Source organism: Sapajus apella, unplaced genomic scaffold (assembly GCF_009761245.1).
Source record: "Sapajus apella isolate SASKATOON/1434 unplaced genomic scaffold, GSC_monkey_1.0 scaffold33, whole genome shotgun sequence".
Lineage (NCBI taxonomy): Eukaryota > Metazoa > Chordata > Mammalia > Primates > Cebidae > Sapajus > Sapajus apella.
In genome coordinates this window covers 22,613,037-22,751,856 of record NW_022436973.1, presented here as the reverse complement: position 1 = coordinate 22,751,856, position 138,820 = coordinate 22,613,037, and the positions used below count along the sequence as shown (strand labels likewise).

The 138,820-nt window shown below is 49.3% G+C and overlaps 8 protein-coding genes and 1 pseudogene across 26 annotated transcripts in view; 4 read left to right on the top strand and 5 right to left on the bottom strand.

Annotated features, from left to right (window-relative positions):
- PTPRA (protein tyrosine phosphatase receptor type A) overlaps positions 1–1,546 on the top strand; it is a 170,865-nt gene extending 169,319 nt beyond the window's left edge. For all 9 annotated transcript variants that reach the window (XM_032295594.1, XM_032295588.1, XM_032295592.1 and 6 more), the window contains 2 exons: positions 14–149; positions 940–1,546. In XM_032295594.1, coding sequence (XP_032151485.1) covers positions 14–149; positions 940–1,014 — 211 coding nt within the window. In that variant the 3' untranslated portion in view covers positions 1,015–1,546. The remainder of the gene's footprint in view (positions 1–13; positions 150–939) is intronic.
- Positions 1,547–5,635: 4,089 nt separating this feature from the next.
- LOC116562990 (progonadoliberin-2) lies at positions 5,636–9,156 on the top strand. Of its 2 annotated transcripts, none has more exons than XM_032295583.1 (4): positions 5,636–7,140; positions 7,807–7,969; positions 8,106–8,242; positions 9,096–9,156. In XM_032295583.1, exons 1-4 carry the CDS (start codon positions 6,805–6,807, stop codon positions 9,144–9,146), a joined length of 687 nt encoding a protein of 228 aa, XP_032151474.1. In that variant the 5' UTR covers positions 5,636–6,804; the 3' UTR covers positions 9,147–9,156. The 2 variants fall into 2 exon arrangements, with proteins under 2 accessions (XP_032151474.1, XP_032151475.1); XM_032295584.1 differs by having other exon boundaries at positions 7,802–7,969.
- Positions 9,157–9,477: 321 nt separating this feature from the next.
- Positions 9,478–11,649, top strand: MRPS26 (mitochondrial ribosomal protein S26). Its single transcript, XM_032295585.1, has 4 exons — positions 9,478–9,689; positions 9,782–9,928; positions 10,018–10,141; positions 11,127–11,649. Exons 1-4 carry the CDS (start codon positions 9,478–9,480, stop codon positions 11,259–11,261), a joined length of 618 nt encoding a protein of 205 aa, XP_032151476.1. The 3' UTR covers positions 11,262–11,649.
- A 17,026-nt stretch (positions 11,650–28,675) lies between these two features.
- On the top strand, positions 28,676–29,564 carry OXT (oxytocin/neurophysin I prepropeptide). Its single transcript, XM_032294909.1, has 3 exons — positions 28,676–28,845; positions 29,125–29,326; positions 29,410–29,564. The coding sequence occupies exons 1-3, from the start codon at positions 28,726–28,728 to the stop codon at positions 29,463–29,465; spliced, it is 378 nt and encodes a 125-aa protein (XP_032150800.1). The 5' UTR covers positions 28,676–28,725; the 3' UTR covers positions 29,466–29,564.
- Positions 29,565–43,751: 14,187 nt separating this feature from the next.
- Positions 43,752–46,969, bottom strand: AVP (arginine vasopressin). The gene is made up of 3 exons (XM_032294908.1): positions 45,691–46,969; positions 44,113–44,314; positions 43,752–43,967 (listed from the first exon to the last, which is right to left on the bottom strand). The coding sequence occupies exons 1-3, from the start codon at positions 45,808–45,810 to the stop codon at positions 43,795–43,797; spliced, it is 495 nt and encodes a 164-aa protein (XP_032150799.1). The 5' UTR covers positions 45,811–46,969; the 3' UTR covers positions 43,752–43,794.
- Positions 46,970–68,153: 21,184 nt separating this feature from the next.
- Positions 68,154–119,618, bottom strand: UBOX5 (U-box domain containing 5). 4 transcript variants are annotated; one of them, XM_032295578.1, is made up of 8 exons: positions 88,417–88,866; positions 85,926–86,020; positions 83,643–84,843; positions 77,296–77,457; positions 72,832–72,949; positions 72,043–72,226; positions 69,327–69,426; positions 68,154–68,388 (listed from the first exon to the last, which is right to left on the bottom strand). In XM_032295578.1, the coding sequence occupies exons 2-8, from the start codon at positions 85,977–85,979 to the stop codon at positions 68,321–68,323; spliced, it is 1,887 nt and encodes a 628-aa protein (XP_032151469.1). In that variant the 5' UTR covers positions 85,980–86,020; positions 88,417–88,866; the 3' UTR covers positions 68,154–68,320. The 4 variants fall into 4 exon arrangements, with proteins under 4 accessions (XP_032151469.1, XP_032151470.1, XP_032151472.1 ...); XM_032295579.1 differs by lacking the exons at positions 68,154–68,388; positions 69,327–69,426; positions 72,043–72,226; positions 88,417–88,866 and adding an exon at positions 119,502–119,618 and having other exon boundaries at positions 72,247–72,954; XM_032295581.1 differs by lacking the exons at positions 68,154–68,388; positions 69,327–69,426; positions 72,043–72,226; positions 88,417–88,866 and adding an exon at positions 119,502–119,618 and having other exon boundaries at positions 72,247–72,949.
- On the bottom strand, positions 92,380–92,471 carry LOC116563062 (annotated as a pseudogene).
- On the bottom strand, positions 104,815–119,622 carry FASTKD5 (FAST kinase domains 5). Of its 2 annotated transcripts, XM_032295577.1 has the most exons (3): positions 119,502–119,584; positions 112,433–112,575; positions 104,815–107,560 (listed from the first exon to the last, which is right to left on the bottom strand). In XM_032295577.1, exon 3 carries the CDS (start codon positions 107,368–107,370, stop codon positions 105,076–105,078), a length of 2,295 nt encoding a protein of 764 aa, XP_032151468.1. In that variant the 5' UTR covers positions 107,371–107,560; positions 112,433–112,575; positions 119,502–119,584; the 3' UTR covers positions 104,815–105,075. The 2 variants fall into 2 exon arrangements, with proteins under 2 accessions (XP_032151468.1, XP_032151467.1); XM_032295576.1 differs by lacking the exon at positions 112,433–112,575 and having other exon boundaries at positions 119,502–119,622.
- Positions 119,623–123,044: 3,422 nt separating this feature from the next.
- LZTS3 (leucine zipper tumor suppressor family member 3) lies at positions 123,045–133,782 on the bottom strand. Of its 6 annotated transcripts, none has more exons than XM_032295573.1 (5): positions 133,636–133,782; positions 128,132–128,356; positions 127,112–127,588; positions 125,904–126,767; positions 123,045–125,570 (listed from the first exon to the last, which is right to left on the bottom strand). In XM_032295573.1, exons 3-5 carry the CDS (start codon positions 127,568–127,570, stop codon positions 124,872–124,874), a joined length of 2,022 nt encoding a protein of 673 aa, XP_032151464.1. In that variant the 5' UTR covers positions 127,571–127,588; positions 128,132–128,356; positions 133,636–133,782; the 3' UTR covers positions 123,045–124,871. The 6 variants fall into 6 exon arrangements, with proteins under 6 accessions (XP_032151464.1, XP_032151465.1, XP_032151463.1 ...); XM_032295574.1 differs by having other exon boundaries at positions 128,169–128,356; XM_032295572.1 differs by having other exon boundaries at positions 128,172–128,356.
- Between the last annotated feature and the right edge of the window lie 5,038 nt (positions 133,783–138,820).

Sequence of the window (138,820 nt, the reverse complement as noted above, 5' to 3'; positions counted from 1 at the left end):
TGGTCCGTTGCAGCGCTGGGGCAGGAAGGACGGGGACCTTCTGTGCGCTGAGCACCGTCCTGGAGCGTGTAAAAGCAGAGGGGATTTTGGATGTCTTCCAGACTGTCAAGAGCCTGAGGCTACAGAGGCCACACATGGTCCAGACACTGGTATGCTCCTCACATGTTTGTCCCTGCCACCACACCATCTGCAGCCCTTCTCTGTCAGGGCCAGCTCTGGGAGGAGAGTCTTCAGAGAATCCTACCCAGTAGTCAGAAGACTGTCTAAACACAGACCTGCCCTTCCCCTCCAGAGGTGCCCCAAATACACAGGAAGCACATTGGGAGGCAGGGTGGCAGCAGTGGGTGCATAGTCCCTGTTGCCAGAGGATGGGACAGGTTAGAAGAGGGTGTCTGGGTGCCCCACAGGGCTCACCTGCACTTCTCTGTGGGTCTTGGGTAAGGAAGACCCAGGAGGAGTACCTGCCTTTGGGCTTGGGCTCCTTGTTAAGAGGTCTGACTTTTAACAAGCTGCACATCCACGGAGGTATTCCTGAATCCCATGGAGCTAGAAATGTTTGAGGGGGAAAGAAAAGTGAATGTTAGGAAGTTTGGGAGACAAGGTTCTGAGAGCCAGGGTGCATGCTAGCCTGGCAACCACGGTAAGTGTGGTCATGCTCAGCTACACTGTCACCCAGCCCAGCACACACATGTCTGACCTCTGTAGGCCCTGGATCAGCTCTGGTCAGCTCTGCTTGTAGAAGGTCTGCTGCACTCAGCCCAGAAGGGAAATGCTGTCAGAACTCTGGCAGGCAGATCAGAGCTCAGGTGGAAGTTCAGAAACATTCAGTTCCTCTCAATTTTCCATCTGCAAAAAAAAAAAAAAATGAGTCTGTTAGGAATTACAGGTACTGTGTGTTCTTCAGTAACCCTGGCTTTTTCCCTGCCTTTCATTCTCCAGGAACAGTATGAGTTCTGCTACAAGGTGGTGCAGGAATATATTGATGCGTTCTCAGATTATGCCAACTTCAAGTAAGCGACAAGGGCCCGTGGACCAGAAGGATTGCCTTTAATATTTTGTAATATTCTGTTTTGTTAATATACCCCAAATTGTGTATATATCTTATAACTGTTTTAGAAATTGGTACATAGGCTTCTATTACCTATTAGGTGGAGATTTTATATGTAAATGTGTTAGCACTGATAGTCCGTTTTCCAATGTTTTATTGGGGAATTAAATAGTGTGATGTTTGGATTGATATCGTGAAATCCTCAGCTGGGAAATTGGGCTGGATTGTTCTTTGGTTAATACATCTTTCCCTAAAGAAGATAAACAAAATCCTTTCCAGGTAGCTCAGCACCAACTAAGAAAAAAAAGCACAAAGTTCTCAGAGCTCTCGAGAAAAGTGGTTGTCCCCATGCCACCATGCACTGTAAATATCCCTCCCCTCTCTCCCTGGCCCCCTCCCCTGTCCCCACCACCTACATCGTGGGGAGTAATGGGACCAGAGCGGTATCTCTGGCACCACACTAGGGACTATCAGGTAATAAAAGCTTTGACTCCCTGAGGAAATGTCTCTTCCTCTCTCTGGGGTGGGGCAGCCGTATTGGCTGGGGCTCTCCTTGGCTGTTCTGGCCCTGCTGTTGCTGTTTTCTCTGAGCTGTCTAAGAGAAGCCACAGTCCCCCAGCTCCTCCTATCCACGAAGCACAGCCCCTCCAGCTCTTAGGTGATCTCCAGGACCCTCCTTTCATTCCCAGCACATCTTTGGTGTAGTGGTCCTGGCCAGCCTCCCTGCCTATGGAGGGTGGCCAGGTCCTCAGTGAGTCTCCTTAAAGACAGGAGCACAGGGGAGAGCGGAACTGGCTCAGCTTTGGGCTGAGGCCAGTCTGACCTATCCAGTCTGTGGTGCTTTGCTACAGAGCTCTCTGGATTGTTACCCTATCCAAGATAAGTCTTTATATCCACATGTATTGTGTTGAATTGATTCCATTTTATTTCATACGTGTCCTCATTTCCTGACAGTGTGAATGTATCTCAGATCTAGAAGTCAGAATGGTGGGAATCTCAGATCCCAACTTGGTTTTGAGTGACCTGTTAGACAAAAGTGTTGAACTTTTGTTTCTTAAAGAAGTTGGATGGCCGGGCGCGGTGGCTCAAGCCTGTAATCCCAGCACTTTGGGAGGCCGAGGCGGGTGGATCACGAGGTCAAGAGATCGAGACCATCCTGGTCAACATGGTGAAACCCCGTCTCTACTAAAAATACAAAAAATTAGCTGGGCATGGTGGTGCGTGCCTGTAATCCCAGCTACTCAGGAGGCTGAGGCAGGAGAATTGCCTGAACCCAGGAGGCGGAGGTTGCGGTGAGCCGAGATCGCGCCATTGCACTCTAGCCTGGGTAACATGAGTGAAACTCCGTCTCAAAAAAAAAAAAAAAAAAAAAAAGAAGTTGGATGTTCATTTATGTCTCACATAACAGTCTGTCCTGTCCAGAGACCGAGTATCCCTAACAATATTGTTATCATCATCATGATTCAAGCTGGGTCACTGCCATGTCTATACTCCACCTTGAAGAAGGAGCATGGAGAGCCAGCAGCTTCATTTCTAAGGACAGGAAACCAAATCTGCACCTTTCATTTCCACTCATACCCCATATTCCACTCATCAGCTCCACAAGTAGGTTTTTACCTGGTCATAGCTATGCTACAGGGGTTGCTGGGGAAGTGTGGTCTTTTGTTGAGGGCACACTGAGAGAGTGGGTGTGTCCACTGCCTCCCAGCGTCATGAGCAGCTCACCGAGAGCAGGAGAGTGAACTGGTGGCTGTGGCTGTCAGGCAGGGCCTTTCTTAAAGAGCCAGTGCAGGCCTGGGCTCATCAGAGGCTTCTGGAGTGAAAGGTGGCACCCCAGCCTGGTCCAGGGAGGCATTTTCAGGGGTCAGCACTGCTGTACCTCTTGGAGGAGGTGGGACTTGAACTGGACCCACAGGATGCTGGGAATTTCAATGAGCAAAAAGGAAGAAAGGCCAGTGAAGCCACATTACAGAGGGCCTCAGAGTCCAGATAAAGCATTTAACACGGAATGGCTCCAAGAGGAAAGCCTGTCTGTGCACCATGTATCCAGGATGTTTGTGGGAAGGAAGGTGATGTGCAGAAAGGACCCAGGAGGCCTGCAGGAGGCAAGGGCTGCAACAGAACCCCTCTGGAAGTTTACAGGAGATGAGTGTGAGTCATTAGAGACATTCAGTTCTGTAGGAACTAAGGAACTCCCAAGAGGCAGTAAACTCAAAACTCACTAGTCTCGAGAGAAGCATGGATAAATTAGGCAAACACAGAATCTGAGGAATTTCTGATGAGAGGTGTCAAGTCTAGGGAGCAGCTCCTGGCTCCTTGCAAGCTACCCTTCAGTGCTCTGTGTGACCAAGTTCAAGTCAACGCAGGAGGACAGGCACAGGTCAGCAAGCCACTCAGTGAATGTGCAGGTGAGGCTATTCACAGGCACCTGTGCACCTCCCAGCAGGCTGCCTCCTATTGCCAGGGCTGGCCTTGAGTAGGGTGTGCCAGCATGGCCTGGGTGGTTTTCTGCTGGAGTCCATGCTGATTTGGCCAATGGATGGGCCATTGTTTTAAACATCACCTGGGTGCAAAACCAGTATCTCCAAGTAGGAATGAGAGCTGTTTGCTCCCCATCTCCCTCAGGCTGTAGATGTGTCTCTCATCCCTTTATGCCTCCTTCTTCACACCTCTCTTTCTACTCAGGGCTTGCATGTTTACAAGAGAGGTGAACCCAACAGAAACTAGTATAAGCCAAAAGGAAAATGTGCTGAGGCTCACACAGCACAGTTGTGTAGGAAGGGCAGGAGTGATCACTTCAATACCCTCCCAACAGCTAGTCAGTTGTGACCCAAAGGGTTTAGGGTAGGGGTGACTGTTTCTCACAGGGGAAGAGTGAGAAACACCCACCACACACCCAAAGCCCTAAGTCCTGCCACACTCAGACCTCACTTCATCTGGGCAGGTCCTTAAAGGGTGAGGGTTCATCTGGGTTGCAGTTTCCTTCATAAGCTCCCCTGTCCCAAATACCCAAGTCTCTTTCATTAAAAATACAGGCCAGGCATGGTGGCTCACACCTGTAATCCCAGCACTTTGAGAGGCCAAGGCGGGTGGATCATGAGGTCAGGAGATCGAGACCATCCTGGCTAACACAGTGTCTACTAAACCTGTCTCTACTAAAAATACAAAAAGTTAGCCAGGCATGGTGGCATGCACCTGTAGTCCCAGCTACTCAGGAGGCTGAGGCAGAAGAATCGCTTGAATCAGGGAGGCAGAGGTTTCAGTGAGCCAAGATTATGCCACTGCACTTCAGCCTGGGTGACAGAATGAAACTCCATCTCAAAAAAAGAAAAAAAATTAAGAGCAGGCCAGGTGCAGTGGCTCACACCTGTAATCTCACACTTTGGGAGGCCAAGAGGGATCACTTGAGCCTAGGAGTTCAAGACCAACCTGGGCAACATGGCAAGACCCTGTCTCTACAAAAAATACAAAAATCAGCCAGCCATGGTGGCACACACCTGTAGTCCCAGCTACTTGGGAGGCTGAGGCGGAAGGATCACCTGAGGCCATGAGGCAGAGGCTACAGTGAGCCGTGATCATTAGTCTGCACTCCAGCCTGTGTAAAAGAGTGAGACCCTATCTCAGAAAACTAAATAAGCCAAGCGTGGTGGCTCATGCCGGTAATCCTAGCACTTTGGGAGGCCAGGGCCGATCAACTGAGGTCAAGAGTTCAAGACCAGTCTGGCCAACCTGGTGAAACTGTCTCTACTAAAAATAGAAAAATTAGCCAGGTGTAGTGGTGAGTGCCTGTAATCCCAGCTACCAGTGAGGCTGAGGCAGGAGAATCACTGGAACCTGGGAGGCGGAGGCTGCAGTGAGCCGAGATTGCGCCACTGCACTCCAGCCTGGGTGACAGAGCGAGACTCCATCTCAAAAAAACAAACAAAGAGCATGTCTCCCACCCCAGGCCTAAGTTCTTCCCTCTTTATGAGAGACTGCTTGAAAAAGCCTGTACTCTCACTCTTCCCTCTTCCTCATTTCATTCCCACACATTTCTTTTTCATCCCTGCTCACCAAGGTCACCCTGGTACTAAACCCCAGGGATCCAAGGTCTCTTCCCCTTTGTGTCACAGGCTGTCCTCTGCCTCTTATTCTCACCCTTTAGCTGCTCTTCCACTAACTCCTCTCTCAGAGGTTGTGATTCTGGATCCGTCTCTGTGGACCTTCCACTCTCCTCCAATCCCAAGTCCCTTGCATCCTGGTCGCATGTCAGGATTGTCCAGAGATGTCTGCCTCCCACTGCCCACACCTAGGGACCCACCCTCCTTTCCTCTGACCCTCCAGCATTCTCTAGGCCCATGGATCTACGGCGGTTCCTGCTGGCCCTTCATTTTGTTCCTTATGCTGCACCCCTCGTCCTTCACCCAGGCCACCTGCTCAGGGTTTATGCCCCTCTGTGCTCCTGCAGCACCTGAGTGTTTCTTCACCACTGAACCTCTGCTTTCCCACCTGAGTACGCGCAGCCCATGGCTCCAGCTCCTGAGGACTAGAGTTCCATGGTGAACAGATGGCTTTCTATGTTCTAATGAAAGAGATACAAGAGTTCCAGAGTTGATAGTCTGGAAAGGACATCAAACATTTCTATAAAGCTAAGTATGTTGCCAGAAAAATAAGGGAGCAGAGCTTTCTTTCCCCAGGAAGCTTAGCTCTGGTTTAGATTTTTCAGGAAAAACTGGAATCAAATTACAGAATAAAGGCACCCATTCCTCTTTTAAATGAATACCAGCTTTGGTGTGGCTTTGAATAAAGCATTCTGTAAACCCAAACCAGAACTAAACTAGTACATTAAACTTAGATACATTTTCACTAAACCACAAAGCAAAAGTTTTCCTAAAAATCACCCGGTTAACAAAGTCTGTGTATTTAAGCCAAAACAATTTAACTGAACATACGGTCCACACATTTGTTTCAGGTCCCTGCTAAGTCAATCTGGAAATTCACAGGTGTGCCCATCCTGCTTCAGCAGCAGAAGTCCAGGTGTCCAGAGCTGACTGATGCCCAGTATACCTCCCCTCCCCCATCTTCGTCACAGGATTTGACGCACCTGCTCTCCTAATGACTGGCCACCAACATGCCAAGCCTGACCCTGGCCCTCCCATTTGCTGTTCAGCCCAAGTGCGGAGATTGGCTATTAACCCTGTAAACAGGCCTCTGACCTCCAGAGGCTGAGGACTGGCGGGGGAAAGCTGAGCTGCTGACGCAGATTGGGAGGCAGGAGCCCATTTTCAGTGGCCCAGGCTAGCTGTATCCAAATCCACAAGTGGGGAGGGGTTAAAGCCTTGAGGGACAAAATTATTCTACCCACAGCTGGTGGCCCTAGGGAGGCTGCACTGTCCTAATAGCTGGGCCCCATCTCTTTAGCCCGCTTCTTGGTGGGGAGAGAAGCCACTCCTGGGTAGGTACTGCCCCACCCAAACCCAGCCATCTGGAATGACCCAGCCAGCGCTGGTTCCCAGGTGTGTGGATGTGGATTGTCCCACTCACCCAACACGTTCTACAATGAGCAAACAAGCTCTCCAGGAGAGTGGTTGACGCCTCCCCTGTACCTCTGAACAGCCTGCCAGGCTCCCTACTCTTAGGCCTTCCCTGTCCACCAGGGACAGCCCTGAGCTGGGAGTCTGGGAACTCCCAGGCATTTCCCCCACCCAGGACACAGCTCTTTTGGGGTCAGGGAGGGCTGTGAGGGCTTTCTAGGCCTCAAGATCAGGAGCTTGAAGATGCAGCCTAGGAAGTGGGAAGATGAGACCAGGACATGGGCCAGCCTGGAGCAGGAGTCCCAGGCCTGGAGGCTCATGGGAAGGTGGTGGGGAGGAACCATCTGTCGGTGGCCTGAGGCCAGCAGCTGCCTGGTGAATGTTTGTGGAGTGGTCTGGGAAGGGGGTTGGGTGGTGAGCTGTTCCCCCTCCCCTCTCAAGACGTCACTGGAGTCTGGGGGTGGAGCTGCCTGGCCTATAAATCTTGGGGCCATCTGGCTAGGATCCTGCAGTCGCCTGAAGGAGCCATCTCATCCACAGCTCTTCCTCGCCTGGATCGAGCTCCATCCTGGGTGCATGGTATGCTGCTCCTCTTCCCCCTCCCAAACCCCTCCACCCCTGAACCATGCCCAGAAAAGTCCCCTTTCCCCCTCCTCTCCCCAACAACTCTACCATCTATTCTTGTGCTTGCTGCCCCTGGCATGGGAGGGATAAGAGGTAGAAGCACTTGCCCCCATCAACACCACACATCCATTCCATATCCCCAGCTACTATGGAAGAGATACAGCAGGCCACAGAGAAAAGGGCAGAAGGCCTGCCACTCTGGTTCCCTAGCACCGGTGCTCCAAACACCCCCACATTGAGAACTCCCCTGACCATCCATCTATCCTCGCATCCTTTGGCCTGAAATCTGTTCCCCTCCAACTTTCTTCCACTCCTTGAAGGAAGAGGGATGGTCTTGGATGAGTGGGAGGGTCCTCAGAGCTGGCAAGGTGGGTAGCCTCTGTACCCCGGGTTCAGTGAGAAGGCTTGTCCCCTGGTGCATCCTCCCCTGCTGGGCCAGGATTCCCCAGAGTCTGGACCCCTGTATGCTTGGCATGAGAAGCAGCAGCAGAGAGAGAAGGGCATAAGGAGATACCAAAGCTATGCCTGAGATGCTAGTTTTCCGAGGTGGACCTGGAAGGAGGAGGGAATGTGGGGGTGGTGTAAGGTTCCTTGAATGCTGTACCCTGTCCATTAGAGCAGCCTGCCATGGCCAGCTCCAGGCGAGGCCTCCTCCTGCTCCTGGTGCTGCTGACTGCGCATCCTGGACCCTCAGAGGCTCAGCACTGGTCCCATGGCTGGTACCCTGGAGGAAAGCGAGCCCTCAGCTCAGCCCAGGATCCCCAGAATGCCCTTAGGCCCCCAGGTGGGTGATGGGTCTCCCAGCCTGATTGGGAGGAAGAAAGTGATGGCTAGAGCCTCCCCCACCTACCGGGAGCCTGAGGTCGGGGTAGGGAGAACAGCCTCAGTTCCCTTCTAAGGAAGGGCCCTGGGCATTGCAGCAGGCAGCCCAGCCCAGTCTGCCCATGGCCTCTCAAGTGATGCCCTGGCTCCCCTGGAAGACAGCATACCCTGGGAGGGCAGGACCACAGCCTGGTGGTCCCTTTGCCAGAAGCAACACCTGGCACAGACACTACTGGTGAGTGAGGTGAAAGGTCCCCAGCATCAAGACCAGTGACCATTGTGGCTTAGGGTTGGGGGCTGGGAGAGTGGGGTAGAATGAAACAGCACTGAGATGCCCCCTGCCACAGCACCCCCAGCCATTTCTCAGTGCCCCTACTGCACACAGCAGGGTGCTATCTGCTATCCTTCCTATTTCCCAGGAGGACTCTAGGCAACTTATAAAAACACTTAGGTTAAAGACCAAAGTCACTAGTAGAGTAGAAGCACATAATTGCTCTAAAAAACTCCATAAATAAGACAGTGGTGGCCATGGAGTCCCACAGGCATCTTGACAATCAAGCCAATTACTGTTTTGAGGCAGGCAGCCCCCCCAGCCAGTGGAAAGAGATGAGAGATGCAACTTCACGCAAATAGCCAACAGGGCCAAGAGGACAAGGTGGTCACTGACATGTGCAGTAGGAACGTCTCAGGGACGGCAGAGCTCCCCAAGACCATAGCAGAAGACAGGTGTGGGGAAATGGTTTGTTACTATTTTGCAAATCAAACATATTTAAAGTGCATCAGGAGAGCACGATAACTAAAGAAAAAAGTGTTAAGTTCCTATGAGGCAGTCTTACCGCCTGATTTGTGTGTATAGGCGCGGGTTTCCATGCGTGAGGCTTGTTCAGGGTGGACAAGGCCGCATGCCCAAGGGAGCTGGAGATCCCAACCCTGGATCCTCAGGCGTGTAGGGGAGGCAAGGGGCGCGTCTGCTCTGGGAAGCCAGATAGGGATTGGGGGAATGGAGAGGGAAGGGGACCAGGAAGGCGGTAGCTCGGCGGTCACGAGACCAGTGTCCCGAGGCATGACCGCCACCTCTTCCTCTGCAGACAGCAGCCCGAGAGCCCCGCCCTGCCCCGCCGTCCTCCAATAAAGTGTGAAGTCTCCGAAGCTGTTCCCTAGAGTTCTGTCCTTCATCCCCTCTCTCTGCTCCCCGCTAAGACCGTTCCCCGCGTGAACGTTGGAGAGACGCGGGCCCAGCCCCGCGGGTGGGAGGAACGACTGGATGGCCTAGGGCCCTGTCGGGAGGGCCGGGCCAGAGCCCGGGGGCGGGGTGCGGACGTCCGCAGGGTCGCCGCGCGGGCTCCAGAGGCCACACGGCCGGGCGGGGCATGAGGGGCAGCCGGAGGACTACAGGTCCCAAGGTGCCCCGCGCCACTTCCGGGGCACGGCGGCGTCCTGGCAGCGCGGTCGCGCTGAGGGGACTCGGTCATGCTAAGCGCTCTGAGCCGCCTGGGCACGCGGGCCCCGTGCGGGCCCAGGGCCCCGCTGGTGCTACCCGCGCGCGGCCGCAAGACCCGCCACGACCCGCCGGCCAAATCCAAGATTGGGCGCGTGAACATGCCGCCCGCGGTGGATCCTGCGGAATTCTTCGTGCTGATGGAGCGTTACCAACACTACCGCCAGACAGTGCACGCCCTCAGGTGTGCGGCCGGGGGGAGGTGGCCGTCTGCGCGCGCTGGGGACGGTGGGGGCGGGCGGAGAGGGTGCCGACTCCCGGCGCGTCTGTACCCAGGATGGAGTTCGGGTCCGAGGTGCGGAGGAAGGCGCACGAGGCCAGAGCCGGGGTCCTGGCGGAGCGCAAGGCCATGGAGAAAGCCGCCGAGCACCGCGAGCTGATGGCCTGGAACCAGGCGGAGAACCGGCGGCTGCACGAGCTACGGTGCGTGGGGCGGGAAACTGGGCGGGGCAGCCTGACCGGCCTGGGAGAGGTCCAGGCCCCGCTTAGCCTCGGCTCCTTGCCCCTCGCAGGATAGCGAGGCTGCAGCAGGAGGCGCGGGAACAGGAGCAGCGGCAGGCTGAGGAGCAGGCCCGCAAGGCCGAAGAGGCGCGGACCTGGGCGCAGCTCAAGGAGCGGGAAGTGCTGCAGCTGCAGGTGAGCAACGCCTCCGGGGAGTGGGGCTCGAGCTGGGGACGCGGCTTGCAGGGCACTGGGAATTCTGGGCACCGCGACACGGGCGCTGGCTATGTGCAGAGACTTAGAGTTGGCATGTCAGGATTTGGGAGAGGAGAATGTCAGTCAGCCGCGAGGTGAGCAGAGAAATTGGACAGTGTTCAGGTGCCTAGCAGGTCTGTGGGAGGGACCCAGCGTTCCACAAAGAGGTTGTGTTTTGCCTAACAGGTGATGAAGCCATGAAGGGTTAAATATTTCAGGCCAGGATTAGCAAGTGTACGCCATAAACGCAGGGAGACCACCTACCAGTGATGCGGTGAGAATGGATGAGGCTTGATTTAAAGTAATAGAGGGGTAGCTGGGCGCGGTGGCTCACGCCTGCAATCCTAGTACCAAGTACTATGGGAGGCCTAGGCAGGCGGATCACTTGAGGTCAGGAGTTCGAGACCAGCCTGGCCAACATGGTGAAACCCCGTCTCTACTAAAAATACAATAAGTAACCAGGCGTGGTGGTGCATGCCCGTAATCCCAGCTATTCGGGAGTCTGAGGGACCAGAATCGCTTGAACCCAGGAGGCGGAGGTTGCAGTGAGCCAAGATTGCGCCACTGCACTCCAGCCTGGGCAACAGTGAGACTCCGGCTCAAGATAAAAAATAAATAAAGTAATAGAGGGGGAAAGACGAGTTAAAGTGATTTAGAGGGGACCACTGAGGGACGTGAGATTTCATAGCTGGTGCTCCGGGTTCTGGCTGAAGTGTCTGCGAAAAGAGGAACGTGGCAAAAGCACCTGATGTCACTCCACTGGAAGGCCAGTGGGGCTCTCAAAGAGGACCTGGGATCCAGGCATGTTTCCCCAAGGAGAGCAGGAACCGCTTTCTCAGTGGTTCCCTGAGAGGCCAGCAGGCTGGGTGGGCTGGCTGGCACGTGCCTGGGGCTCCTGTTCAGCTGGGCTTTTCTCTCCTGATAGGAGGAGGCGAAAAACTTCATCACCCGAGAGAACCTGGAGGCACGTGTGGAAGCAGCATTGGACTCCCCAAAGAGCTACAACTGGGCCATCACCAGAGAGGGGCTGGTGGTCAGGCCACAACGCAGGGGTTCCTAGGGACCCAGTAAGGACAGTGCCCACCCAGGGACCATGTGTAGGGCGGGGGGGCGGGGGGAGAGTTGGGCCTGACCTGGAATAAAGCAGTCCGTGCTGCTTATGAGGAAGGTTCAGCCTTTTCCAGCACAGCCTTCACATTCTGCCCTCTGCTGTCACCACTTGGTCAGAAACTTCCAAACACAGTGCCCTCCCTGTTCAGGGTCAGCACAGCAGGAGACTCTGGAGTGGTTTCCATCTCACAGAAGATCAGACAGGGCCACAACCCGCTCAGGCAGCCAAGCCGTCTGAATATCATTAAGGGTAGTGATGGGCAAATTACATCTGAGGGCCAAACGTGCCTGCTTCCTGTTTTTGTAAATAAAGTTTTGTTGGAATACAGCCACACCCATTCATTGACTTCTCTTCACTACGGTGGCAAAGATGACTAGTTGCACAGAGACCATCTGGATTGCAAAGCCTAAAATATTTAACTTTTTACAGGAAAAGTGTAGTGATCTCTCATCTGGAGCTTTAGGGCTCTAGCCTGGAGCAGAGGTCACCCAGGACCTGGGCCACAAGCTAACCACTGGCCAGGGGCCTGCCTCTGTTCTATCCTGGGCTTTGGAGGCCAGAGTCTGGTATATCCAAGACCCAGAAGGCAAAGAGAAGACCCTGTTTCTTCTGAGTTCCACAAAGAGGTTGTATTTTGCCTTACAGGTGATGAAGTCATGAAGGGTTAAATATTCAAAGCTAGGATTGGCAGGTTGTGCAACTTAAAAGCAGGGAGATCACTTAAGAGTGGCTGTCTCCACTGGCATCACCAGCATCCTTCGGCCACCCAGCAGATTGCTGCTGGCAGGGGAGACCTGGTGGACCAAGACTTTATGAGGTTAGTGTGGCTTGGCAAGCACTTGGACCAAACTCTGTGGGTACCAGGAATACCTGTGATGATGAAGTGAGTATATAGATCTGCAGTCCTTGTTCAGATACAGGTCCTCAAGCAGTGTCTGGGATGAGCTGGAGGAAATGTTTCTTAATGAGAGCAGCTTCCCTTTGCTGCCATGCATGTGGCCTCCAGCTTCTCTCCATGACTCCCACCTTGCAGGGAAAGCCTGAGGACACCTAAGAAATGAAAACCTTTTAGGGTGTATGGGCAACTCTTGTTGCAGGTGAGGAAGCAGTTATTAAGGTGCAAGCAGAGGTGGTTCCTGGCACCCAACCCTCCTCAGAGCACTGCACGCCTCAGAGCCTTGGCCTCCCTCCTCAGGCTGGGAATAGCTCATCTCCCTGGCCCCGACTCTGGCCAGAGCACAGTAGCATCCCTGCTTTCAGGTGCATGGCATCTGGAGTGAGACCTGATGGGCACATGTGGGCAGTGGTTTGATGAGTGGGCCGTCTGGCCCCCCGCAATGAAAGCCTTTGATGATGTGGCATAGAGGCCTGTTAGGAAGTTCAGTTTTATGTAACATACTCCTCCATGGACCTCTGTCTCCATCTTCCAGTTTTATTCTTTCCAAGGCCTCTATACCAGGATCCAGACATAAGCCATCTGTCTGTTGAGACAGAGGACATGTTAACACCTTGAAGCTCTGTCTTTGGGCTGATTCCACTGCTGTCCTGCATGGGGCTGGAACTCAGCATTCACTGTCTGCTGATGCCGTTATGTCATGCAGAGCCACCTGGAAAGCAAGTGTCAGCGTTTTTATTCTCTACCCACAGCCGTCTTGTTGGTGTAGGCACCAGTAGGCAGCTTACTGGTACCTTCAGGGTTAACTGAAACCCAGTGCCATCTGTACCTGCTTCTAGTGGAACACAGGGTGCAGCCAGGTGCACAGGTAGCCTCTCAGATCCCATCCAGTCCAGGTTGCAGAGTCATGTGATGTCCTATGGTAGAATGCCTGATCTCGGCAGAACCCTGGATAGTTAACTTGATGGACATGGCCTTGCTCAAAACATCAGGGTCTCTAGATCCTTGGCTCAAGTTCCAAGTAGTACTTGGATCTGCTGCAGACAGTGAGCTCTGCAAGGTTGCAAGGGGCAGAGTTGCCAGAATCATGCTGCAGCGTGGACCATCCAGAGAATGTCTTGCTCAAGGCTCCACTTATGGGTGGAGTGCCACTACACTCCAGCCTGGGCAACAGTGAGACTCCGGCTCAAGATGAAAAATAAATAAAGTAATAGAGGGGGAAGGACGAGTTAAAGTGATTTAGAGGGGACCACTGAGGGGCGTGAGATTATGTATTTTTAGTAGAGATGGGGTTTCACCTTGTTAGCCAGGCAGGTCTCGAACTCCTGACCTCAGGTGATCCACTCGCCTCAGCCTCCCAAAGTGCTGGGATGACAGGCATGAGCCACCGAATCCAGCCATCCTAAGGACTTTTTAAAACAAGAAGATGAAATGAAATTTGAGGCAGTAATATATTTTGACAATTAGGGGTTTATACTGTTTGTTTTGAGACGGAGTCTTGCTCTGTCACCCAGGCTGGAGTGCAATGACACAATCGTGGCTCACTGCAACCTCCGCCTCCCAGATTCAAGCAATTCTTCTGCCTCAGCCTCCTGAGTAGCTGGAATTACAGGCTCCTGCCACCACACTTGGCTAATTTTTTGTATTTTTAATAAAGATGGGGTTTCACGGCTGGGCGCTATAGCTCACGCCTGTAAGCCCAGCACTTTGGGAGGCCAGGGCAGGTGGATCCCAAGGCCAGGAGTTCAAGGACAGCCTGGCCAACACAGTGAAACCCCGTCTCTACTAAAAATAGAAAAATTAGCTGGGCATAGTGGCAGGTGCCTGTAATCCCAGCTACTACTCGGGAGGCTGATGCAGGAGAATCACTTGAACCCAGGAGGCAGAGGTTTCAGTGAGCTGAGATCACACCACTGTACTCCAGACTGGGCTACAGAGCTAGACTCCATCTCAAAAAAAAAAAAAAAAAAAAAAAAAAAAGGAGAGAGAGAGAGAAAGATGGAAAGATGGGCTGGTCACAAACTCCTGACCTCAAGTGATCTGCCCGCCTCGGCCTCCCAAAGTGCAGGAATTACAGGCATGAGCCACCATACTCAGCCTCAATTTTTTTTTAAATCCCAGCACTTTGGGAGGCCGAGGCAGGCAGATCAGGAGTCAGAAGATTGAGAACATCCTGGTCAACATGATGAAACCCCGTCTATACTAAAAAATAATAATAGCCAGGCGCGGTGGCTCACGCCTGTAATCCCAGTACTTTGGGAGGCCAAGGCGGGTGGATCACAAGGACAAGATATCAAGACCATCCTGGCCAACATGGTGAAACCCCGTCTCTACTAAAAATACAAAAATTAGCTGGACATGGTGGCGCGCGCCTGTAGTCCCAGCTACTCGGGAGGCTGAGGCAGGAGAATTGCTTGAAGCTGGGAGGCAGAGGTTGCAGTGAGCCGAGATCTCGCCACTGCACTTCAGCCTGGTGGCTGGCAACAGAGCAAGACTCTGTCTCAAAAAATAAAATAAAAATAAAAATAATAAATTAGCTGGGTGTGGTGGCATGCACCTATAATCCCAGCCAATCAGGAGGCTGAGACAGGTGAATCACTTGAACCTGGGAGACAGAGGTTGCAGTGAGCCAAGATTGCACCATTGCACTCCAGCCTAGCGACAGAGTGAGACTGTCTGAAAAAAAAAAATTGCTGGGAGGCCAAGGCAGGTGGATCACGAGGTCAGGAGTTTGAGACCAGCCTGGCCAACATAGTGAAACTTTGTCTCTACTAAAAATACAAAAAATTAGCCAGGTGTCGTGGTGGGCACCTGTAATTCCAGCTACTAGGGAGGCAGAGGCAGGAGAATCACTTGAACTCAGGATGTGGAGGTTGCAGTGAGCTGAGATCACACCATTGCACTCCAGCTTGGGCCACAGTGCAAGACTTAGTTTCAAAAAATAATAAAATAAAATAAAAATACAAAAATTATTTGGGTGTGGGGGCCCACACCTGTAATCCCAGCTACTCGGGAGGCTGAGGCAGGAGAATTGCTTGAACCCGGGAGACGGAGGTTACAGTGAGCCGAGATTGCGCTACTGCACTCCAGCCTGGGTGACAGAGCGAGACTCTGTCTCAAAAATAATAATAGTAAATAAAAAATGAAGTGGGGAGAGATAGCATTAGGAGAAATATCTAATGTAGATGACAAGGTGATGGATGCAGACAACCAACCACGGCACGTGTATACATATGTAACAAACCTGCGTGTTCTGCACATTTACTCCAGAACTTAAAGGACAATAAAAAATTTTTTAAAAATAAAAATTAAGAAAGCAAGAGCATCAGGAACCTAGTTAACTCTTATTCTCTCAGTCTGTCTCCTCTGAAGCCACACTGTCTCTTAAATCTGTTCCTCTCTGCATCTGCAGACTCTGTCTCTAATTCGAAAGTACATTGCAGACATCGAGACACTTCGTCTCTAAACACTTAAGCATATATTTCTTCAGAACAAGGTCATTTTCAACATAGGCATAGTGCTATTAACTACCCACGAAATCAAACAAAAACTCTCCATTTTCCCCTCCCCCAGCCTTGACAGCTACCACTCTACTTTCTATTTTCTAATTTATTTTTATTTTTAATTTTTTTTAGAAATGGGGGTGGGGTCAGGCTGGTCTCAAACTCCTGGGCTCAAATGATCCTCCCACTGTGGCCTCCCAAAGCGTTGAGATTACAGGTGTGAGCTGCCACGCCCAGCCTCTTTTTTTTTTCTTTATCACTTTTAAAAGAAGACATGTTGCATGGTGCACCTCTGAATTTTGGAGTCAACATTGGCCACATTCGAATGTTCTGCTCTGACCCAGTTATCAGGACCAGAACGGCTGCCAGCTTTGAGGGGCATTTAGGGCAAGAGAGGACAGCTCAGGAGATCCCGCTGCAAAGCAGGCAGCTCCGTAATAGAGGCCTTATGATCCAGTAGATCTGGTAAAACTGGTACTCAGAATGCTGTGTGGACCTGTGGTAAGCCTCAGTGTATACTCACATCAGAAGTTCCTGGGTTTTTGGTTTGGTTTTGTTCCTTTTTTTGCTGAAATGGACCCTCATTCTGTTACCCAGGCTGGAGTCCAGTGGGGTGACCTTGGCTCACTGCAGTTTCTGCCTCCCAGGCTCAAGCAATTCCGCCTCAGCCTCCCGAGTAGCTGGAACTACAGGTGTTCACCACTATATCCAGCTAATTTTTGTATATTTAGTAGAGATGGGGTTTCACCATGTTGGCCAGGCTGGTCTTGAACTTCTGACCTCAGATGATCTACCCACCTTGACCTCCCAAAGTGCTGGGATTACAGGAGTGAGGGAATATACACTTTTTTTTGGAGACAGAGTTTCACTCTTGTCGCACAGGCTGGAGTGCAGTGACATGATCTTGACTAACTGCAACCTCCATCTCCTAGGTTCAAACAATTCTCCTGCCTCAGCCTCCCGAATAGATGGGATTACAGGTGCCTGCCACCTGCCAGCTAATTTTTGTATTTTTCGTGAAGATGGGGTTTCACCATGTTGGCCAGGCTAGTCTCGAACTCCTGACCTCAAGTGATCCTCCCACCTTGGCCTCCCAAAGTGCTCAGATTATAGGCGTGAGCCACCACACCCAACTGAATATACACTATTTTTATTTGTCAATTATACCTCAATAAAGCTGGGGAAAAATAAACTGAAAAAATACTGTTCATGAATTATTTCTCTTTGTTGGGGCTACCATTCTCTCCCACTCCACTGGCTGTATGAGATAGCCCACTCATTGGTGGCAGGTGCTGAGGATATCTGAGAACAGGCTCGCCCTGCCCACCCCCACTGCCACTGGTGCCAAAACATGCCTTCCAGGGGCCCTGGGGTCCATCCATCCTGCCTGCCACTGCCAGTGCCCATGCACACCATCTGTGGGGCTGAAGACAGGCCTGCCCTGCCCTTCTTCACCACCATTGCCTCCAGCACATCATCCAGGGGCCTAAGATTCAATCTCCCCAGCCCACCATCACCACCCACATGCACCACCCAGGGGCCTATCAGACCTACCCTTCCTACTGATGTCAATGCTGGTACCCATGCACGTCATCCAGGGGCCTGGGGGTTGACCTGCCCTGTCAGCATCTATGTACTCCTTTCAGGGACCTGAGGACAGGCTCACCCCTGTGAGCCTCATCCACTGCTGCCGTCCTTGTGCTCTGTTCCAAGACCTAGGGATTGATCCATTAAGCCACACATGCACACTGTCCATGAGCCCAAGGTCAGGTTCACCCTGTCTACCACTGGCTCCTGTGTGCATCTCCCAGGGGCCCAGGCAGTAGCCCACCCAGCCTGCTGCTACCAGTACCAGCATGCCACCCAGGAGCCTGGGGATCGGCCCAAACAGCTTGCCGTCACCACCACCCTGTCTAAAAAAAAAAAAAAGACCCAACTGTATGCTGCCTATCAGAAATTCACTTCACCTATAAAGAAAGTGAATGGATGGAAAAAAATATTCCATGCAATTCCATAAAATTGGGGAAAAAGTGAATGTTATAAGTGACTGATATTTCTGCATGCTTTTATTGATTTATTTTTTGAGATGGAGTTTCCTTCTCATTGCCCAGGCTGGAGTGCAATGGTGTGGTCTCGGCTCACTGCAACCTCTCTGCCTCCCAAGATTACAGGCGCCCACCACTATGCCTGGCTAATTTTTGTATTTTTAGTAGAGACGGGGTTTCACCATGTTGGCCAGGCTGGTCTTGAACTCCTGACCTCAGGTGATTCCCCCGCCTTGGCCTCCCAATGTGCTGGGCATACAGGCATGAGCCACTGCACCTGGCCTTGCATGCTTTTAGTTTCCCATCATTTGGAAGCCAAAATGATTAGAACAGTCACTTACAGCCTACTATACAACAACAAATGCCTACATCAAAAAAAAAACTAGAAAGACTTCAAGTAAACAACCTTGTGTTGCTCTTCAAGGAGCTGGAAGAACAAGAATAAACCAAACCCAAAGGAAAGAAATGTAAAGATCAGAGCAGAACTAAATAGAATAGACTAAAAACGGTACACAAAAGATCAATGAAATAAAAAGTTGTTTTTTTAAAAAGAGAAACAAAATTCATAAACCTGTGGTTGGTGTGTGAGAAAAAAAAATTAATAAGCCACTACACGGACTAACCAATCACAAAAGAGAGAAGACCCAAATAAAATTAGAAATGAGAAAGGAGACATACAACTGACATCACAGAAATCCAAGGATCATTAGCGACTACTGTGAACACCTGTACACTAACGAATTGGAAACTCTAGAGGATGTCTGTAAATTCCTGGACACAAATGATCTACCAAGATTGAACCAGGAAAAAATAGAAAACCTGAAGAGATCAATAATGAGTAACCACATTGACTCAATAATAAAAAGTCTCTCAACAGAGAAAAGCCCAGGACCAGATGGCTTTACTGTGGAATTTTACCACATTTATAAAGAATTAACACTAATTCTTCTCAAACTATTCCCAAAAGTTGAAGATAATTTTTTTCCAACTCATTCTATGAGGCCGGCATTACCCAGATACCAAAATCAGACTGGGACACACACACACACAAAGAAAACTACAGGCCAATATCCCTGATAAACAGAGATGCAAAAATTCTCGACAAAATACAGTCGATCCTTGAAGAATGTGGAGGCTATGGATGCCACGATCCTCCACACTAGAAAATCCACATGTAACTTTTGATTGCCCCAAAACTTAATTACTAATAGTCAAGTGAAAGACCTTTACAATGAAAACTATAAAACACTGATAAAAGAAATTGAGGAGGATACAAACAAATGGAAAGGCATCCCATGCTCACAGATTGGAAGAATTAATATTGTTAAAGTGACCGTACTACCCAAAGCAATCTACAGATTTAGTGCAATCCCTATCAAAATACCAATAACATTATTCACAGAAATAGAAAAAAAAAACACCCTAAAATTTGTACGGAAACACAAAAGATACTTAATAGCCAAAGCAATAATGGGCAAAAAGAACAAAGCTGGAGGCATCACACGCCCTGACTTCAAAATTTATTACAAAGGTAGTAATAAACAGTAACCAAAACAGCAATAAATAACCAAAACAGTAATAAATAGTAACCAAAACAGCAGGTTATTGGTATAAAAATAGACACAGACCAGCTGGGCGAAGTGGCTCACACCTGTACTCCCAGCACTTTGGGAGGCCAAGGAGGGAGGATCACTTGAGTCCAGGAGTTTGAGGCCAGCCTGGGTAACAGGGAGACACTGTCACTACAAAAAATACAAAAATTAGCCAGGTGTGGTGACGGATGCCTGTAATCCCAGCTACTCAGGATGCTGAGGCAGAAGAATTGCTTGAACCTGGGAGGCGGAGATTGTGGTGAGCTGAGATTGTGCCATTGCACTCCTGCCTGGGCAACAAGAGTGAAACTCTGCCTAAAAAAAAAAAAAGACACAGACCAATAGAATAGACTAGAGAATCCAGAAATAAATCCATGTGTTTGTATAGTCAACTGATTTTTGACAAAGGCGTCAAGAACAAACACTGAGAGAAGAACATCCTTCAATAAGTGGTGCTGGGAATACTGGATGTCCACATGCAGAAGAATAAAACTAGACCCCTGTCTCTCACAATGTACAAAACTCAACTCAAAATGGCTTAAAGACAAACATAGGACCTGAAACTATAAATCTCCTAGAAGAAAACACAGGGAAAACCCCTTAGGACATTGGTCCAAGTAAAGATTTTATGGCTAAGACTTCAAAAGCACAGTCAACAAAAACAAAACTAGATAATTGGACTATGCTAAACTAAAAAGCTTCTGCACAGCAAAGGAAACAATCATCAGAGACAACCTGTACAATGGGAGAAAATCTTTGCAAACCATTCATCTGACAAGGGGCTAATATCCAGAATATACGAGGAACTCAAACAACTCAACAGGAAAAACATAATCTCAGTAAAAAGTGGGCAAAAGGATCTGAATAGATACCTCAAAAGAAGACACGCATGCTTGAGCGTAGGAGTTGGAGGTTGTAGTGAGCTGTGATCACGCCACTGTACTCTAGCCTGGGCAACAAAGCGAGACTTCTCTCAAAAAATAAAATAAGAAAAAAAAAGACATACAAATGGCCAACAGGTATATGAAAAAAAAATGCTCAACATTACTAATCATCAGAAAAAATGCAAATAAAAATGACAACGAGGCCGGGAGTGGTGGCTCACACTTGTAATCCCAGCACTTTGGGAGGCCACGAAGAGTTGATTGCTTCAGCTCAGGAGCTCCAGACCAGCCTGGGCAACATGGCGAAACCCCATCTCTACAAAAAAATACAAAAATTAGCTGGGCGTGGTGGCTCACACCTGTGGTCACAGCTACTATGGGGGCTGAGGCATGAGAATCACTTGAACCCGGGAGGCAGAGGTTGCAGTGAGCTGATATCGTGTCACTGCACTCCAACCTGGGTGACAAAGTGAAACTTGCCACAAAGAAAATACAAAAATTAAGGCCAGGTACGATGGTTCACGCCTGTAATCCCAGCACTTTGGGAAGCCAAGGCGGGTGGATCACCTGAGGTCAGGAGTTCAAGACCAGCCTGATCAACATGGAGAAACTCCATCTCCACTAAAAATACAAAATTAGCCAGGCAGGCTGGCACATGCCTGTAATCCCAGCTACTCGGAAGGCTGAGGCAGGAGAATCACTTGAACCTGGGAGGTGGAGGTTGCAGTGAGCCGAGATCGTGCCATTGCACTCCAGCCTGGGCAACAAGAGTGAAACGCTGTCTAGAAAATAATAACAATAATACAAAAATTAGCCAGGCATGGTGGTGCGTACATGTAGTCCCAGCTACTCTGGAGGCTGAAGGGGGATGATCACTTGAGCCTGGGTGGTTGAGGCTGCAGTGAGCTGAGACTGCACCACAGCACTCCAGCCTGGGTGACAGGGTGAAAAGAAAAAAAAAAAAAACTATAAACAGGAATGAACTACTGTAACCGCCCAGCAGGTTCACCTTACCCACTGCCTAGACAGCCAATTTATCGTGACAGGGGAATTGCAATAAAGAGTAATTTACACAGAGCCAGCTGGGCAGGACACAGAAGTTTAGTTAGTACTCAAATCAGTCTCCCTGAGCATTCAGGAATCAGAGCTTTTTTTTTTTTTTTTTTTTTTTTTTTTTTAAGACAGAGTCTCACTGCCACCCAGGCTAGAGTGCAGTGGCACGCTTTTGGCTCACTGAAACCTCTGCTTCCCAGGTTTAAGCGATTCTCCTGCCTCAATCTCCTGAGTAGCTGGGACTACAGGTGTGCACCACCATGCCTGGCTAATTTTTGTATTTTTAGTAGAGGCAGGGTTTCACCATACTGACCAGGCTGGTCTCAAACTCCTGATCTCCTGATCAGCCTGCCTCAGCCACCCAAAGTGCTGGGATTACAGGCATGAGCCACCACGCCCAGCCGGGAATCAGAGTTTTTCAGAATAATTTGCTGGGGGATGGATGGTGGTAGGCAGCCAGTGACTCAGGAGTGTTGATTGGCTGTGTTGGAGGAGAAGCTATCCTCTTACATTGAGTCAGTTCCTGGGAGGGGGCCGCGATATCAGATGAGCCAGCTTATTGATCTGGGTGGTACCAGCTGATCCACTGAGTGCAGGGTCTGCAAAATGTCTCTAGCACGGATCTTAGGTTTTACAATAGTGATGCTATCCCCAGGAGCAGTTTAGGGAGGGTCAGAATCTTGTAGCCTCTAGCTGCATGACCCCTAAACCATAATTTCTAATCTTGTGGATAATTTGTTAGCTCTACCAAGGCAATCTAGTCCCCAAGCAAGAAGAAGGTTTGGTTTGGGAAAGGACAGTTATTGCCTTTGTTTTTTGTTTTTTTTTCTTTTTTGAGACGGAGTTTCACTCATGTTACCCAGGCTGGAGTGCAATGGCGCGATCTCGGCTCACCGCAACCTCCGCCTCCTGGGTTCAGGCAATTCTCCTGCCTCAGCCTCCTAAGTAGCTGGGATTACAGGCATGCGCCACCATGCCCAGCTAATTTTTGTATTTTTAGTAGAGACGGGGTTTCACCATGTTGACCAGGATAGTCTCGATCTCTTGACCTCGTGATCCACCCGCCTCGGCCTCCCAAAGTGCTGGGATTACAGGCTTGAGCCACCGTGCCTGGCCACGCCTTTGTTTTAAACTATAAACTATATACTAAGTTCCTCCCAAAGTAAGTTCAGCCTACGCACCGGAATGAGCAAGGACAGCTTGGAGGTTAGAGGCAAGATGGAGTGGGTTAGGTCAGATCTCTTTCACTGTCTCCGTTATAATTTTGCAATGGTGGTTTCACTACTGATTCACAAAATAACTTGGATGAACCTCAAAATGCCAGACAGAAATGATCAAGTACTGTATTGTTCCATTTAGGTGACATTTCTAGAAAGGGCAAATCTCTATCAGTGGTTTCCTGGGGCTGGGGTGGGAGCCAGCAGTAAGGCAGATGGGCATGGGGGAACTTTATGTGGGGATAGAGTATTCTCAAACTGGATTGTGGGAATCGCTGGACAACTGTTTAAATTTAACAAAAAATCACTAAACAGTACGCTTACAGTGGGTGAAAATTATCATCTGTAAATTACACTTCACTGGAGTTTTATAAATAAAGAAGTTCAAGTTTCAGTCTCTCCCTTACATGTCCTTTGGCATCTGGCACACTCTCTCCTCCGTGAAAACCTGTCTTCAGACCCTTGTTTTCTCCACCTTGCTTAGAGTTGGATCCTTGGTCCTCTTCTCTATCTGTCCTCCCCCAGGGTGATGTCACTCTGGTGGGGCCTTTAAATATTGGTACCAGCCGGGCACGGGGGCTCACTCCTATAATCCCAGCACTTTGGGTGGCTGAGGCAGGCAGATCACCTGCAGTCGGGAGCTTGAGACCAGCCTGACCACTATGAAGAAACCCCATCTCTATTAAAAACACAAAATTAGCTGGGTATAGCAGTGCATGCTTATAATCCCAGCTACTTGGGAGGCTGAGGCAGGAGAATCACTTGAACCCAAGAGGTGGAGTTTGCAGTGAGCTGAGATCGTGCCATTGCACTCCAGCCTGGGCAACAAGAGTAAAACTCCATCTCAATAAATAAATAAATAAATATTGGTACTGACCATTTCTTCAGCTGAGACCTCTCCCCTGAAGTCCAGACTCTTACGTCAAAATGCCTGCTCAGGTTATCCTTGGATGTGTAATGGGCATCCCAAACATAACGAGTCCGTGCTGAGCTTCTGTTCTTCCCAACTCAAATCAGTGCCACCCTCAGATTCCCATGCCAGCTGATGGTACCTCCATCCTTCCCATTGCTCAGGCCAGATATCTTGTTTTGTTTTTGTTTTTTGTTTTTGAGACAGAGTCTCACTGTCTCTCCAGGCTGGAGTGCAGTGGCACAATCTCAGCTCACTGCAACCTCTGCCTCCAGGGTTCAAGTGATTCTCCTGTCTCGGCTTCCCAAGTAGCCAGGACTACAGATGCATGCCGCCATGCCTGGCTAATTTTTGTATTTTTTAGTAGAGATGAGGTTTTGCCATGTTGGCCAGGCTGGTCTCAAACTCCTGACCTCAGATGATCCGCCCACCTCAGCGTCCCAAAGTGTTGGGATTACAGGCATGAGCCACTGCGCCTGGCCTGGCCCAGAAATCTTGAAGTCATCTTTGATTCCTCTTTTTGTCTTCCATCCAAATCCATCAGCAAACTGCAGTTGGTACTTACTTTAAAATGCACCAGGAATCGGGTCACTTCTAGACACGTACATTGCTCCCCCATTACTCACAGGGATTGTTACACAGCCTCTTCCTTGATGTTCCCACAGTCTTTTCACAGCACTATATCCAAAGTCACCCTATGCTGGCTCAGAGACCCCCTTCATTCCCCCATTTCATTTGGAGGAAAAGCCCAGCCCCTGTGAGGTGTAATCCCATGCTACCTTTCTGATCTCAGGAGTTCAATAACCCTGCTCCAGCCCTGCTTGCCTCCTTACTCCGGAACAGTCCAGGCGCACCTGCCTCAGGACCTTAGCACTTGCCGTCTCCACCCATCCGTTGTAGGCAGAATGTTAAAGTGGATCCCTGCAATTCTCACCCCCTGGTATCTTTCTGTGGATTACACAAAGATTACCTTTGTGTAATCTTTTCCCACTTCATATGGGTAGAATCCATAACTTTCTTTTTTATTGAGACAGATGGAGTCTCATTCTGTCACCCAAGCTGGAGTGCAGTGGTGCAATCTCGGCTCACTGCAGCCTCTGCTTCCTGGGTTCCTCCATCTCCCGAGTAGCTGGGACTACAGGCTCCCACCACTGCACCTGGCTAATTTTTTTATATTTTTTTTAGTAGAGACAGGGTTTCGCCCTGTTGGCCAGGCTGGTCTCAAACTCCTGACCTCAAGTGATCTGCCAACCTTGGCCTCCCAAAGTGCTGGGACCTACCGCACCCAGCCAACTGCACTCCAGCCCAGGTGACAGAGTGTGACTCAGTCTCAAAACAAAAACAAAAGCAAAACAGGCGTGAGTCACTGTGCCCAGCCAACTTTCTTCTAAACATTAGAAAAATACGGCAAAAGTGATGACCATGATGATACTAGGTTATATGGCAAAGGTGAGGGGATTTTGCAGTTGTAATGAAGACACCTAATCAACTTGAGTTAACGGGTGGTGATCCGGGTGGGTCTGACCTACTCAGGTCAGGTGACCCTTAGAAAAGGACTCCCTGTGCGCTTAGACTTGAAGCAGCAAAGCCTTTTTTGTCTGTCCCTGACCTTGAAGAAGCAGGCCACCACGAGTTTGACAGCTGCAAGGAAATGAATTCTGCTAACACTTACCTGGGCTTTGGAAAGGAGTGCAGCCTGCTGACACCCTACTGCAGCCCCAGGACAGAAGACCCCGTCAAGCCATGCCTGGCCCGATGTATTAGGCAAATGTTGTTTTAAGCTGCCAATTTGTGGTAGCTTTTTTGTTTTGGTTTTGAGACAGAGTCACGCTCTGTCACCCAAGCTGGAGTGCAGTGGCGCCATCCTAGTTCACTGCAGCCTTGAACTCCTGGGCTCAAGTGATCTTCCTGCCTCAGCTTCCCCAGTAGCTGGGACTGCAGGTGCATGCCAACAAACCCAGCTAATTTATAAAAAAAATTTTGTAGAGACTGGGTTCCCTGTGTCGCCCAGGTTGGTCTCTAATTCTGTGCTTAAGTGATCCTCCCGCTTCAGTCTCCCAAAGTGCTGGGATTACAGGCCTAACCCACTGTGCCTGGCCTGTGGTAATGTTATGCAGCAACAGAAAACTAATGTCACCTCAGAGATCTGCATGGCTTATATTCTCTTCTTCACAAGAAAGTCTACCCTGGGCACCCTCGGTGAAATTGCAACAGGCCTCCCTTTAATCTCTATAGCACTTACTAATCTACCGCAATACATGCATGGTTACTGAAGTATGTTTATTGTTTACACCTGCTTCCTAACTTACCGAAATGTGCTCACTGTTTAACACCTCTCTTCCTCCATTAGAATATAAGCCCCATGAGGGCAGAGGTTTTTGTGTTTTGTTGCTGCTGCTTCCAGGCATTTGTAATGGGATGTGGAACATCTTCAGAAGAGGAGTTGTTGAACAGGTGAAGTATGCAGCCCATCTGGGGGATATAATACTATGGTAATTTATGCACATGCATTAGCTTAAGTGAGGTCATTGTGCCCACAGAGCAGGTGCAAGGCCTCACTGGGCCACTGCTGGGTCAGGCCCTTGGCCTTCTAGACCCGGAATGCCAATAAGCTAATCTTCATGAGAGAGGGCTGGCTGCTGATTTGTAATGCGGGTCAGCCTGACCGGCTCCTGGATGCTGGACAGCTCATGTCGGTGACTCATGCCAGTGACGACTGTCAGATGGGCTCTGTGACCTGCTTAGCACCATCAGCTTCCACACTATCCTCGACAAGAGGGCAGGAGAGTCTGGAGCTGTCCCATTCTCCTCTCCCCGGGGTCGGGGACTGGCCCACCGCTGATGCTGGTCTCTCACAGTGCTTCTCGTTTCTTCTATTCTAACCTTGGGTTGGGTTCCATAAGCAGCAGACGGAGATGGTTTCACAAAGAGTTTTTTTTTTTTTTTTTTTTTACAGAAGTCCCTGGGGGCCACGCCTTTGGGAGGGAGGGGAAAAAATAGGAGTGGACAGAGGGAGAACTGCTCTGCAGACCTCAGCTGACCCCACAGGGAGCTCTGGAGCTAAAATGCTCCTTCAGAGTTATCCTGCATTTGGGCCAAAATGGACCAGTCATTGGATGCGGGCCACCTGGGAAGGGTGAGACCTGGGGCCAGACGGCTCTCTACTGCTGAAGCAGACCCTAGAAGAGCTACCTCTGAGGGGCACCTGCAGAGGGCGCTCCCAGCAGCTGGGGGGCAGGTGCTTTCACGAAGGGAGAGTTGGGCAGCACCTTTCCTTCCTTGTTCACAATATCTGCCAACACCTCTTCCACTGGGGTAGTCCATCTTTCAATTATTTTCCTTTTGAGATATATTTAAAAAGAAAAAAAAGGTTTTTTTGAGAGAGAATCTCGCTCTGTTGCCCAGGCTGGAGTGTAGTGGTGTGATCTTGGCTCACCGCAACCTCCGCCTCCCCGGTTCAAGCGGTTCTCTTGCCTCAGCCTCCTGAGTAGCTGGGATTACAGGTGTCTGCCATCACGCCCAGCTAATTTTTGTATTTTTAGTAAAGATGGGGTTTCACCATGTTGGCCAGGTTGGTCTGGAACTCCTGACCTTAAGTGATCTGTCCGCCTCAGCCTCCCAAAGTGCTGGGATTACAGGCATGAGCCACTGCACCCGGTCAAAAAATTTTAATGTAGAAAACAAAAGCAATAGAATTACAAAAGAAACCAATTATAGGTCCAGGTGATGCGGCTCATGCCTGTAATCCCAGAACTTTGGGAGGCAGAGGTGGGCAGATCACCTGAGGTCAGGAGTCAGCGACCATCCTGGCCAACATGGTGAAACCCCATCTCTACTAAAAATACAAAAATTAGCCAGGTGTGGTGGTGCATGTCTGTAATCCCAGCTACTTGGGAGGCTGAGACAGGAGAATCACTTGAACCCAGGAGATGGAGGTTGCAGTGAGCCAAGATGGCGCCTGCCATTGCACTCCAGCCTGGGCAACAGAGCAAGGCTCTGTCTCAAAAACATATATATGTATATATTCAGATATCAAAATGTTAAAACACTTTTTTTTTGAGACAGGGTCTCGCTCTCACTCTGTCACCCTGCTGGAGTGCAGCATTACGATCACAGCTCACTGCAGTCCTGAATTCCCAGGCTTAAGCAGTACTCCTGCCTCAGCCTCCCGAGGAGCTGGGACTGCAGGAGCACTCCACCACACCCAGCTAATTTTTGTGGTTTTTTGTAGAGTTGAGGGTTCTCACTGTTGCTAGGCTGGTCTCAAACTCTTGGGCTCAAGTGATCTGCCCACCTTGGCTTCCCAAAGTATTAGGATTGCAGGCATGAGCCACCACGCCCAGCCAAAACACATTTTGGTAGTGTCATAAACGTGCTTCTTTATTTAGCCATCAGATAGCAAGATCTGGTGCTGGCCCAATAACTGGGATCATTATGAAGAGATAATGAATCTAAGCAGGATTTAGAGGCATTTGTGACAGTTGTGATAGGATGTTATCTGTTATTTTGATTTGTGACAAAGCCACAGGTATTGCTAATTCCACTGTGTTTTGTTGCCTAATTTATAGTGAAAGGAAAGGTTGGCCGGGCGCAGTGGCTCACGCCTGTAATCCAAGCACTTTGGAGGCCAAGGCGGGCGGATCACCTGAGGTCGAGAGTTCAAGACCAGCCTGACCAACGTGGTGAAACCCCGTCTTAAAAAAAAAAAAAAAAAAAAAAGAAAGAAAGGAAAGGTTGAATTTCAGTTACAGATTAGAGACAGATGTGATCTCTTCCTATCTAAGTTCTGGGTGCAGGGAAGTGGGTGTTACTGTGTGGTGAGGGTGAAGAGGATTTCTGGAAATTTGGGTTTAGGAAGAGGAAATTTTCCTAAAAGAGGGGACAAGGATGCATACCCATGGTGGGCCAAGAGGGTGGGCGGGGAGTCCTGCCAGAGCTGCCTCCTACCTGGAGGGGTCCCAGTGTCCACCTTCCCTGCCCCAGCCCCTAAAGGCCTCGGCTGGGCCACACCCCACCCCAAATTCTCCCTGTCTCATGCTAGTCACCCAGGCCACCCTGGCCTGCTCCCTTCCGCAAAGCACCTCACCTTCTGTGCCCAGACCATTAGCCAGCGAGGTGACCTTGACCCCGGCCCAGGCCCTGCAAATGAAGAGGCGCGCCTGTAAGCGCTCAGCCTGACCCACGGCGACCCTCTGTGACCAATCATTCGACCAACCTCTTAAACAGAGCTCCACCGACGCAACGCCCAGGCATAAAAAGGCCAGGCCGAGAGACCGCCAGCAGTCACCGTCCTTGGACCCAGCGCACCCGCACCATGGCCGGCCCCAGCCTCGCCTGCTGTCTGCTCGGCCTCCTGGCGCTCACCTCCGCCTGCTACATCCAGAACTGCCCCCCGGGAGGCAAGAGGGCCGCGCTGGACCTCGACGTGCGCAAGGTGAGTCCCTAGCCTGGTCCCGCGGCGCTCCGGGGCAGGAGGGACCCGCAGCCACAGGGACGGGCTCCGCTCCGGCCTCGCCTGACAGCCCCAGTTGCTGAGCAGATTTTGACGCCCCGCCCGTGACCGCGGTCGAAGCCCAGACGGCGCCCAAGCGCGCCTGCAGCCCCGTTGTCCCGCCCGCACTGCGAGCCCAGGACCCCAGCATCCCCTCCCCGTGCACCCCGGGTCACCCCAACCCCGGTCCCGCTCCTTCGCTCACCCCTCCCGTCCCCTCAGTGCCTCCCCTGCGGCCCCGGCGGCAAAGGCCGCTGCTTCGGGCCGAATATCTGCTGCGCGGAAGAGCTGGGCTGCTTCGTGGGCACGGCCGAGGCGCTGCGCTGCCAGGAGGAGAACTACCTGCCATCGCCCTGCCAGTCCGGCCACAAGGCCTGCGGGAGCGAGGGCCGCTGCGCGGTGTTCGGCCTCTGCTGCAGCCCAGGTGAGCGGGGCGAGGCGCGCCGGTGCCCAGGGGAGGCGGCAGGGTCGCGGCCGGAGGTCCCCTGACGCTACCTCTCCCTCCAGACGGCTGCCACGCTGACCCTGCCTGCGATATGGAAGCCACCTTCTCCCAGCACTGAACCCTGAAGGCTCCCAACGCCTTTGAAGCGCGCCACTGGCTTCCCCCATAGCCACCCCAGACACATGAAAATAAAATAAAGCAGATTATTCTCCTCCAACTCGACTCGTGTCTAAGCGCCAGAAATGGGACGGGGAGGGGGCGTTTCGGGACTGGAAGATCGCGCCCGGTGAACCTGAGGCTTGTTGCGCTCGAAGCAGGAATTCAGAGCTGGCCCAGGGAGAAGTGTCCTGGCTGCTCGAGGGAACAGAGCAGTGCTGTCCTGGCTGCCACCGTCCTGAGGGACTGGAAGAGGGAGGGGCACAAAGGCTCTGGGGACGTGGAAACAGCCCCAGCTTCCAGCTCCCAGCCTGGGCTGAGGCCCACAGCAGGCTGCACTTCAGAAGATCTTTCAGAGTCGAAAAGGCCAGGATGAGGGAGCAAATTCAGACAAGGGTCTGAGCGGGGTGACCACAGGAAGCCCAGTGCACACTGAATGGCTTCCTGACCCCTGAGAGGAAGCTGGAGCCACACTGAGAAGTTGGAGCAGAGCTGGTCTGTGGGGAGGCGGCCCTGGGGAGCAGCTGAAGGGCCACCATGTTTCCAAGGAACTGGCACCAGGAGGCCACTGGCACACTCAGAAGGAGGAGCCCAAGCTGGGGGGCTGGGCTTGAATGCCAGCATGTCTCTCTCCCGTGTCCCAGGGCTGGGTCTGACTGCAGCCTTACTTCTGCCTATGCAATAAAATATGTCAAAGCTGTGGACCCCAAAAAGGGCAGGGGATCTTAAGAGCCCCCCACAGCAATGGCATGAACAGAGAGACTCTCTTAACCTCTATCTCCCATCTGTGAAGCAAAAGTTTCTGAGACAGGTGTCAATCAACTTATTATTATGTTTTTTTGAGAGGGAGTTTCATTCTTGTCGCCCAGGCTGGAATACAATGGCACAATCTCGGCTCACTGCAATCTCCGCCACCCAGGTTCAAGTGATCCTCCTGCCTCAGCCTCATGAGTGGCTGGGACTACAGGCACCTCCACATATCCTGGTAATTTTTGTATTTTTCGTAGAGATGGGGTTTCACCATGTTGGCCAGGTGGTCTCAAACTCCTGATTTGAGGTGATCTGCCTGCCTCCGCCTCCCAAAGTGCTGAGATTACTGGCGTGAGCCACCAGGACCAACCTGGTTTTATACATTTAGGGAGACAGGCATGAGCCATAATGTGAGCCGTGGTGCACAGCCAAGGTCTCAAGCAATTTAGAAAACTGATTAAGGGCAGGGCACGGTGGCTCATGCCTGTAATCCCAGCACTTTGGAAGACCTAGGCAGGTAGGTCACCTGAGCTCAGGAGTTTCAGACCAGCCTGGTCAACATGGCGAAACCCCGTCTCTACTGAAAATACAAAAATTAGCAGGATGTGGTGGTGGGCGTCTGTAATCCCAGCTACTTGGGAGGCTGAGGCAGAAGAATCGTTTGAACCCGGGAGGCGGAGGGGGTAGTTTGCAGTGAGGCGAGATTGCGCCACTTCACCCCCGCCTGGGCAAAAGAGAGAAACTCTTAGGGCAACACGGTCTGCTTTAAAAAAAAAAAAAGAGAGAGAGACTCTGTCTCAAAAAAGAAAGAAAGAAAGCTGATTAAGGACACACCTCAGGCGGTCCTGAGGACATGTGTCCAAGGCAGTCAGGGTACAACCTGTTTTTTTTTTGTTTGTTTTTTAGATGGAGTCTCACTCTGTCACCCAGACTGGAGTACAATGGTATGACCTCAGCTTACTACAACCTATGCCTCCTAGGTTCAAGGGATTCTCCTGCCTCAGCCTCCCAAGTAGCTGGGATTACAGGTGCGCACCACCAAGCTCAGCTAATTTTTGTATTTTTAGTAGAGACAGGATTTCACCATGTTGGTCAGGCTGGTCTCGAATTCCTGACCTCATGATCCTCATGCTTTGGCCTCCCAAAGTGCTGGGATTACAGGCGTTAGCCACCACGCTCGGTCTGGTTTTATACATTTAGGGGGACAGGAGACATTGATCAATGTAGCAGGAGCAGAATTAGATATTACACGTGGAAGAATCTTAGGTTTATAGCTTTAGAAATAACATATGAAAAGGGGCTCGGTTTACAGCTTCAGGAATCACATATGAAAGGGTTCTGGTTTACAGTTTTAGGACTCACCCGTGAAAAGGTTTCTGGTTTGATCTTGTTTTAAGTAAAAATAATGCCTTCCGGAGAGTTTCCCCAAGACCAAGCCTGCCACCTACAGGAAGGTGAAACAGGAGGTGCCTGTAGGTTTTCTTCTATTGGAATGCAGTGTGATAGTCAAAGGGGAAGTTGATCTGAGGTGCCTGGGTCTCCCTCTTCACCCCCCTCCCCTTTGAGACCCTCACCACTCTATAATATTAGAGAGAGGTCTCACTCTTATTCTCACTTTCCAGGTCCTCTGAAGAAACTGATTAATGATTTATAAAATATACTTGTGATGTTATTTTTCTGGTCTTATTACAGCAGTAAAGGATTTCTTAGCCATTTAGAGGAACAAGGTGGGGAAGCAGGGGAATAGTAGACCAACACCCACTGTTGTTATTACACTAACGAGGAGGGTTTTTATCCTCCCAAGGCTGAGGACCAGCCTTCAAAGAAGGACTTAGGGTTGAATGTATACGATACCTGCACAGGCACGTGGGCCAGTTTGGTTATATTCTTAACTGCATGACCCTGGCCGGTTATGTGCTGGCAGCAGCTGGTGAGTTTGAATTTTCCACAGACTCAGTTCCTTCAGCTGCTAGCAAATAATCTAGGGCCAGCTGGTGCTGATAAATCTCATTCCTCATTTGAGTTTCTTGTTGGGCTAAAAGGGACAGAGCTTTGCCCATTTTATTAGTGAGTATTTCCAAAACAGCCTGCAACCGGATGATCCAGTTGAACATGTAAATAGGGGTCCGGTATCCCCATGAGCCACCCTCCGCCCATGTGGCCGGCCCATAATGCTCAATAGTTCTCTCTGGTGGCCACTCATCATTTGTCTAATCTCCTATTTTTAGGTTTCTTTTCTCCCTAGCAGAGTAGACTGAATACCTTAGCAGCTCACCTGTCTTAACAGATAATAGGAAGAAAGAGGACTTAACGATGCCTATGACACATCTACCTGTCCATCTCAGGGATTACACACCTTATATTGAGTACCATTATATAAACAGGCTCCTTTCTGTGTTCCTGTACATTTATAAGAACTGCAGGACAAAAGAATGGCAGTGACTTTTACGCCCTACCTGATGTACATACTGAGGGCATTCTTCGAAATTAGTGTTCCTACTGTGCAAGTCCAAATATTAAGAAGAACAAGTCCCTAGGCCGGGCGCGGTGGCTCAAGCCTGTAATCCCAGCACTTTGGGAGGCCGAGGCGGGTGGATCACAAGGTCAAGAGATCGAGACCATCCTGGTCAACATAGTGAAACCCCGTCTCTACTAAAACTACAAAACATTAGCTGGGCATGGTGGTGCATGCCTGTAATCCCAGCTACTCAGGAGGCTGAGGCAGGAGAATTGCCTGAACCCAGGAGGCGGAGGTTGCGGTGAGCCGAGATCGCGCCATTGCACTCCAGCCTGGGTAACAAGAGCGAAACTCTGTCTCAAAAAAAAAAAAAAAAAAAAAAAAAAAAAAGAAGAAGTAGTCCCACGATAAACGTCCTCATGCTTCGGCCGTGCGTGGTCGAGCCAGCTTCCAGGATGTGGCTGGAGCAAGGCTTGTTGTCCTTTTTAAGGTGATTCTGCAATCCTTGCCTTGGTCCAAGTCTCAGCTGCTGCTGGTTTTTACACGGCTGTGGTGGATTTAGGCTGGGATTCCCTCTACCTTCACAGCTGTGAGATTGGTCAGGATCAGGTTTGAGGTCCTGTTTACGGTTTCAGGAATCACACATGAAAGGGTTCCGGTTTACAGTTTTAGGACTCACACGTGAAAAGGTTTCTAGTTTGATCTTGTTTTAAGTAAAAATAGTGCCTTCCGGAGAGTTTCCCCAAGACCAAGCCTGCCACCTACAGGAAGGTGAAACAGGAGGCGCCAGTCGGTCAGCCTTTTCTTATATTGAAATGCAGTGTGATAGTCAAAGGGGAAGTTGATCTGAGATGCCTGGGTCTCCCTCTTCACCATACATGCAAGATGAACATTGGTTTGCTCTGGAAAGGCAGGACAATTAGAAGGGGAGCTGTGGGGGTCCCAGGTCTTAGGTAAATAAGAAACAAAAGGTTGCCTTCTTGGCCAGGCGCAGTGGCTTACGTCTGTAATCCCAGCATTTTGGGAGGCGAGGTTGGGTGGATCACGAGGTCAGGAGTTCGAGACCAGACTGATCAACATGGTGAAACCCCGTCTCTACTAAAAACACAAAAATTAGCTGGGTGTGGTGGCACGTGCCTATAATCCCAGCTACACAGGAAGCTGAGACAGGAGAATTGCTTGAACCCAGGAGGTGAAGGTTGCTGTGAGCCAATATCGTGCCATTGCACTCCAGCCTGGGGGACAGAGCAAGACCCGTCTTAAAAAAAAAAAAGTTGCCTTCTTTTGAATCTTTGTTCAGCCTTTCACTGAATACACAATTTACATGCGAGAAGGGAGTAGAGGAATAGTCACATACACCTTAGTCTGGCTCAGTGAATATGCATTTTGACATAAACAATAGAGCAGAAGGAGCAATCAGATATGCATTTGTCTCAGGTGAGCAGAGGGATGACCTTGCCTGGCCTTTGTCCCACACCTGTGAAGATAAGCTATCAGTTTACATTGCCAGGGTGAAATGAGGCTCACAGGGAGTTTCCCTGTGGGCAAACTGTGAAATAAGTGTGTAGCTTTTTGTCTTTGTAGTTTCTTATTTAGGAATAAAATGGGAGGCAGCTTAGCCTGACTCAGTTCTCATTTTGACTTTTCCCTTTGACTTAGTGATTTTGGGGTCCTGTGATTTGAAATTTATTTATTTTCCCTTCCCACATCTATGCCTGCATCTAAACCCTGGGAATCAGATAAAAACCTGGTCCCCAGAACATCACCCCCCTCCACCATCCCACCCCAGGGCCCATGTCACTGGGCAGTGCACTTCAGAAGGCCACACCCACACTCCCACTCCAAAGAAAATAGGAATAGCCCAATCCTGTGGCTTCCCCACACTCAGGAGCAGCCAGGGCAGGGCAGGGAGAATGAACCCACAGATGCAAGACTGAAAAAATATACTGAAGAGTACTAGACTTCCTTCACAGGAGGTGACAAAAGGCCAAAAAGATGTATGGGCCTCAAGGTTTGGGTGCGCAGTGGCTGGAAAGGGTGTCAGGGCTTCCTGGGTGGTGCTCAGATTCTGTTTCTTGGCCTGGGAGCTAGTGAAACAGGTGTGCTCAATTTATGAAAATGCATTAAACTGTATACATGGGATGGGTTCACTTTGTTTGTAATGAAACTTCCTGCCTGTGACATGTACACCAGTGAAATCTACCAATCTGGGATCGTAAACATATGAAAAAAATAGTCTCTGTACTGAGCATGTGCAGACATTTTTGTCTTCTCATTAGTCCCTCAACAGTACAGTATAACAACAATTGACATAGCATTTACATTGTATTAGGCTAGCTACTGTGTATGTTGAATGGAGTTTTGTTCTGTTGCCCAGGCTGGAGTGTAATGGTACGATCTCGGCTCACTACAACTCCACCTCCTGGGTTCAAGTGATTATCCTGCCTCAGCCTCCCCAGTAGCTGGGATTACAGGCGCCCACCACCAGGACCAGCTAATTTTTTTGTATTTTTAGTAGAGATGGGGTTTCACCATGTTGGTCAGGCTGGTCTCAAACTTCTGACCTCAGGTAATCCACCTGCCTCGGCCTCCCAAAGTGCTGGGATTACAGGTCTGAGGCACTGCACCTGGCCTTGTATTAAATATTATAAGTATTCCAGAGTTGATTTAAAGTATAGAAAGAATGTAGATAGGCTACATGCTTCCTTTTCTTTCTCTTTCTTTCTTTTTCTTTCCCTCCCTCCCTCTCTTCCTTCCTTTCTTCCTTCCTTCCTTCCTTCGTCCCTCCCTCCCTCCTTCCCTCCCTCTCTCTCTCTCTCTTTCTTTCTTTCTTTCCTTTTGAGATGGAGTCTCGCTCTGTGGCCTAGGCTTAAATGCAGTGGTGCAATCTCAGCTCACTGCAACTTCTGCCTCCCAGGTTCAAGCAATTCTTCTGTCTCAGCCTCCTCAGTAGCTGGAATTACAGGTGCATGCCACCATGCCCTGCTAATTTTTCTATTTTTATTAGAGGTGGAATTTCACCACGTTGGTGAGGCTGGTCTTGAACTTCTGACCTCAGCCAATCTGCCTGCCACAGCCTCTCAAAGTGCTGGCATTAAAGATGTGAGCCATCATGCCCAGTCTCTCTTTTCTTTTTTTCTTGTTGTTTTTTTTTTGTTTGTTTTTTTTTTTAGACAGAGTGTTGTTCTGTCACCCAGGCTGGAAGCTGAGGCAGGAGAATTGCTTGAACCTGGGAGCTGGAGGCTGCAGTGAGCCAAGCTTCCTAAGTAGCTGGGACTACAGGTACATGCCACCATGCCAGGCTAATTTTTCTATTTTTAGTAGCAACGGGGTTTCACCATGTTGTCCGGGCTGGTCTTGAATGCCTGGCCTCAAGTGATTGTCTGCCTTGGTCTTCCAGAGTGCTGGGATTAAAGGCATGCGCCACTGCGCCCAGCCTGCAAAATATGAAGCTTCCTTATGTACAGGACTTGAATTTATTTGGATTTTGGTGTCCAAGGCAGATACTGGAACCAATATCTCACAGACACTGAGGGTCAACCATACTTGAAGAAAGTGTTCCTGTTTGTTTGTTTGTTTTAATAGAATAACACTCATGTTACTAAGAGGTGCGGAAGACAATAGCAGTGAGGCTTTTGAAAGCCTCTGGCCTACAGCACAGTGGAACCGTTTTTGCTGGGGCTGTGAGGGGATGTGCCTCTTCTGACCTCACATCTGGGGGTGAGGAGGAGCGGGAATTTGTCATGGAAGGGAACAAGGAGTGACTCAAAGTAAAGAACGTGGAATCCTTTTCAAATTGCTCAGAACAATTTAATACACAGAAAGGAGTATTTGAGGAAAGCAGTCAAAGTTCCGTGGCCCCAGAAACCACCGCAGAGAGAGGAAGTGCCAGCTTAGGGAGACTTGAGGGACCCGCCTCCCCCACCCGCAGGGGTACACAGCTGCGGATTTGTGCTTTCCAAGCTGCCTGTCCACCTTTCAGGGGATGTCTGGGCCTCCCCCTGGGTCCCCAGTCCCTCCTCTGAGTGCCTCAGATTCCCTCCCACCCCAGTGACTGACACAGAGCAGAGGGGTGTCAGCCCAGGTTTCCCCACCTTGAGAGAGACCGCAGGATCCCTCACGCCCCCAGGCACCCACCCACTGGGCCATTCTTTTCCTGGGATCTGACGCCTGCCGTGTTTTCTTTTGCAGCCTTAAAACACAGAGGGCTGGCCGGGCAAGGTGGCTCACACCTGAATCCCAGCACTTTGGGAGGCTGAGGAGGGTGGATCACCTGAGGTCAGGAGTTTAAGAACAACCTGGCCAACATGGTAAAACCCCGTCTATACTAATAATACACACACACACACACACACACACACACACACACACACACACAAAATTAGCTGGGCTTGCTAGCACATGCCTGTAATCCCAGCTACTCCAGAGGCTGAGGCAGGAGAACTGCTTGAACCCAGGAGGTGGAGATTGCAATGAGCCAAGATCATGCCACTGCACTCCATTCTGGGCAACAGAGGAAGACCCCATCTCTAAAATAATAATAATAAGGGTAGTATTCTGGCCTCCATAAGTCATGTTCTTTTATTTTTCAATTGTTTCAGAATTTGAGGGTTATAATTAAGGTGAGGTTAGGCTACTATAGTAAAAGCACTCAAATGGTAAAGAGACATTGCGGGCTTCAGGAAGATAGATGTTTATTTCCCTCTCTTTTCTATCAGCTGACATGAACATTCCTGGTTCTGTTCCACCCTGCCATTTAGGACCCATTTTCTTCCATCGTATAGTTACATCATCCCCTAGACCTTGTCACAGCCTGCATGCTTCAGGCTGGAGTGCTGTGGATGCCACCTGGTGGAAAGAGAAAGCATGTGGAAGGGAAGAGGTGCACCCACTGTCATGAGTTCAAGTGCCGGCCTGGCTCAGTGGGTCACGCCCATAATCCCAGCTACTTGGGAGCCTGAGGCAAGAGAATCACTGGAACCTGGGAGGCAGAGGTTGCAGTGAGCCAAGATCGCACCATTGCATTCCAGCCTGGGCAACAAGAGTCTAAAAAAAAATTGATTTCAAGTGCCACTCTTCCTTTTACTCAGGTTTTATTGACAAAAATATGGTCATGTGGCCATACCTTACTGCAAACGAGGCAGGGAAATATAGCTACAATTTCTTTTTTTTTTTCCTAAAGGGAGTCTCACTTTTTCACCCAGGCTGGAGTGCAGTGGCACGATCTCAGCTCACTGCAACCTCTGCTTCCCAGGTTCAAACAATTCTGGTGTCTCAGCCTCCCGAGTAACTGGGACTTCGGTCACACAACACTACACCTGGCTGATTTTTTTGTATTTTTAGTAGAGACAGGTTTCACCATATTGGCCAGGCTGTTCTTGAACTCCTGACCTCAGGTGATCCACCCACCTCGGCCTCCCAAAGTGCTGGGATTACAGGTGTGAGCCGCCTCACCTGGCAACAATTTCATTACTATGAAAGAAGTTGTGATGGATAGCAAAAACATTGCCCCAATTCTCCACCTCTCCCTGTAGCCAAAGCTGACTTTGCAGCTTTTCCCATCAAGAGAAGTCTATTTCTCTACTCCTTGAATCAGTCCTCGTCTACCTACTTTGAAATGTCTCCGTGGTGATTTGTCACAAGCAATTCATTGTAGCCATTGGAATATGGCAGAAGTCCCCAAGAAGTCTTGTACACCTTGTTTGTTCTTTTGCTCTTCTGTCTTACCACAAGAACACACTCAGGTTAGCTACTCTACTGGAGGATGAGAGACCACATGGAGCAGAGTCAGTCCCCAGCTGAGCTATCAGCTGCTAACAGATATATGACTAAGTTCAGTCAAGATCAGCCAAACTCTGCCAGCTTCCCCAGAACCATTCACACAACCCACAGAGTGATAGGAAATAATTGGTGTATTTAAGCCACCTCATTTTGGGAGCAGTTTGTTACCCAGCATTATTGTGGCAATAGATACATGATATGGAGGGAGAAGAGATTTTTGAAGAGCAGCTAGAGAGTATTAGGTAACTGGATACTCCTTGAACTCCTAGAAATGACAGTGTTTATCTTCTTTTGAGAATTATGTGAACAAATTTTCCTTTTTTTTTCTTTTTTTTTTTTTTTTTTGAGACAGAGTTTCACTCATGTTACCCAGGCTGGAGTGCAATGGCGCGATCTCGGCTCACCGCAACCTCCGCCTCCCGGGTTCAGGCAATTCTCCTGCCTCAGCCTCCTGAGTAGCTGGGATTACAGGCACGCACCACCATGCCAGCTAATTTTTTGTATTTTTAGTAGAGACGGGGTTTCACCATGTTGACCAGGATGGTCTTGATCCCTTGACCTCGTGATCCACCGGCCTCGGCCTCCCAAAGTGCTGGGATTACAGGCTTGAGCCACCGCGCCCAGCCCAAATTTTCCATTGTCGAGCCATCTTCCATTCATTAAGAAATCCTATTTGCAGCTGGGTGTGGTGGCTCACACCTGTATTCCCAGCACTTTGGGAGGCTGAGGCGGGCGGATCATGAGGTCAAGAGATCGAGACCATCCTGCCAAACATAGTGAAACCCCGTCTCTACTAAAATATAAAAATTAGCTGGGTGTGGTGGCGCATGTCTGTAGTCCCAGCTACTCGGGAGGCTGAGGCAAGAGAAATTGCTTGAACCCAGGAGGTGGAGGTTGCAGTGAGCCGAGATTGCGCCACTGCACTCCAGCCTGGTGACAGAGCAAGACTCTGTCTCAAAAAAAAAAAGAAATCCATTTGCTCATGATGTACTCTTCAATTTAGTCTTCTGCAACAGATTTACTATTATTTTTTGGATGTTTGAATCATAAATTAGATTGTTAGACACCATTTTTTTCTGTGCTATAATTTTATATCAGTTAGGATAGAATTTGTTATTAGGTTGGTGCAACGTAATAGGTTTTTGCCATTATTTTTGCACCCACCTATAGTAAGTAACAGAAAACCCAGCAGATAACATCTTGAATGCGAAGTTTATTCATGCAGCTCATGGGCCAGAAAGCAGCATTTTAGGACTAGTATAGCCATTCCACAGTGCCTTCACAACCCTACCCATTCCACCTTCCTGCTGTGTCAGCCTTAGTGGATACCTTTTGTCTTCATGTCACAAAACTATTACTTGTTCTTTGGGCATCATGTCTATGACCCAGGAGAGATGAAAGCAGAAGCGTCAATCATTTCTCTTTTAATATTAAGATAGAACTTTTGCTTCTGTCCACAGAGTAACTGGTAACTGACTAGACCTCCTACCATAAGCAGTTGCAAAACTGGATAAAATATATAAAGCAACTGTTTTCAGGCATGATAGAGAGAGAAAAATTTACTAGGTGAACCCCATGATTACCCCAGGATTCTGCTGGGAACAATGGCCTGACCATGATGCAATGAAACGGAGTCTGAGCAAAGCATGGCTGCCACACTGACTGAGGAGGCATGGAAAGAAGTTGCAAAAATCCTCAGCAAAAAAAAAAAAAAAAAAGAAAGAAAAAGAAATTACTGTCTATGTAGAAAACTCCAAAGAATCTTCAAAAAAATTATTAGATCTAATAAGTACATATAGCAACATCACAGGATACAAAGTCAACACATAAAATTAATAATAATTCATAATTCCATATACTAGCAATAACTACTTGGAAATTAAATTTTAAAACACAGGCTGGGCATGGTGGCTCACACCTGTAATCCCAGCACTTTGAGAGGTTGAGGTGGGTGGATCACCTGAGATTGGGAGTTTGAGACCAGCCTGACCAAGATGGAGAAACCCCTCTACTAAAAATACTAAAAATTAGCCAGGCGTGGTGGTGCATGCCTGTAATCTCAGCTACTCAGGAGGCTGAGGCAGGAGAATTGCTTGAACCTGGGAGGTGGAGGTTGTGGTGAGCTGAGATTTCGAACACCTGAGGTCAGGAGTTCGAAACAAGCCTGGGCAGCATGGCAAAACCCCGTCTCTACTAAAAATACAAAAATTAACCAGGTGCGGTGGTGAGCTCCTGTAATCCCAGCTACTCAGGAGGCTGAGGCAAGAGAATCACTTGAACCCAGGAGGTAGAGGTTGCAGTGAGCCAAGATCATGCCACTGTACTCATGGGTGACAGGGAGACTTCACCCCAAATAAATAAATAAAATAGTGTGAAAAATATGAAATCTTTTGGATAGAAATCTTACATAATATATACAAATTCTATATGCTGAGAATTATAAAATGCTGACGGAAGACATAGAAGACCTGAATAACTGGAGAGATATATTTTGTTTATTGATTTGGAAGACTCATCAGAGTAAAGATATCATTTCTCCACAAATTGATTGAAAGATCCAACACAATTCTTTTGTGTGTGTGTGTGTGTGTGTGTGTGTGTGTGTTTGTGGAGACCAGGTTTCACCATATTAATCAGGCTGGTCTCGAACTCCTGACCTGAGATGATCCACCCTCCTTGGCCTCCCAAAGTGCTGGGATTATAGGTGTGAGCCACCGCGCCCAACCAGATCCAACACAATTCTAATTAAACTCCCAATAGGATTTTTTTGTAGAAATCATTTTAATTCTAAAATTTATATAGAATGACAAAGGAACTAGAATAGCCAAAACAATCTTGAAAAAGAACAAAGTTGGAAAAGCCACACAACCTGATAAAGTTTTTATATTCAAAACAGTGTAGTATTTTAGAAAGGATAGCTCTAGGCCAGGTGCTGTGGCTCATGCCTGTAATCCCAGCACTTTGGGAGGCCGAGGCAGGCAGACCACTTGAGGTCAGGAGTTCGAAACCAGCCTGGACAACATGGCTGTTGAGTGAGATCATGCCACTGCACTCCAGCCTGGGCGACAGAGTGAGACTCTGTCTAAAAAAAAAAAAAAAACATAGCTCTATAGATCAATGCAACAGATTGGAGAGTCCAGAAATAGACTCACATATATTTAAGAAGAGACACTGCTGTGTCCTTAATATAGATGCTGAAAAATAAACAGAAATAAAAAGAGACGCTGCCAATGTTACCATTTTTATGAACCAGCATGGACACTCTGCTTTGACTCTTGTCATAGGTTTTCCGCAGCCCCTTTGCCCTGGAGAGACTGAGCAGACAAGGCCAGAGCTTTCCCTGCTAAACGGCTCTGTAGCTGGGTCAGGGGACTCAAGGAGGGGGAGAAAGAGGGAAAGGCTGTTCAGCGGGGTGGACATTTGGGCAAAGTATGGGCAGGCAGGCATCCCTCACCCCTTCCCAGAAGTAGTCGCCTGATTGCTTTGAAGACAAGTGGAGAGAAAGGCGTCTCTAAGTCTGTATTTGGGAAGAGGAAGTTCCTGGATCTCATTCTGAAACTGTCCCCAAGTCCAGACACTAGCACTTTGGATTGGATTCAGTGCAGCCAAGCCACCTGCCTCTTCCTACCTCCCAGTCTGGAAGAGTTAATCAATTCTTATTAGGTTTGGTCCTGCTCCAGCCCCAACCAGATGAGGGCTGGCCCTGAATGGACCACATGAGACAGGAGCAGGAGGTCATGGCAGTGACCCAAGCCTGCATGGCCCCTGCCCCTGCTGGCTAGACCCAGTCACGTCAGGCACTGCCTGGTAGAGGAGGCCACAACCAGATCAGGGGTGACAGCCAAGGGGAGCCGTGGGAGTGTGGAAGACAGTGTGACCTTGGCATGTGCCTGGACTCTGCCCACGGCCGCTGAGGCTGGGCTGCCTGAGTCACCAGGCTGGGCCAGAAGCCTGGGCGCTGGGATCAGGACCCAGGGGGACTTCCTTCCTCCTGCACTCCATCTGGCTTCAGAGTTTCTGGAGGATCCCGAAGGAGATACAGCCTCTTGTGGCTCCAAGACCTGGAGCAAAGAAGCCCAAGGAGAAGATGCAGAGAACAGAGGAGGCCTAGACAGACAGATGGGAGGTGGCAGAGGGGGTGAGGGGACAGAAGGGGAAGGATGGAGAGGCCAAGAGGACAAATGGGGAGGGATGGAGGGGCCAAGGAGAGGCAAGAGGGGGCCCTGAGCTGCAGAACAGGGAGGAGAGAGACAAAGGAGAGAAAGGGCAGATGGGACCAAGAAAAGGTTCGAGGTTCAAGAAGGGGGTGAGAGACTCCAGGGAAGAGGGTAGAGGAAGAGGCGGAGTGCCGGTGGACATCTTTGTGCCAAAGAGGCTCTTGTCAAAGGGCAGAAGGTCTTCATGTCCCGGAGCTAAGTGAGTGCACTCCTGCACACGTGACTGTGTGTACCTGCTCCTGCCCATCCCCATGTCAGATGTGTCTGTTTCTCTGGGTGTGTCTGTGGCTCTGAATGTGGGGCTCAGGGTCTTTGTGGTTGCGGACATGTCCCTGACAGTTACTTTCTTGTCTGTGTTTCTGTCCAAGAGTGCCTGTGGGTGTGCGGGGCTGTATCCTTAGGGATCCCCCAACTCTAGCTGGGCGGCCCTAATGGTGGGTACACTGGACGGACAGCAGGTGGCGCTGTGTCCGCTGGGTCTGCGGTGACATCCCCTTCGCCACCACACTCGAGCACTGCTTTGGGTGAAACTGACATTGCACTGGGAGTCCCGGGACCTGGGTGGGTCCCTGAACGGTTTGTGCTTCAGTCTCCTGGGCTGAAAATGAGGACAGAAACGGTCACCCCTTGGCGTGTGTGTCCCCTCTGCTCTCTCTCACTCTTCTCTTGGTCACTATCAAGGTCTCCACCTCTCTCTCCATCATTCTGCTGTCTCTGTGTCTCTTGCTTTCTTGCTGTCTCGTCCTGCAGGCCTTTCCCCTCTCTGCTTTTACTTCTTTCCCTCTGCCGGAGGATCCCCAACCCACCCCATCCAAGGCCACTCTCAGCCTCTGGTCTCCCCTCACCCTGCCTCCCAATTCCCCGTGTCCCTCGGTCTAGAGACACCTCTGAGGGTCCCAGACCTGTCGCTTCTCTGGGGTGGCTCTGCCCACGATCTCAGGTCCAGGGCAGACCGGGCGGCGCGGTGGCGGGGGTCCGCGCCCCCACCTCCCTCCCCTTCCCTCTTCCCGCCACAGACGGAGACAGACGCGAGGCGGTGCATTGCTAGAAGTTTATTGTCTGTGCTGTAGGGGCGGGCGCGGGGCTCAGTAGACACCGGGCTGGGCGGGCTCGAAGGGCTCGGGTGCCCCTGCCAGCTGCACCAGCCGCAGCAGCAAGGCGCCGGCCGGCCCGTCCAGCTGCGTGGCGTTGCTCCGGTCTCCGGCGCGGGCGCGGCGGTGAAAGCCCTCGCGGCACTCGGGCTCGATCACGCAGCCCTCTGCGATCGTGTGAGCGTGTGAGCGCTGGCGCCCTGGGGTAGGCGCAGCTGGGGTTGGGGGCCCGCCCCCTCCCCGCCCGGCCCGCGTGCCCCCCACCCACACCGTCAGCACCCGTCCCAGCCCCAGCGCGCCCCCGCCGCGCACCGTCGTTGCAGCAGATGCCGAAGGCGGCGCAGCGGCCCCCGCTCCCGCAGGCCTTGTGGCCGGACTGGCAGGGCGACGGCAGGGAGTTCTCCTCCTGGCAGCGCAGCGCCTCAGCAGTGCCCACGAAGCAGCCCAGCTCGTCCACGCAGCAGATGCTGGGCCCGAAGCAGCGGCCTTTGCCCCCGGGGCCGCAGGGGAGGCACTGCAGGGACGGGCGGGGTGAGCGGGAGGAGCGGAGAGCCGGGGATCCGGGGTTGGAGGGGAAATCCGCTTGGCGGGGATGCTGGGTCTGGGGCGGAGTGCGGGCGGGACACCAGCGCTGCAGCTGCAAGGGCCCTGGGGTCTCTTCCGCAGTCAAGGGCGGGGCGTCAAAATCCGCTCAGCACCTTGGGTTCTTGGATGACCTCTCAGTGATAGCCCTCAGCGTCCTCACCCTCAGCTGGGGATGGGTCTCCCGTGGAGCCCTTCCTCTAGCCCCAGGGCCATCGCTGGTGGGCACCACTCTTGCAGCTGCCCCCTACCCCACCCCCCGCCACTCCAGACCCTTCCCCCTTCCTCCTCCCACTGCTGGGGCTTGAGCTGGGGTCCACACCCTCCCCTCCCCACTCCACCATAAAAAGGCCCTGCCCATCCAAATCCCTGGCCCTTCCTCTGGCCCCCCTCCCCCCCCCCTCCCCCCCCCCCCCCCCCCCCCCCCCGCCATCCCAAGCTGCTGGGGCCCTGACCCCCTGCTCAGCCGCCTATGACCTAGCAGGTGGGTGGCAAGGGCCTGAGCCCTGGAGGAGGGCACGGAGAGCACGGACACCCAGGTGCCTCAGGACCCCATAGGAGCCAACCGGGAGGACCGGAGGCTTCGGGGGTTGCCCACCCAGCCGCTCTAATTTCAACAGCCGGCTCTGTGGCGCAATGGATAGCGCGTTAGACTTTGAGCCCAGCCTGGTGTGGTCTAATTTGCTCAACGGCTCATCATTGCGCCTGGACAGAATTGCGCCTGGACAGAATTGCGCCTGGACAGAATTGCGCATCATAGCTGGATTTCCTTCAGCTCTGCTGGAAATGGAGGAAACGGCCAGGACTAGAGAATTAGGCCAGGTTCCCAGCAGAACTTCCCCACAGGCTGCCCGACTCAAGTGCGTCAGACCGGTGGCCATCTTCTGTGTGTGTGTGGGGGGGGGCTGGGTGCCTGTGGCTGGGAGGCTGGGGCTAGATGAGGAAAACCTCCAATGCCAGCTAGGAGGGAGCTTCTGCTGCCCCAGCCAGTCCAGGTGCAAGAACGCCATGGGCGCAGGGGAGGCCATGATGCCACATTCTCCCTGATCCAGCCCCAAGCCCAGCCACAGGTGAAGCATCCCTCACTTCCCTGCATCCCTGTCTGGATGGCAACAGTGACCAGGAGCCCCTTCAGCCTCTCCCAGCCTCCCGAAAAGCCTGGTCCCCTCTGACCCACTCCATTGGCTCCTCTGCCCAGCCATGCCATGCCTCCCTCTTCCTCCCCAGCACTTCCCCTAAAGACTGCCATCACCCATGACTTCCCTCTTTCCTAGCCCCAGCCCTGAGATGGCCCACGGAGGGAGGTACCTGTCTCAGCTCCAGGTCAGACATGGCCCTCTTGCCGCCCCTCGGGCAGTTCTGGAAGTAGCACGCAGAGGAGAAGGCCAGTAGGCCGAGGAGGCAGGCGGGCAGCATGGTGTCAGGCATCTTGGTACACGCAGGTGGGCCCCGTACGCAGCTCGGCTTGGTGGCTCTGTGCTGCTGCCTCTGCCGGATCCCTATTTATGTCCGCAGGTGTTCCCTCAGAGGCAAGACGTGGCCACCACCCCCTCCCCAGTGGCTCCCCAGGAGCCCACAGCCATCAGGTCCCCAGCCGTCAGCAGTGATTCAGGCATCTGGGGACACACGTGGGCCTGTCTGTGCAGGGGACCATGGGGGAGGGATGCGGGCCGCCGGGCTGTCATGGGCCATGGAATGACAGCAACTGCCTCTACTGTGACTACAGAGCTCTGGATTCAGGGAGAGGGGCAGACTGGGGGTCGCCTGGTCACTGTCTCCGAGCTTTCGGGTTACCCAGAAAGGGCTTGGGGTCCAAGAAGATAAGAGGAACAGAGGTGCTGGGTGTTAGAGGCAGGGGCAGGAGCAGCTCAGGAGCGGTGGGGCAGGAGACAGCCAGGTGTGTGGGAGGGTTAGCCCTGTGACAACAGGATAAGGGACCAAGAACAGCAGAAGCCCAGAGTGGCGAGGACAAGGGCTTTGTTCTGGCTGCACCGGGAACGGGGATTCCTGCCTCGTGGACAAGGCAGCCTCGGTCATGGAGTCAAGGGACATAGAATGAGAGGGGCTTGTTCTCACGGGTTCGGGGGGGTGGCAGACTTCTGGGGAAAGTGCAGGACATCACCCCTGTACACCCACAGAGCAGGGAAAGGGGACTCAGGCCCTGAAACTAGGGACCTTGCGGGTACATTCCTCACATGACCCATCACCCCCTCCCAGGTAGGAACATGAGTCGGGGGAGCTACTATGGGGAGCGAGAACTCCTCACCAAGTCAGGTTCAAAGGTGGGGAGACCCCCAGGGAAACTGACAATGCTTGTCCCAATTTCTACACTCACCAGGACCGTAGTCTGTAGAGGCCAGAGCAGGCCTGGGGTGGGAGTGGAGCTCAGGGGGCTCCGGGCCTGGGGGAGGGTGCAGGAGCCACAGCTAAATGGACCCAGCCTGAGAAAGCCACTTTTGGTTCCTAATCCCAAGGTGGCAGGTCTGAGGAGGCCATGGCCTCTCTCCCTGGGCCACCAGAGGGCCCCACTGGTCTAGGGCTCAGGCCAGGCACCCCCTGGCTCTGAATCTGCGTACAGCCCGCAGCTCCTCCAGTTCCTACAGGCTCTTGGCCTCCTCTCCAGGGTGCACCAGGTGCTGCCAGGAAGCTCCAGGGGACACAGCAGCCCTGTCCCCACCAAGGGCAATGAGGGGGCCAGCAGCCCAGGAGGGACCTCCTACACTCAGGCCGTGACATTGGCCTTTTCAGAAATGACCCCTCAGGGACAGCAAGGACCCTCTGAGAGGCAGCATTGGGCAGTTGTGATTGCAGGGACACTGGCTCCCAGTGGCCTGGCTTAGGGTCTAGCCTCTATTGCTTGAAGCTTCATGGCTTGAGCAGCTCACTGGACTTCCCTGTGCCTCAATTTCTGCCTGTGTGAAGTAAGGAAAATCATGGTACCCACCTCCTAGGGTCATTGTGAGGACAGAAATAAATAATTTATTATACGAAAGTTTTAGAGTCGGGCGCGGTGGCTCAAGCCTGTAATCCCAGCACTTTGGGAGGCCGAGGCCGGTGGATCACAAGGTCAAGAGATTGAGACCATCCTGGTCAACATGGTGAAACCCCGTCTCTACTAAAAATACAAAAAATTAGCTGGGCATGGTGGCGCGTGCCTGTAATCCCAGCTACTCAGGAGGCTGAGGCAGGAGAATTGCCTGAACCCAGGAGGCGGAGGTTGCGGTGAGCCGAGATCAGCCCATTGCACTCCAGCCTGGGTAACAAGAGCAAAACTCTGTCTCAAAAAAAAAAAAAAAAAAAAAAAAAAAAATTAGCGGGGCATGGTGGCACAAGCCTGTAGTCCCGGGTACTTGGGAGGCTGAGGCAGGAGAATCCTTGAGCCTGGAAGGCAGAGGTTGCAGAGAGCTGAGATCATGCCACCACCACACTCCAGCCTGGGCGACAGAGCAAGACTCTGTCTCAAAAAAAAAAAAAGAAAAGAAAAGTTCCTGCATCATTGTAAAGTTGATTAACAGTAGTATGTAGTATTGCATTATTAATGCCATTATTCTTTTTTGTTTTATTTTGTTTGAGATGGAGCTTTGCTCTTGTCGCCCAGGCTGGAGTGCGGTGGGACAATCTTGGCTCATCGCCACCTCCGCCTCCCAGGTTCAAGTGATTCTCCTCCTCAGCCTTCCAAGTAACTAGGATTACAGGCGCCTATTACCACATCCAGCTAATTTTTGTATTTTTAGTAGAGATGGGGTTTCACCATGTTGGATAGGCTGGTCTCAAACTCCTGGCCTCAGGTGATCTACCTGCCTCAGCCTCCCAAAGTGCTGGGATTACAGGCTGAGCCACCAGGGTTGGCCAATGCCATTTTTCCTGTTAAGAGCTGGGAGATTTTCCCACAGGGGGCAGCTTCCTGGATAAGTCCAAGAGGGATATTTTCATTCCACTCATGGCCTGGAAATGAGCTTGATCTGAGGCCATTGCCGCATTGAGACTCTGTGCGTCATGAGGCTAGCTGAGGAGGGAGGCCAGAGCCCTGGCTAAGGTGTCTTGGCCCAGTGCCTTACCCATTCTTTACTGCAGGGGGTTGAGTCAACAACTGAAAATGGATGAGGCCAGACTGACTAAGGGCCCAAGCCATGGGACAGGCCAGGGCTCCTGTGCTGACCAGATTGGTCTACCAGAATCTCTATTCTAAGACCAGCCTCTCACACCAAGGCCCCTTTCCCCCAGGACCCACCTTCTCAGAACCTCCACTGACTGGGAAAAGTCTCTATACTATGCTGACTGGCAGCATTTCCAACACAGCACCCATATGTCAATGGGTCCCCCAGATACCCCATACCCGTCTACACGTCCCTTACAGGTTTCCTTTCCCAACCTACTTTTCACATCTTCTCAGCCCTTTTATCTTCTACATGTCAGCTCATGATGCTGATTCATTCAGGCTTTCAAAAGATGGGAGTCAGCTCCTTCGCCAGTTCCTCCCCCTCCCCTGACATATACCCTCCATCCACCGTTTTCTAGACATGATGATGTCATGCTAGATTGCAATCATGCCTCTGAGCTAAGCCATGTAGTATATTATGATTCTTTCTATCTCTGAACGACTTTTTTATTCCCTGGAGTAAGTGGTCATCTTGGTTTTCATTTGTGGTCCATCACAAATGAAAAACCAAGACTTTTTTTTTTTCTGAGATGGAGTCTTGCTCTGTCACCCAGGCTGGAGTGCAGTGCCACGATCTTGGCTCACTGCAACCTCTGCCTCCAGGATTTAAACAATTATCCTACTTCTGCCTCCAAAGTAGCTGGGATTACAGGTGCACAACACCTCACCCAGCTGATTTTTGTATTTTTAGTAGAGGCGGGGTTTCAGCAGGTTGGCCAGCCTGGTCTTGAACTCCTGACCTCATGATCTACCATGCCTCCCAAAGTGCTGGGATTACAGGTGTGAGCCACTACACCTGCCCCCCTGCTTTTTTTTTTTTTTTTTTTTTTTAGAGACGGGGTCTCACTCCATCTGCCATTTATCCAGAAGTCAACATTTATTCTTCAACTCCCTCCACCCAGGCTTCTGCCCAAATCAGCTCATTGAAACTCCTGTTGTCAAGGTCGTAAAGTCCCTCCATATTGAAAAATGCAGAGGTCATGTCTATGTGCTCACTTTGCGTGATCTCCTGGCAGCATTTGACATGGAGAACACTTACCCTTTTCTAAAGCACTCTTTGTTTGGTTCCACGGCCGCTACACGCTCTTGGTTTTCCTTTTATCATACTCACCGGATGTTCTCTCGCACTCTCCTTTGCTGGCTCCTCTTTGACCTTGACTTCTAAATATTGGAGCATCCCAGGAATCAGTCCTGTGTCCCTTCTCTTCTCTTCCTGTGTGATCCCACAATTTTATATACTTACTGCAAGCTAATAATTCCCAAATTGATATTTCCATCCTGGGCCTCTCCCCAAAGAGCCAGACTTACAGTTACAAGTGCCCAGTGATACCTCCCCTTGGATATCCAATAGGGTTCTCCAACTTAACAAGCGCAACACCCAGCTCCTGATTTTCAGCTGTTTCCTGGCTCTCTTCCATGGTTTCCCACCTCTGTGATCGCACCACCATCCAACCAGCTGCTCCTCCCAGAACTTGAGACCCACCCTGGACCTTCTCTTTCCCTCACCCTTGCTCAGTCCTACCTCTAAAATCAAGCTCAACTCCACCTGCTGCTTGGGATCTGAGATTCTGCTGTTTCCTTTTCCTGGAAGATTCCCCCACCCACACTGTCCCCAGGAATTACTTCATTGGCTTAAATGGCATCTCTTAAGAGGAGGCTGCCCTGACTGCCCTCTCTAGAGCATCCCCTACCTCTATGATCTTCTGTCTGGGTCTATATTGATGAACTTCATAGTATCTACTGCACTTCGCAGTTCATTTTGTGTGTGTGTCTATCTTTTTGTGTGTATATGGCTATAATCCCTTTAAAATGAAACACCAGGGCAGAAAGGAAGGACTCTATCTTTCATGCTCAGTACAGTAACTCCACCCAGTGCTGTACTTCCTTCTTTCCATAATTTAGTGAATTATGGAATTCTTTCCATAATAAATTCAGTAAATTATGGAAAGAAGGAAGTGGAGCCCTAGGTACCAGCCTCAGCTCTCCAGGGAGTTGCTCTGCGACCCAGGGCAAGTCACACCTGTTCCCCAGCCTATTTACTTGGTGTACTAACCCCACATCCTGCCCAACTGAGGTCTTAAGGGAATCAGATGAGGGTGCTATAAAGGGTTAAGATTCCTGCAATCCTTACATAATAAAATGTTGCAAGCCTCCAGATTAAACCCCAAATGTCAGAATGTTCTATAAAGTACTTCCTTACCCTTAGACCACCTTTTCTGAGAAGAAGTAGCAGTCAACTAATCTTAGCAGAGCATCTGCCCCGCCCACACCTCCTGCGTCTTATTCCCGGCTGTATGTACCATAGAACATCTCTACTACTGCCAGAGAGGGCATGGCCTCATTTTCTATCTTTTTTCCTTTTTAAATTTCTTTTGTAGAGATGGGGGTCTCACTGTGTTGCCCAGGCTAGTCTCAAACTCCTGGCCCCAAGTAATCCTCCTACCTCGGCCTCCCAAAGTGCTGGGATTACAGGCATGAGGCACTCTGCCCCGCCAATGGCTTCATTTCTTTCATTCTTTCTCTTTCTTTCCTTCCTTCCTTCCCTCTTTCTTTCTTCTTTCTTTCTTTCTCTCTCTCTCTCTTTCTTCCTTTTTCTTTCTCTCTCTCTCTTTCTTTCCTTTTTTTTTTGACAGGGTCTCACTCTGTCACCCAGGCTGGAATGCAGTGGTGCAATCACAGCTCATTGTAGCCTCTACCTCCTGGGCTTAAGTGATCCTCCCACCTCAGCCTCCCAAGTAGCTGGGACCACAGGCACATGCCACCATGCCCAGCTAATTTTTGTTTTCGTGGAGACAGGATTTTACCATTTTGCCCAGGCTGGTCTCAAACTCATGGGCAAAAGTGATGTGCCCACCTTGACCTCCCAAAGTGCTGGGACTATGCATTGCATGAGCCACAGTGCCCAGCTGGCCTCACAGCCTCATTTTCAAACAGACATTGCTGTGAGTCCAGCTTTCTCCCTTCTCACAGTAATCGTTTTTTGGTTTTGTTTGTTTGTTTGTTTGTTTGAGACTGGGACAGAATCTTGCTCTGTCACCCAGGCTGGAGTGCAGTGGCACCATCTCAGCTCACTGCAACCTTCACTCCCCAGGTTCAAGCGATGGTAGTGCCTCAGCCTCTCTAGTAGCTGGGATTACAGGCACTTGCCACCACGCCTGACGAATTTTTGTATTTTCAGTAGAGACAGTGTTGCACCATGTTGGCCAGGCTGGTCTTTAACTCCTGACCTCAAGTGATCCACCCACCCCGGCCTCCAAAAGTGCTGGGATTACAGGTGTGAGCCACTGTGCCCCACCTCCAGTAGTCTTTTTGAGGACCCACACAAATGCTCTGTAAACTGTGAAGAGGCGAACATTCTAGTCCCTAGAGGTAGACTCATAGAAAAAAAGAAAGGAAAAAAAATGAAAAGGGGAACAAAAGAAGTTGTAGGAGTCCAAGACCTGCTTACTGGATTGAATCAAAGAAGTTACATTGAGCAGGGATGAGAAACCGCCGAGAAAAATGCTGGCTGGGCCTGCTGGGCCTGGTAGCTCACACCTGTAATCCCAGCACTTTGGGAGGCCGAGGAGAGCAGAACACGAGGTCAGGAGTTCGAGTCCAGCCTGGCCAACACGGTGAAACCCTGTCTCTACTAAAATACAAAAATTAGCCGGCTGTGACGCTGCATGCCAGTAATCCCAGCTACTCGGAAAGCTGGGGCAGAAGAGCCGCTTGAACCTGGGAGACGGAGGTTGCAGCGAGCCGAGATGGCGCCACTGCACTCCAGCCTGGGTGACAGAGTGAGACTCCTTCCCCCAAAAAAAAGAAAAGAAAAAGAAAAATGCTGGGCCTGAGGTGGACAGGTACGGAACCAAAATGGATCCACCGCAGGACGAAGTGAAAAAGGAGGGAGGGAAGCTTTCTGTTCTTTCCAGACCCGCACCTAACGCCCAGGCACATCTCAGCTGGGTTGAAGAGCCAAACAGAATAAAATCAGCCGATGAGGGCAGGGAGTGGAAGCGGGAAGCCAAGTCTGAGTATTTAACAGATCTCTAGAGGGAGTTACATTAAACTCTTAAAAGAAATCAGAAATGAAAAGGCAATAAAATTCTTACTTGCAAAAATAACCTAAATAAAGGGCAAAATAAACAAGGAAAAATATTTTTTACAAACTCGTTTCTATACGGAAAAGCTGTACGGCAGCAAGACGTGTGGATTCGCATCTAGAGACGCTCAACCCCCAGCTCCAGGTTCCAGGTGATGCGGCCTGCCGCACCCGCTAGGGACAAAGACTGCGGCCCTGGGGTCGCACAGACGTTCCGTTTGCAAGACTTAGCGAAGAGCCAGGCCTGTCCACACCCCCAGCCCCCACGCAGCCAGACATTCGCAGGTGCTGAGATGAGTGAAGTCACCAGGAGAGGCAGGAAACAGCGCGGGCCTCGGGGACCCGAGGGCGCGGAAGCTCGGGGGCCGGGGTCGAGCGCAAATTGGGAGGCGCAGCGCTGGGCGCACGCCCCCCTTGGCCCGGCGGCCCCTAATGAGGAGCGCTGTGCGCAGACTGCTAAGAGCGGCATGAGCGCCTCTCCCGCGGCCCCCAGGGCCCCGCAGGTCGGCGCCACCCGGGAGCGCGGCGCCCGGAATCACTTAGGGCCATCAGCCAGGCGTCCGGGCGGGGAAGGCGGCCGATCCAGGCGGTGGCGGAGGGGGCTGCGGCGGAGGCGGCCCCGACTTCCAGGCTCGCCCTTCTGCCTGCTGGGCAGGGCCCATTCCGAGGCCCGGAGAGTTCCCGCCACACCCTTCCAACCAGGGACGCGCGGGCCGGCGGAGGGGTCTGGGGCGAGTGGGAGGCCAGGCCGCCGCGCAGGGAAGGCTTCCCCAGGTGTACTCGGTGCCTGTGGACTGGGGGCTGCAATTCCCCGGAAGAGGAAACGGGAAAGACACACTGGGCGGGATAAACAGCTTGTGCAGAGATGTGAAAGAGATGTGAACCCAACTGTGTGTGCGTGTGCGCGTTTGTGTGGTAGGGACATCATACAGGACGCGGGCTATGAACACGCTAAACCACAGGCAATAAAACACGAAGTGTGGGGCCAGGCGTGGTGGCTCACGCCTTTAATCCCAGCACTTTGGGAGACTGAGATGGGTGGATCACCTGAGGTCAGGAGTTCGAGACCAGTCTGGCCAACATAGTGAAACCCCATCTCTACTAAAAATACAAACATTTGCCAGCGTGTGGTACACGCCTGTAATCCCAGCTACTCGGGAGGCTGAGGTAGGAGACTCGCTTGAGCCCAGGAGGCGGAGGTTGCAGTGAGCCAAGATTGCACCACTGCACTCCAGCCTGGGCAACAAGAGCGAAACTGCATCTTTTTCTTTTCTTTTCTTTTCTTTTTTTTAGACGGAGTCTCTGAGTCTCGCTCTGTTGCCCAAGCTGGAGTGCAGTGGCATAATCTCTGGTCAAGCAGTTTCTTGCCTCACCTCCCCAGTAGCTGGGATTACAGGCGCCCGCCACCTCGCCCAGCTAATCTTTGTATTCTTAGTAGAGAGGGAATTTAACCATCTTGGCCAGGCTGGGCGAAACTCCATCTCGAAGAAGAAAAAAAAATGAAGTGTGTGCCAGCCCTGCTTTAAGCCTTTTACATATATTGTCCTCCTTGAATCACATAAAACCCTATGAAGAAGGAAGTATTTTTATTTCATTTTCAGACAGGAAACTGAAGGACAGAGAGGTTGAGTAATTTGCCCAAGGATGCACAGGTAATAAACAGCAGACCTGGGATGCAAACTCAGGCCCCAGGGTCTGTGCCCTTCACCAGCTACTGCCTCAAAACCTTGGAGCCAGGTGCTGGGTGCACACCTGGAATCCCAGTTACTCCCGAGGCTGAGGCGGGAGAATGCCTGGGTCCAGGAGACAGAGGCTGCAGAGAGCCGTGATCACGCCACCGCACTCCAGCCTGGGCTGTCGTGGGCTATGCCTAGCTGGTGTCCACACCAAGTTCAGCATCAGCATGGTGACCTCTGAGTGCAAGGGGACCACCATGTTGCCTAAGGAGGGGTGAACTGACTCAGATCAGAAATGGAGCAGGTGAAAACTTTTGTACTGATCCGTAGTGGGACCCCACCTGTAAATAGCCACTGCACTCCAGGCTGGATGACATAGCTAGAACCCATCTTTGAGGGGGAAAAGAAAAGCCTGGGCATGGGGGTGCATGCCTGTGGCCCCAGCTACTCACAAGGCAGAGGCAAGGTGATCACTTGAGCCCAAGAACTGGAGGCTGCAATGAACTATGATTGTGCCACTGCACTTCAGCCTGGGTGACACAGTGAGACCCTGTATTGTAAAATAAAATCAAATAAATAAAATATAAAATAACAAAATAAAATAGCAGTGACTAAACCCCAAGGACATTTGTAATTTACTATGATTCAAGTTGGGAAGTGCGTGGTCCCAGGCCTGGCTGGGGGTTCAGGGATGGCATGCAGGGCTTTCTCACTCCTGTCTGACACCCTCCACTGTCTGAGTGTCCCTCCTCATAGCAAGGGGACAGCCACAAAATGGGTTCCCTCTTCTGAGCCTCTGCATTCTCAGGGAGGATAAACCTGCCCAGTGCCCCCATCCCCAAATTCTTCCAGCTGTGCAAGCAGCTGACTGCAGGAGCCCATGCCCTGCCTGCTGCCTTGTTTGTGTGTGTGCTCCCAGGCCCCTGACAAAATGGGGTACTGTTGGTGAGGAAGAGGAGGGACTGGCTGCTAGGTTAGTCCTGGGGTATTTGTCCCAGGCCCCAGGCTGGAGGCTGAAAGGTATTTGTAGATTTTTTTTTTTTTTTTTTTTTTTGAGACGGAGTTTTGCTCTTGTTGCCCAGGCTGGAGTGTAATTGTGCAATCTCGGCTCACTGCAACCTCTGCCTCCCAGGTTCAAGCTATTCTCCAGCCTCAGCCTCCCGAGTAGCTGGGATTACAGGGATGCACCATCACACCCTGCTAATTTTGTATTTTTAGTAGAGATGGGGTTTCTACATGTTGGTCAGTTTGGTCTCGAACTCCTGACCTCAGGTAATCCACCTATCTCAGCCTCCCAAAGTGCTGGGATTACAGGCATGAGCCACCATGCCTGGTGCATTTGTAGACTTGTACAGGTCACTTCACGTGTGAGGACCCTGTGACACAGAAAGGCTCCATGGCTTGCCCAGGGCCACACAACTAAGCTGGGCAGAGCTACTGAGCAAGGATTCTATCAGCCGGTTCCCAAGCTCCCTGCCCCAGCCTGCCCCTGGCCTCCCAACATCTTGGGCTGCCTCACATGCCTGGGCTGGGCCCCAGGTTATCTTCAGAGCCACCCCATTCAGCCTCCCTGACTGACCATGCCACTTCCCCTCCAAAACCTGTCCTTGGTTCCTCACTGTCCTCGGCTCCTCACTGCCCTCTGGACAATGTCCAGACGTGTTCAACAGGCCTGCAGGTCTGGCCCTGCTAACTCTCACCTTTGTCCACTCCCACTGAATGCCACACCATTTTTTTGTCCCCAGGCCCCAAGGGCATGCCAACTCCAAGCAGTGCCGCTGGGTCTTCTCTTGTTGGTGCCTTTTATGTGCTTTTTTGTTCTTTTGAGACAGGGTCTTACTCTGTTGCCCAAACTGAAGTACAGTGGCACGATCTCAGCTCACTGCAACCTCCACTTCCTGGGTTCAAGCCATTCTCCTGCCTCAGTCCGCTGAGTAGCTGGGATTACAAACACATGCCAACACACCCAGCTAATTTTTGTATTTTTAGTAGAGATGGGGGTTTCACTACTTTAGCCAGGCTGGTCTTGAACTCCTGACCTCAAATGATCCACCTGTCTCGGCCTCCCAAAGTGCTGGGCTTATAGGCGTGAGAGCCACCTGGCCCGGCTCTTTTTTTTTTTTTTTTTTTGAGACGGAGTTTCGCTCTTGTTACCCAGGGTGGAGTGCAATGGCCCGATCTCAGCTCACCGCAACCTCCGCCTCCTGGGTTCAAGGCAATTCTCCTGCCTCAGCCTCCTGAGTAGCTGGGATTATAGGCATGTGCCACCATGCCCAGCTAATTTTTTGTATTTTTAGTAGAGACAAGGTTTCACCATGTTGACCAGGATGGCCTCTATCTCTTGACCTTGTGATCCACCGGCCTCGGCCTCCCAAAGTGCTGGGATTACAGGCTAGAGCCACCGCGCCTGGGCCCGGCTCTTTTTGTGTGATTTCTTTTTTAAAGAACCGACCTCTTGTTGTGTTGAATCTCCATAGTGTTTGTTTCATTGATTTTATATCTTTATTACATTGTACCTGCTTTCTTTCTTTCTTTCTTTTTTGAGACAGAGTCTTGCTCTGTCTCCCAGGCTGGAGTGCAATGGCACAATCTCAGCACACTCACTGCAGCCTCCACCTTTCAGGCTCAAGTAACTCTCTGCCTCAGCCTCCTGACTAGCTGGGATTACAGGCGTCTGCCCCTACACCTGGCTGATTTTTGCAATTTTAGTAGGACGGGATTTCACCATCTTGGCCAGGCTGGTCTTGAACTCCTGACCTCATAATCCAGCTGCCTTAGCCTCCCAAAGAGCTGGGATTACAGGTGTGAGCCACCGCGCCAGACTTTTTTTTTTTTTTTTTTTTTTTTTTAAACAGAGTCTTGCTCTATTGCCCAGGCTGGAGTGCAATGGTGCGTTTTCAGCTCACTACAACCCCTGCCCTCCAGGTTCAAGCAATTCTCCTGCCTTAGCCTCCCAAGTAGCTGCGATGACAGGTGCCTGCCAGCTCACCCAGCTAATTTTGTATTTTCAGTAGAGACAGGGGTTTCACCATGTTGATCAGGCTGGTCTCGAACTCCTGACCTCCATCCACCTTGGCAGCCTCCTAAAGTGCTGGGATCACAGATGTGACTGTGGTTTTTTAGAGACAGAGTCTTGGCCGGGCGCGGTGGCTCAAGCCTGTAATCCCAGCACTTTGGGAGGCCGAGGCGGGTGGATCACGAGGTCAAGAGATCGAGACCATCCTGGTCAACATGGTGAAACCCCGTCTCTACTAAAACTACAAAAAATTAGCTGGGCATGGTGGCGTGTGCCTGTAGTCCCAGCTACTCAGGAGGCTGAGGCAGGAGAATTGCCTGAACCCGGGAGGCGGAGGTTGCGGTGAGCCAAGATCGCGCCATTGCACTCCAGCCTGGGTAACAAGAGTGAAACTCCGTTCCAAAAAAAAAAAAAAAAAAAAAAAGAGACAGGGTCTTGCTCTGTTGCCCATGCTAGAGTGCAGTGGTACAATCAACGCTGACTGTAGCCTCAAACTCCTGGGCTCAACTGATCCTCATGCCTCAGCCTCCCAAGTAGCTAGGATTATAGGTACCCACCACCACGACCAACTAGTTTTTACTGCTTATGTTTTTGAAGAGATGAGATATTATGTTGCTTAGGCTGGTCTCAGACTCCTAGCCTCAAGGAATTCTCCCGTATTGGTCTCTCTAAGTGCTAGAATTACAGGTATGAGCCACCACGTCCGGCAAGAATTTTATTTTTTATTCAGTCTGAGAGTTCCTGTTTTAACAAGGCAAATTTAATCTGTTAACACTGATGGTGGTTACCCACCTACTAGGACTTATTTGAAAACATTTAGCTTCTGTTTTCTTTTTGTTGTTGTTGAGACAGAGTCTAGCTCTGTCACTCAGGCTGGATTGAGGTGCACAGTCATCAAACTATTCTCCTACCTCAGCCTCCCAAGTAGCTAGGACTACAGTCCCAACCCACCATGCCAACTATTTTTTAAAAAAATTTTTGTAGGTTGGGCACAGTGGCTTACTCTTGTAATTTAGCACTTTGGGAGGCCGAGGAGAGTAGATTGCCTAAGCTCAGGAGTTTGAGACCAGCCTGGTCAACGAGGTGAAACCCCATCTCTTTTTTTTTTTTTTAAAGACGGGGTTTCACCATGTTGGTCAGGCTGGTCTTGAACTCCTGACCTCGGGTGATCCACCCACCTTGGCCTCCAAAGTGCTTGGATTACAGGCATGAGCCACTGCGCCTGGCCGAAACCTCATCTCTACTAAAACACAAAAAATTAGCCAGACGTGGCGGCATGTGCCTATAGTCCCAGCTACTTGGGAGGTGAGGCAGAAGAATTGCTTGAAGAATTCTCTGCTTCTCCTGGGAAGCAGAGAGTGCAGTGAGCTGAGATGGTGCCACTGCACTCCAGCCTGAGCTCAGTGGCACAATCAGAGCTCACTACAGCCTCGACCTCCTGGCCTCAAGTGATCCTCCCACCTCAGCCTCCCAAGAATCTGGGACCATAGGTGTATGCCACCACACGAAGCTAATTTTTAATTTTTGTAGAGACAAAGTCTCACCATGTTGCCCAGGCTGGTCTTGAACCCAGTGGGCTCAAGCAATCCACCTGCCTCAGCCTCTCAAAATGCTGGGATTATAGGCTAAGCCACTGAGCCTGGCCTATGAAATATGTTTATCATGAAGTTTGTTTGTGCCATGTTTTTCGGAAGGCACAAAGGGGTTAAGCAAATTTCCTAAAGGTCCAGAGCTAGCAAGGAGCATTATCAGGATTCAAACCTGTTCTGGTTTCAGGGCAGCCCTGAGGGGGTCACCACTCCCCTGTCCCAGAGTCTTTGATGTGTTCTCTGAGATCATGATTTGCCATTCTGATAGAAAGAGGAAACGCCAGGAGTTCCACTGTCTAAATTTGTTAATTTGCCAGGCACCGTTGCTCACACCTGTAATCCCAGCACTTTGGGAGGCTGAGGCAGGTAGATCACTTGAGGTGAGGAGTTCAAGACCAGCCTGGCCAATACGGTTGAACCTCGTCTCTACTAAAAATACAAGAATTAGCCAGGTGTGGTGGTGCATGCCTGTATTCCCAGCTACTGCAGAGGCTGAGGCAGGAGAATTGCTTGAACGCAGGATGTGGAGGTTGCAGTTAGCTGAGGTTGTGCCACTGCACTCCAGCCTGGGCAACATGGTGAGGTTCTGTCTCAAAAAAATAAATAAATATTGAAATTTAAAAAATAATAACTGTGTAATCTAGTGCCACCCTAACTTGCTCCAAAATATGCAAGGGGCTAGTTGAGTAAGGGTACTATAGAAGAAAGAAGACCATGAATATAGAGTTATTGAAACTGAGTGATGGCCACACGAGAATTCATTATACTAACCTGTATCTTGTATCTGTGTGAAATTGTCCATTAAAAAAGTTTAAGGCTGAGTGTGACGGCTCATACCTAGAATCTACCACTTTGTGAGGCTGAGGTGTTCAAGACCAGGAGTTCAAGACCAACCCGGGCAATGCAATGACACTCCCATCTCTACAAACATTTTTTTTTTTTTTTTTTTTTTTTTTTTTTTTGAGACGGAGTTTCGCTCTTGTTACCCAGGCTGGAGTGCAATGGCGCGATCTCGGCTCACCGCAGCCTCTGCCTCCTGGGTTCAGGCAATTCTCCTGCCTCAGCCTCCTGAGTAGCTGGGATTACAGGCACGTGCCACCATGCCCAGCTAATTTTTTGTAGTTTTAGTAGAGACGGGGTTTCACCATGTTGACCAGGATGGTCTCGATCTCTTGACCTCGTGATCCACCCACCTCGGCCTCCCAAAGTGCTGGGATTACAGGCTTGAGCCACCGCGCCTGGCTACAAACATTTTTTTAAAATCATTTTTAAATTAGCTGCGCATGATGGCGTGTATCTGTGGCCCTAGCTACTTGGGAGGCTGAGGTAGGAGGATGCCTTGGGCCCAGGAGTTTGAGGTTATAGTGAGCTATGATCTTGTCTCTGCATTCCAGCCTGGGCGACACAGCAATACCCTGTCTCTTAAAAAAAAAAAAAAAGCCTGGGCACAGTGGCTCACGCCTGTAATCTCGGCACTTTGGGAGGATGAGGTGGGTGGATCACCTGAGGTCAGGAGTTCGAGATCAGCCTGGCCAATACAGTGAAACCCCGTCGCCACTAAAAATACAAAAATTAGCCAGGTATGGTGGCACATGCCTGTAATCCCAGCTACTCAGGAGGCTGAGGCAGGAGAGTCACCTGAACCCAGGAGGTGGAGGTTGTAGTGAGCCGAGATTGTGCCACTGCATTCCAGCCTGGGTGACAGAGCGAGACTCTGTCTGGTGTGGGGGGGATTGGCTGGCACAGTGGCTCACACCTGTAATCCCAGCACTTTGAGAGGCCAAGGCGGGTGGATCACTTGAAGCCAGGAAATTGAGACTGGCCTGGCCAACATGGTGAAACCCTGTCTCTACTGAAAAAATTCAAAAATTAGCCACGTGTGGCAGCATGTGCCTTTAGTCCCAGCTACTCAGGAGTCTAAGGAATGAGAATCGCATGAACCTGGGAGGCGGAGTTTGCAGTGAGCTAAGATCACACCACTGCACTCCAGCCTGGGTGAAGAGCTAGAGTCTGTCTCAAAAAATAAATAAAGTAAAATAAAATAAAGTTGTTGGGCCAGGCACGGTGGCTCATAACTGTAATCCCAGCACTTTGGGAGGCTGAGGCGGGCAGATCACAAGGACAGGAGTTTGAGACCAGCCTGGTCAATATGGTGAAACCCCGTGTCTACTAAAAATACAAAAATTAGCTGGATGTGGTTGGCATGGTTGCACGCACCTGTAGTCCCAGCTACTCAGGAGGCTAAGGCAGGAGAATCACTTGAACCCGGGAAGTGGAGGTTACAGTGAGCTGAGACTGTGCAGTTACACTCCAGCCTTGGCGACTGAGAGAGAATCCATCTCAAAATAAATAAATAAAATAAAGTTGTAAATCAATTTAACAAAATGCTAAATTTTAAAAAATGTTGTTTTTTTTTTCTGATTAGAAAGACCCAGAAAAGAAAAATGAAACATGCTTTATCCCCCCACATATATCGACAAATATATGTTCATGAAGACCTGGAAGGCCAGATTCAGACTTGGAATTCTCAGACTCTTTGAAGTTCTGCAGGAGGACTTGGCAACTTGGGAGAGTTGGCTCTCCCCATAGCCTTGTTCTGTCCTCCAGTCCAAGGGACCTCAGGTGCACAGGCGTGGGCAGCCTGCAAGTTCAAGTTCTGCTCATACACCGCACAAACTGCCTCCCTTTCCACTGCTCAGTCCTGTTGTTGGTACACCTGAGGTGTGCTTCACCCTTGGGAGCAGACCCAGGGAAGAGGATTTCTCCAGCGCTAGAAACAGTTACGGGAAAGTTGGGCAGGACGTTCCAGGCCATAGCCCACAAGGTGCAGATGTGCCCTGATCTCACCCTAAGGAGGGCCAGTGCAGGCTCCCCAAAACATGGGGCCAGGGCCAGGGCCTCACTTGTCTGGGTCTTAGGCATTATTGGTTCTTGAAACTCTCAAACCCTGAAATCCCATGGCAACAGATCAAAATCTGCCAGAACCCCACCCTCAGTGGTGGGCACATGGTTCCAACACCTCAGCGGCTGCATCCCCACCTGCCACCAGACACCAAGGTCCAGACCAGAAGACGACCGTCATGCCTTCTTCTTCTTCTTTTTTTTTTTTTTTTGACAAGGTCGCTCTGTCATCCAGGCTGGAGTGCAGTGGCACAATCTCGACTCACTGCAACCGCCGCCTCCCAGATTCAAGCAATTCTCCTGCCTTAGCCTCCTGAGTAGCTGGGGTTACAGGTGTGCAACACCACACCCAGCTAATTTTTTTATTTTTAGTAGCGACTGAGTTTCACCATGTTGGCCAGGCTGGTCTCAAATTCATGACCTGGCCACTTTGGCCTCACAAAGTGCTGGGATTACAGGCATGAGCTACAGTGCCTGAACTGAGGGTCGAATTTTTAATATTTGTGTATTAGTTGTTGACCAACGGGGCTGTGGGCAGGGAGTCTCTCTTGGTGAGGTAGCTCCCACTGGCTGAGGGCAGGTGTCCAGAGGAAGGCCAGCTGCAAACCACTGACCCCAACGTGTGGTATCTGAGGGACAGACGTGCCCAGGGGTCAAGAGAACAGAGCATGGGAGTGGCATCCACAGGGTCGACTGAAGGAGACTCCAGTGCCTTCCTCCTGATCCCTCTGTTCAGATGCGTACTCCAGGGAGGGGCTGGCTTTTTTGATTAGATTGGATCATGCTCATCCCTCAAGTGTCTAAATAAAGCTCCTTCAGCCTGTACGCAATGGAGAAAGGGTAGTGCCTTGAAAGAAACCCAGGATGCTGGTAGGAAGGGAAATAAATGCCATAGAGCTAAGCATCCCTCACCCCCACAAATCCACTGAGATCTTTTCTTTTCTTTTGGACAGGGTCTCACTCTGTTGCCCAGGCTGGAGGGCAGTGGCACAAACACAGCTCACTTGACCTCCTGGGCTCAAATGATCCTCCCACCTCAGCCTCCTGAGTAGCTGGGACTACAGGTGTGTGCCACTATGCCCAGCTAATTATATTGCCCAGGCTGGTCTTGAATTCCTGGGCTCAAACAATCTTCTCACTTCAGCCTCCCAAAGTGCTGGAATTACAGGCGTAAGCTACCACACCCAGCCCACTGAGATAATTTCTAATATCAGATCCTGAGTCTCCTCTTTCCTGCTCCCACCCCTAACCTTGGCAAAACCAGCCTCCTCCCTCTCCTTCAGGGCAATGTGGAACCTTAGACATGCTTTATTCACGTGTTTCCCTGTCTTTCCTCCCCGCTAGAGAGTGGTCCTTGTGGTCACTATGTCCCCTAGACGCACCATGGACCCCACCCTGGGTCTTTGGTAAATGACTAGCTGAGCGGCTTTGTAGGCAAGCCCCGGCCAGCCTGGCTTTCCTCTGTCTGCCTGCCCGGCCCGGCAGCAGTGAAGGGTACCAATTGTCAGCACATGGGCATTTGCAGTCACTCTCGGCTAAGGGGGATTCTGGCTTTGCTGCCTGGTTTCTCTGTCCTTCCTAGCCCCGCTGCAGCAATCGTCCAGGATTTTGTGGTTGTTTCCATTACTGTTGCTGTGTAACAAACCACTCAAAATGCAGTGGCACCGACCCATCGCCATTTTTTTACGCGCCCAGGTTCTGAAGGTCAGTGAACATCTTTAATCTCTTCCACCGTGTCTGGGGCCTCCACAGTAAGAAGGAGAAGGCTACGAGCTGAAATCCTGTGGGCCTTCTTCACTCACATGCGTGGACACTTGGGCGGGAATGACCCAAAAGCTCAGTTCAGTTAGGACTGTTGCCTGGACTGCCTGCTTTCCTGGAAGTTGTGATCACCTTTTTTTCTTTTTTTTTTTTGAGACAGGGTTTTGCTCTGTTGCCCAGGCTGGAGTGCAATGGCATGATCTTGGCTCACTGTAACTTCCGCCTCCCAGGTTCAAGCGATTCTCCTGCCTCAGCCTCCCGAGTAGCTGGGATTACAGGCACCCGCCACCTCGTCCAGCTAATTTTTGTATTTTCAGTAGAGACGGGGTTTCAACATACTGGCCAGGCTGGTCTCAAACTCCCGACATCAGGTGATTTGTCCGTCTCAGCCTCCCAAAGTGATGGGATTTCAGGCATGAGCCATCGGGCCCAGCCTGGATTCGCTCTTGAAGCCATCGAATTGCAGCTCAGGGCTTCGATGAAGAGTGACTCTCCAGAAAACACGGGCAGAGTGACACAGCATTTTATGACAGTCTCTGAAATCACAGAAGGTCAGTGTTGCCATGCTATATAGGTTGAAGCAGCCACACCCCCGTCCAAGGTCAAGAGAAAGAACAGAGCCCACTTTTGGCTGGGAAAGTGGGCCAAATGGGCCAGGTGTGGTGGCTCACGCCTGTAATCCAAGCATTTTGGAGGTCAAGGCGGGCAGATCACCTGAGGTTGGGAGTTCAAGACCAGCCCGACCAACATGGTGAAACCCCGTCTTTAAAAAAAAAAAAGAAAGAAAGTGGGCCAAATAATTGGCAGCCAATAATTTAAAATAATCACAGTGACACGAAGCTGAGAGGAAAGGAGACTAAGCTTTGGAACAGAGTTTTCCAAGGTGGAAAAATCCAAAGTTGAAGAGAAAGGTAGAAAAGCAGCTGCAGGGAAGCCGTGAGGGAGGCAGCTGAAAGCAGCCGTCTAAGCAGCGCTGCCAAGTCACACTGCAGTGCCAACCACATCCGGGCCACAGAATCGGTTTCACTCTCACGCTGAGTTGCGGGGGCTGGAAGCTTTGCGGGGGTTATAGGTCCACCTGGGCCACACCCAAGCCTGCCCTGGAGTTTCTTCAGTAGCGGAAACATTTACGGAAGTTCAGGCCACTTGTCATTTCCATCATCTCATGATTGAAAGTCAGTTCACGGAGGCTGTCACGCATACACGCGGGCCTCGTATCTCATTCCTCCTATTGCTCACGCTCCCCTTTCCCCTCCTCAGTCCCAGGAGCCGGACCTCCCCAGCCTGATGTCATCCTTTGGGTGGGAGGGAGGAAGGCAGGTGAGAGGGGCTGTCTCTGGAGGCTCCTGGTTTCTGAGACAGGCTAATTGCAGGCTTCCTAATTAATGAGCCATGGGGTTGCATTTCATCCGCTGAGTCAGAGCCAGTGTCTGGGCCCTGGGCCCAAGGGAAGGGTATCAAGAATCGTGGGAGCGGGAGGCCAGCCTGTGCCTCTGTCTCCTCATGCTGATTCCCTGTCCCCTCCCTTTTCAAGCCCAGTTCTCTCCAGCAGTTTAGAGGACATGGTAGGCCCCAGCCCTGCCTTGCTCCTGACTTGCGCCTCTGCTTCCTGACCTCTTCCTGGGCCTGTCCCCGCTGTCTGCCCCTGACACCTTCCCACTTCGCCAGGACCACACAGGCCTCCTTTGGTTACCAACTCTCAAAAGGTTTCCCAACACCCAGTTTCGTTTCTTTGTCAAACTGGATCTTCTTTGGTCACACGTATCCCACACTGGGGTCTCTGGAGCGAGGCAGAAGCACCTCGGCAGGATCCCAGCACCCAGTGCCCTGGGTCCCAGATAGAGCCATTCCCGAGGCCGTCTGTGCTGCTCCTCCCCACACCCTCCTCTCCCAGGAACTGCACGCGAGTACTTTTCCATTCACATTTCAACCAGGAGATTCATGTATTTAAATGAGGCTAACTCTGCTGAGCCTTTATGGGGAGAGCATCTTTTATTTTTGTGCCTAGAGGTGTAATACTGAACTTCAAAGGCTGTGCTGGAGCCTGGTCATGAGGTTGTTATTCCATAATTAGACTCCGTTGTGCCTCTGGTTCTGGATTGCACAACGGATTTGAAACCAAGTGAAGAGACTTGTGTAGGTTGTGTTAGGCAATCAGAGGGGCTCTTTGTGGTCTGAGTCTCTGTTTCCTCCTAATTCCAAGAGTTGGAGTTTTTTGTCTTTATTTTTTGTTTTGTTTTGTGAGACAGTCTCGCTCTTGTTGCCCAGGCTGGAATGCAGTGGCTTGACCTCAGCTCACCGCAACCCTCCCCTCCTGGGTTCAAGCGATTCTCCTGCTTCAGCCTCCCAAGTACCTGGGACCATAAGCACGTGCCACCATGCCTAGCTACTATTTTGTATTTTTACTAGAGATGGGGTTTCGCCATGTTGGCCAGGATGGTCTTGATCTCTTGACCTTGTGATCCACCCACATCGGCCTCCCAAAGTGCTGGGATTACAGGTGTGAGTCACCATGCCCAGCCGAGTTGTGGGGATTAAATAGGATTAACATATCAGCATTTAATGCAATGCTTAGGACATTGTATTCAATATATAAACTTTTATTAAAACTTTTGAATGCAAGAGGTTTTTGTTCTGTTTTTGAGAGGGAGTCTTGCTCTGTCGCCCAGGCTGGAGTGCAGCGGCGCAATCTTGGCTCATTGCAACCTCTGCCTCTTGGGTTCAAGTGATTCTCCTGTCTGAGCCTCCCCAGTAGCCGGGACTACAGGCACCCACCACCATGCCTGGCTAATTTTTGTATTTTTAGTAGAGATGGGGTTTCACCATATGGGCCAGGTTGGTCTCAAACTCCTGACCTTGTGATCCGCCCACCTCGGCCTCCCAAAGTGCTTGGATTACAGGCATGAGCCACCACGCCCGGTGAATGCAAAAGTTTTTAACATGCATCATGGCCTCTAAGGTCTCCATAATCTCCTTGATAATATGTGTGAAGTCATGCATGTGTAAAGCCCTTGCTTCTGAGCCCGTAGGCTGGACACAGCTGGCTCCTCCATGGAGGGCAACATGGCTCCTCAGCCTCTCAAAGATCAGCTCTGGGTGCCCAGGCTGCCTGCTGCTGGGGCTGGAATTCTTTTCATATTATTCCAGGGGATCTTTGGACTAGAATCCTAGATGTAGGATGCCTGGGCAGAAGGGTACATACATATATGACTTGCTCAGATATTGCCACATTCCCCGCCAAAGATTGTAGTCTTCTCACCAATCGTGTATGACAGCCCGTTAACCAACAGTCTTGCCTACAAATTTTGACAAAACTTGGAGATTTTTACCAATCTGCTAAGCAAGAAGTGGTATTTCATGGTCCTCTTTATTTCATCATATTATGAGCAAGGTTGAACATTGTTTGTATGTTTAAAAGCCATTTGCATTTCTTTGTGAATCTGTTATTTTTAGAAGCTGTATGTTATGGATATTAACCATTTAATACAGGTTCCAAATATATTTTCCCAGCTTGTAATTTTTATTTTTACTTGCTAATGAATTTTTCCATGTAAGATGTTTTTTGGTTTGTTTTGAGAGAGTCTCCCTCTGTCGCCCAGGCTGAAGTGCAGTGGTGTGACCTCGGCTCACTGCAACCTCTGCCTCCAGGGTTCAAGCAATTCTCCCACCTCAGCCTCCTAACTGGGATTACAGGTGCCCACCACCACACTGGCTAATTTTGTATTTTTAGTAGAGATGAGGTTTTGCCATGTTAGCCAGGCTGGTCTCGAACTCCTGCCCTCAGGTGATCCACCTGCCTTGGCCCCCCAAATTGCTGAGATTATAGGTGTGAGCCACCGCACCCAGCCTGGATTTTGAATTAGTACAGTTTTCCTCACTCCCAGGTTGCGCAGGAATTCTCTCGTTTTCCATTGGTCTCTAGTTCTTACATGGTTTCATTGGCCCAGTGACTCCAGCACCCACTGTGGAAAGAGTTTTCCCCCATTCCCGCCTTTGCAGTACAAAAAATGTCCATGTGTAGTTGGGCCTGCCTGTGGGTTTTTCATTCTGTTTTGCTCATCTGCCTGTGTATTCATGGGTTAGTTCTCCCCACTCACAACCCAAACTGTTCTTTTTCAGGGTTTTCTTGGCTACCTTGGCTTGTTCTTACAAATGAGCTTTATTTATTTATTTATTTTTTTGAGACGGAGTTTTGCTCTTGTTGCCCAGGCTGGATTGCAGTGGTACCATCTCAGCTCACTGCAACCTCAGCCTCCTGGGTTCAAGCGATTCTCATGTCTCAGGCTCCTGAGTAGCTGGGATTATAGGTGTGTGCCACCACGTCCGGCTAGTTTTTTGTATTTTTAGTAGAGACAGGGCCACACCATGTTAGCCAGGCAGGTCTTGAACTCCTGACCTCAGGTGATCCGCCTGCCTCGGCATCCCAAAGTGCTGGGATTACAGGTGTAGATACTCTTCTTATAAAGCCCATTTGTAGGCCACCACGCCTGGCCTACACATGAGCTTTATAAGAAGAGTATCTAACAACAAGGGCAAATGTCCATGAGATGGTGTTAGAAATAGCAGACAACAGAACCATGCACTATATACCTATAAATATTTTTTCTTTACAGAAAAATATTGTAAGGGAAAACATCAACATGTTTGTGTGGTCACATGATAACTGGGTTAAGGGTAGCATTATCCTGTTATTGGTGAAAATCCTGATGGAATACACTTGACCATCCCAAGGCTTCCTCCTTTGTCCTCACCTCAGTCCTGTGCCACTCTGGAGATCCTGTCACCCATTTGGCACAGACAGAGCAATTTCAGGCACCTCTCTGCAAGGGAGAGACTGCATTATGGCCAGGTGGAGCCTGGATGTACCACTTCTGCCCAGCGGGGGAGGAAGGCAGGTGGAGTTCAAGCCTGTCTGATTTTGCTCCCTACTGTTCTGCTCTCCTGTCCCCATGAAGGGGGGCTTCCCTCCTCTCCCAGGTGACAGTTCATAAGAGGGAAGGGGACCAAGCTTCTATTTTGGCCCGGCACTGTCCAGAACTTTCGGCAATGGTAGAAATGGTCTTTATCTGTGCTGTCCAACATAGGACCCACCTGGGCTGATCACAACCCCCAAAACAGGATCCCAATGCCATAATCCTGAATGTTGAAATCCCGAAAGATCAAAACTCCTAAAGTCTGAAATCCTAAAAATCACAATCCCAAAAGCCCAAACTGAAGAAGTCTTGATTGTACCTAATTTCAAATCTGTAATTTATGATTTGGGGATTCAATCAGACATCAAGGGATTTTAAACTTTAGGGATTTTGATCTTTCAGGATTTCAACATTTGGGGTTATGGCGTTTGGGACTGTCATTTGGATTATGGCCAAAACCCAGGAACCACGAACCCCATGTGACTATCAAGCACTTGAAATGTGGGTGGTGTGGGTAATGAACCGAGTTTCAAATCTCATTTACTTTTAATTAAATAGCCACTGCAGCTAGTGGCTACTCTACTGGACAGTGCAGCTTTGACTAATTCCCAACCCAGCCACCCCTCTTCCAACCCAGAACTGGAAGGAAAGACCGTGCGAGCATGCTGAGCATCCAGGGGAGATGACAGCAGCCCTGGGCAGGGAGTGGGAGAAGCCTGGGGGGCAGCTCTGGAACCAGGCCCTGCTCAGCAAAGGCCACAGGAGCCCTGGGAAGCAACCAGCCTGAAGCATCTCCCCACCCGTGTCCACAATGGCAGCCCTCCCACCTCACAATGTCACAATACCACAGGCAGGAGGCCAGGCAGGCAAAGCGGCTTCCTCCAGGGCAGGGCTCTTTGTCTCCAGACCTACTTCCAGCAACCAAGGCGGCTGAGGGCCCATCTCCTGGGGAATGGAAAAGTGCCCAGTTGCTGGGAGGCCTCAAGCTGGAGAGCTATGGGGGAAGCAGGGCAGGTGTGGGGCTGGGAGAAGCTACTAAGCCCCACACCCCAGGTGCCCCGGGGCCTGGCAGCCCAGCTGCAGGGAGATGGAACACTCTGAGCAGCTATTCCTCTTCCTGGCCATTTGGTTCATCTACTTCTTTTCTGACACCAACCTCTCTTCCAACTACTCAGGGGCTGAAAGGGCGACTAGAGGGCCAAAGCCCCTGTGAGTGAGGACAGAGAATGGCCAAAGGCCAGAGCCACAAGGCAAACCACCTTCGCACCTTGGGAAGACAGATTTGGAGACTGAAGCTGCCTGGGCCCCTCTGCCCCCCAAACTGCAGGGGTGCCATGGCCCTGGCCTCTTGCTTTCAGAAGGCCATCGAGTCAATGTCACGGGAAGGGGAAGAGACATGTGCCCACAGACCTTCTGGTCATGGAGGGGGCAGAAGGTCTCTGGAGGGCAGCAGGGCCACAGCAAGGCTCTGGGGCCCTGAGTCTTCTCCTTCCGTGGATTTCAACTCTGCGTGTTGATAGCTGCTCTGTGCTTGGGTCCAGGTTCTAGTGAGAAATAAACTGCCTTCGGAGCCACGTGACAGCAAGAGAAATTTTATCCCCATTTTCTAGGGGACAGAAACAGAGCCCAGTGGTGCTTAGCATGTTTCTGGTAAGGGTAGTGAAAAGACCACTTCCTTTTGGGGGAAGTTTTTCAAACAAGAAAAATGAGCGCAACTCCTGGACATGGCTCCACCTGGACCTAGGACAGGACCTGACATTCCAGGGACTCCCAGGCTGGGTTTTCCACCAGAGCAGTGTTGGGGGCCGGAGCCTGTTAGAAATGCACATCCCCAGGGCCCTGCAGGCGGTCTGGATAGTACCTCCAGCACAGCTGCTTAAGGGGAGGCAGCCCAGCCCTCACCTGGGAGCGCTGTGCTGACACTGACTGCACACTGAGGCTCCTGGGGTTGGGTGGACAGGATTCCCCTGGAGAGATGGGCCCCAGCAGCCAGAGCGCACTGTGGGTATCAAGCTGCCAGTGAGAAGTAGGCTATTCCCTGAGACCATGACAGGTTGAGGGTGGGAATCACCACCCCTGACACTCACCAAGAAATGCTTTTGCTACCTGCTGGGGCTTTTTCTTTTCTTTGAGCCAGTCTCGCTATGTCACCCAGGCTGGAGTGCAGTGGCGCAATCTCGGATCACTGTAACCTCTGCCTCCCAGGTTCAAGTGATTCTCCTGCCTCAGCCTCCCAAGTAGCTGGGAGGCGCCCACTACCACGACCAGCTAATGTGCTGGGGCTTTTCTAAGAACAAAAGTACATGGGAGGGCAAGGCAAGATTCTGGAGAGGCACAGACACTGAAAGCCAGGGGCAGACAGGAGACTCGCCAGCCAGGGTGGCACAGGGTATCTATGCAGACCCTCAGGTCTCATGTGAGGGCTGAATCAAGGTCAGTGCCATTGGGAAGCAAAGGGAAGCATGTGACCACCTCTCTGAAGCCAGCTTTGTGGACAAATGACATATGAACTCAAGAAAATGCAGGCTTGGCTAGGCAGTGGTTCACGCCTGCAATTCCAGCACTTTGGGAGGATCACTTGAGCCCAGGTGAGTCCAGTCTGGACAACATAGCAAGACCTTGCCTCTACAAAAAATAAAAAATAAAAAAATTAGCTGGGCAGGGTGGGACATGCCTATAGCTTCTGCTACCTGGCAGGCAGAGGTGGGAGGATCCCTTAAGCCCAGGAGTTTAAGGCTGCACTGAGTTATGATCACACCACTGCCCTCGAGCATGGGGAACAGAGACCGACCCGGTCTCAGGAAAAAAAAAAGCAGCGGCCAGGCTCAGTGGTTCACGTCTATAATCCCAGAACTTTGGAAGGCTGAGGCGGGCGGACTGCCTGAGGTCAGGAGTTCGAAACCAGCCTGGCCAACATCATGGTGAAACCCCATCTCTACTAAAAATACGAAAAATTAGCTGGGCATTGTGGCGCACACCTGTAATTCCAGCTACTCCAGAGGCTAAGCAGGAAAATCACCTGAACCCAGGAGGTGGAGGTTGCAGTGAGCCGAGATCGTGCCACTGCACTCCAGCCTGGGCAACACAGCGAGACTCTGTCTCCAAAAAAACCTAATCCCAAACCCGATCTCTAAAGTCTTAGGTATGGTCTAGAGCCCTGGATGGCCTAAAGGAAAGGAATGTGCAGTGCACCATGGCCTGTTCACAGGGACCTGCGCTAAGCTCAAGGGTAAAATACAGCCTTACAAAGCATCTCCAGGCTGCTCCTTCCCAAACTTACTTAGAAGGGAAGAGGGAAAGGCAAGTATGTTTTCTCACTGAGGTTCTTCTAATGGCTGGAATCTGATACAGTATCAAGTTGTAGGGATATGGATCTATTTGGGACTCCATAAAGCTAAATGTTGGACTGAAGAAGAATGCAGCCTGTAAACAAGTATTTTTTCCTGAAACTGGCCATGTGCAGACATGCTGTGCTCCCTGTCAGGGAGCAGTTTGAGGATCCGGCTGAGCACGGCTGGCACAGGTAAAGGAGCTCTCCACCTTCCCCCCATGTACACCCACCTGCAAACCTAGGTTCTGAGCCCCCTCGCAGGGGACAGATCTGAAAACTCGACTTTGTGTCCTTTCAGGCTGTTGACAGAAATGACAACCTGATGGGTTGCAGTGACTCCATACAGCTGCCCTGTGAGTTCTACTTATGCGGATGCAGGTGGGTGACAGGAGTGTGACGACACAGATGGGCACTCTACCAGGAGGAAGCCCAGAGCAGACGTCAACCATCGCTTTATTAAGGCTGCCAGTCGGGGGCTGAGTCATGCACTCTACAGACACCCCCACCCCTCAAGGTCCACTTTTGAATGACCCTGAAGGCAGAGGCTCCTGAGATCTGAGCCACAGTCTAGGATGAGCCACCCACAGTGCCCTGCTGGAAGGGGGTGCACATAAACTGCAGGGGGGCCCTCAGTAGGGGTGCTCCTGTCTAGGGTGGGGCTGGTTCCAGCAGACCCTGGGCTCAGGCAGGGTGAGTGGAAGGGAGGCAGGGGAGACAAGGACTTTCACCCCACCCTCTGGCCTATGGCTTTGTTGCCCTATTGCCACCACTGTGAAAGCAGTATGATACACCGTGAAGTGATGAACGAAAGCCCCAGGAGGGGGCAGACAGCTCTGTGCCTGGGACCTGGCCAGACCTCAGGGGTGCTGTGCCCTGCTCCTGTTCCCCTCAGCCCCTTCCAGTGATGGGTCTCCTCCGGTGGAGGTCAGTCACTCAGAAGTGGACCCGCAGCACGTCCTGGCTAGCAACTGGCCGCTGGCAGGTGGTGCACATCATGGGCAGGGAGTGTTGCTTCTCACCCAGGCAGGGTCGGCACAGGAGGTGGCCGCAGGGCAGCTGGTACACTGGCTCCTTTTTGAAGTAGGGAGAAAACACTCTTTTGCAGGAGGCACACTCGGGGCCCGGGATGCTCCCAGGCTGCTCTGGTAAATCAGGGAGGAAAACAGTCCAGGGTTAGGAAAGCTGCTCCATGGTCCAGGCTGGTCTGAGAGGCACAGCCTTCCCACAAGGCCGCTACAGCAGCTGGTTCATCCCTCCCGAGCCCGCCCCAGGCTGATCTCAGAAGGGAGTGGGAGATGGAGAGGGAGCCCGGGAACCCAGGAGGCCTTTTCTCTATCATCTTTGACCAAATCTCTGTGCCTCTACGAATGCTTGAGAAGAGCTGGCTTCTGAGGGCAGCAGGCAGGACTGGGCCCTTCCTCCTAGTCTCCCAGCAAGCTATACTTTCCCTGAGATAGGCAGCCAAGCCTGGAGCAAGGCACAGCTCACTCTAACAATATAAACTGCAAGAAACATGAGATGCGACAAGAAAAGGAAAAGGCAGGCCAGTGGGTGGCTCACGCCTATAATCCCAGCATTTTGGGAGGTTGAGGCAGGAGGATCACTTGAGTCCAGGAGTTTGAGACTAGCCTGGGCAACATAGTGCAATCCTGTCTCTACAAAAAAGAAAAATGAAAGGAAAAAACAGCAAATGGTCCAGTGTACCAGAGTTGGGAAGTGTGAGGAGGGAGGTCAGCAGAGACAGGGTTGAGGCCTGCAGCGCACCTGCCTCTGGGGCCTGGCTCCTGCTCCCTTCAGCCCTGCAGCCCCCTCACTGCTACTGGCAGCTCTGCTCCCGACCCCTCAATCCCCTCCTGTGCTTCCCTGGCCATCTGGGCAGACTCTCCCTCCTTCCGCAACTCCTGCAGGGCATCCTTGAATGAGGGTCACAGTGGGCAGCTCTGGCCATGCCCCACTAGGCTGTACCCACAGCTCTTCCTTTCCTCGTGGCCCCTCTGGAGAGTGACAGGGGATGGGCTTGCCTGTCCTCTCTGCAGTCCCTGTCTCCATTCCTAGCCACTACTCTCTGGGGGATCCCAAAGGAACCTCAAACCAATCTGCTTCAGAAATGTTTCTTTTTTTTTTTTCTTTTTTTTTTAGACGGAGTTTCGCTCTTGTTACCCAGGCTGGAGTGCAATGGTGTGATTTCGGCTCACCGCAACCTCCGCCTCCTGGGTTCAGGCAATTCTCCTGCCTCAGCCTCCTGAGTAGCTGGGACTACAGGCACACGCCACCATGCCCAGCTAATTTTTTGTAGTTTTAGTAGAGATGGGGTTTCACCATGTTGACCAGGACGGTCTCGATCTCTTGACCTCGTGATCCACCCGCCTCAGCCTCCCAAACTGCTGGGATTACAGGCTTGAGCCACCGCGCCCGGCCAGAAATGTTTCTTAACCCCCCTTCTCTCTGTCCATTTCATCACCATAATCCAGGCCGCTTAGCACATCTCTTCCTAACGCTTCACTCTTCTCCAGGCTTGTCCTCTCAATCTGTCCTCAAAGCTGCCTCCAATGACCCACCTATGTAACCTGATCACCCCATGCCTCTGCCTTCTACCTCTTAGTGGCTCCCCATCTTTTGGGACAGCCAAGACTCCCTGCACGGCCCACCCAGCCTCCTCACCTCTCTTCACACCAGTCTCACCTTCTGGAGTGCAGCAGCTTCCAATCACTTCTCTGCACACACACTGGCCAGACCTCAGAGGTGCTGCTGGCTTCCTCACTTTGTGCTTGCTGTTCCCTCTGCCTAGAATGCCCTTATCTGGAGACTTGGCTCAGACCTCACCCATTCCAGGAAGCCTCCCCAGACTGCTCCTTTCCTGTGCATTTAGAGCCCATTCGCACTTCTCAGCCTCCAAGCTAGCATGCCTGCTTCCTCCCGAGGCTTTGCAGGCCTGGAGGGTCAGGACTATGTCCATGTTGCTCATCTGGCCTCAGGGCCTGGCGCAGCACCTCACAGGGCACCTGCTCCATTCACATGTGATAAATGGACCTGCCATCTACACTCAGGCACCAGGAACCAAAGAAGGGAGAGAAGGGGTGCCCTACACAGGGGAGCAGAAACTGAAGTGTAGTCTAACGAGCACTCCCTGCCTCCACATCCCTGAGAACTGTAGCCAGGAAAGAGTGGCCTGGCTGTGGGCGTTTTCTTTGGGCCAAACATTAAGCAACATAAAAGTACTGGTGCCTCTCCTGTGCACACAAGCCAAGAATACCCCAGTGAGTGGAAAGGTGAACCTCTACAGGGAAGGGAAGGAGGGAGAGAGACCCAAGGAGGAATGAAGGCGGCGAGGGAGGAGGGAAAGAAGGAAGGGGAGGAAAGAGCCACTGACTGCTTTTCAGTGGTTCCCCTTCCATGAAGGCTCTGCTAGAGGCTTCAGAGATCTGCCTGACCCACCCACAGCACACCATGAGAACTTATTTTCCAACAGAGTTTTAAAAACCACACCTGGCAGAACACTACAGAGGCATGCAAGGGCCCCAATTTCTCCCAGCACTGACCAGAAGTCCTATTAAAGGGACTCGGAGGCCTAGAGCCCCGGGGGCAGTTTCAGTGACAGAAAAAAAAAATCATCAAGAAAAAGACAATCATTGTGCCCTGGGCAAACTGGAAACCCAAGTATATAACTGCAAACCGAGGCAATTAAGAGAGAGGATGCTTTGAACAGGGTGGGCTAACATGGCCTCCTACAGGAAGAGCTGTGAGAATGAAAAGGGGCCAGCCACGAAGAATGAAAGGACAGCAAGCACAAAGAACAGACTGTCCGTTAAAGAAAAAGGCACAGTGAGACCAAGCGTGGTGGCTCACGCCTGTAATCCCAGCACTTTGGGAAGCCGAGGCAGGTGGAACACCTGAGGTCAGGAGTTCAAGACCAGCCTGGCCAACATGGCTAAACACGAGGTCAGGAGTTGGAGACCAGCCAGTCTCTACTAAAAATACACACAAAAAAATTAACTGAGCTTGGCGGCGTATGCCTGTAATCCTAGCCACTAGCGGGGGCTGAGGCAGGAGAATAGCTTGAACCCAGAAGGTAGAGGTTGCAGTGAGCCAAGATCATGCCACTGCACTCCAGCCCAGGCAACAGAGTGAAACAGAGTGAGACTCTGTCTCAAAAAAAAAAAAAAAAAAGAGATTAGAGAGTCCAGGGCCAGAGCTGGTAGAGAGGGCAACTGGCAATGGAAACTGAAGAGGGACCACTGAAGACAGGAGAAAAGATGCAAAACAGCCTGAAAGCCAAGAGAGAAGGCGTTTCAGGCAGCACGGGCTGGCTGGCCACATAACATAATGCCGAAAGGGTAAGCAACCATGAGATCTGAAGTCAGGGAAGTGGAGGCCACTTTATAAGACAGGTTCTTGGGGGTGGTCAGGACAGAGTAGGCAGGAGAGAGACAGGGAAGTGGGGAACTAGAGACAGAAGAGGAAGGCAGCCTGGGGTCCAGACACCAACGGAAGGCACTGGCTTTGTGCAGGCAGGAAAGGAATCAGGTATGTGCCTTATCGTAGGCCCCACCAGGCTCTATCTCATAAAAAATGTCTTGCTTTGCAGTCAGTTTCTCTTGCTTTGTATCCTAACAGATTCTGGCATACAGTGGGGGCAAAGGTTCATTTTAGGCAAAAACTGGCCCATAAGCTGCCATTGCTCTTTTCTAAGACACTGATGGAAGTGTTAATACAAAGGGAAGAGGATGAGGATCCCTTCTCTCTTCACAACCCGAACCTCTCTTCAACCCGAACCTCTCTTCAAATTTACATGAAGTGCTTGTATGTCACACTAGAGACAGGCTAAATGAGAAAAAATAACAAAAAAGGCCAGGCATGGTGGCTCATGCCTGTAATCCCAGAACTTTGGGAGGCCAAGGCGGGCGGATCACGACAAGGTCAGGAGTTCGAGACCAGCCCGGCCAACATAGTGAAACCCTGTCTCTACTAAAAATACAAAAAATTAGCTGGGCATGGTGGTGGGCGCCTGTAATCCCAGCTACTCAGGAGGCTGAGGAAGGAGAATCACTTGAACCCAGGAGGCAGAGGTTGCAGTAAGCCAAGACTGTGCCACTGTACTCCAGCCTGGGGAACTGAGCAAGACTATCTCAAAAATAAATAAATAACAACAAAAAAGAGAGCAACAAAAATCCTCAAGAGAGAATAATTAATATTAGATATCACAAAGAAACACAGCAGAGGGTGGCCAAGCCCTACATCCACAGAATTACTAAGGGTTGACTAAAGAAAGCCTTTCTTGTAAGAAGTTTAAGTTCACAGGCAGACCCTCAATTCCCCCTGGAAAAGGCAAGAGAACAGGCTCTCTCCCAGGCTGGGTGTTGGAACTGAGGGGGAGGCTGGCCAGGCAGGTCCACAGGGCCCCCGGGGACTCAGCCCAGCATCCAGAGACAGAGAACAGACCACCTATTCCAAGGCTTCAAGGAGATGGCGGGGGCCCATGTTACCCGAGCTGGTGCCAGGCCTCCAGGAAGCGCTGCTCCCTCTTGCGCCAAGGTGCTGGAGCTGTCCCCTGGTCAGCCGTGCCGTAAAGGAGGGCATGGAGCCAAGGGTGGATGCCAAGGCAATTTCCAAGCTTTGTGACAGCTTCTGCTCGTGGGACAGTGGACCTGTCGAGAGAGGCACACAACCAGAGACAGGCTCCGCAACACAGAACAGCCTCAAGTCCTTCGAGGGCTATAAAAATGGCACCTTCAATCTCACACATCAGTGTAGTGAAACTCCATCCTAATGTCTATTTGTGGACCATGACAGGACACCAGGAGGTAAAGCCCTAGGAACCCTTGGCAGTTCCTGCCCATCCACCCGCTTCAGGCTTTTCTCCTCCTGGAGAAACTGCTGGGCAGGCATGGGCCACCTCGTGGCTCAACTGCAGAACTGCACCCTCCTTTTCCTTTTTTTGAGATGGCGTCTAGCTCTGTTGCCAGGCTGAGTGCAGTGGCTCAATCTCCGCTCACTGCAACTTCTGCCTCCCAGGGTTCAAGTGATTCTCCTGCCTCAGCTTCCGGAGTAGCTGGGATTACAGGTGTGCACCACCACACCCGGCTAATTTTTTTATTTTAGTAGAGATGGGATTTCTACTAAATCCCATTTAGTAGTCAGGATGGTCTCGATTTCCTGACTCTGTGATTCGCCCGCCTCGGCCTCTCAAAGTGCTGGGATTACAGGTGTGAGCCACCACGCCCGGCCTCCTTTCTAACTGCCTCCTTGCTGGCCAAGGAAATGACAGGAGCAAGCAAAAGCTGGCTTTCGATTCCTGCTCCCTAACCCCCATTCCCTCCCCGATGGCCTTAGTCTTCTCTTTCCCTAACTCCTCCCTTCTGGGGACCCCACTACCCCACAGTGGGGCTCATCTGCATTTTCTAGGTGTTCATGTCCTCTCTCTCCTGTTAAGTAAAACAAAGCAGTTTTTACCGAATAGAACTAAGATGCCACACTGACCACACCACAATTTAGGGGACCGTCAGTGTAGGGTCAACAGAAAGCCAAGTCATGGAACAAGGGTGAAGGCCAAAGGGGTAGGGGGACAGCTGACCAAGAAAGGCCCCAGGGACCTGCCTCAAAGCAAAATTTGCAGTGCTGTCCCAAAGAGGGGAATGGAACGTTTTGTCTATTGTTTGCAGGACACAGGACATCAGCCTAGGGCCTTGAAGGAGCCTTAGTCAGCATGGTCCTAAGTCACCAAGTTTGTCAAGACCAACTGCATGGAGACCTCCACAACTGACACTGAGGTCTAAGGACTTTTTCCCTTGTTCCATCCCACTGCGCCTCAGACACTTCCAGGATTTTCTGGAGATCATGTTAACTAGAATTTACTCTTAAAACCAAAGACACAGAAATAAACATTAAGCATACTATTTGCATAGCCTTTTAGAAGAAGACAGGAAATTAAAACAACTATCAACTCTAAACAAAACAATTTTAATTAAAAAAAAAAAGAAAAGAAAAGATTGTCAGGCTGGACACAGTGGCTCACGCCTGTAATCCCAGCACTTTGGGAGGCTGAGACAGGCAGATCACCTGAGGTCAGAAGTTCAAGACCAGCCTGGTCGACATGGCGAAACCCTGTCTCTACTAAAAATATAAAAATTAGCCAAGTGTAGTGGTGCATGCCTGTAATGCCAGCTACTCAGGAGGCTGAGGCAGGAAAATTGCTTGAAATCAGGAGGCGGAGGTTGCAGTGAGGTGAGATTGCACCACTGCACTCCAGCCTGGGTGACAGAGCAACACTCCGTTCCCCCACACCAAAAAAAAAAAAACCATTAACAGGGCCGGGCGCAGTGGCTCACATCTGTAATCTCAACACTTTGGGAGGCCAAGGCAGGCAGATAACTTAAGGTCAGAAGTTCGAGACCAGCCTGGTCAACATAGCGAAACCCCATCCCTACTGAAAAACACAAAAAAACTGGCCAGGCACAGTGGCTCACGCCTATAATCCCAGCACTTTGAGAGGCCAAGGTGGGAGGATCACGAGGTCAGGAGTTCGAGACAAACCTGGCCAACATGGTGAAACCCCGTCTGTACTAAAAATATAAAAATTAGCCAGGCATGGTGTTAAGCACCTGTAATCCCAGCTACTCAGGAGGCTGAGGCAGGAGAATCACTTGAATCCAGGAGGACGTTGCAGTAAGCTGAGATCATGCCACTGCACTCTAGCCTGGGCGACAAAGCAAGACTCTGTTTCAAAAACAAAAAAAAACTTAGCAGGGTGTGGTGGTGCGCACCCGTAGTCTTAGCTACTCAAGAGGCTGAGGCAGGAGAATTGCTTAAATCCCAGCAGCAGAGGTCGCAGTGGGCAGAGATTGCATCACTGCACTCCAGCCTGAGCAACAAAGGGAGATTCTGTCTCCAAAAAAAAAAAAGAAAAGAAAAGAAAACCCGCCAGGCATGGTGGCTCACGCCTGTAATCCCAGCACTTTGGGAGGCCAAGGCGGGTGGATCACAAGGTCAAGAGATTGAGACCATCCTGGTCAACATGGTGAAACCCCGTCTCTACTAAAAATACAAAAAATCAGCTGGGCATGGTGGCGCGTGCCTGTAATCCCAGCTACTCAGGAGGCTGAGGCAGGAGAATTGCCTGAACCCAGGAGGCGGAGGTTGCGGTGAACCAAGATCGCACCATTGCACTCCAGCCTGGGTAACAAGCGCGAAACTCCGTCTCAAAAAAAAAAAAAAAAAGAAAAAAAGAAAAGAAAACCCATTAACAGGAAGGGCACTGTCATGTTAACAGGTGGTTCATGCCTGCCTGTAATCCCAGCACTTTGGGAGACCAAGGCAAGTGGATGACTTGAGGTCAGGAGTTCGAGACCAGCCTGGCAGAGATGGCGAAACCCTGTCTCTATTAAAAATACAAAATATTAGCCAGGCGTGGTGGCAGGCACCTGTAATCTCAGCTACTTAGGAGGCTGAGGCAAAAGAATCTCTTGAGCCTGAGAGAGAGGTATCAGCGATCTGAGATCATGCCATTGTACTCCAGCCTGGGTGACAGAGCAAGACTCTGTCTCAAAACAAAAACAAAAACAAAAAAAACAACCATTAACATTAAAAGATTCATGACCAAATGAAGTTTACTCCAGGAATGTACGAATGGTGCAATATTGATAGTGCAAAGAAGGCAAAGAAAGGAGAAAAGAAAGAATGGTGCAATATTAGAAAATCCATTAACGTATTTTATTACATTAAAAGATCTGAAGGGCTGGGCAGGGTGGCTCACGTCTGTAATCCCAACACTTTGGTAGGCTGATGTGGGTGGAGCACCTGAAGTCAGGAGTTCGAGACCAGCCTGACCAACATGGAGAAACCCTGTCTCTACTTAAAATACAAAAGTAACCAGGCATGGTGACATAATTCCAGCCACTCAAGAGGCTGAGGTGGGAGAATCGCTTGAACCTGGGAGGCAGAGGTTGCAGTGAGCCAAGATTGTGTCATTGCACTGCAACCTGGGCAACAAGGGTGCAACTCTGTCTCAAATAATAATGATTATAGTATCATTTCCACTGATACTAAAAGGCATGAAACAAAGTTCGATTCCCCAGTCCTGGATAAAAATAATAAAATAGATATCAGTGGCAGAGGAGAGTTTCTGAAGCGTCTCCAGGTAAACTCTACCTCCTGATATTCATGCTCTTTGGTATCCTCTCCCTTTGAGTGGGCTGGACTTAGAGTCTTGTTCTAACAAACAGAACACAGTGATCCATTTCTTCAACAGGCAGGAAAGACACTGGTGTTGAGGCTGACATACCTATCAAGGACAACCACTATGATGGCTTCTGGTGCTTTGATGAAACCTCAGGTGATCGGCCCTCTAGCCAGGCGTCTGAGGTTTCATATTGTTGGAGCACTCGTGTTCCTGGGGGCTGCAGCTAATTTTGCTGCAGCTGAAAGAAGAAAGACGGCACACGCAGATTTCTACAGAAATGATGATTCCATGAAAGATTGTGAGGAGATGAGAAAGGCTGATATCTTTCACAATGCAAAGTGATTTTGGAATATAAAGAATTTCTTGGCCAGGCACAGTAGCTCAGGCCTGTAATTCCAGCATTTTGGGAGGCTGAGGTGGGTGGATCACATGAGGTCAGGACTTTGAGACCAGCCTGGCCAGCATAATGAAACCCCATGTCTACTAAAAATACAAAAATTAGGCCAGCCGAGGTGGTTCACACCTGTAATACCAGCTACTCAGGAGGCTGAGGGAGGAGAATCGCTTGAGCCCAGGAGGCGGAGGTTGCAGTGAGCCAACATCATGCCACTGCACTCCAGCCTGGGTGACAGAGTGAGGCTCCATCTCATAAAAATACAAAAATTAGCCAGGCGTGGTGGCATGCACCTGTAGTCTCAGCTATTCCAGAAGCTGAGGCAGGAGAATTGCTTGAACCTGAGAGGCAGAGGTTGAAGTGAGCCGAGATCATGCCACTGCACTGCAGCCTGGGTGATACAGCAAGACTCCATCTCAAAAAAAAAAAAAGAAAGAAAAGAATTTCTGAGTTGAATTATACAGAAGTTTGTCACCGAGCTGTGCTCTTGAACTAAGAAATATGAAGATGGAGGCTAAAAAAATTATTTATCTTGATATTATAAATAAGCAGTTAACAAACACCTTGAGAAAAATTGGAATACAGTAGAAGTGAGGAGTGTGCCTTTCAAGATTAGATTCTAAAAGACGTTTTTCCCTCGTCTGCACTCTCTCTGGAACACACAACTGCCATACGTGCACTGCCCTACAGAGACCCATGTGGCAAGGAACAAAGAGAAGCCTGGGGCCAACAGCCAACCAGCAAGTGAGGCCTCCGTCCAATAATGCATCAGGAGCTGAATCTTGCAACAATCACGTGGGTGAGACTAGAAGTAAATGCCTTCCCTAGTCGACCCTTGAGATGACCACAGCCCTGGCCACCAGTTTGACAGCAGCCCTGGAAGACCCTGAAGCAGAGAATCCAGACAAGTTATGCTGGGATTTGTGACCCACAGAAGTTATGAGAAAATGAATGTTTGTTGTTTTAAACCAGTAAGTTTTGGGGTAATTTGTTACCTAGCAATAGAGAACCAATACTTCTCTAACATGGCAAAAACATCTATCTCAGCCTAAGAGCCAACATCCAGCTTACAATGAGGCATTCACACTGAATACGTTCAGCTGCAGAGGTCACCCAGTGAACCAGGGCTGCTCAACTCAGAAGAGAGAAACATCACCGGCCCCAGAAATCACTGGCAATGCCCCAGGAAGAGGCAGGAAGCCAGGATCCCTAAATCTCATATTTAAGAATATTGCAGGCTGGGCGTGGTGGCTCATGCCTGTTATCCCAGCACTTTGGGAGGCCAACGTGGGTGGATCACCCGAGGTCAGGAGTTTGAGACCAGCTTGACCAACATGGTGAAACCCTGTCTTTACTAAAAATACAAAATTAGCCAGGTATGGTGGCGCATGCCTGTAATGCCAGCTACTCAGGCGGCTGCGGCAAGAGAATTGCTTGAACCCAGGAGGTGGAGGTTGAGGTGAGCCGAGAATACGCCATTACACTCCAGCCTGAGTAACAAGTGAAACTCCTTCTCAAAAAAAAAAAAAAAAAGAATGTTGTAATTTTACCTGTGGATCCCACCAAATGCAACAAGGAAGAAAAACAGAAAGAAAGAAAGAAAAAAAAAACACACAAAGAGAATGTTGCAATTTGTCCACACATTTACAGAGTGTACTTTCTTCCGTGTGGTTTTTCTCTTCAGTAACTATCTCCTGAAAAGAACGCCCCCAAGCCTAGTCCCTGTTTCCTTTTCTGTGTACTCAAGGCACATCTGGTGAGGGGGACATGGAGGACCTCCATGCAATGTATCCTTGTATCTCTGTGAAGGTTAGAAACGACACCCAGAGGAGCCCACTGGCACATGAATAACACAAAGAAGGTACCAGAGGGCATGCTCTGCTTTGAGGAACTGGTATCTCTCCTCCCAGCAGCTCTGACCAGAGGCTTCAAGCCAGGAAAAAGTGTTGAACAGGCCAAGGCACATAAAGGGAGCCCAAGGAAGGCCAAAGTGCCCATGGGACCATCACCAGCAGAGGAGCGAAACATGCAGACTGAAGCCTTGGAACAGACGAGAACACACAGAACCCCTCCAAGGCTCCAGGTTGTCCCTGGTCTGAAGACAATGCTGAGGGGCCCCACAGTGGGAAATAGGAAGGAGGCAGCACAGGAACAGCCTCAGGAATATAAGGTGGCCAAGCACAAAGCAAAGGGTAGCAGAGCCAAGTGCCCCCAGGAGGGAGATAGACGAGTCTGGCCGCAGACACAGGATGCTGAATTACCTGTTGAGCAGTCCATGTGTGTCAGGCTCGGCTCACTGGTGGCTTTCATTTTCTTAGCAGTGTGCTCTGAGGTAGTGGGTAGAACCAGAGGGCTTGTGGCAGAAAAATAGGAGGCATTTATACCAAGGTTACTGTCTGGGACACGTTCAGCCTGCTCTATCTTCCTTTTCCGACAGGGCAAAACAATGGAGGAAGGGGTCACTGCCAATGCCGTCTGTGCTCTCCCAAGCAGGTGGCAGCCGGGGATGGAGTGCTGGAGCAGAAAATGGTCAATCCGGGCCTTCAGGGAGGGGTGAGGCAGGGGCTGAGAGTGTGGAGTAAAAGCTACCCCTGTGAAAGGGTCACTGGGCACTCGGCCCCATGTGGCTTCGCTGCGGTTACACTTCTCCAGCGTGCTCTGGTCGATGACCTTGCCTGAGGGCAGCAGCATGGGACAAGGCATAATCTCCAGGGTGATGGGATCCAGGAACTCCTCAGGCACATCCTGAATGTTCTCGGCCAGCTTCTGCAGGCTGGAGGGGGCCTGCTGGCTCTCAGACTGGTCCCCTGGGTCACAGTCACTTTCCATGGGCAAGGCTGGGGCCTGCAGAGCCACGTCCTGAGGGAGGCTCTCCGAGGCGACCAGCAGGATGCTGTCTATCACCTCCTGGGAGCAGGTCTTGGCTGGCTGACCCCATACTTCCAACCGCTTGATACAAGGGACACCACCACCTGTCATATGGGTGATACAGATCCTTAGATGGGCCACGTGGCTAAGGGAAAGAGCCCCTTTATTCCAGAGCTCCTGGGCCACAACAGCAGGGGAGGGGAGTGTGGCTTCCATTGGGCCAAAAGGGGGCCTGGCCTTGAAGCCCCTATGGCTAAACACCACTTGGCTCTGGTTTTTCAGTAAGACTTTGCCTACCAAGGTGAACGTCTCCTTATCTGGGACAGATGGCTCGTCTGGGTCTGGGGTCCGGCACTGGGGCGTACTCCAAGACACTCTGCTAGATGAGGCAGATGTGTACATTTCCAGGCCCGTGATGTTCTGACATCCCCCAGCTGTGAGGTCTATGTTGATCCTACAGATTTCCACGTTAAAGGGAAATGAAACTGTCACACAGACTGGTGGCTTAATGAAATATTCCGTCCTGAAACCATGACTTCTCTTTGTGAGATCTTCAGAGATGAGATTTTCTACTTCATAACCATCAGCTGATATCTAGATTTAATAAAAAACATGAGACACAATGATCCAAATGAAGACAACTTGTCACTTGTAAGAAAACTCTTAAGCCTGAGGTTCCTCATTTTAAAATTTCCTCTATTAAACTGAATTGTCCCAGATTTTTTTGCAGGCACCCAATATCAAATCAAAGGTCAAGGGCAACCATGTCCCCAAGTATTCCCCAACCTTAAAAATATGAGCAAACTGAGCTGGGTATGGTGGCACATACCTGTAGTCCCAGCCACTTGGGAGGCCGAGGCAGGAGGATCCCATTAGCCCAGGAATTAGATAGGCCTGGGCAACACAGCAAGACCCCATATCCCCATCCCCCCAAAAAAAGCAAGCAACAAAATCCTGCCCAATCCAACCAAAACTCTCTTCAAAACAATATCTGGGGAGAGAATGGCAGGGGAGAGAAAGTATTTCTACCTTTGCCATGACTTTGACAAGACTTGAGATTGATCATCAAAGAATAAAGAGTACAATTATTAAAATAAGTATTAAGATTCTTTTTTTTGAGACAGAGTCTCATTCCGTCACCAGGCGCCAGGCTGGAGTGTAGTGGTGTGACCTCAGCTCACTGCAACCTCTGCCTCCCGGGTTCAAGCAATTGTCCTGCCTCACCCTCCCAAGTAGCTGGGACTATAGGCGCGCATCACCACACCCAGCTAATTTTTTTGTATATTTTGACAGAGACGGGGTTTCACCATGTTGGCCAGGATGGTCTTGATCTCTTGACCTCGTGATTCGCCCGCCTTGGCCTCCCAAACTGCTGGGATTACAGGCGTGAGCTACCGTGCCCAGCCAAGATTCTTTATTTAAAAAAAAAAAAAAAAAAAAAGAGTGCAGTGGAGAACCCTGCACAAAATGCGTCACAGCTCACCTCATCATGGCGCTGTGTATGATTCTAGAGGCAAGCCTGCCCCATGCTTACCTAAATACCATCTGATGGAATCTAAAGTCACGAGGGCAAAAGTACAGTAAGCCTGAATCAAATCCACACACACAAGGCAGGAAATGATGTAACACATGACAAAGATATCATATATTTATGTGCATATATTTTTTTTGTTTACCTTGTTGCAGTGAATTCTTGGTCTGAACTGTGGAAGGCAAAGATTTATTACCATCTTTGTAGCCGAGAGGAAAGCTTCCACGCATCAGAAGCAGCCTTAAATAAGAAATAAAACTAAGTATTAGAAAATTTTAAATTCAATTCTAAACTTTCAGAAGTTGATTCCTAAGAGAATCAAACAGGATAGCAACAAAAACTTTAACACATACACTGTCACAGTCTATACTCAATTTCCTTATATCCTATACATGACCTTGGGGGAAAAAATCAGTCACTAAAAAATTACAGAGAAGATTTCTATGGCAGGCTCAACAGGTTGGCAAAGACTGCCAGTTCTCTGGCCAACAGCTGTCCCAAAGACCCAATGGAGGCAAGGCTCATCAGTTGTGCTGGGGGTCCCCATAGAAAGGGAGTAGCAAAAGTAGCTGAGCTCAGAGAAAGGACAGAGTGCTCAGAATGGAAAGGGTTACAAAAAATAATTATAGTGGTGGTAAGCATCTTTGTCATTTAACACTTATCAATGCAATTATGTTTTCTTATTAAAATGAAAATAATGAGTCAAAAACATCATTATTGAGAAATAGAAAATTTATTACAGGCCAGGTGTGATGGCTCACACCTGTAATCCCAACACTTTGGGAGGCTAAGATGGTAGAATCGCTTGAGCCCAGAAGTTCCAGACCAGCCTGGGAAACATAGTCAGTCTTACTGTAGAGACCCCATCTCTACAACAAAAAGTTGTAGAGGGGTCTTGCTATGTTTGATTTGCACCTGTAGTCACAACTATTTGGGAGACTGAGGTGTGATAATCACTTGAGCTCAGGAGTTCAGGGTTGCAATGAGCTATGATCACACCACTGCATTCCAGCCTGGGTGACAGAGTGAGACCCTGTCTCAAAGGAAAAAAAGAAAAGAAGAAAAAAAGAAAGGAAGGACAGAAGGAAGGAAGGGAGTTGGGGAGGGGCAGAAAGAAAGAAAAGAAAGAGAGAGAAAGAGGAAGGAAGAGAGGGAGGAAAGAGAGAGGGAGGAAAAGAAATAAAATATTAGGGTTGGAAAGCACCTTAAAAGGACATCTAGGCTGGGCACAGTGGCTCACACCTGTAATCCCAGCACTTTGGGAGGCCAAGGCAGGTGGATCGCCTGAGGTCGGGAGCTCGAGACTAGCCTGGCCAACATGGTAAAACTCCTTCTCTACTAAAGACAAAAAGCAGGTGAATGTGGTGGCGGGTGCCTGTAATCCCAGCTACTTGGGAGGCTGAGGCAGGAGAATCGCTTGAACCCAGGAGGTGAAGGTTGCAGTGAGCTGAGATTACACCACTGCACTCTGGCTAGCCTGGGTGACAAGAACAAAACCCCATCTCACCAAAAAAAAAAAAAAAGGCATCTTATGCAAGTAGTCATTTTAATGGCCAATTCCAATGGCTTCTGGAAACTCTGTTGAGAAGCAGGGGAACCACTGGAAAACACCCCTCCCAGTGGCAGATTTCTCCAGTAGATCTCAACTCCTTGGTGAGGCCAGTCAGCCATTTATGCTTTTCCCCCTGACAGTCATGGCCACGAAAAATCACGTTAGCCCAACAGGGATAGGGCCACCCTCTGAGCCCCTTTTGTTGTCATAATCAGTAGGGCCCACTGGCAGGGGCCAGGCGTACTGGGCATCCTGCAACGTTTCAGTGGAGAGTTGCTGCACAGTGAAGATCTGTCATGGGACTTGCAAATGTCTATTATCTCAGCCCCTAACTCAGTTTTACATATAAACACAAAGTATTTTTAAACATGGTTTTCATATATGCTAAATTTCCTAGGATGAAAACTTTCATGTAGGCCATAGGAAGGTCATATTTTGTTTTGTTCAGACCTTTACTAAGAGATGCCCACCATTTCTGAAAATAACATCAATGAGAGCAAAGCTCTCCGCCTTGGTCAGTTTGCATTTGTAGCAGCGTACATTCCACATGCTCCTGCACGATGGTAAAAGCTTCTGAACATGTCTTTATGTCTTCTAGTATGGTCACACCCAAACATTTACACATGAGAACAAATTTTATTATCGTACCTAAAAATTTTTCCTTTACAGTACTGTTAGGGCAGTGTGTGTGTGTGTGTGTGTGTGTGTGTGTGTGTGTACCTATACACATTGTTTTTTACAAATAATGTACATAAGTAGGTTTCACTATTTGGCTTTAAGCTCATCATGATAGAAGAAACATGAATCTCATGGAGTGGAGAGCCCCTGGCCTAAAGCCTCCTATTCTTTGTGAGCCTGTGTTGAAACTCCTAGTGCTTTCCACTTTGAGGCACACACACCATTGCTTTGCCAGAGAATCTTAGAATTTGGCCTGGACTAAAGTTTCTACAATTCCTTTTCTCAAAGATTATATTAACAATGTCTCCAGGCTTCTGACACCTTTCTTGTTCTCCACAATAAGTAAAAATGAATGAAGTATCTGATGCATTGCATCTGCAAATATCCTCAGAACCCCTGTAGTTACCACTTTTTGGCCAGGATATCAGAACTCATTTAGAGCAGCATTCTCCCCAGCTTCCCTGCCCACCTAGTGAAGCAGCTTCCTCTTGGTTGTAAAAGTAAAATTAAGCTATTCACTTTAATTGAATATAGAACCATTAAAATAAATATATAGCTAAACCAAGGAAATAAAACATTCCTCCTGTGAAAAGCAAGCCTAGGATGCCAAAGGAAAGCACAATATGCTACTGACATAGATGATGACACTAGAAACAGGTATAGGCAGAACTGCACGGGCCCTAGGCAAATGGCTGAGGCTAGGGGACTCCAGGGTTGAGAGGGTTTTCTTTCCACTGCCCCAGGCAGTTCCCTCCTCCGCTCTTGGCCCTGACAGAGAGCCAAGAAAAAACAAAGCCAGGCAGAGTGGCTCTCACACCTATAATCTGAACACTTTGGGAGGCTAAGGTGAGAGGATCACTTGAGGCCAGGAGTTTGAAGTCAACCCAGGGAACACAGTAAGATACCATCTTTACAAAATAAAAATAAAAAAATGAATTCGGTGTGGTGACACACACCTCTAGTCCTAGCCACCTGGGAGGTGGAGGCAAGAGGATCACTTGAGGCCAGGAGTGCAAGGTTACATATAGTGAGCTATGACTGCGCTACTGTACTCCAGCCTAGGTGACAGAGTGAGACCCTGTCTCAAAAAATAAAATAGAGTCCTTCTAGACTTAAATGAGGCTATTATGCTCTATGATATAGAAATGTGGAACCTTGACTGTCCTTTCCAACAGGAATTACACCAGACCTGAAATTAAGGAAAATCTGGGTCTGCCCTTAGCTACTTCTTCCCACCTCTGCGTGAAAGTAAGTCAGCCTTCTGTTCAAGCATCTCAGCTCATGAGGCTTCTCCACCTGCCCCAGTCAACTACAAAACCATATGGACCTAATCCTGACCAGAAACAGACTACCTGCTCTCCACAGCACTCATTAAAATATAAGTTGAGTGAACATTTACAGAAGAGTATTCAGTCCAACACCATTACATTCTCCTTAGTGCTGCCCTAAGTGGATTCTCCTGCCTCTTGCCTGGCACTCCTTGTGGCTGCTGCAAATCTTATCCCACATCACTATCTGACAGATATCTTAGCAGTTTTGATCCTTACCAGTTGCAAAAAATAAATGTAACACATTGATAAAAATTCAGTGACCAACTTGTGAAGATTCATAGGACACCAGGGTAGCAGGACACATCAGGTGAGAACCATAATTTTAATCTCTAAAATATACCACTCCACTGAGCTGACCCTCAGACCAGTACACAGGCCTATCCTCGTGTTCATTCCAGGCACAACCATCACCGTCCTCATCAAACCCTGCAAATACTCTTCACCAAGCTGCTCACTGGCATTGTGTGGTCCTTTAGCAAGGAACTTCAATAAGAAACAGCTCTACAAAGTCAGTTACTGTTTTGTTTGGTGGACAAAATGATCACCATCTATTCTATATGGTATCCTTTCTTGGAGATCTGTAGAAAATTTTCAATTTGGTCTCAACACTAAAAGAGTTGTTTTTCCCAAGCAACTTAATATTTTGTGGTATGAACATGGATCATATTCCTTCTTGACTCAGGCTGCTGGAAAGCTCCGAATAAAATCTGTGGCCCAGCCCTGACATTTCTCCCTGCCTGAATTATTTATTGATATATAATAGAGTATAATATGAAAGCTAGCTTGAAATAATTTTGGAACAATGTGGGGTATAAATAGGCTGGGCAAAGGGGCTCACACCTGTGATCCTAGTACTCTGGGAGACCAGGGCAGGAGGATTGCTTGAGGCCAGAAGTTTGAGACCAGTCTGGGCAACAAAGTGAGATGCCATCTCTACAAAAAATTTTAAAAATATTAGCTGGGCATGGTGGCATGTGCCCATAGTCCCAGCTACACAGGAGTATGGCTAGAGCCCAGGAGTTTGAGGCTACTTTTGTGAGACATTTAGGTTGTTTACACCTATTTTTTTTCTTTTTAAAGACAGGGTCTCACTATGTTGTCCAGGATAGAGTCCAGTGGCTATTCACAGGTGCCATCACAGTTCACCGCAGCCTCAAATTCCTGAGCTCAAGCAATCCTCCTACCTGAGTGCCTCAAGTACCCAAGAACCTGGGACTACAGGTACAGGTCACCAAACCCAACTTGTTTGTAACTTTTTACTACTACTACCTTAAGATAAAATCTTGGCCAGGCGTGGTGGCTCACACCTGTAATCCCAGCACTTTGGGAGGTCGAGGCGGGTGGATCACCTGAGGTCAGGAATTCAAGACCAGCCTAGAAATCCCGCCTCTACTAAAAATACAAATTAGCTGGGCATGGTGGCGCGCACCTCTGATCCCAGCTACTTGGGAGGCTGAGGCAGGAGAATCGCTTGAACCCAGGAGGCAGAGGTTGTGGTGAGCTGAAATTGTGCCAATGCACTCCAGCCTGGGCAATAAGATCGAAACCCCGCCTCAAAAAAAAAAAAAAAAAAGAATAAAATCTTAAGTAGATTTTTTGTCACTTTTTTCCTTTGGTTTCAGTACAATTTTGACTTTTTAACTTAAGGAGTCCTACATGTTTCTACTTAAGGTTGCTATTTATGAAAGGTTCTTCTTACCCCCTCAATTTTTCTAGCTAGTCACTACTATATAGAAAAGCTTTTCACTTTGGTATCTTTATTGTATTTTCTTATTAACTCTTACTGATTTTAACACACTTTCAGTTTGTTTTCTTGTTTTATTTTTTTTTTACAACCCTATTATCTAGATAACAATGAGAATTCCCTCCTCAAAATGATAACTCTTATTTCTCATTTTACTGCATTAACTAGAACTTCTGGAATTACACGTAACAGTAAAAGAGTTGCCATCCTCGTTTATGCCCATTAGAAAATGCATCTTTGAACATAATGTTGATTGTTAGACTGAAATATCATCTTCATGTTAATAAAGCATTCTAATTTTCACAGTTTTGAAAGTCAGGCATATGCTCTGAATTCTGATTTTTTTCTATACGTTGTCTTTTATTATTTATGTTATCTGACAGACTAATGGGATACATTAACACATTTTTCTAATTTTAAACCCCCCTTTTTATTCCCAGGAGAGATTCTATTTGGTTGTGGCAGATTGTTCTTTAAATGTACTGTACTACTGAATTTGTTTTGCTCATATTTAATTTTAGATGGGATATTATTACACATTGGTGGAACATTTGCAAGCCCTGTGCTAGGCACTGGAGTATAGAGATAAAAATGAAATGGCAGTGAAACTATTCTGTATTATACTGTAACGGTAGATACATAACATTATACATTTGTCAAAACCTATATACAACACAGGCTGGGCATGGTGGCTCACATCCATAATCCCAGCACTTTGGGAGGCTGAAGTGGGCAAAGCACTTGAAGTCAGGAGTTCAAGGTGAGCCTGGTCAACCTGATGAAACCCCATCTCTATTAAAAACCCAAAATTAGCCTGGCGAGATAATGGGCACCTGCAATTCCAGCAGCTGGAGAGGCTGAGGCAGGAGAATTGCTTGAACCTGGGAGGCAGAGGTTGCAGTGAGCCAAGATCAAGCCACTGCACTCCAGCATGGGCAACAGAGTGAGACATTGTCTCAAAAAAAAAACCGCCAAGCATGGTGGCTGACATCTGCAATCCCAGCACTTTGGAGCACTTAGGGAGGCCAAGGCATGAGGATCACTTGAGGTCAGGAGTTCAAGACCAGCTTGGCCAACGTGGTAAAACCCTGTCTCTACTAAAAATACAAAAATTAGCCAGGCATGGTGGTGCATGTCTGTAATGCCACCTACTCGGGAGTCTGAGGCAGGACAGTCACTTGGGCCCAGGAGGCAGGGGCTGCAGTGAGCCGGGATTGTGCCACTACACTCCAGCCTGGGCAACAGAGCGAGATCTTGTCTCAAAACAAAACAAACACAAAGAATTATATAGCACAAAGAATGAACCTTAAACTATAAACTTAATAATTTATCAATATTGGCTCATCAATTTTACACTTGATCTTAGCCAAAAGGCCGAGAAGCGATTGACTCATCAATTTTAAGAAATGTACCACAGTAATGTAAGATGTTAATAGCATGAATAATGTTCAATTTGTATGTAAATCTAAAAATGTTCTAAATTATAAGGTGTATTCATAATAACAATAACAAAGGAATGGCTGGGTGAGGCTGGGCACGGTTGCCCATGCCTGTAATCACAGCACTTTGGGAGACTGAGGTAGGCAGATCACTTGAGGTCAAGAGTTCGAGACCAACCTAGCTAACATGGTGAAACCCCATCTCTATTAAAAATATGAAAAATTAGCCAGGTGTGGTGGCAGGTGCCTGTAATCCCAGCTACTCAGAAGGCTGAGGCTGAAGAATGGCTGAACTGTGGCAGCAGAGGTTGCAGTGAGCCAAGATGGTATCTCTGCACTCCAGCCTGGGTGACAGAGCAAGCTCTGTCTCAAAAAAAAAAAAAAAAAAAAAATTAAAATAATAATAATAAAGAATGATTGGGGTAAAAAGTGATTGAAAACAACTCAGGACTGGAGATCAAACTGAAACATGCATATTGATACAAATGAGCATGTCACAGGAGAATGGCAGATATTTTTAAAGAATATCTTACAAATGATAGCTGTTTCTGTGGGAAATAGTGATGTCCAATAAGACTCTGGTTGCTATCAAAGTCTTTTTTTTTTTAGATTGAGTCTTGCTTTGTCACCCAGGCTAGAGTGCAGTGTCGCAATCTTGGCTCACTGCAACCTCCACTTCCCGGGTTCACGCAATTCTTCTGCTTCAGCCTCCCGAGTAGCTGAGACTATAGGTATGCACCACCACATCCGGCTAATTTTTAGTAGAGATGGGGTTTCACCACATTGGCCAGGCTGGTCTCAAACTCCTGACTTCATGATCCGCCAGCCTCAGGCTCCTAAAGTGCTGGGATTGCAGGCATGACCCTCCAAGCCCAGCCACTATCAAAGTCTTTAACAGGTATCATCTCAACATCTATCTTGTTTCAATAATCTGGACTTCTAAGGTCAGATGCCTCTTCCCTTAACACTTAATCCAGAAAAGAAATAATGGCTCAACATATGAAAATGCAAACAGCATAGCCCAGACAGACTCTTTCCCCAGTCCTGCTGAGGAAATGGCTGTATAACTTGAACTCACTGCAAACACTGTCCAGTAAATACTTACAAAGCATAGCCACTTTCTCCAGATGTGGCATCTAAGTACAAGAAAGAGAAGGCATGAGCATAAATTAATCCGAAACCTCAGATCATGGCTGATGTGCCCTGCTTTCAGAGAAGTAGCTTGGAGACAGATAATAATGGCATTATGGCCGGGCGCGGTGGCTCAAGCCTGTAATCCCAGCACTTTGGGAGGCCGAGGCGGGTGGATCACGAGGTCAAGAGATCGAGACCAACCTGGTCAACATGGTGAAACCCCGTCTCTACTAAAAATACAAAAAATTAGCTGGGCATGGTGGCGTGTGCCTGTAATCCCAGCTACTCAGGAGGCTGAGGCAGGAGAATTGCCTGAACCCAGGAGGCGGAGGTTGCGGTGAGCCAAGATCGCGCCATTCAACCCCCGCCTGGAAAAAAAGAGCAAAACCCCCTCACTAAAAAAAAAAAAAAAAAAAAAAAAAAATGGCATTATAAGATGGCAATACAGGTTTGTAAGAAAAAAAGAATATAAAATAGTAGACACTCTTGTACCTACCACCTAGATTTAGCAAATGTTAACATTTTGCTATGTTTGCTTCTGATTTCAGTGTTAAAAGCAACATTCAAGGGATAAAAACAAAACCCAGCACCTGTCTTATTTCCTCTCCCTTTTGCGAAGGGGTAAGCTTTTTCTTTCTTCCCTTTTGCCAAGGGGTAAGCTCTTTTTCTCTTTCTTTTTTTTGGAGGGTGGGGGTGGAAACAGGCTCTCACTCCCATGCCCAGGCTGGAGTGCAGTGGTGCAATCTTGGCTCGCTGCAACCTTGACCTCTAGGACACTGGTGATCAGTGATTCTCCTACCTCAGCCCCCCGAGTATCTGTGATTACAGGCATGCACGACCACATCTGGCTAATTTTTTTTTTTTGGTAGAGATGGAGTTTCACCATGTTGCCCAAGCTGTTCTCACACTCCTGGGCTCACACAATTCACCCACCTTGGCCTCCCAAAGGACTGAAATTACAGGCATGAGCCATTGGGCCCCACTGAAGTAAGCTCTATCTAATGATGTCTGTCATTCAAATCAGTATAGGTATGCATATATATATATATATGTATATATATATGACATATAGTTATATATTTTAATATACCTTAATGATAATATGTGTATCATCTGGCAACTTGCTTTTCCATTAAGCATTATATTAAGGTTTTCCATATTGAAATGTTTACATCCAGTGTATTGATTTTTACTTCCTCATACTCAATTATATGACTAAAGCAGTTTCTCCACTGCCCTATTAATTATGTTGTTTATAATTTCTTGCTATGAAAAAAATGCTGCAATAAATATTCTCTACAAACCTTCTTGTGGGAAAAAAAAGAAATGAATGGTGTTCTCTGTGAGTCTTGAGACAATAAAGACTTGGTTTTTTTGTTTGTTTGTTTGTTTGTTTTTGAGATGGAGTCTTGCTCTGTCGCCCAGGCTGGAGTGCAATGCCGTGATCTTGGCTCACTGCAACCTTCGCCTCCTAGGTTCAAGCGATTCTCCTGCCTCAGACTCCTGAGAAGCTGGGATTACAGGCACCTGCTACTGCGCCTGGCTAATTTTTGTATTTTTAGTAGAGACAGGGTTTCGCCATGTTGGCCAGGCTGGTTTCCAACTCCTGACCTCAGGTGATCTGCCTGCGTCAGCCTCCCAAAGTGCTGGGATTATAGGTATGAGCCACCATACCTGGCCAATAAAGACTTCTTTCAAATAGTGATTATATAATAGAACATATGCTTGAACCTGGGAGGCGGAAGTTGCAGTGAGCCAAGATGGCACCACTGCACTCCAGCCTGGGCGACACAGCAAGACCCTGTCTCAAAAAAAAAAAAAAAAAAAAAGCCAGGCATGGTGGCCCAAACCTGTAATCCCGGCACTCTGGGAGGCCAAGGCAGGTGGATCACTTGAGGTCAGGAGTTCAAGACCAGCCTGACCAACATGGTGAAACCCCACCTCTACTAAAAATACAAAAGTTAGCCAGGCATGGTGGCAGGCACCTGTAATCCCAGCTACTTGGGAGGCTAAAGCAGGAGAATTGCTTGAACCCAGGAGGCGGAGGTTGCAGTTAGCAGACACTGTACCATTGCATTCCAGCTTAGGCAACAAAAGCGAAACTCTGCCTAAAATAATATTAATAATTATATATATGTATGTAATATAATATAAAGGTTTGTAACAGCGCTTTCTGCAGATGACATTCAGAGTGGGGAAAGATGGCCTAGATCAATGTTTTTCAATTTGTGGTTTTTGAAATCAAGTAATGTGTTCAAGAAAAGAAATAACTATTGGATAACATCGAAAGAAAAAAAATAAAGAAAAAAAGAAATAACTAGAAGAGAATACAAAATACGAAGGTGCAAATAGTATGAATAGGCCATGAAATTGCCTCAGTTTTGTACAAACATATTTAACAAATCCATGTATTTCATCTAATAAATCCATGTATTTCTTACAGTGACTTGACAAAAAAAATTTTTTTTTGAAAAACATTGGTCAAAAGATTTGGCCAAAACATTGGTCAACTCAGGGCAGAATTCACAGGAGTACCATGTGAACTCAGGACGACTAGGACACATGCCTGATCTCATGGACAACTCTGAAGCAGGACAGACACTACATACTAATGCTACCACAGACTGCATAGGAGCCAAGAGGTGAGAATATGAACAAAAGGGAAGGAGCCCTGGAGAAAGGGATCAGTAAGTATGATGGCACAGAGGAGGGAAGTGTGAGGCACGTTCAGGAAATGCTGAATATGCCACTTAGCTAGAAAGGTGGAGTGGAAGCCAGCACTAGGAAGGCAAATGGAGCCAGATGAGGAAGGCCTTGAATATCACGCCAAGTTGAGATTACTTCACTTAGTGGCCTGAGGTAGTGTTTCTCCAAATTGCAGGTTGAAAATTAAGAACTTAAATTACTGAGCCATAACTAGTTTTAAAAATTAAGTAGAACAGAAAATGTCAGCATGCAGCATTGTTTTATGAAGGTTTTGTTTCCGTTACATATATATTTGAACACACAGACACATGCATTTATTCATTCAGGGTTTTGCTGTAAAAGTTATTTCTTACTAAAAGTTGTAGTTTTTAAAAAAAGTCTGAAAGCTACTGGTCAGAAGTAAGTCATAGAAGGCTTACAACCAGAGAGAGAAATGACACTAATGAAAAGTCTGCCATTAACCTCCTAGATGGCAACAGCAGTTCTGAACCACTTAGAGGCAATTCACCCTTCAAGAGGTTTCCCTTTCCTCTGGCTGATGTGTTCCCACTATCTTTTCTGTACTACATGAGGGGCTCCTTGCAAATGGCTTCCTGAAGATATCAAAGATGAGTGCCAAAGTACTAGCTACTTGGGAATAAACTGGTAGTCGCGGTTTTTCCTTTGGCATTTTCTTCCTTTAGTTTTTCTCTTTTTATCCTTTTTTTTTCTCTTTTTTGAGGAAGAGGTATTCTTTAAAAGGAGAAAAATGAACTATGAATAATGTATTACACTGAGCATCTCACAAGGATTTCAAAGCTACTTTCTAAGAAATTGTTTATTTTTATTTTATTATTATTTTTTTTTGAGGCACCGTCTCCATTGCTCAGGCTGGAGTGCAGTGGTACAATCTAAAAAAAAAAAAAAAAATCTAATTAAGCTTTTAAAGATAATGGTGGACTCATGTAGTTGTAAGAAACAATACAGAGAGATCGAGAGACCCCACATATGCTTTACTCAGTTTCCCTCAACAGTAACATCCTTTTTTTTTTTTTTTTTGAAACAAAGATTCATTCTTATTACCCAGGCTGGAGTGCAGTGGTGCAATCTTGGCTCACTGCAACCTCCACCACCTGGCTTCCAAGGATTCTTCTGTCTCAGCCTCCCAAGTAGCTGGGATTACAGGCACCTGCCACCATGCCTGGCTAAATTTTGTATTTTTATTAGAGATGGGGTTTCACCATGTGGCCCAGTCTGGTCTCGAATTCCTGACCTCAGGTGATCCACCCACCGCAGCCTCCCAAAGTGTTGGGATTACAGGTGTGAGCCACTCTGCCTGGCTGTAACATCTTGCATAGCTATACAACTTCATAATCAGCCTACTGATACTGATAATTAACCACTGATTTTCAGATTTCACCAGGTCTGCATGCATTCATTTGTGTGTGCCTATCTAATTAGTTCGATGCAAGTTTACTCTATGTGCAAAGTTGTGTAATCACAACTGTGGTCAAGACACAGAATACTTTTATCACAAGAATTTCATGTGTTATCCTTTAAAAAGTCTTTTATCGCCAGGCGCGGGGCTCACACCTGTAATCCCAGCACTTTGGGAGGCTGAATCACAAGGTCAAGAGATCGAGACCATCCTGGCTAACATGGTGAAAACCTGTCTCTACTAAAAATATAAAAAATTAGCCATGCATGGTGGCAGACGCCTGTAATCCCAGGCTGAGACAGGAGAATTGCTTGAACCCAGCAGGCAGAGGTTGCAGTTAGCCAAGATTGTGCCACTGCATCCAGCTTGGGCAATAGAGCAAGACTCCGTCTCAAAAAATAATAATAAAATAATTTTATCTTATAAATCCAAATACTGTACTTCCACAGAAGTCTTGAAATTTTTCATTCAGATAAGCCTTGACTGAAGACTCCAGTTAAGCTCACTGCCCACATTATAAGAAACAAACTTGAATGACATGTTTAGTCTTGGCATTCATGTCACATAAATAATATAACTATGCAGGAAAATGCAAAATTATATATAGGCTGGGCGTGGTGGCTCACGCCTGTAATCCCAGGACTTTGGGAGGCCAAGGTGGGCGAATCACTTGAGGTCAGGAGTTTGAGACTCGCCTGGCCAACATGGTAAAACCCAGTCTCTACTGAAAACACAAAAATTAGCTGGGTGTGATGGTGGGTGCCTGTTATCCCAGCTACCTCGGAGGCTGAGGCATGAGAATCACTTGAACTTAAGAGGTGGACATTACAGTGAGCCAAGATCGCACTCAGGCCTGCACTCCAGCCTGGGTGACAAAGCGAGACTCCATCTCAAAAAAAAAAAAAAAAAAGCATGTAGAAACAAAATGAACACAAAACTTACAGAAGTATTATGATCACACACTGGGCGTAGTGGCTCATGCCTATAATCCCAGCACTTCGGGAGGCCAAAGTGGGCGGACCACTTGAGGTTAAGAGTTTGAGATAAACATGGCCAACATAGTGAAACCCCATCTCTACTAAAAATACAAAAATTAGCCAGGCATGGTGGCACATGCCTGTAGTCCTAGCTACTCAGGAGGGTGAGGTGACAGAATCACTCGAATCTGGGAGGCAGAGGTTGCAGTGAGCTGGGATCACACCACTGCACTCCAGCCTGGGCTACAGAGCGAAGCTCTGTCTTTAAAAAAAAAAAGAAAAGAATTATGATAAAAATCTACATCTAGGAATATGCATACATAAAAAGTTTGATGGGTGATGGTGGACATGCAGAAATTTAAATATGCAATGTACTAGGGTAGTGGGATAAGCTGTTCTTTTTTTCCTTTTATGTATTTAAAGTTGATGTATGTCTGAGGTCTCAGGATGACAGCAAAGACTGAGATTTATGTTCAGAGTACTTTTTGCAGCTGCCAGTACTCGGGTTCAGAACGGGAAGTGCACGGGAAGGGCCAAGAAGGGATCCAAGAGTTAAGTTGCCAACTGTCTTGGTACACTCATAGCTAAGAAGTTTTCTAGAACATGGTACTTTTGGTGCTAAAACCAGGAAAGTCCTGGGCAAAATTGGAAGAGCTGGTTGCCCTGTCTGGAAGATTGTTGTCTGTGCTTGCTTGGAGCTTGAAGCAACCAAATAAACCTTTTGTTTTTGCTGTTGAGGTTTAGAACCTAGGGGCAGGGAAGTACAGAAGGATAATTTAGAAGAAAGTAAGGTGACCATGACACTTTCTGAACACCTCAGTATCCGGCTTCCTTCAGCCTACAAAGTTACCATAGCTGTGTTATACAATCTCATTTTGAGTCTCATAAAGATGTACTCAAAAGTAATTCGGGCAGACACATGTATTTTAAAAACTAGGCTCAAACAGGTTACAGAGGGAAAAAAAGAAGAAGAAAAGATTACCTGTCAAATAAGAGAAAAGCATTTCACCTCAAAGAGTGGGTGGAATACTAATGCACTGCGCAATTTCATAAATTGGGCACTTCAGCTTTTAAGGAAGTGCAATACTTCTTATAATTTCTAAATTGAGTTGCCTGTCCATCCATGAAAAAAGTTTGACTCATGTGCCTTTTTCTTAGAACTGGTTAAAATGAAAGACAGCTGTCCCAGCCCATTCTACATGGTTACACACCAGTGAGAGGTGTGCAAAAAAACCACAGCACAGGTGAGGGCCCCAAAGAAGCCTGCAGTTTTATAGCACATGGAGGCAAGTCACTCTCCAAGGGCTTAACATGTGCAAGGCACTGTGCTAGGCACAAGCAGACAGTTTTTACTATTTATTTTGAGATGGAGCTTCACTCTTGTTGCCCAGGTTGGAGTGCAATGGCGTGATCTTGGTGCACTGCAACCTCTGCCTCCCAAGTTCAAGCAATTCTCCTGCCTCAGCCTTCTGAGTAGGTGTGATTACAGGGACTCACTACCACACCCAACTAATTTTTTTGTATTCTTAATAGAGACAGGGTTTTACCATGTTGGCCAGGCTGGTCTTGAACTCCTGACCTCAGGTGATCCACCTACCTCGGCCTCCCAAAGTGCTAGGATTAAAGGGTGAGCCACTGCGCCAGCCTATGGGGTCTTGCTGTATCACCCAGGCTGGAGTGCAATGGCACAATCTTAACTCATTGCAACCTCCAACTCCCAGATTAAAGTGATTCTCCTGCCTCAGCCTCCTGAGTAGCTGGAATTACAGGCATGAACCACCATACCCAGCTAAATTTTGTATTTTTAGTAGAGACAGCATTTCACCATGTTGGCCAGGCTAGTCTTGAACTCGACCTTGTGATCTGTCCACCTCAGCCTCCCAAAGTGCTGGGACTACAGGCGTGAGCCATTGTGCCCGCCTCAGTTTTTACTTTTTTTTTTTTTTTTTTTTTGAGACAGGGTGTCACTCTGTTGCCCAGGCTGGAGTACAATGGTGCAATCTCGACTGACAGCAACCTCCACCTCCCAGGCTCAAGCGATTCTCCTGCCTCAACCTCCCAACTAGGTGGAATTACAGATGCACGCCACCACATTCAGCTAATTTTTTTTTTCTTTTTTGAGATGGAGTCTTGCTCTATCACCCAGGCTCCCAAACTGAAGTGCAATGGTGGGATCTCAGCTCACTGCAACCTCTGCCTCCCGGGTTCAAGCAATTCTCCTGTTTCAGCCTCCCCAGTAGCTGGGATTACAGGCACACACCACCACGCCTGGCAAATTTTTGTATTTTTAGCAGAGACGGATTTCACCATGTCGACCAGGCTGATCTCAAACTCCTAATCCCAAGTGATCTGTCCACCTCGGCCTCCCAGAGTGCTGGGATTACAGGTGTGACCCACCATGTCTGCTGAATCATCTGTATTTCTAAACACTCACAATGAACAGTTCATGAAAGAAATTTTAAAAACAATTCCATCTACAATAGCATAAAAAAGAATAAAATAATTAGGAATAAATTTAACATCTGGGTATAGTGGCTTACACCTGTAATCCCAGCACTTTGGGAGGCTGAGGTGGGAGGGTCACTTGAGGCCAGGAGTTTGAGACCGGCCCTGACAGCAGAGTGAGACTGCATCTCTACCAAAAAAAGAAAAATTAGCCAGCAATGGTGGAATATACGCGGAGTATCAGCTACTTGGGAGGCTGAGGCTGGAGCACTGCTTGAGTCCAGGATTTGAGGCTGCAGTGAACTATAATCACATCACTGCACTCCAGTCTAGGTGACAGAGTGAGACCCTTATTAAACAAAACAAATCAAAACAAAACAAAAAACTAAGATGTAAGATTTATACACTGAAAACTATAAAACATTGCTGAAAGAATTAAAAATCTAAATAAATTGAAAGATATACCATAATTATGGATGAGAAGACTTAATATTGTTAAGATGGCAACATTCTTCAAAGCAACAACAGATTCAATACTGTCCCTATCAAAAGCCCAATGGCTTTTCTTGCAGAAATGAACAAGCTGATCCTAAAATTCATACGGAAGTGCAAAGACCATGAGTAGCCAAAACAATATTGAAAAATAACAAAGTTGGAAGACTCATATTTCCCAATTGTGTGGTACTGGCCTAAGAACAGATGAATTGAATAGAAATGAAAATCCATAAATAACCCCCGGCATGTATGGTCAATTGATTTGACACAGATGCCAAAACAATTCAATGGGGAAAGAATATTCTCTTCAACAAATGATGCTGGGACAACTCGATATCCACACGCAAAAGAATGAAGTTGGACTGTTCCCTCGTGCTACATATAAAAATTAACTCAATGTAGATCAAAAACCTAAATACAAAGAGTTCAAACTATCAGAAGACATATGGGTCAATCTCCCTGACCTTGGATTTGGCAATGGTTTCTCAGATATGATACCAAAAGCACAAGCAACAAAAGAAAAATAATAAAGTGGACTTCCACAAAATTAAAAACAAAACGTGAAGACAACTCACAGAATGAGAGAAACTGTTTGCAAATCACACATATTGTATCTGTTCTCTATATTATGTTACTAATATATATATACGATCTGCTTGTTTGTGCTCTAATACAACCAAACCTGAAGCCCACTGGACTTCCTAATACAACACGCAGCATGTTTCCTTCCCATCTGAGCTACTTGCCATGAAAACCATTCTGCCTAAGCATCAGACTTGGGAACCACTGGCCCAACATGTGCTTATGAATTCTATTCTTCTAAGTCCAATTTTAAGAAGAAAATTATGAGGGTAGGGGGAGTTTACGCAAGACAAGTAGAAATGTGGAGGAGGGAGCTAAGAGAAATATATTAAGTTCACTAATTCTGAAATGGCTCTTTAAAGCAAGAAGAATCAGCAACTAAGGACAATCAACCACATCTAAACAAGAATAAGAATTTTAATTTTAGAGTACGTGAAAAGATGTGTTGGAGAAAAAAATCCTGAAATGTAAGTGAAGCTATGAGAATGTAAGTGAAGCTATGAGAGCATTTTTTTTTTTTTTTTTTTTTGGACAGGGTCTTACTCTGTCAACCAGGTGGGGGAGTGCAGTGACACAATCATGGCTCACTGGAGCCTCGACCTCCCAATAAGGTGATCCTCCCTCCTCAGCCTCCCAAGTAGCTGGGACTAAGGGTGTGCATCACCATGCCCAGCTAATTTTATTTTTAGTAGAGATGGAGGTTTGTCATGTTGCCGGTCTGGAACTCCGGGGTTCAAGAGATCAGCCTGCCTCAGCCTCCCAAAGTGCTAGGACTATAGACAAGTCACCACACTTGGCCTTTGCTTAGCCTTTTTTTTTTTTTTTGGTCAGGGTCTTGCTGTGTGACCCAGGCTAAAGTACAGGAGTGCCATCGCAGCTTACTGCAGCCTCAGCCTCCCAGGCTCGAGATCCTCTCACCCCAGGCTCCTAAGTAGCTAGGACTACTGGGGCACACCATCACCCATGACTAATTTCGCTTGTTTTTTGTAGAGGCAAGGTCTCACTATGTTGCCCAGACTGGTCTCGAACTCCTGGACTCAAGCTATCTTCTCACCTTGGCCTCCCAGAGTGCTGAGATAACAGGCGTGAGAGCCACCATATCCAGCATGAGATTCTTATTTTAAAATGAGGTATAGGCCAGGTATGGTGGCTCATGCCTGTAATCCCAACACTTTGCGAGGCCGAGGTAGGTGGGTCACTTGAGGTCAGGAGTGTGAGACCAGCCTGGACAACATGGTGAAACCCCATCTCTACCACAAAATAGAAAAATTAGCTGGGTGTCGTGGTCCACGCCTGTAGTTCCAGCTATTCTGGAGGATGAGGTGGGAGAATCCCTTAAACCTGGGAGGTGAAGGTCGCAGTGAGCCAAGATCACGCCACTGCACTCCAGCCTGGGCAACAGAGTAAGACTGTCTCAAAAAAAAAAAAGGCATGGTATATTAAAAACACTTTTTAAAAACTGGCTTTGGCCAGGAGTAGTGGCTCACGCCTATAATCCCAGTACTTTGGGAGGACAGGGTAGGCAGATTACTTGAGGCCAAGAGTTTGAAACCAGCCTGGCCAAGCTGGTGAAACCCCATCTCAACCAAAAATGCAAAAATAAACTGCACGTGGTGGTGGGTGCCTGTAATCCCAGCTACTCAGGTGGCTGAGGCAGAACTGCCTAAACCTGGGAGGCAAAGTTTGCAGTGAGCCGAGATCGCACCACTGCACTCCAACCTGGGCGACAGAGGGAGACTCCATCTCAATAAAAAGGCCTGGCGTGATGGCTCATGCCTGTAACACCAGCACTTTGGGAGGCCGAGGCAGGCAGATCACCTCAGGTCAGGAGTTAGAGACCAGCCTGGCCAACATGGAGAAAACCCATCTCTACTAAAAATACAAAAATTAGCCAGGCATGGTGGTGCACGTCTGTAGTCCCAGCTACTTGGGAGGCTGAGGCAGGAGAATTGCTTGAACCTGGGAGGCAGAGGTTGCTGCGAGTCGAGATCGTGCCACCACACTCAAGCCTGGGTGACAGAGTGAGACTCTGTCTCAAAAACAAAAACGAAACAACAACAACAAAAACTGACTTAAAAAATTAAATAAAGCCGGGCGCGGTGGCTCAAGCCTGTAATCCCAGCACTTTGGGAGGCCGAGGCGGGTGGATCACGAGGTCAAGAGATCAAGACCATCCTGGTCAACATGGTGAAACCCCGTCTCTACTAAAAATACAAAAAATTAGCTGGGCATGGTGGCACATGCCTGTAATCCCAGCTACTCAGGAGGCTGAGGCAGGAGAATTGCCTGAACCCAGGAGGCGGAGGTTGTGGCGAGCCGAGATCGCGCCATTGCACTCCAGCCTGGGTAACAAGAGCGAAACTCCGTCTCAAAAAAAAAAAAAAAAAAAAATTAAATAAAAATATATGTAAGTGGGGGGGATCTCCAGAAAAGAATAAAATTTTTAAAAATTGGCTTTATACAATGTCTGACTTTACTTTTAGTCTAAAAACTTTGTGACAGAAGGCTGGTAAACAGAAAATTCCAACAAGGACTTGACCATGGGACATATTAAGATGTTTATTACTTTTTTTATTACTAAGAGTAACATGTACAAATTTGCAACAATTTGTATAATCCAACTAGATTACAATTCACAGCAACATACACTAGCTCTAATCTGCCTTGGACACAGCTAAGCCTTCTCAATAGACTATTTTATTGCCAAACTTACATTCTGGCTTTTATAATCATTGTGCAACACCTGGTATAGTATACACCTGCAGCTTTGCCATAGAAATGCCCCTAAATGCCCTTCAGAGAGCAGAGGTGAATACTTTTTCATGGAGAAATGCCAACTTTTCTAAGCGAGTTCGTTTCAGTATTGGGAACCATTCCCAGTGGGATAATTCTACCACACGGTAGCCAAGCCGAACCAGCTGCCGTCTCTTCATGTTGTGCAGTCCAAGGAGATTCCTGGAGCCATAGGAGTATTGATTCCTGTTTGTAAACTGAATAGCCAGCTTCACTCTTGGGGTCTGCATGCAGGCTTGGGGGCATAGGCCAGCAATCTCCATGGCCCCTGGTTTATCTGCTACATCACAAAGGGAGCCCCCCAAAGGTACAGCTGCCTTATCCTTTAACTCCACGGGCAGCTGCCCAGGCTCCGACTCAGTTTTGTCCTGGGAATGTCCTCTTGCTTTCCCTTTTAGTAACTGATTCATCAAATCATCTGTAAGTCTGACTGCCATATGCTTAAGCCTTAATTTGGCTACATTTTCAGCTGGTGTGGCTTCTCTATTAAATGGTAATGGCTTTAGGTTAACATCAAGCTGGACCTCTATGTCAGAAGATCGGGTATGAGGCAAAATCATATGGTGCTTGATGTACTGGGGCCCCCCCAACATGGTGTCAAGTAAAGAGAGAGTTTCTAAGAATTCAGGCTTTGAATTCATATCCTTTCTTGCTAAATTCCACAGCAATTCAGACCCCTCTTGCTGAAGGTGAGCACTAAGACGATTGCCTCTGTAATCTGGACACTCAATGCCTACTGCACCATCGAGAGTATACAGTTCCTTAAGGAGGTCAAACTTAGTTCTCTCCTGTGCTAACCTGACAAACCCTGGACTGAGAGCATAATCAATGAACTCTACTGGAAAGTACTCCGAAAACGCCAGGCCCAGCAGGCAGGTGATCAGGTGTTCTGGGAACTGGCTGAATTCAGGCATCTTTCTGTGAATCTCATTTATCAGGCTGGAGTAAAATTCTTCTGCATTGGGTGGCTTATAATTCAGAGTTCCAAATGACCACAGTATCTTGGCAACATCTTTACTTCGACAGTGCACCACCCTAGGAGGCAAAGACGCAGCCACTGCATTCAGTACTCCTTCATCCAGGAAGCGTAAGGCCGAGCAGGCAAGAGTCAGGTGCATGACACCCTGAACTCCCAGGGAAGGAATTCGCTGAGGAGCAATCTCTCCAAACCGCTTCATGAAATTCATGTGGTCCACATGAGTGAAACGGAACATTTTAAGAATATTCACTAAGGCATGACTACCCAGATGCTGCATGTCAGCACAAGCCAAGTCTCCAAATTTCCGCATGACAAATTCAGAGAGACCAGTGTTCGATTTAAAGAACCCCAAACAGATGGTACCAACCTCCTCTAAATTGAGCAAATCTATATATTTAAGGATCAATGATTCCAATTTTTGCATTACGTCCTGGGATACCTGACGATTTTCACCTATAACATAAATTAAGTGAACTAGCTGGGACAAGGATATATCTTTCCAGTGCAAATTAAGATAACTAAAAAAAATTTGAAAAAACCGAGGTACTCTGTGGCCTAAGTACCTCCAGAGATCAGCCACCAAAAGAAGCTGATCCATGCTCATCTCCCATACCTGATGGCAACATTTGGTCTCATATACATCTAGCATTGAATGGGAATGAGGGATTCCTAAAATTACAAAAGCTTTCAAAATATTGATGAGATCTTGGGTATCAAAGAGCTCTATCTTCTTCACACACAGCTGGCAAAGCACAGCAAACCTGCTACTGCCCAGCAAGACAGAACGCTGCTCTGGAGGCAAAGAGCTCAGCTTACACAAATAATCTGCAATGACTTGAGCCTGGAGATGATCTTGATAAACTGTAACTTTGTGCAAAATTAGTTCACCTTCTGAAACAGACAGGGGCTGACAAGTCTCGGATGCGTTATAGCTGTGAAGACGGTATTCTGGTCTTAGCTGAAGAAAAACTCGGGTGTCTTCAAAGGAATCAAAAACTTCTACATCCTCTTCAACAACTCTCGTGGTCCTGGGTGAGCCCAGCTGCAATGTGCTGGCCTCAGAGGAAGAAGCCTTGCTGAATTCCAAACCTTGGTGGGCACTGCTGGTTGTGAAGATATTCCAAGAAGAGAAGGTGCCACAAACATTCTTAGCTTTCTTGGCAGAATGGCAGAGGTTTGTGTGCTCTGGAGAGTGCAGTCCCCCATGCTGTGTGCTGCTCACATTCCAATATGCCACACTTCGGGCTGCACAGGAGGCAAAAGGACTGCAAAATGCTCGGTATCCTAAAAGTTTTAGCAACTTAGGAGTAGCTGCCATTCTGGTGTCAGAAGTGATCTTTTTGGCAGTCAGAATACAGTCCTCACAGGTTTGACTAGGCAATTTCTTGTTTACATGGTGCTTGATTAGAGCTGGATGTGGAGGTGTTCCACAAAAACTGCCTGGAAATCTTCGGCATATCACAAGAGCCAGGGATCACAAATGACTGGGTCAGAATTGGTGCCAGATACTGAAAAAAGGGTAGATGAAGAATGAGTGGCTTCCACCTATAAGAGCACCCAAATTTACACATTATAAAAAATAGACTGAAACTACACTGCTGTCCACTCAAGTAAGTTTAATGCTAGTAAATACCCAAACCACATGACAACATGTATCAAGGATAAATTGTGTGCTCTACGTAAAGGCCTAGGAAAACTCCCAACCCAGGGTACCCCTGGGCAGTTCATAGACTGCTGCTCACCAGACTTTCTTCACTGTACAAGGCAAGTAGTAACAGCTAGAGAAGAGATGATGCTAACTAACCTTTGACAGGAAGAAGGAAGGCAGATTTCTAGAATGAAGGCTGAGAACAAAAGTGAGCAACTCATTCCACCTCTTTGATACCAAGGCATACAGGTCCTACCTGAAGAATAAGAATGTTTATAAAAACTGCTACGCTGATAGCACTACGTAAAAAGTGGGATCTGGTATAAGAGATAATTCGCAGGCTAGGTGTGGTGTCTTACACCTGCAATCCCAGCACTTTGGGAGGCCAAGGCAGGGAGATCACTTGAGGTCAGGAGTTCAAGACTAGCCTGGCCAACATGGTGAAACTCTGTCTCTTCTAAAAATACTAAAAATTAGCTGGGTGTGGTGGCACATACTTGTAATCCCAGCTACTCAGGAGGCTGAGGCAGAATTGCTTGAACCTGGGAGGCAGAGATTGTGGTGAGCCGAGACTGTACCACTGCACTCCAGCCTGGGCAGAAAAAAAAAAAAAAGCCAGGCACAGTGGCTCACACCTGTAATCCCAGCACTTTGGGAGGCTGAAGTGGGTGGATCACCTGAAGTCAGGAGTTCAAGACCAGCCTGACAAACATGGAGAAACCCCGTCTCTACCAAAAATACAAAATTAGCCAGGCATGGTGGTGCATGCCCGTAATCCCAGCTACTCGGGAGGCTGAGGCAGGAGAATTGCTTGAAACTGGGAGGAGGAGGCTGCAGTGAGCTGAGATCTGGCCATTGCACTCAGCCTAGGAAACAAGAGTAAAACTCTGTCTCAAAAAAAAAAAAAAAAAAAAAAAAGATTTAATTTGTTATATCCACAATAACCTCCCCGTTCTTACAGTGCAAAACTGTTAATTACAACCTGTCATTCTAATGCTGTTCTTGTACTTTTCTAGAAGATGCCTACTCTCCTCTCCAAGAAGCTTATAACAGAATTTGAGTCACTATTACAGAGTAGTCACAGCATAGTGGTGTAATTAGAAAGTATACTCAAAAACTCACTCATTTTGGTGAGAGAAAGCAGAAGGTAAAGGGTCTGCTCACTGTCACTTCACAGGTGGGAAGCAAGGAGTACCTCAAAGCTGGGCTCAGGGTTCAGGGAACATCAATTGATGCAACTGCCCTGCTGACATCTGGAGGAGGCAGCTTAGCAATGCTTCCAGTGAGTCAGGTGTTGATTACTTCTTTATTCTGCCTGTGAGCAGTACAATGCCCATTTTTCTCCCATGGCAGAAACCATGAGAGACTATGAAGTTGACTCTGCTGTACTCTCACTTTCCTTAATGCTTATTCTTTCTCTTTCCACTTAAGTGCCAAAGCCTAACAAGCAAGACCCAAGGAAACCTGAGTTGTCAACTGATGGATCAGACAGGGCTGTTGCTGCAGAAAACTCCATGAAAGTTCCAAGGGTGCCAGAATGATTTTCTGAAATGCCTGCCCAACTCTGCTGTCAGCCACTTTCTTCCAGAGCCCATAGCCCATGAACCAAAGGACAGCAGGGCAGGCCAGTGTTCTGTTCCAGGAGCCCAGCTACACAGGCTTCTCTGGATGGCAGGAACATATGTTTGAATTTCTGTGTGAATCAGAGCAGAATTCTCCCACACTAAATTTTTATACACTTGGTTCTTTACTGTGGCTTGTGGACCATTCTTTTTTGTTTTTCTTTTTTGAGACAATCTCACTCTGTCACCCAGGTTAGAGCTGCATGATAACTGCAGCTTTGACCTCCCAGATTCAAGCAATCCTCCCACTTCAGCCTCAGCCTCCTGAGAGAGAGAGAGAGAGAGAGAGAGAGAGAGAGAGAGAGAGAGAGAGAGAGTGAGAGAGTGTGTGTATGTAGATGGAGTCTCACTGTGTTGCCCAGGCTGGTCTCGAACTCCTGGGCTCAAGTGATCCTCCTACCTTGGCCTCCTGAAGTGCTAGCATTACAGGCGTCAGCCACTGTGCCTGACCACCTGTGGGCCATTCTGCCCATCAAATCTATGGTTCAGATCAAGGGTCATCAAACTATGTTCTGGATCCCAAATCCAGCTCTTCACATGTTTTTGTAAACAAGGCTTTTTCAGAACATAGCTAGGCCATTCACTATATATTGTCTATTTCTGCTTTCCTGCTACAAGAGCAGAACTGTGTAACTGGCAGATTGTATGGCCTGAAAAGCATTTTTAGTGTCTGATCCATTACATAAAAAGCTTGCTGATCTCTGCTACATATTACTATTTCTATAAATGCAGATGGCCAGCTTTTTAAAAATTAGAAAAACATGGCCAAGTGCAGTGGCTCACACCTGTAATCCCAACACTCTGGGAGGCTGAGGTGGAAGGACTGCTTGAGGCCAGGAGTTTGAGACCAGCCTGAACAACACAGCAAGATTGTCTCTACAAAAAAAAAAAAAATTAAAATTTTTTAAACCATAGAAAAATAGTACTAAAATAAGTTTTTTCTTTAATATCTAGATGATAATTGAAGATTATATTCCTCAAAATAGTCATTAGGAAACTCAATTAATACTGCAGCACAAGAAAGGTGGAAACAGACAGCAGGATGGCCAGGTGCAGTGGTTCATGCCTGTAATTCCAGCACTTTGGGAAGCTAAGGCAGGCAGATCACTTGAGGTCAAAAGTTCGAGACCATCCAGGCCAACATGGCAAAACCCCATCTCTATTAAAAATACAAAAACCAGCCAGGTGGGGTGGCACAAGCCTGTAATCCCAGCTACTTGGGGGGCTGAGGCACAAGAGTCACTTGAACCTGGGAGGCAGAGGTTGCAGTGAGGCAAGATGGTGCCACTGCACTCCAGCCTGGGCAACAGAGACTCTGTCTCAAAAAAAGAAAAACAGAGATAGCAGGTAATAGAACTCTCCAGTTGACAGAACGGGGCTTTTAAGAAGACCTACTCTCGAATTTGGAATTTAATTTAATCCACCACAATGTGCAACTAAAGCCATACATCCTTCAAATCTGTAGTCTTCATCTCATTTTAGGAAGTAGATCCTGGCCAGGCACGGTGGCTCACACAGATCACTTGAGGTCAGGAGTTCAAGATCAGCCTAGCCAACATAATGAAGCCCTGTGTCTACTAAAAATACAAAAATTAATGGCCAGGTGTGGTGGCTCACAACTGTAATGCCAGCACTTTGGGAGGTTGAGGTAGGTGGAGCACCTGAGGTCGGGAGTTTGAGACCAGCCTGGCCAACATGGCGAAACCCTGTCTCTACTAAAAATACAAAAATTAGCCAGGTGTGGTGGTGCATGCCTGTAATCCAAGCTATTTGGGAGGCTGACGTGGGAGAATGGCTTGAACCCAGGAGGCGGAGGTTGCAGTGAACCAAGATCGAGCCATTGCAGTCCAGCCTGGGTAACAGGGCAAGGCTCTGTCTCAAAAAAAAAAAAAAAAAAAAAAAAAAGCCTGCAAATATAAGAAGGGGAAAAAGACAGCCCTCTACTAAAAAGGCTAATGCCCTTTTTGGCCTTAGCCCACCTGCACCCAGGTGAATAAAAAAATAAAAATTAGCTGGGCGTGGTGGTGCACCTGTAATCCCAGCTACTCAGGAGGCTGAGGCAAGAGAATCACTTGAACCCAGGTGGCAGAGGTTCCCAGGAACCGAGATTGCACCACTGCATTGTACCCTGGGCAAAAGAGCAAGGCTGTCTCAAAAAAAAAACAACCAAGAAAGTAGATCCTAAAAAATAGCTTTAAAGGCCCCATTTTTTACAAAAGTCCTACACTAACGCAAAAAAAACTAAAAATGTCTGTCCAGAAGAAGGCTGGTTTATAGGATAAATATGTGGCAGGCATCAACATGAGAAAGTACACACAAATATTCAGTGGAACAAATAGCACATAAACAAGAATTAACAAATATCTCTATAAATGATGTTAATTTTAAAACTACATTAAATAATTAAAATTGCTTCAATTAATTCTACCTAAGAGTACTTAATGAAATTACTGTACGTGGTCCAGAAATAAAAGAACCATCTCCTAGAACATCAGTGTTTGGTGTAGCTCCAGTGTTTTGAATTCATGCAACTCTTTTTGATTTGTAAAAATAAAGGCTAAGATCCAAGATGGAAATATCAAGAGCTATGGCTGCCTGCTCTGTGCCAAGGCTTGGAGCGTTGTAAAAGCTGCTTTATCTGCCTTAGTTCCCATCCTTATAATATCTCTGTAATGTAAGTTTATTTTCCCCATATTATTAATGGGAAAGAGACCACAAGATTAAGAAACCTGCCAAAGTTATACAGCTAAGAGACTGAGTGTAGCCAAATATTAAAGACTGTCTGACTCCCAAGCCCACAATATTGGTGTACTAGGGAGACAAGAATGGGTGTCAGGAAACACAGGTTCAGGGGACAGTAGGGGGTGGGATGGCTGAACAATCTGTGGTCTTCTAGGGTACCAAGGTGCCTGGATCCAGGTGCCTCTAGGGAGCTGGAGGGTTAGAACTAGGTGAGCTTGAAAGTTCTTTCCACCACTAACAGTCTAGGATTCTAACTATCACTATGGTTTATACTGCAGGTTGAGTATCCCTTGTGCAAAATGCTTGAGACCAGAAGTGTTCCAGATTTTAAATTTTTTCAGTTTTTGGACTATGTGTTGTATACTTACCAGTTGAGCATCCCAAATTCAAAATTCAAAATTCTGAAATACTCCAGTGATTTTTTTTTCCTTTGAGTATCACATTGGTGCTCAAAAAGTTTCAGATTTTGGAGCATTTTGGATTTTGGAGTTCCAGGTTTGGAATGCTCAACCTGTACTTTACAAAAGAAGAAAGAGAAGACCTCAAAGGCTGAAATCTACATGAAGGAAAGAGTTGGCGGGATGCTCCAGGATCCAAGTAAAGAGAGCTACCACAATTGAAGACCTGAAAGCTGGCAGTAGAGATATGGGATTCAGAAACCAGGGTTCAATACAGAGAAACAAAGGTAAACTCCAGGAAAAAGATGAAGGCAGATCCCAGGACAGAAGCTGTGAGCAGACATAAAGAGCAACTAGCTCATGCTGGAAGACACAGACAGTACCCAAGAGAGGAGAATCATACTTCTACTGGATAATCTGGGCACGAACAAGAGATGAGATACAAAGCCATGCTAATAACAACAGTAACAAAAATTATTAATGCCAGGGAAGACAAAAAAGTTATACAAGATAGACTATGTCATCATAGGCATGATGTAGTGGCTCATTCCTGTAATTCCAGTACTTTCAGAGGCCAAGGTGAGAAGATCACTTGAGGCCAGGAGTTTGAGACCAGTCTGGGCAATGTAGTGAGATCCTCCACCTCTATAGAGTATTTAGAAATTAGCCAGGCCTAGTGGCACACACCTTTGGTCCTAGCTACTCAGGAAGCTGAAGTGGGAAGGTCGCTTGAGCCCAAAAAGTTAAGGCTGTAGTGAGCTGTGATCCTGCCATGGCACTCCAGCCCGGGTGACAGAGAGAGACCCTGTCTCAAAAAATAAAGAAAGAAAGAGAATGTTATCATATTATACTCCCTATTCAGTTGAGAATAATACTAACACAATTTTAATAACATAAATCTTGGTATAAACCTAACCAAAAATTATGAGCAAACCTATATTGGGAAGATAAAAGTGAGAGGAGGAGGGGTAGGGGGAGATTCATGATACAAGAGACTTAGAGCCCCATAATAAAAAAGTATAATTGGCCCAGTGTGGTGGCTTACAACTGTAATCCCAGTATTTTGGGAGGCTGAGGCAGGAGGGTCACTTGAGGCCAGGAGTTTGAAACCAGCCTGGGGAACACAGCAAGACTCTGTCTCTATAAAAAATAAAGAAAACAGGCTGGGCGCAGTGGCTAATGCCTGTAATCCCAGCACTTCGGGAGGCCAAGGTGGGCAGATCACAAGGTCAAGAAATTGAGACCACCCTGGCCAACATGGTGAAACCTGACTCCACTAAAAATGCAAAAATTAGCTAGGCATGGTGGCACCCACCTGTAGTCCCAGCTACTCAAGAGGCAGGAGGATCCCTTGAACCCGGGAGGTGAAGGTTGCAGTGACCCAAGATCACGCCACTGCACTGGAGACCGAGCAAGACTGTCTCAAAAAAAACATAAAATAAAATAAAAATAAAACAGTCAGGAATAGTGGGATACACCTACAGTCCTGGCTACTCAAAAGGCAGAGGTGGGAGGATAGCCTGAGCCAGGAATTCAAGGTTGCAGTGAGCTTTGATCATGCCACTGCACTCCAGCCTGGGCAACAGAGCAAGACCCTCCCTCTAAAAAAAAATAGAATAAAGAAGAAAGAAAGAAAGAAATCAAGAAACAGTAACACAAAGGTGTTATTTAGAAATACAGTGATGGCCGGCTAGGCACGGTGGTTCACTCCTGTAATCCCAGAACTTTGGGGGGGTGAGGCAGGTGGATCACGAGGTTGGGAGTTCAAGACCAGCCTGGCCAACATGGTGAAACCCTGTCTCTACTAAAAATACACAAATTAGCCGGGCGTGGTGGTGCCTGCCTGTAATCCCAGCTACTCAGGTGGCTGAGGTAGAAGAATTGCTGGAACCCAGGAGACAGAGGTTGCAGTGAGCCGAGATCATGCCACTGCACTCCAGCCTGGGTGACAGAGCAAGACTCCATCTCAAAAAATAAAAAGAAAAAAGAAATATAGTGATGGCCAGGAGTAGTGGCAGCTCACATCTATAATCCCAGCACTTTGGGAAACTGAGGTGGGCAGACTGCTTGAGGCCAGGAGTTCTAGGCCAGCCTGGCCAACATGGTGAAACCCTGTCTCTACTAAAAACACAAAAATCAGGCTAGGCACAGCGGCTTATGTCTGTAATCCCAGCACTTTGGGAGGCTAAGGCAGAAAGATCATCTGAGGTCAGGAGTTCAAGACCAGCCTGGCCAACATGGTGAAACCCTGTCTCCACTAAAAATATAAAAATTAGCCAGTCATGGTGGCACGTGCCTATAATCCCACCTACTAGAGAGGCTGAGGCAGAAGAATCGTTTGAACCTGGGTGACGGAAGTTGCAGTGAGCCAAAATCATGCCACCGTACTCCAGCCTGAGTGGCAGAGTGAGAACCTGTCTCAAAAATAAATAAATAGAAATTTAAAAAAAGAAAAAACAAAAAAACAAAAACAAAAAACTCTGCCATCCCAAAAAATAAATAAGTAAAAATTAAGCAGGTGTGGTGGTGCATGCCTGTAATTCCAGCTACTGAAAAAACTGAGGCAGGAGAATTGTTTGAACCCAAGCAGTAGAGGTTACAGTGAGCCAAGGCCATGCCACTGCACTCCAGAGCAAGTCTCTGTCTCAAAAAAAATTAAAAAATTAAAAAAAGGAAAAAGAAATACAGTAATTAACAGCAAAAGAAATAGTTAAGTAGTTAAAAGTACTTCCGGGGAGTAAAAACGGTACCAAAAAAGGGAGAAAACCTGGCCGGACCCAGTGGCTCATATCTGTAATTCCAGCACTTTGGGAGGCCAAGGCAGGTGGATCACCTGAAGTCAGGAATTCAAAAGCAGCCTGGCCAACATGGCAAAACCCCGTCTCTACTAAAAATACAAAAAATTAGCCAGGTGTGGTGGTGGGTGCCTGTAATTCCAGCTACTTGGGAGGCTGAGGCAGGAGAATCTCTTGAACCTGGGAGGCAGGGGTTGCAGTCAGCTGAGGTTGCCACTGCACTTCAGCCTGGTGACAGAGCAAGACTCTGTCTCAAAAAAAAAAAAAAAGGAAGAGGACAGGAAACTAATATTTAGTGTTGCAAGCTCTATTGAACTATTTGACTGCTTAAACCATGTACATGTACAATTTTGACAAAAATTAAATTTACAAAATGCATGTATTATCAGGATATTATGGTATTGTTCGAGATAATAAATGAAGTAACTTAATACACAAGGAAAATATTGAAGTTATTTCTAGTGAAAGCACTTTCTACTATCTGTAGAACTTCTTTAAAGATGTTCAATAATAGAAATGATAACAAAATAAGGAAACTTAGAGGCATGAAGGGACAACCTACATATGGTAAACAATGGCTACTTATTTTTTTCATCATGCAACATTTACAGTAACTCTACAGAAACCATATCTACATATATATGTCTGAAACTGAGCCATTTCAGTAGTTGGTCTTGAGTACTATGGAAAAGGAAAGAGAAACAAGGAAGATACAGAAGCAGCAGAGAAGAACAGTGGGGAGAAAAGACACTACAAGGAAGAAGCAGTCAGGATGTGATGACCAGATAGTGAAAACACACCTGAAAGGGTTAGTTCCTCACTCAAGGACTCCCAGAGAATCCATAAGAAAGCTAAAAAAGAGAACACTATGATATGCTCAGTGTTAAATTAAAACTTTTTCCTTTTTTTTTTTTTTGGAGACAGAGTATTCCTCTGTTGCCCAGGCTGGAGCGCAGTGGCGTGATTTCAGCTCACTGCAACCTCTGCCTCCCTGGTTTAAGTAATTCTCCTTCCTCAGCTTCCCAAGTACCTCAGAGTATAGGCACATGCCAACATACTTAGCTAATTTTTTTTTTTTTTTTTTTTTTGGTAGAGACAGGGTTTAGCCATGTTGGCCAGACTGGTCTCAAACTCCTGGCCTCAAGTGATCTACCTGCCTCAGCCTCCCAAAGTACTGAGATTACAGGCATGAGCCACCACACCCAACTTTTTAAAATAAAGGTTCAAAGATACCTGATATGATTTCACAAAGCTCTTACCTTTCTCCCTTCCACATACAGGTCTAAGCAAGGCCAAATAGCTTCATTTTAAACTAGAGTCCAGAAGTTAGAGGAGCGGGGCCAGGCAAAGGAAGGCAGCTATGCTAACTGTAGGCTGAGTATATAATACCTTAAAACACATATAATTTACCAATTACCAGATCTGATCCCTCAATTCTAACACTTTTCCTTTCTATGTCCCAATAAAATTGCCACAAATAAATGAACACTCAAACCCTATTCGTGTCTCAACAAATAATTTGCCGTTGAGCAACTCTGAGAATTTAAAAAACAGCTGGCGCAGTGGCTCATGCCTGTAATCCCAGCACTCTAGGAGACCAAGGTGGGCTGATCATGAGGTCAAGAGACGGCGACCATGCTGGCCAACATAGTGAAACCCCATCTCTACTAAAAATACAAAAATTAGCTGGGCGTGGTGGGATGTGCCTGCAGTTCTAGCTACTCAGGAGGCTGAGACAGGAGAATTGCTTGAACCTTGGAGGCAGACATTGCAGTGAGCCAAGATTGTGCCACTGCACTCCAGCCTGGTGACAGAACGAGAATTTGTCTCAAAAAACAAAAAAGCAAAAAACTGGCCAGGCAGGGTGGCTCATGACCGTAATCCCACCACTTTGGGAGGCCAAGGCGGGTGGATCACTTGAGGCCAAGAGTTTGAGACTAGTCTGGGCAACATGGCAAGACCCTGTCTCTACCCGGAAAAAAAATGGCAAAAAAAAATGAACTTTCTCTAGGCGCTGAGGTCTCCTGCTGAAAATCTACAAAACTTCAGAGTCCCTACTGAGGGCTTAGAGACTGACAGTAAGGACTCTTAGCTGTTAATGTGGATGTTAACTGGGCTAGACTCTTTTGTGTTTCTGTTTCCATATGAGAGCAGAGCCTATGAGAGAGGAGTCTACCAGTACAGTACTGCAAAGGTGAAGCACTAGCACAAAGGTGTTTAGGTCAAGTGTCACTCGCAAGTCTAAGCCAAACTAAAATTATTAAGTCTAGCAATCCATTCCTTCCTCCTTGTTCTAGATTCCATGTTTACAGGAGAAAAAATAGCGTATCACAATTTGTGAAACTTTTTCAGCTATACTGCCCGCCCCCTTCTCTTCTAAGACTCTGCTATTCCTCTATCAGAATGGCAAGAAGGATATGGATGGATATAGTATGACTAAGCCCTATAGATGATTCTGTTAGAGCTACTGCTTTTAAAGGGTTTAATAAAACCCTGTCTTTAGAAAACCTCTCCATGTAGCAACAGGGAGTAAACACTCATGTCCTCTCAGCTCATCTAAATGGGACTTCTAGAGAAATTATAAAATCCATTATAAAATCCTGGATTTTATAATGCCTCTCAGCAGGTAAAGAGAGGCAGCTGCATGGCCCTGTAACTGATAGCTCAACAAACACTGGGTTTTATCTGCTTTTACAATTTGCAAGGCTGTATAGTACAGTATTTCAGACAAGCAAAGAAGGAATTTCAGAATCCTTTTGTTTTTTTCAGACAGGGTCTCGCTCTGTTGATCAGTCTGGAGCCCAGTGGTGCAATTTCAGCTCAGGGCATCTTCCACCACCCCCACCCCCTACTGAGGATCGCTCAAGGATAACAAACAATCCTCCCACCTCAGCTTCCCGAGTGGCTTGGATGCTGCCACCACGCCTGGCTAAATTTTGGTTTCTTGTTTTGTTTTTTTGTAGAGACAGAGTTTCCCAATGTTGCCCAGGTTGGTCTTGAACTCCTGGGCTCAAGCAATCTTCCCACTTCAGGTTCTCAAAGTGCTGGCATTACAGACATGAGCCACTGCACCTGACCTTGGAATTCTTTTATATCAAAGTTAACTTATTCATACATGATGAATGCAAGGCCTTATTAGGGACTAGCAAAATAAACCAAAGGATGGGAAAGAAAATCATACTGACTAATAAACATCAGACCTGTGTGACTGCCAAAAGCCTCACTTTTTCAGTTCTGTTATGCAACACAGACTCTTCGGATTTTATTTTAGTTTACCAGGCAGTAACAAAATCATCCGAGGACTTGCCCAAGATCATTCAAGATCATTCCAGAATCTAGTTCTGGAAAGGTGGCCATTCTTACTACTCACAAAGTAGAAAAAATGTGAATTAAGATTCCAGCAGCAACAAATGACTGGAGCACAAAACGTCAGCCACAGTTGGTGCTAAGCAGCTGGCTATCAGCTCCACTGGATGAAGCACTGTCCAACGGTCTGATCAGTGAAGCACCACCCGAAGAGACTGATGAACATATTTGATATAAGGGGACCCAAAGTTCCCTGAACCAAGACAGAAGAGCTGTGTCATGGTTTGCAAAGAAAGAGAAAGAGTAACTATTCTTACTCATGGAGAGAAAAAAAGGGGAGAAGGCCATGAATACTACCCTTAGAAACTGCTAAAAATGGGGGGAGGGAGGCGGAAGTATATATCCTATCATACTGATGTTTACTGAAGACTCCGCATCCCAAGTACTAAGCAAAATATTGCAGGGCCTTGCTACTCAGTGAGTGGTCTGCGGGTCAGAAGCTTCAGCCTCGTCTGGAAGCTGGTCAGGAACACAAGTATCTCAGGACCCACGCCAGACCTACAGAATCAGAATCTCTAAGCGATTCGCGGGCACATCAAAGCGTGATGAGAGGCACGGCAGAATATCTCACTACATTCTCATGACAGCACCGTGAGACAAGTACTGTTACGATCTCCATTTCAGAGGAAAAATCAAGGGCTAGATAAGCCCCTTGCCAAAGGTCACAAAAGTCAGGAGCGGCGAGAATCACTGAAGTTCTCACCACAGCCAGGCCTGCAAGAGGTACTCGCAACCCCGGCCAAGAAGCGCTGAACAAGGCCTCGGTGCACGCCAGCTCTGTGCCGGCCGGCAGGGCAAGAGGCACAGGCCAAGGCCCAGGCCGGTCGTGAGCGCAGGAGGCGGCCGCCGCGACCTCTTGCCCGGCCGCCGCCACTCACCTGATCCTCTTGAAGGTAGGCGCCGCAACAACAAACCCGGGACTCCGTGAGTTGCGGCAACACGAACGCTCCTACAGCAACTCTTCCCTCACAGCCTCACTTCCGGCCAACTGTCCGCTACTTCCGCCTGCGGCGCGAGTGACGGGTGCGGCTGAGGCTCAAAAGACTCTGTCAGCGTTTTCCAAGGACAGTTTCCGCTGGAGGACGTTGTTCAGGAGATTGGGGAAGTCTAGGACCTGCAGAGGGAAAACACCTTCCTGGATGCATCACTTTGAAAGTCATTCAGTAGCTTAGACCCAGCGCGGTGGCTCGCACCTGTAATCCCAGCACTTGGGAGGCCAAGGTGGGCGAATCAACTGAGGTCGGGATTTCGAGACTAGCCTGGCCAACACGGCGAAACTCTGTCTCTACTAAAAATACGAAGATTAGCCAGGCATGGTGGCGCACTCCTATAATCCAGTTCTTCAGGAGGTCGAGGCAGTAGAATCACTTAAACCCGGGAGGTGGAGGTTGCAGTCAGCCGAGATCGTGCCACTGCACTCCAGCCTCGGCAACAGAGCAAGACTCCATCTTCAGGAAAAAAAAAAAAGCAGCTTAGACACAGGTTCAAATCTGAGGATCACCACTCAGGGTTTTATGGCCTTGGGAAGTAACAAAAATTCATTATATTATTATTATTATTATTATTATTATTTTCATAGAGACAGGGGGTGGCAGTGTTTTCCTATGTTTCCCAGGCTGGTTTCAAACTCCTGGGCTCATGCAATATTCCTGCCTCAGCCTCCCAAAGTGCTGGGATTACAGGTATGAGCCACTGTACCCAGCTCACATAAATTCTCTAAGCCCACATAAATTCTCTAAGCCTGTACAGTGAGAAAAACAATGCATGTATTTATTTATTTATTTTTTATTTATTTTGAGACAGAGTCTTGCTCCATTGCCCAGTTTGGAGTGCAATGGTGCAATCGTGGTTCACTGCAGCCTCAACCTCCTGGGTTCAAGTGATTCTCCTGCCTCAGCCTCCTGAGTAGCTAAGACCACAGGCCTGCACCACCACACCTGGCTAATTTTAACAATGCATTGGCCAGGCGAGGTGGCTCATACCTGTAATCCCAGGTGTTCCAGACCAGCCTGGCCAATGTGGTGAAACCTCATCTCTACTAAAAATACCAAAAAAATTAGCTGGGCGTGTTGGCGGGCACCTGTAACCCCCAGCTACTCAGTAGGCTGAGGCAGGAGAATCACTTGAACACAGGAGGGGGAGGTTGCAGTGAGCTGAGATTGCACCACTGCACTTCAGCCCGGGTGACAGTGAGACTTCATCTTTAAAAAAAAATGCATTTGTAATAGAGATGTATCTGTAAAGTGCTCTCAGGAAGAGAGCTAGTGACATGATGGATAGATGAGCCTGCTAAGAAGAATGGATGTTGAGCTGGAACTTAGGGAGGCCAGAGCTATGGAGCATGAGCCAGGGCAATCCTCCACCTCCCTAAGAAGGAGGGCTAAGTTGGCCGGGCGCGGTGGCTCAAGCCTGTAATCCCAGCACTTTGGGAGGCCGAGGCGGGTGGATCATGAGGTCAAGAGATCAAGACCATCCTGGTCAACATGGTGAAACCCCGTCTCTACTAAAAATACAAAAAAAAAAGTAGCTGGGCATGGTGGTGTGTGCCTGTAATCCCAGCTACTGAGGAGGCTGAGGCAGGAGAATTGCCTGAACCCAGGAGGCGGAGGTTGCGGTGAGCCGAGATCACGCCATTGCACTCTAGCCTGGGTAACAAGAGTGAAACTCCGTCTCGCCAAGGAAAACACAAACCAACAAAAGGAAGGGGGGCTAAGTAGCCGGGTGCGGTAGCGCACATCTGTAATCCCAGCACTTTGGGAGGCCAAGGCGGGCGGATCACCTGAGGTCAGGAGTTCCAGACCAGCCTGACCAACATGGAGAAACCCCGTATCTACTAAAAACACAAAATTAGCGGGGCATGGTGCGGCATGCCTGTAATCCCAGCTACTTGGGAGGCTGAGGCAGGAGAATTGCTTGAACCCGGGAGGTGGAGGTTGCGGTGAGCCAAGATCCTGCCATTGCACTCCAGTCTGGGCAACAAGAGCAAAACTCCATCTCAAAAACAAAAAAGGAGGGCTGGGTCCTACTGGTTACATATACTGACACAGCTGTCAGTATAGGCGTAGGTACCTAGACAAGAAAAAGACTCTACTAAGCCTCTACCTATCAGAAAGGCCTGGCCCCAGGCTGCCATTCCTGAGAGCACTTGAGATCTGCTTATCAGGGTTTTCATATCTTGTCAATGCCTTGGCTCTACCAGTCCACACATCCTAAGGGCTGCGAGGGAGAGTTGCGAAATCATTTTCCCTCCAGGGCACCATCTTGTCAGGAAGCCAAAATCAATGTAGGGAGAACACCTCCCTGAAAGGAGTTGCAAGCCTGGCATCCCAACCCTTGAGCTCTGGAAACAGCGCTGTTTGAGTATCTGGAGCCCCAGACCACAGACACTACTGCTTGGGGAGGGTTCTCTCACTCAGGCCAGACTAGGGCAAACACTGTTCATTGCTATGACTCTGTCCTTGCCAGTAGAACCCAGAGAAAGCAGAGAGCCTAACCCGAAGGAATGAACCATGTTTGTTCCCAGGCAGCCATGACAATCCTGTTTCTCTTTGTAATACTCAATTTCCCATTCTCCCTTGAAGTGGGAGGAGCATGTGACTCAGTTCTGGCCAACAGGACTTAAAGGGAAGGGTCCTGGGAAAGCAGGCCACTTTCGTGATAAAGTGGGGTAGCCTCAAGACCTTCACGGAGCTGTGGCAGCCACCTTGTGGTAAGGAGGAAACAATATGCTAAGGATGGGACAGTGGAAGGATGAAAATCTAGGTCCCCAATGATCCAACAACCATGACACCCACTTCCCGACTTCTTGTCAGGTTGGGAAAAAATAAACCATTCTTTGAGGTCCTACATGTTACTTATAGCAGAATGCGTTCTTGATTGTGGTGCTTTGAGAGTATGACAGAAGAAAGTGTTGTAAAGGGAAGCTCTCTGCTGTGCAGCACGCTTGGGTCCCTTTGCCTTTGGGGCTTCACCATTAACGGCAAACCTGTTCTCAGTCTTCATGTCTATACATTCAGCCTGCAAATCTGCCAGTTGCTGTAGGGCGGCTTAGGCGACTGCAGGCTGCATCTGGCTGTCCTGTCACCTGTTTTCTGGTTAGCAGCTTAGTGTCCAGACTCTGAGATAGAACCAGCTTGAAATCCCTTTGACAACAGTCTAAGGGGAAGAGAAAGACCCACTGGGCAAAAACGTTGAACCACGACTCTTCCCGAGACCCACTGGGCAAAAATGTTGAACCACGACTCTTCCCGATCAACATGGCAGAGCTTGGGCTTTGGGCCAACATTCTGGCATGGGCCAGTGAGCACCTCCCGTCTCATGCTTCCTCTGGGGAATCTGTTTACTCCGGCTTTGCCCCTTGTCCCTTACCCGGGCCTCACCTCCCACACCTGCAAAGACACCAGCAGGCCAAAGAATACCACTAAAGAGGCTTTCTCCATTTTATTTCTTTGGGAAAGGAAAACAAAAAGTCTTTCCATCACATATGGTAGAGATATATATTTATATATATTTGTATATAATTTCTTTTGTGGTTGGACGTCCCAAAGCTGAGTCTGTTCATATTTTTTTTCTATTTTTTTTTCTTACTAATGCCTTCTCTTCTCCCTGCCCCTGTGGCCTAGGCCCAGGTTCTAGGGCAGGTGCAGTGAGGGGTAAATGGAATGGGCAGTGGTTGCCAGGGTGGCCTCCCACCCAGCTCTGAGAACTGGTGAGGACCACCCAGAAGGGCTGTGCAGAGGGTTAGAGGCCAAACAGAGGGGCACTCATGTTTTTGTGGGGGATGCACAGCTCATTAAACAGTCACCAGTCATGGAAGGAGGCTGGTCAGGGGCTGGGGGACTTGCTCACAGTAGTTGCCAGCTCTCTCCACCCTGCCCCCCCAACTCAGTCTTGGGGGTGGGAGGAAGAGAGAGTGAAAAAGAGAAATATAAGGGCTGAGGGCCAAGCCTCCTCCAATTTTTATTGCTGGTGAATTAGAAATTTGCTTTTCCCTTCCTGTCTTGGGGAGATGGACTCTGAGAGGGCCCCAAGAGGAGGAACTGACATTGGCTGACCTAACCCCTCATGCCAGGCCTACCCTGGGCAGATGCTGAGCCACCTCAGGGTGCCAGGAACCTCTCAGGTCAGCCTTGTTCTTCAAGGGCAATCACATCCAACCCTCCCTCTGCCCCTGAAACAAGGGCCTGCGGCTCAGACTTGGGCCAGTGGAGCTGGGAAGTGGGTAGTGCACCAAAGGTCAAGCAGAATTTTCTACTGGAAGAAAAGGTGAGACTGGGGAAGAGGCTGCCTAGGAAGATGATATGCTGAGCATGAAAGCAGAAAGAGGCCGGGGAATATAGTGCGGGAAGACATCGCAGACACTCGTCTGACCTCAGAAACTAGGCGGGGAGAGTGCCTGAGAGGCAGGTAGCACTTAATAGCTGTATTAGAGCCGGACAGTGGCCCTGGGTGTGGGGTCAGTCAAGCAGAGGGGGCTGTTGCCCTGCGGGATTCTGGCCAGAAGGGTGAGGGTAGAGTCGAGAAGCTGTCAGGCAACCCTTCCCAAGAACAGGAGGGCAGATCTTCCCTGGGTGCTGGACTTCCAGCCCCAGCCCTCCCCTCCCGCAACACACACACAGGGACACACACTCACGACCAGGCCAGGCTCTGAGGCCTGAGCCCGAGACCTTGGTGGGGGAGGGACTGGGCAGGTAGCCCTCTCAACCACAGGCAGGCCATCTGCTCCCACTTGTCCTGCCAATCTACCCAGGGAGGGAGAGGACTACAGGAAGGAGAGAGGTCAGGAGCCCAGGGTCTGTCAGTTTCAGCAAACCCAGTGCAGGCCCCCTCAGGCTCCTTTGGCCTAGGAGGTGAGCACAGTGAGCATCACTAGACACAGGGGGGCCAACAGTAGCAGCCCAGATCCCCAGAAGGACTGGGGCACCTCATAACTGCAGGCCTGCTGCCTCTATCTCCAACAAGGGGGTGCCAAGAAAGGGAGCATGACTTCCCCACCACCTAGAATCACCCTCACTTATCCTGCCCTCCCCCTATTCCCTTTTTTTAGGAGAGTCCGAGTGGGCTGCCACAGGGGCAGTGCTGGAGCTGGGAGGGCAGGTGGGGAGGGAGGAACCTGGTCACAGCTGCTTAGAGAACCTCTTTGGTCTGGGGATATGGGGTCTATGGGGAAAAGAGGTGGAGGGGAGGGGACACTGGGGACTCTGGCCTTTTGACAGGACATTTGTCATAAGGCCAAGTGCCCAGGTCGATCAGATTTCTGTGGATTCAATGCGCTCGAGGCGGGAGGGGGTCCATGCCTTCTTCTCCTCGCCATGTTGGGGAGTGGGCGTGCTCGCACCCCCTGCGGCCCCACGCTCCCGCAGCCGGCGCTCCAGCTGCTGGTTGCGCTGGTACATCTCTACGTAGCTCAGCTGCAGCTGCTTCTGGTACTCGATCACCTTCTCCTTCTCCTCCAGCCACACGCGGCGTTCCTCTGCGAAGCTGGCACCCTGGCGCTCCCGGGCCCGCCGCTCAGCCGCCAGCTCGGCCTGCAGCCGCCCCACCTCCCGCCGCAGGGCCCGCGTCCCGCTCTCCCCGCCGGCCTCCGCCTCCCCGTCCACGGAAACCAAGGAGGTGGCGGCAGCCACCCCGGCCTGACGGCGCATCTTAGCCTCGTCGCTTTCGCAGGTGGCCAGCGCTTCCTGTGGCTCGGCCGGGTCCACGGGGGTCAGCGCCGGCTTGATGCAGGCGGCAGGCAGCTCGCCCTCGCCCAGCTCCAGGCTGGCCTGCTTGCTGCTGAAGGAATCCCGCAGGCTGAGCAGCTGCTCCTCCTTCTCCCGCAGCGAGGCCCGGCCCTCCCGCAGCTGCGAGCGCAGCCCCACGATCTCACTCAATTTCTGCGACACATCCGCCTGCGAGTCCTTCAGCTGCTGCTTCAGGAGGGAGATCTCGCCAGCCTTCTGGCACACCTGGGCAGGAACAGGTGAGAGGAGAAGCCGGGTCAAGGCAGAGTTCTGCTCACCCCAACCCAGCCGCCAGATCTGGAGCCAGGGGCACCAAGATTCCCGGAGCAGACTCAGCCCCTCATCAGCAGCAATGCCCCTGGTTCCCTGCCTGGACTCAGGATGGACATGTCTCACCCAGCCTGGGTATGGCCTCCGGTCCTCACAGACACTCCCAATTGATTTTTGCCACCCCTGCTTCTTTCATCGCCCGTTATAATAGTGAGGGGCAACTACTCTGGGATTTCCCAGAAGGACAGAAGGGAGGCAGAGAGGGAGGCCCAGATCTCCAGCCCGCACCTCCCACTTAGTTTCCTCCATCCGGGGCAGGAAGTCGGCCTGCTCCTTCTGGCAGGCGGCCACCTTGTCCTCCAGCTCTTCCCGCTGCCGCATCAGCCGGGCCGCCTCCTCCTGCAGCTGCTTCTTGTCCTGCTGCAGTCGCAGCACCTGCAGCTGTAGGCCCTGCTGGGCACGCTGGGCACGGCGGGCCACCTGCTGTAGCTTCCCGCTGCAGCCCTGCCGCAGCTCGGCCAGCTCCCGCTCCCACGCTTTCTGCCGCTCCTCCAGCACCTGGGCCACCGCCGCCTCGCTCTGCTCCAGGCTGCGCCGCAGAGCTGCCACCTCCTGCTCCTTCTCCCACAGCCGCTCCTCCAGCTCCTGGATGAGTGCACTGGGCGAGGGCGGTGAGCAGGCCGCAAACGGCAGGCCTCCACCTCCACCCTCCCCAGAGCCCAGGTGGCCTGGCCGCCCCATGGATGATGACGACCCACTCTTGCTGGAGGCCCGTCCACTATCAGAGGTCCCCAGGTCCTGGTAGCCCGACCCCCCACCGCTGCTGCCACCACTGCCACTACCATAGCTGGCAGTGCCAATGCGGTTGATGTGGCTGGTGGAGGCACTGAGGGGCGCCAGGTGCTGGCTATAGCTGGAGCTGTAGGTGGGCAGGCTGGTGAGGGAGTTCCGGCCTGAGTCTGAGAGGCTGCTCCCACTCCCACCCGCTGGAGTCATGGTCCGACACTTGTCCAGTCCGCCTTTGAGGCCACCAGGGCCCTGTCGTCCCTCAGGAGTCCCATTGGTCTGCGGGGGGCACAAGTTCTGCATGGAGTGGAAATTCTTGGGTACGACAGGCTTGAAGGCTGATGGCCGGACTAGTGGCTCTGAGCACTGCAGGAAAGGCAGGAAGGGGCTGGGCGTCAGGATGAGGCCTTGGCCTTGGCCCATGCTCTTCCCTCTGGCAGAGACTTGGCCAGCCCCACCTCCCACCCCTACTGGATCTCCATCCTGAGGTCCCCCAACTGGGTTTCCAACTCTTGGCTCCCTGAAGCCAGATCTTTGTCCTGGATCCACCCAATAGACTTGGTCCCAGGGCCCTAGTCCATGACTCCTCAGCCCAGCCTCCATCCTGCCCCCACAACCCAACCTTCAAGAAGGCCCGCTTTGCCTTCCTCTCTGCGTTGCCTCCCACCACCAGAAAAAGGCTGTGAGGGTCTCAGGCCCAGGGGACTGACCTGGTCTAGCTTGCCAGAGGTGGCCAGGAGCTTAGGTGGGTGGCTGGGCTCACGATACTGCGGTGGGGCTTTGTCGCTGCCACCACTGCTGCTGCTGCCACCGCTGCTGCCAACTACGTTGCCACAGACATCGGTGTGGTCACTGCCCCGAAGCTCGCCATTGAGGTAGAGGGAGTTGGCGAGAGCCTTGTCCTCTGACGGGTAGCGGCCCGGCCTCTCCCTGCTGGCCCCACTGCTGCTGCCTCGGGGGCCAGGGAAACTGCCCTGGCTGCCCCCACCCCCTGTACGGGTGCCCACGCTCTTCATGGCAAACTCCTGGGCATGGGCCACCCCACTGCCCACACTGCCCATGGCCAGGCGGGGATCCGGGGGTCCGAGCTCAGAGGGCCGTGGGGCAAAGGCCAAGAGAGGATCCCGCCCTGGGTCAGCTCGCACAGGCAGTGTCTCCAGCTTCGCCATGACTAAGCCAGGAGGGCACTGTGGGCACAGGTGGGAAGGTAGAGATAGGTCAGACCCTACTCCTACTCCCATCACCCCAGCCAAGTCAATCCAGCACCTCTCTGCCCCTCAGTGTCCCCTTCCCTACAATGGGTACAAAGAGTTCCCAGGCATCCAAGGTGAAGGAATAGGGCTGGGATAAAAAGGGAGAACTTGGAAATGGGGCAGCCTGTTGCCCACCTGATAAAGCTCAACCCCCAGCGCTCCATGCACATAGCCCCCAGCACAGCTCAGCTCAGCTCCACATTCCATTCCTAAACTCCTGCCTTAGCCCCACCGTGCCCATGGGCTTCTCAGGCTCAGTGGTCCTCTTCTCCACTCTTTGCTGCAACCCCAGAATTTTGGGATTCTCCATCCCGGGTCTGGGCCCCTAATATCCCAACCTCATGGGCTGGAGAAATGGGGTTGGAAAGGAAGAACAGTGCCTGAATCCAACAGAGAACCACCTCAGAAGTTAGGGGAGGGAGAGAAAGATACATCTATCCAAAAATTGAGGGTGGGGGTCCTTCACAGCCCCCTAACCTAAGGAGTTGCAGTTAGGGCAGAAGTGGAAGCTCACTACCAGCGCTGGCTTCTCTCCTTGCCTTTCCAAGGGGGTGAGGGGCCGACGGATCCTCAAGCCTGGGACCCTCCGAGGCCCGGTCTGCAGGGGCCATGTGCCTCACTCTCGCAGTCGGGGCTCGGCCCAAACCAGCTGCGCGACTTTGGAGGGGCCGACTGAGCCATCCTGGACTGCAGTTTTCTCCTCTGCGAAATGGGAGGAATGAAGGACCTACCTTGCGGGGCTGCTGCGTGCCAGGCGCCCCGAGACGACGGGCGCCGGAGGAAACGGGGGACTTGGGGAGGGTGGGTAGGCGGCGCGCATCTGGGTAGCGGGTGGGCGCCGCAAAGGGTACGCCCTGTCCCCCACGGACGGACGGAGGCAGCGGCAGCAGCAGGTGGCAGGACCGCCCTCCCGGAGGTCTTCCCAGCTCTGCCGCACCAGGGCCCTGACAAGAGAGGGCCCCCTTCCCGGGATCAGCCCTCCGCAGAGGTCTCAGGGCTGGCTGAGGCCGGGGCAGGGGACGCAGTGGCGCCAGCTGACGGAGCCTCCCTCCGGGCCTGCGTTTCTCACAGGTGGGCGGGGGGAGGGGCGGGGCCGCTTACTCTGCAGTGCCCCTAAGGATCCGGCGCATGCCGAACCCGCCAAGAATTCACTGCCACCAGGAAGACTTCCTGGATTACTCCCCTCTCCCGCTCCCTGTGGACCTTGACCCTGATCAGTTTACTGTGAAGCCCTCTGAGCCCTTCTTGTGGGTGCGCGTCCCCCCCCCCACCAAAGCCGGCCCACAGGCGCAGGGGGGAGCCAGGCCTCGGATTACTTGTGCTCAGGGAGGCCCTGCTTCCTCGTTCCTTTGTCTCAGGTTTGCACCTGGGAACACCTGGCCCCAGAGATCTGCATAATGAAGCTGGGCAGGGGCACCAGGCAGTGTCTGCCTTGGGTTAGACCCTCAAATAAGTGTGTGGGAAATGGGAGGGGACGCCCTTCAGACCTTTTCCTGCTACTCCTTCCCTTCAAGGTTAAGAGGTCCACGTGGCACCCTGTGGTCCCAAAGACCATCTTCTACCCAGCTGCCCAGTTCTAATGCTATGTCCTTGCCCCAGACCAAGGGAACCTGACAAAACTATTGTCCTTCAGGAGTCTTCTGGCCCCCACACCAGGAATGAGGGTCCTAGGTTGTTGGAAAGTTCGCTACCAAGCCTGAGCACTAACTCTGTAGAATTCCATTCTCAGCGTCTGTCCCCGAAGGTGTGGAGAAGAGCACTTTGCCACCTTCCTCCTTTGGGCCCGTCTGTCCCCATAAGCAAGGGCCAGGACTAGGGTGAGACCAGAGAGCCACATAGGGCACAAGTGAAGGGTGCAATCAGCAAGCGCACAGCCCTGAGGGTGACAGTCTCCTTCCCTTGGTGACTTGGGTGCCTCTCTGGCCTCACTCTAGTCCCTGCTCTGCCTCCACTCCCCAGCATACTCCAGCCCACTATGCCTCAGCTCTGCAACCCCCTCCTACCTTAAATATGCCCCCCTTCCCTTGCCATCTCTGGGTACAATGTAGGGAGCAGCTGGGGACTGGGAGGATGAAAGCTGAAAGGCCTGAAGCTTCAAACCAGTAGGAAAGCCTGGGCAGGGTTTGGGAAAGAAGAACTGGCAAAATTTCATACAGATGAGGTCAGGCGGTAGGGACAAGGGAGGACTCTGGACTGGGTACCACGGTGGTGTGTGACACTTTTAACATAGGGGAGACTGCTCGGGGAAAAGAGGCATTTTGGGAAACAACAGAGGAACATACCTCTCAAGCACTAGATGGAGGCCAGGTGAGGTAGCTCATGCCTGTAATCCCAGCACTTTCAGAGGCCAAGGGGAGCAGATCACTTGAGGCCAAGAGTTCAAGACTAGCCTGGCCAACTTGGTGAAACCCTGTCTCTAATAAAAATACAAAAATTAGCTGGGCGTGGTGTGCACTCCTGTAATCCTAGATACTTAGGAGGCTGAGACACAAGAATCCCTTTAACCCTGGAGGCGGAGGTTGCAGTGAGCTGTGACTGCGCCATTGTACTCCAATCTGGGCGACAGAGTAAGACTGTCTCAAAAAAAAAAAAAGCACTAGATGGAGAGAGATTGAGATCATCAGTTTTCAAGGGTGCTGGGGGTGGGGCCCAGCATTCAGCCAAGGAGCAAAGGCCCAGATGTCTAGGAGGAACTCTGGGAGCAGGAAAATGGCTGAAAGAAGGTAGACCCGAAGGCCAAGATTGAGGGGGTTCAAGAATGTGGGGACAGTTTCCAGTTTCCTTGTTAAAAATAACAAGGCCAGGTAACACTGGGATTGAAGAATGTGTTGGCGATTTGGGAGCTGGAGACATCGCTGATATCTATGTCAGAATGGTTTCCGAAAAGTGGTACAAGGGCCAGATGCAGTGGCTCACATGTGTAATCTCAGCACTTTGGGAGGCTGAGGCAGGCAGATCACTTGAGGTCAGGAATTTGAGACCAGCCTGGCCAACGCAGTGAAACCCCATCTCCACTAAAAATACAAACAATTAGCTGGGTATGGTGCGCACCTATAATCCCAGCTACTCAGGAGGCTGAGGTGGGAGAATCACTGGAACCGGGGAGGCAGAGGTTGCCGTCAGCCGAGATCCTGCCACTGCACTCTAGCCTGGGAGACAGACTGAGACTCCGTCTAAAAAAAAAAAAAATCCAGGCTCTGTGGCTGACACCTGTAATCTCAGCACTTTGGGAGGTCAAGGCGGGTGGATCACAAGGTCAAGAGATTGAGACCATCCTGGCTAACATGGTGAAACCCCATCTTTACTAAAAATACAAAAAAAAAAAAAAAAAATTAGCTGGGCATGCCTGTAGTCTCAGCTACTCAGGAGGCTGAGGCAGGAGAATCACTGGAACCTGGGAGGCACAGGTTGCAGTGAGCCGAGATCACACCACTGTACTCCAGCAGGGGTGACAGAGCGAGACTCCCTCTTAAAAGAAACAAATAAATACAACAAAACAAAAGTGGTACAAAACAAAGGCAGTCCGTGAGACGAGAGGAGTGCAGAGAAAGAGATGACAGAGTTCCTGCTAAAAGAGAAGGGAGTCATTTAAGGAGGTTTGAGATTCAAGGGCTTTTTGATTTTAAAATTAATCGTGGTAGTAGAAACCTGAGTGTATTAATATGCCGAGGGAAGGTGCCAATAGTGAGGTGAAAGATCTAGGCAAGGGGCTAGCAAAATGGCTGCACCAGAGATCTGGGTCTGGGCAAAAATAAACCTCAACGGTGATCATGGTGATCTTGAGTGACAGGGTATAATGTCTGGGAAGGTGCTTGGTAAACTATAAAGGGCAGTACAAACATGTAGTACTACCTTCTCTGAGATCGGGACAGGACAATCTGAGCATAGGTTGGGGCTAGTTGTATGCCACTATGCCCTACTGTTTCTCTACAATGTGTGTAGTCCCCAGCCAGTCTCAGACACCTAGAGTCATGGATGGAGACAAGGTCCCAGGACCATTGTCCTGAGGCTCCTTTCTCTGTGCTCTACCTGGGGAATGCTTGACTGTCAACCCACAGAAGCTCTCTCTGGAGCCTCATTCCCTAAAGAGCTTCTTGCCATAATTGTAACCTGTCATGGTTAACCCCTTGTAAGCATGCCCTGCCCCTTGTCTCTCCTGAGCTTCGGCTGCTGCACCTTCTTTCCACAAAATCCCAGCAGGGCATTGGCAGGACAAGGAAGGGGATGTTTCCCTGATAAGCAGGAACTGAACAGAGAGGAAAGGTCAGGGTCCTGAACTGGTCCAGGTAACTGAGCTTTGGTCTGCAAAGGCAGCCTCCTGGTATCAGTGCACCACCCTGGGATGACAGCCTGTTGCCCGACTGCCTCGATCTCTGTCATCTCAGCCCTCAGTGCCTGCGGCATTATATACAGTATTAGCGTCACGGAGGGGCCAAACGGACTCTACCTGAACGTTACATGTACAGGTACCTTCAACCCACGGTGACCACCCAGCGCCACCCCCAACCTGTGTCTCTCCCAAAGCTAGGAACACTTGGGGTCTGAGAGGCCCCAACCCCAGCCTATTCTATCTCCTAAAAATCTCTAGCCAGCCCCTCCATCCAGCACCCCAGCTGGGGTCTCCTCACTGGACTTTCTTCTCCTACAATCCCTCCCCCCGGCAGCTGCCAGGGGACACCTTCTAAAGGGCAAAGCTGATCTTGTCCCTGTTCTGTCCAAATCCTTCCATGAGCAGGACCAAGTACAGTAGACAGAGGTCTGGCAGCATAAGCTCCAAGTGTAAATCCCACCTTGACTGATTAGGAGTGCAACCTCATGCAGGTTATTTCACCTCGGGTTTTCACATCTACCTTACAAGCATTTTAAGAAGTAAATGTATTATGGGTAAAACGCCTGGTATTCCTCTTGGCCCCCAGAACCAGAGCAGAGCTTGCAGCAGGGTCTGCAAGGCCTCCCCTGATGCCCCTCCGCCATCTCCCCTGACCTGGGCCCCTCTCTACTTCACACACAAGCTCTTCCTAGCTCTCTGTGCCCATCCTACATGCTTTTAGACCAGTCCAAACGCTGGCCTCAGGATAGCATCCCTGATCTCCAACCTCTGGAGGGGGCATCTTGGAACACTTGGCTCAGAACACCCCAGGAGGTTTCACTCTGAGGCCTCCCCGGGGCTGGCCTGTAGGTTTCCCAGGGGCACAGATAGCAGAGTCCTGGGGGTCTCTGGGCCCTGCACCAAGGAAATACAGGGCAAATGACTGTGGGGATGCTAGTTATGGGCAATGCAAAGAGGTAGTGACTCCGGGCAGGGAGATCAGGAGGGGTTTCCAGGAAGCAGGACTGAGGGAGGAAAGGGATCGGGGGGCATGCAGGGCTTTTGGGGTGCAGAGATATCCAGAACTTCTTGATTGGGATGAGTGAGGGGAGATCCATTTTCCCTCGGTGGCCTAAGCACTGGCCAGGGAATGGGCCCATCACCTAGCTCTTGGCTCTGATGAAGCCGGTGTTTCAGGACTGAGGGGGCCGAGAGCGCCCCCCCCCCCCACATCCCGAGCACTCACACGCGCGCACACACGAGCCTCTGCTGGGGGTGGGGGTCGCCATTTACCAGCAGCCCACGGCCCGCAGAGCCAACTGATAGAGAACCCAGCCACAGGCCACAGGACCTGGGGGTCCCTGCAGTGGGGTAAATCCCGCCCGTACCTCCCCAGGCTCCCCACCAACGCGTGTGGCCCCGGGGGGCGGGGCGCAGAGGGAAGAGGTGACATAATCCGAGCCGCACCCCCTCCGGCCGTCACCTCCCCCCAGGCCAGGCGAAGCATCCATGACATCATCGGCCTCCTCTCCGCTCCCCTCCCCCTTGGGACCCCAGCAGCGGGACGCGCCCCCTACCCAGTCTGAGTCCGGTCTGACCTGCCACGCAGTGCAGGAGGCACGGCGGCAGGTCGGAGCCAGGAGGGATGCCACGATGGCTTTGCCTCACTTACTCGCTGCCTCTGGGTCCGGCGCTGGGTCTCCGACTCGGGCGCCACCGGTCCCGCTCCCTGGCGCAGCCCCGAAGCCCGCCCGGCTGGGCGCGCGGCGCGGGCCCGGATCGGCTCCGCGCCCCTCCTGCTCCCCGCCCGGGCCCCGCCCACCAGCGGCTGCGGCAAACGCGAGCCCGCCCTCAGGCCACGCCCCCCGGGGCAGCCAATGCCAGGGTTGGGGCGGGGCGCGGCGCCTTAACCCCTTCGTCGCTGCGCCCCGCCCGCGCGTGGGACCCCCCCCCCCCGCCCCGCCTCGCCCTCTCTAGGGCGCAGCAAATCCGCCACTAGCCCCTCCGCTGGTCGCTCGTTACCCCCCAGGCCCTTGGGCTTGGGCTCGGGCTCGGTCCTACTTGTTCCTCTGCAACAAATCCAATGGAATCGCGCCCTTCCTGTATCCCACGTCTAGGAAGAGGGGGAGGAGTCCCTCTTGCTTGGGGGAAGGGGCTCCTGACTCGGAGCCCCGAGCCCCATTCCTCTTCCGCGCCAGCTCTTCCGGACGCGGCCTCCCAGCGGATGCCTTGAGACCTTGCAAGTCTGCTAGGTAGGGTCGGGACGAGCTGTCGCGGGTTTATCCAACCCGGCCAAGAAACGACCAGCTCAGGCGCGAGGACCACCAGCTGTGGTGCGGGAGGCGTCCAGGAGCAGTAACCTCCGTTCGTAATCAAACGTGGACGATTTGAAACTTGCTGATCACAGGGGATCACCGTCCGGAAGGTGCGACGAGGAAAAAATACGCATTACATTCCAGCACGATTGAACGCTCTCACGCTGTGCCCCGCGCCTGGCGTATCGCGTGGCCCCAGACCACACGCTGCAACCCTGGGTGAGAGGGAGTGAGGTGGGGACTTCGTCCTGGACCCAAAGCGCGGCGCGGCATCGCTCGCGCGGGCAGCGTTCACTATAGGGAGTGCTCACTCTGCTTAGGGCGGCCCGGGAGGACTTCCGGGAGGAGAGAGTCGTCCCTGAATTGAGAGGCCTCAGCCTTGAATAGGGTGGGGAGGCCAGCATAGCCGAGAGTTTGGCATTACCAAAAGCCTGGAGGCACCAAGGTCTGTCCTAAAAACTGCAGCGCCTCTACTCTGGCTGAGATTTAACGCATTCTGTCTCTGCTGTTACAGGTTATGTGTTTGGTCTTATTACTTCGTATTCTATAGTTTTTATTTATTGCTGTTTTCTTAATTTTCCCACATTTGCTTTTATCTTCCATGGTGATTTTCAAGTCAGAAAGTGTTAATTCTACTATTAGAAATAGAGTAAAAGAAAAAAAGAAAAAAAAGTGTTAATTCTTCTCGCAGCTGCCTTTAATCAAATGAAAATATTTTTATTTAACAAATTAGTAAAGTCAGTGACAAATAATTCGTTTTTATATTCTCCTTTATGTTATGAGAAATTTAATGTGCTTTTCTGCCTCCTACCTGCCGCCCTCACATTTGTCCACTTAATCAGGACGACACACCCAGCTTTTGTTTACACTTTTTTTGAAAGCCACATTCTTTTTTAGTCCTTGTTTTTGGCTTTTGCCAACAACTCTGTTTAATTGGTTTCAATGTCACTGCCAGTTTTTTGTGCTCTAATTTTTCTATTCCTCATTTGGACTTATCTCTCACATGACTGGTGATTTCTGGGAGGACTCTGGAATGCTGTATTTCCTAAGCCTTTGCCTTAGGTGAGAATGCCTTTACAGTGACTTCCTCTTTATAGAATTCTTGAGTCTCAAGCTTTCCCCCTCAAAACTCTTCTTTATTTCATTGTTTTCTAGCACTGAAAATGCAAAGCTGGGTTTGTCTGTTTAAGGTTGGCAAGGGTTACTTGGTGCTTGCAAGGGTTTTTCTTTAATTTCAAAAGTCAAACATTTTGCCAGTATAAATCAATGTGGGCCTTATCTATTAATTTTCCAGAAACAAAAGAGGTCTTCTTTGCAGCTTAGAAAAGTTTTCTTTCTGTCCATTCTGTGAAAAGATTTGGGTTTTTTTCTTTCCTCTCCTCTAAAATGATCACATTGGATCATCGAATGTCAAATGAATCTGTTCGTTTTCTCTGCACCCTGGAAGACTATCTCAAGGTTTTCTTCACCATTACGGATTTCCTTCAGAGCCAAGAGTACTGTTTGTTTTCTCCAATAAGACATTTGATTCTGCTTATTTTCCTTTCTTTCAGCCAGTTCCCATTCCACCTCTGTCTTGATCTTAACTTAATCTCTTTGTAGTTCTCCATTCCTATTTCATAGAGTAATGTGATTTTTCATCTTTAAAATAACACCAGGAAAATAAGAGAATACTATATCTGACTCTGGTTCAATGCATATTGAAAAGCTTTTTTTTTTTTTTTTTTGAGACAGAGTCTCACTTAAAATTTACACATTTAAATTCTAGCATAGTGTGTAACTGTTGAATGAATAAACTAATGCAATCCCCTTCATTTCAGAGCAACTATGAACTAGACTATTTCTTTATAATTGGGTTCATCAGTTAAGCGAACTAATCAATACTTTTTTTGCTTTGTTTTGTTGTTACCTAAGATGATCTGTCATTTGCTGATTAATGATCACACTGACACAAACTTTTTTTTTTCTTTTTGAGACAGTCTTGCTCTGTCATCCAGACTGGAGTGCAGTGGCACGATCTTGGCTAACTGCAACCTCCGCCTCTGGGGTTCAAGCACTTCTCGTGCCTCAGTCTCAGTAGTTGGGATTACAGGTGAGCACTACCATACCCAGCAATTTTTTTGCATTTTTAGTAGAGACAGCGTTTCGCCATGTTGGCCAGGCTGGTCTTGAATTCCTGGCCTCAAGTGATCCACCCACCTTGGCCTCCCAAAGTACTGATTACAGGCCTGAGCCACTGAGTCCAGCCCTGAAAACCCTGATAAAGTGGATCACTTTCTGGGAAATAAAATTACAAGAATAACAAAAATGTTAAAAACATCATCCAAGAAATATGTCCAAAAAAGTTTCTGGTTGCATGGTTGCCTATGCCTATAATCTCAACACTTTGGGAGGCCAAGGCAGGAGGATGGTTTGAGCCCAACAATTCAAGGCCAGCCTGGACAACATAGGGAGACCTTGTCTCTACAAAAAAAATTAAAAATTAGGCTGGGCATAGTGCCTTATGGCTGTAATCCCAGCACTTTGGGAGGTCAAGGCAGGCAGATTCACCTGAAGTCAAGAGTTTGAGACCAGCCTGGCCAACATAGTGAAATCCCATCTTTACCAAAAAATACAAAAATTAGCCAACTGTTATGGTGAGCACCCGCAATCCCAGCTACTTGGGAAGTTGAGGCTGGAGAATTGCTTGAACCCAGGAGGTGGAGGTTGCAGTGAGTTGAGATTGTGCCACTCCAGCCTGGGTGACAGAGTGAGACCCTGTCTCAATAAATAAATAAATAAATAGCTAGGCACAGTGGTGCACAACTGTGGTCTCAGCTACTAAGGAGGCTGAGGTTAGACGATGGCTTTGGCCTGGGAGGCTAAGGGTGCAGTGGGCCATGATTGTGCTACTCACTGTACTCTAGTCTGGGCAACAAAGCAAGACCTTGCCTAAACAAAAACAAAAACCAAAAAGGCTCTGATAGTTGTTTAATGGAAGAAATCTCTTAAACTCACTGAACAATCTTCACCCTACCAAACTGTGCCAGAACCCAGAAAAGATAGAATGCTATTTCATTTTATGAAGCCTTATACCAATTCCCCTTATACCAATTCCTAATAGCATAGGAAGAAAGGAAAACTGGAAACCATACTCATCAGGTCATGAGTTCCAGGGGGGAAAATCCTACACACAATTCAAGAAAACAAAACTATATTATTCTGTATGAAATTAATAAGCCATGAGTTTGTCAAATGAGAAAAAAATCAATTATCACAATAGATGTGAAAAAAAAAAATCAGTCAAAAATCTGTACCAAAAAGAACTCTCCTAATTAACCAGGAACAGCTGAAATTAAGAATTATGTATTACCAGCTAGGCAGGGTGACTCATGCCTTAATCCCAGCACTTTAGGGGGCTGAAATGGGCAGATCACCTGAAGTCAGTTCGAGACCAGCCTGGCCAACATGGTGAAGCCCCGTCTCTAATAAAAATTAGCTGGGTGTGGTGGCACGCACCTGTAATCTCAGCTACTCTGGAGGCTGAAGCAGAAGAATCACTTGAACCCTGGAGATGGAGGCTCCAGTGAGCCAAGATCACACCACTGCACTCCAGCCTGGGCAACAAGGGTGAGACTCCATCTCAAAAAAAAAAAAAAAAAAAAAAAAAGAATTATGTATTACCTTGACTTCTGGTAAAATCAAGAGGGCCTCAGATTGCCTGTCAGCTGCCCTCCTACTGTTTCTGTGGGTAAGGTCCCCTAGCCAATCCTTTCATCAAATGAACCAGGTACAGGAACTGCTTATCTCTTAGTAGTAGGCTTCAGTTCCCTGCCAGCCTGTAGAATGATTCAAACAAACCAGTTACCTCTCATGCAGGAACTGAGGAGCACCTCACTGTCATCACTACAAAGCCTGCCCTCCACAACCCCTGGCTGTTCACTCCATTCCTGAGTGCACCTCCTATGTGGCCCTCGTGGCTTGTGGTGTCCTCCTCCCCTGGGCTGGGAATATCTAACTAATAAAGTGCAGTAAATCTCACCTGTCCAGTGTCACATGTTGTGTTTGGCCACTGCCATTACATGAGAGTGGGAACCCCTTCCTCAGCTATGGGGCAAAGAGGACATGATTAAAACAAACATTTAAAAAACTAATGATATCCCATGTTGGTGAGGCTGAAGGAAAACAGGAACTCACATAACGTTTGTTTCTGAGATGGCGACTCTGTGCCCCAGGCTGCAGTGTGCAGTGGCATGATGATTGTTCACTGCAGCCTCGACCTCCCAGGTTCAGGTGATCCTCCCACTTCGGCCTCCTAAGTTGCTGGGACTAGACATTAGCCCTAATCTTTGTATTTTTTGTAGAGACAGGTTTTTGCCATGCTTTCCAGGCTAGTCTCAAACTCCTGATCTCAAGCAATCCACCTGCCTCGGCCTTCCAAAGTGCTGTGATTACAAGCATGAGCCAACACATTTAGCCTCACATAGCATTTTTGACGGTATACATTGGTACGACCCTTTGGGAGGACAATTGGGAGTATATAAAAATGTGAAATGTATATAT

Coding starts and splice junctions, on each gene's coding strand:
- LOC116562990 (XM_032295583.1), top strand. CDS start 6,805: ATGCAGCCTAGGAAGTGGGAAGATGAGACCAGGACATGGGCCAGCCTG. Junction 7,141..7,806: donor AGCTCCATCCTGGGTGCATG/GTATGCTGCTCC, acceptor CCATTAGAGCAG/CCTGCCATGGCCAGCTCCAG. Junction 7,970..8,105: donor GAATGCCCTTAGGCCCCCAG/GTGGGTGATGGG, acceptor TGGGCATTGCAG/CAGGCAGCCCAGCCCAGTCT.
- MRPS26 (XM_032295585.1), top strand. CDS start 9,478: ATGCTAAGCGCTCTGAGCCGCCTGGGCACGCGGGCCCCGTGCGGGCCC. Junction 9,690..9,781: donor CAGACAGTGCACGCCCTCAG/GTGTGCGGCCGG, acceptor GTCTGTACCCAG/GATGGAGTTCGGGTCCGAGG. Junction 10,142..11,126: donor GGGAAGTGCTGCAGCTGCAG/GTGAGCAACGCC, acceptor CTCTCCTGATAG/GAGGAGGCGAAAAACTTCAT.
- OXT (XM_032294909.1), top strand. CDS start 28,726: ATGGCCGGCCCCAGCCTCGCCTGCTGTCTGCTCGGCCTCCTGGCGCTC. Junction 28,846..29,124: donor TGGACCTCGACGTGCGCAAG/GTGAGTCCCTAG, acceptor CCGTCCCCTCAG/TGCCTCCCCTGCGGCCCCGG. Junction 29,327..29,409: donor CGGCCTCTGCTGCAGCCCAG/GTGAGCGGGGCG, acceptor CTCTCCCTCCAG/ACGGCTGCCACGCTGACCCT.
- AVP (XM_032294908.1), bottom strand. CDS start 45,810: ATGCCTGACACCATGCTGCCCGCCTGCCTCCTCGGCCTACTGGCCTTC. Junction 44,315..45,690: donor CTGACCTGGAGCTGAGACAG/GTACCTCCCTCC, acceptor CCGTCCCTGCAG/TGCCTCCCCTGCGGCCCCGG. Junction 43,968..44,112: donor CGGCATCTGCTGCAACGACG/GTGCGCGGCGGG, acceptor ACACGATCGCAG/AGGGCTGCGTGATCGAGCCC.
- UBOX5 (XM_032295578.1), bottom strand. CDS start 85,979: ATGGTAATAAATCTTTGCCTTCCACAGTTCAGACCAAGAATTCACTGC. Junction 77,458..83,642: donor ACACATGGACTGCTCAACAG/GTAATTCAGCAT, acceptor CTCTCTCGACAG/GTCCACTGTCCCACGAGCAG. Junction 72,950..77,295: donor GAGGCCTGGCACCAGCTCGG/GTAACATGGGCC, acceptor TTACCAGAGCAG/CCTGGGAGCATCCCGGGCCC.
- FASTKD5 (XM_032295576.1), bottom strand. CDS start 107,370: ATGGCAGCTACTCCTAAGTTGCTAAAACTTTTAGGATACCGAGCATTT.
- LZTS3 (XM_032295569.1), bottom strand. CDS start 128,265: ATGGCCCCTGCAGACCGGGCCTCGGAGGGTCCCAGGCTTGAGGATCCG. Junction 127,589..128,193: donor CCCCTCACCCCCTTGGAAAG/GCAAGGAGAGAA, acceptor CTGTGCCCACAG/TGCCCTCCTGGCTTAGTCAT. Junction 126,768..127,111: donor CCTCTGGCAAGCTAGACCAG/GTCAGTCCCCTG, acceptor CCTTTCCTGCAG/TGCTCAGAGCCACTAGTCCG.